The 144,179-nt window shown below is 42.6% G+C and overlaps 2 protein-coding genes across 8 annotated transcripts in view; both read right to left on the bottom strand.

The window, feature by feature from the left end:
* Positions 1–46,586, bottom strand: part of GMCL1 (germ cell-less 1, spermatogenesis associated) — an 82,401-nt gene extending 35,815 nt beyond the window's left edge. For 2 of the 3 annotated variants that reach the window (XM_030201893.1, XM_030201895.1), the window contains exons 1-12: positions 46,150–46,586; positions 44,198–44,358; positions 33,721–33,844; positions 30,919–31,015; positions 25,754–25,851; positions 20,605–20,717; positions 20,299–20,364; positions 15,195–15,279; positions 13,414–13,504; positions 11,739–11,828; positions 11,171–11,314; positions 2,585–2,654 (exon numbers count right to left, since the gene is read on the bottom strand). In XM_030201893.1, coding sequence (XP_030057753.1) covers positions 2,585–2,654; positions 11,171–11,314; positions 11,739–11,828; positions 13,414–13,504; positions 15,195–15,279; positions 20,299–20,364; positions 20,605–20,717; positions 25,754–25,851; positions 30,919–31,015; positions 33,721–33,844; positions 44,198–44,349 — 1,130 coding nt within the window. In that variant the 5' untranslated portion in view covers positions 44,350–44,358; positions 46,150–46,586. The remainder of the gene's footprint in view (positions 1–2,584; positions 2,655–11,170; positions 11,315–11,738; positions 11,829–13,413; positions 13,505–15,194; positions 15,280–20,298; positions 20,365–20,604; positions 20,718–25,753; positions 25,852–30,918; positions 31,016–33,720; positions 33,845–44,197; positions 44,359–46,149) is intronic. The other variant, XM_030201894.1, reaches the window with a different exon arrangement.
* Positions 46,587–69,713: 23,127 nt separating this feature from the next.
* On the bottom strand, positions 69,714–132,461 carry ANXA4 (annexin A4). Of its 5 annotated transcripts, none has more exons than XM_030201888.1 (14): positions 132,382–132,461; positions 131,188–131,252; positions 119,190–119,235; positions 116,366–116,456; positions 109,120–109,214; positions 96,420–96,533; positions 92,349–92,439; positions 87,513–87,592; positions 86,465–86,521; positions 82,760–82,853; positions 80,219–80,314; positions 78,958–79,016; positions 73,733–73,855; positions 69,714–71,532 (listed from the first exon to the last, which is right to left on the bottom strand). In XM_030201888.1, the coding sequence occupies exons 3-14, from the start codon at positions 119,190–119,192 to the stop codon at positions 71,473–71,475; spliced, it is 963 nt and encodes a 320-aa protein (XP_030057748.1). In that variant the 5' UTR covers positions 119,193–119,235; positions 131,188–131,252; positions 132,382–132,461; the 3' UTR covers positions 69,714–71,472. The 5 variants fall into 5 exon arrangements, with proteins under 5 accessions (XP_030057748.1, XP_030057749.1, XP_030057750.1 ...); XM_030201889.1 differs by lacking the exon at positions 132,382–132,461 and adding an exon at positions 131,773–131,794; XM_030201890.1 differs by lacking the exon at positions 131,188–131,252 and having other exon boundaries at positions 132,382–132,444.
* Positions 132,462–144,179: the final 11,718 nt, after the last annotated feature.

Raw genomic sequence — 144,179 nt, 5'->3', positions numbered from 1 at the left:
GCCGGCCAATCAGCCCTCAAGGAATGATCCGAGGGGGAAGCCCGCTGCACCATAGTCCGGCACGCCCTGGCCACATAGGAGCCGCAAACTGAGGCCTGCAAACTTAAAGCAGCTGCCTCCAAGGACGACCTTAAGGCCGCCTCCAATCTTCTGTCTTGGGCGTCCTTTAGGGCCGTGCCACCTTCCACCGGCAACGCCGTTTTCTTAGTCACCGCAGTGATTAAAGAATCCACGGTAGGCCACAGATAGGCCTCACGTTCACTCACAGCCAAAGGATAGAGGCGGGACATAGCCCTAGCCACTTTAAGGCTCGTTTCCGGGACATCCCATTGAGCCGCAATTAAGGTGTGCATGGCATCATGCACGTGGAAGGTTCTAGGCGGGCGCTTCGTCCCCAGCATAATGGCAGAGCCAACAGGGGCTGAGGGAGAGACGTCCTCCGGAGAGGAAATCTTCAAAGTGTCCATGGCCTGTAACAACAGGTTGGGCAAATCCTCTGGGCTAAAAAGCCGCGCTGCAGAGGGGTCATCCGCTCCATCCGAGCGGGGATCTATCTCCTCCAAGGAATCCGCAAAGGATCGTTGGGAGACCTCAGACACGCTGCCCTCATCTACATCGGAGGAGACAAAAGTCCTCCAAGGCCTGGAAATCAACCCGAGGGCGTTTACCTCTGGGAACCTCAACCTCTTTATCAGAAGAGGGAGCAGGGGCAGCGTTTGCATGAGGAAAGCCTGATGCAGCAGCAAAACAAACTCGGGGGAGAAACCCCCCAGACTGTGCACTTCCGCAGCCTGGGCAACAGCCCTAGACGCACTCTCAACCGGCGCTCGCAATAGCGGGGGAGAGACATGCTGCGCATCCAAAATGGCGTCCGGCGCGAAACTCCGTGAAGGAGCCGCGCGGGAAGAACGGCGCTTAACTTTAGCCGCTTTTGTGCCGTCGCCCAAATTAAGGGCGTTCATGGCATTAATGTCTCCAACCTCAAGGGCGGCCCCGAAGAAGCCGTCCGAGCCGCGTGGCCGGCCAAGATGGCGGAGGCGAGGAGCGGGGGATGGGCGTTTATGGCGGGAAAAAACCGCCACGCCGGAGGAACGACCGGGACATTCATCGGTCACTAAACTATCACCCATCAAGGGCGAATCAGGTTGTAAAACCCCCGCATCCCCTCTAGAAGCGCTCCAGCGATCCGGGGAGCGACCCTTTGCGCCCTCGCCCTCCGACGCCATTGCCACGAGGAGAAGAATCGGGGAACCCCCTGTCCGCTATAAAAAGGTAAAATTACCTGCTTGCCGCTCCGAGCTGTAACGAACTGGTGTCCCAGTGAGTAGCTGCAATGAACGTTTAAAGAAACGTCGAATTAAACGCCTTTAAAGACGTTTAAAAATATATATTTTTTTTTTTTTTTTTTTTTTTTTAAACGGAGCCAGCGGGAGGGGGGAGAAAAGGAGGGACCTGGCACCACCAGGTTTGCACTTGCTCAAAAGAGCCCTCAACCCCAGGCCTCAACAAAACCTAAGGATTAGGCTTGGAGGCCTAGCCAGAGTTGCTGCTGTGTGTGACCACCACCTGCTGAGATAGAGAACATACTGAGGAGTTTCCGGCAGCACATGACCACATATAGGGAGGCAAAAGTTTGCTCTCTATCTCCACCTGCTGGTAGATGGACACAACCCACCAGTCTATGGATTGATCAGCTTGATGATATGGAAAAGAATGTTAAAAAAAAAATTGCCTTCTTACCCCAACCTCCCACACATCCCCAGCTGACTCCCATCCCAAACAACAAAGCCTGTATCCTCCTCTAGGACTAGGGTCGCTTTGAGACTGACTGCACCCCCCTCCCCCCCCCCCCCCCCCCCCCCGGGATGATCCTCAGTGTTGCAATGTAAATCTTCTTCCCATTACTTGATCAATAAGATCTAATGTATGAAAGATCATCAGAACTAAGATTTCTAATCTAACTCCATGAACAATTAGAACCTCTGTAAACACTTATCTTAATGTAAAGAAGCAACACTGATATAAGGAAATACGAATCTGTGTTCTATTATTCCAGTTCTAACTAAGGCTTAATTATATTATTTTTACAGAGAAAAATTTAAAGACACTACCAAAGTGAAAGCTCTAAATTATTAACACTAACGAGGGATTTCTCTGCAGTTTGAGGCCCAACTTGTTTGAACTCACTAGCCCATCCACAGATATAAATACTGCATTACCCAGGGCTACTTATAGTTCAAAATTATCTTAACCAGACTAAACTTCATTTAAAAATAAATTGTAGAGCTACCAATGACACTCTTAGACTATCCAATATTCCTCAAATTTTGCAATATCTAGATGAGTTACAATAAACTTTTAGAATCATATTTTCCTACACCTTCCTTATTCCCATCTTACACGTTCCAGTCTCAATAAAATAACCTAAATTCACTAAAAAGATTGCTGAAAGCACTATAACATTACCAACTTACAATAACCATAATTTTCTTCCATTTTCAATGTTTCCAAAAGTGTTTTACTTGGGAATCTATTTTCATTGTCCATTATAACTATTACAATATAAAACCTGTAACATACATACCCTGTATCATTGTCTTGTTCTGCCCTGAGCATGGTAAACCATTGCTGTTTGTAAACAGAGGACAGCCATTCTATAATTTAAAAAGATACATGCTTATAAATAAAGGCTTTGGGAGTACAGAAATTTTTAAAAAATAAAAGTGAAGGAACCTAAACAGATAAACTGATGATTGTAAATTTAATCTCAAATGCAGCAAGCCATGAGGTTATCAAATTTTACCCACAATATTAAAAATGCTAAGAATTGCTGGAGTGGATGACACAATAGTAATAGCAGCACTTAATTACTTAAATGGATTTTTAAATATAAATCAGTACAAACACACATTTCAGGAAAGCTACAATACTCCTTGGAGATGTGCACAATAAAAACATACATCATTAAACTAAAAGCATCCAATTTTTAATTTAAGATCAGGTCCCTCTATGATTTGGCTAGAACCTGTTCCTCCCCAGCCCTGTAAAAACTATCTAGAGAGGCTTCTTGACAGGGTTTCATATAAAGTCAGATAAAGGGCAAAATGTGTGGCTTTCAGAAGAAAATCTCAAAAGGATAATGAAAATAAACTTGCAAAAGGTTGTTCCCCCCCCCCCCCCCCCCCCCCCCCCCCACTTGAGGGTCTATAGCACAGTATTTTACCATTGCAACGACAGCAAGCTCATAATGTAATCTTAAAGTTACTAAGTAGAATGTTTAATGACTTGCACGTAAATTAAGAAACAAACACTGGGGAAAAAGATAATTGGTCCACTGTATAGGGATATTCCGGATACAGAGACATTTAGTGTCAACAGCCTTGTTCCGAGTTATTTAAATTCACTGAGTAGCCACAGCCAGGCCATCAGGCCACTTGACAGCAAGATTTTTCCCACTTGTAAGGACAGAAATCAAGACTTAAAAATATGCACACTTGTATCTTAGCTTTCATCAGGAAAAGCGAGGCAATCTAGGATGAGAAAATTAAAAAAAAAATTTTTTTAAGTTTTGTGTCAACCTGACATTAAGTTGCATTACTAGGACAGCTGCCTGGCTTAACCAGAGATTTCATTTTCAGCAGGCACAAACTTGTTTCAGCAAAAAGCATAGCTTCACTACTAACTTTACAGGTATGAGTTAAAAGTAAATGTAACTATTGTACTCGGTCTACATACTGTTATGTTGCCCAGACTATGTCACAGGGCTAATATGCTAGGAAATATAGAAGATACCAGTTTCTGTAGCATCCTCAGAAAATTTACAGGAAAAAAAAAAACGATGGTAAAATTAGTTCTCACCTAATAATTTTATTTCCATTAGTCCCAATAGATCAATCCAGAGACAAGTGGGATATGTCCCTCTACCAGCAGTTGGAGACAGAGAGAACTTCAGAATTTTGCTACATGTGGACCTGTGCATCCATCTTAGCATCCACATGTTTGTTCAACCCTTCAAAGAAATGTAGTAGATTGATGAGGCACGATTTCCCTTCACTAAATCCATGTTGACTGTCTCATTAATCCATGCTTTTGAATATCCTCTGTAATTTTGTTCTTTATAATAGTCTTTACCACTTTGCCCGGCACCGACGTCAGACTCACCGGTCTATAATTTCCTGGATCTCCTCTGGAATCTTTTTTTAAAAATCGGTGTTACATTGGCCCACCCTCCAATCTTCCGGTACCACACTCGATTTTAAGGATAACAATAGCTCCGTAAGTTCATTTTTCAGTTCTATCAGTACTCTGGGATGAATACCATCAGTTCCAGATTTGCTACTCTTCAGTTTGTAGAACTGCCCCATTACATCCTCCAGGTTTACAGAGAATTCATTAAGTTTCTCCGACTCGTCAGCTTCGAATACCATTTCTGGCACCAGAATCCCACCCAAATCTTCCTCGGTGAAGATCGAAGCAAAGAATTCATTTAATCTCTCTGCTACGGCTTTATCTCACCTGATCACCCCTTTTACCCCTCGGTCATCTAGCAGCCCAACTGATTCTTTTGCCAGCTTCCTGCTTTTAATATGCCTAAAAAAATTTTTACTATGTGTTTTTGCCTCCAACGCAATCTGTTTTTCGAAGTCCCTCTTTGCTTTCCTTATCAGCGCTTTGCATTTGACTTGACATTCCTTATGCCGTTTCTTATTATTTTCAATCAGTTCCTTCTTCCATTTTCTGAAGGATTTTCTTTTAGCTCTAATAGCTTCCTTCACCTCACTTTTTAACCATGCCGGCTGTCGTTTGGTCTTCCGTCCTCCTTTTTTAATATGCAGAATATATTTGGCCTGGGCTTCCAGGATGGCGTTTTTGAACAGCATCCACGCCTGAAGTAAAATTTTGACCCTCGCAGCCACTCCGTTTTTTTTTCACCATTCTTCTCATTTTATCATAGTCTCCTTTTTAAAAGTTAAATGCTAACGTATTTGATTTCCTATGTACACTTACTTCAAAGCTAATATCAAATCCGATCATATTATGATCACTGTTATCAAGTGGCCCCAGCACCATTACCTCCCATACCAGATCATGCGCTCCACTAAGGACTAGGTCTATAATTTTTCCTTCTCTCATCGGCTCCTGTACCAGCTGCTCCATAAAGCAGTCCTTGATTTCATCAAGGAATTTTACCTCTCTAGCGTGCCCCGATGTTACATTTACTCAGTCAGTATCGGGGTAATTGAAATCACCCATTACTAATGGGTTAGACCAATGATCTATCTAGCCCAGTAGCCTGCTTCCACTAGTGGCCAATTCAGCACAAGTATCTGGCAGAATCCCAATTAGTAGGAACATTCCATGCCACCAATCCCGGGGCAAGCAACGGCTTCCCCCATGTCCATCTCAATAGCAAACTATGGACTTTTCCTCCAAGAACTTGTCCAAAATTTTTTAAAACCCAGATACACTAACTGCCGTTTCCACATCCTCCGGCAGCGAGTTCCAGAGCTTAACTATCTTTGAGTAAAAAAAAAAAAAAAACCTCTCCCCTATTTGTTTTAAAAACTATTTCTATATAATTTCATTGAGTATCCCTTGATCTTTGTACTTTTTGAAACAGTGAAAAAAAAATCGATTCACTTTTACCTGTTCTACACCACTCAGGATTTTATAAACCTCAATCACATCCCCCCTCACATACATCTTTTCCAAGCTGAAGAGCCCTAACCTCTTTAGCATTTCCTCATATGTGAGGAATTCCATCCCCTTTATCATTTTGGTCGCTCTCCTTTGAGCCTTTTCTAATTCCACTATATCGTTTTTGCGATACTGTGACCAGAACTGATGCAATAATCAAGGTGAGGTTGCACTATGGAGAGCTACAGAGGCATTATAATATTCTTGGTCTTAATTTGCATCCCTTTCCTAACAAATCCTAGTGTACTGTTTGTTTTTTTGGCTGCCGCCACACACTGAGCAGAAGAATTCACCGTATTTTCTACAATGACACCTAGATCTTTTTCTTTAGTGCTGATTCCTAAGGTGGACACTTGGCAACTGGTAACTATGATTCGGATTATTCTTCCCAAATATGCATCACTTTGCATTTGTCCACATTAAATTTAAATTTGCCATTTGGATGCTCAGTTTTCCAGTTTCCTAAGATCTTTTCACAATCCGCATGTGTTTTGATAACTTTGAATAGTTTTGTGTCATCTGCAAATTTAAATCACCTCACTTGTCGTTCTGTTTTCCAGATCATTCATAAATATGTTAAATAGCACCAGTCCCAGTACAGATCTCTGTGGCACTCCACTATTCACCCTCCTTTGTTGAGAAAAATGGCCATTTAACCCTACTCTCTGTTTTCTGTCCAATAACCAATTCCTAATCCACAGGACATTGTCTCCTATCCCATGACTTTTTAATTTTCTCAGGAGTTTCATGAGGAACTTTGTCAAATGTTTTCAGACAATCTAGATACACTACATCAACTGGTTCACCTTTATCCACATGTTTATTTATGCCTTCAAAGAAATGAAGCAAACTGGTGAGGCAGAGTTTCCTTGGCTAAATCCATGTTTGTCTGTGTGTTCCATAATTTTATTCTTTATAATAGTTTCTACTATTTTCCCCAGCACTGGTCGGGCTTACCAGTCTGTAATTTTCCAGATCACCCCTGGAACCCTTTTTAAAAATCAGCATCACATTGACCACCCTCCAATCTTCAGGTACTACGGATGATTTTGATGACAGGTTACAGATCACTAATAGATCAGCAATTTCATGATCGAGCTCTTTCAGTACCCTGGGATGTATGCCATCTGGTCAAGGTGATTTATCACTCTAACTTGTCAATTTAGCTCAGTACGTCTTCCAGGTTCACCAAGATTTCTTTAAGTTCCTCTGCATCTTCACCCTTGAAAACCATTTTCAGTACAGGTAGATCTCTTACATCTTGTTCTGTGAAGACCGAAGCAAAGAATTAATTCAATCTCGCCACTATGGCCTTGTCCTCCCTAAGTGCCCTTTCCTCCTTCATGATATAATGCTCCCACAAATTCCCTCACAGGCTGCTTCTGAAATACCTGAAAAAGAGTTGATACTATGAGTTTTTGTGTCCACGGCAAGTTTTCTTCATATTCACTTTTAGACTTCTTTAAGCAGTGTCAAGCTAGATTCAAAGCACCAATATATTGCTTCTCATTTTCTTCATTCAGATCCTTTCTCCATTCTTTGAAGGATGCTCTTTTGGCTCTAATAGCCTCTTTCACTTCACCTTTTAATCATGCTGTCATTTGCTCTTCTTTCCACCTTTGTGGAATACATCTGGTCTAGGCTTCCTCAATAGTATTTTTAAACGTCCACGCTTGATTTAAAGTCCTAACCTTTGAGACCGACCCTTTTACTTCTTTTTAACCATTTTCCTAATTTTGTCATAGTCATCCCTTTGAAAAATTAATTCTGCTACAGTAGATTTCTTTAGTGACTACACGCCAGATATCAGCTCATTTGATCATATTATAATCACTGTTTCCCAATGGATCCAACACCGTTACTTCTCATACCACGCTCTGCATTCCACTAATGTACGACAGCATTATTTTACCATTAAATCTTAGCTGTTATAAACTAAACGATTCCTCAAGTTTTGTTGTATCCTTCCTCACCTTACCAGTGATCATGCTCAAATCCCCAGAATGAACGACAGTTACCTCTATCTTTGTCACTTCTCACTCAATAAGTGTGATCCCAACCCTTGAAACTAATCCTTTGTAAACTCAAAACTTTTTTTTTTTGCAAAAAATAATGGCACTGCTCCAATAAGGGCAAGGAAACTGAAGGGAAGACCATCAGCCATGGTCACCAGAACCAAGGTTTAAGATCTAGTTTGGTGGAGTTGTGTCAAACAGGAACTGACAATCTAGAATTCTGCACTCATAGATGAAGAGGAAGATATTTGTGCCAGTTCTGCTCTGGAATTCTCTCTACAGAGAGTAGTACGGGAGACTGACTTTTGCCAGATGTGACTGGAGCTTAGATAGTACCAGAATTAGGACTTATGTGCAGTGGAAGCAGCTTACAACTTCTTGTGCCGGAGAACGTGGTACGGGCGGTTAGCTTGACGGAGTTTAAAAAGGGGTTAGATAGATTCCTAAAGGACAAGTCCATAGACCGCTATTAAATGGACTTGGAAAAATTCCGCATTTTTAGGTATAACTTGTCTGGAATGTTTTTACGTTTGGGGAGCATGCCAGGTGCCCTTGACCTGGATTGGCCACTGTCGGTGACAGGATGCTGGGCTAGATGGACCTTTGGTCTTTCCCAGTATGGCACTACTTATGTACTTATGATTATGATTATCGTTGCTGAAATGATGACACTTTGCAACAGCCTTCGAGTCATGCAGTTCAGCAAGCTCCTTCTGCTCAGACCTGTGCATTTTAGGTTGAGAAGTTTCTGCCAAAACTGGTGCTGTCCTTTCAACAATGTGGCCTTTTCAAGCCAATGTATTAGGGAATAGAGACATTAGCAAAGAAAGACCTGGACTAAGCCAATCTTGGCCTTTCAAGAGCCTCTGCTCTGCCTTTTAATAGCCTCAGAGCCAACTGAGACAGTTTTTCTGGGTTCACAGAACATGCAGGCCAAATGTTTGTGATCCTCCTTTTAATGGTTAAAGCCCAGACAAATGGTGTCATCTATTGGTGTCACAGCTTCTAATTTTTATTCCACAGGTTGGACAGGGCCTGAATCTTAGCTTTGCCTGAGCCACAGTCCTGCAGCAATTGAGAAATGAAGAAATAATTGTTTTCAACTAAAATAAAGAAATGACAAATACAAGAAAAAACATTGAAACCTGGAAGCGGAAACACCCCCCCCCCCCCCCCCCCCCCACCCACAAACCCCAAAGAGCTTTGTTTCACAACTGTTCAGCACTGTGAACAAACAAAATTGAAGGAAATGCTATGCATGCTCATAACTTCTGAGCTCTGGGAGAGCTGTTCTATCCTAATACTAGATGTCGCTGCCCACTTCTGTGCCTGAATCAATCCTTCTTCTTGCTGACAGTGAAATCAGTGAAAATTGTTTCTTTTAGATAACCACCCATGGACTTAAGCCCACAATTTCTTTTTATATTATATATATGAATAAAAATTTACAACACAAAGTATTCTTTATAAAGCTTCAATACTATCATTTGGTCTTATATGAGTTTTCAAATGGTCTTATTAAAAATGCATATCCATGTTGCTTCATGACTACCCTTAACAAACCTTCCCTCAATGTACTTTACCAATCAAAACAGCCTTTTACCTTCTGTTACAAGTTTAACGTTATATACCATTTTAAATAAAAGGCAAATCTTAGCATTTTACCAGGGTTTAACTTCTAGGGGAAAGCCTGGAATGCAGTCCCACCACTTCTTTACAGATTCCAGAGCAGCAGAGGTATTGTGCTCCAGCCCCTCCCTTCCAGGCAACCTGCAGGAAGAGGTTAGGGGATGAGCCTAAAGCAGAGCACAAAATATAGTCACTGTACAGCCTAATGCAGCCCCCACTTCTCCTGTTGCTCCTCCCCTGGCCCAACCCCCTCCCCCACCAGCTCCATAGTTCCACTTCCTTTTTATTTACAGTCAAAAAAGGCCCGTTTCTCAAAAAAATTAAATGGGCGCTAGCAAGGCTATCTTGTAATGGCGATTATGTTTTTAAGGCTCTCGATGAAGCGATTTTTCCTCTCTCCCCTGCCCTCCCCTCCATGTCCAGTGATTCTTCCCTCCATTCCCATCCCCTCCATGTCCTGCGATTCTGACCTCCCCTCCATGTACAACGATTCTCCTCTGCCCTGCCCTCCCTTCAATGTCCCGTGATTCTGTCGTCCCCTCCATGTCCTGCGATTGTCCTGTGCTCTGCCCTCCCTTCCGTGTCCCACGATTCTGCCCTCCCCTCCATGTCCAGTGATTCTCCTCTGCCCTGTCCTCCCCATCCGTGTCCCACGATTCTCTCCTCTCCTCCCATCCATGTCCATCGATTCTCCTCTGCCCTGCCTTCCCCTCACCTCGATGTCCCGCGATTCTGTCCTGCCCTCCCATCCGTGTCCCGCGATTCTGCCCTCCCAAGCGATTCTCCTCTGCCCTGCTCTCCCATCCAGCATTCCCTGCAGGCAGGTTGGGCTCGCGTCCCTTCCCCTCCAGCGTTCCGTTGCCTTCACTTGCTTGCTTTGCGTTGGTAACATCCTGACATCAGAACGCCTCCAGCATTTCCTTCCCTCTCACTGTTCCGCCCTCCTCTGACGTCATTTCGTCTTTACGCGAGGGCGGCACAGTGAAAGTGAATGAAACACTGGAGGCTTGCTGACGTCAGGATGTTACAAACCCAGCCATCCAGCCATAGAACGTTGATGGTACAAATTATTATAGTAAACAAAGTCTTGGCTATTACACAGATGGTAAGTATAGTGGGTAATCCTAAGGCCCAAGATTTAGGACTTCAAATTGATGGTAGCCTCCAGCTCACAGCTAAATAATTGTTTTGTTTTAAAACCTAATAATACAATTCTTGAAAAAATATAAGGAAACAATTGGAATCCGATCTTACAATTCTTGAAAAAAATATAAGGAAACAATTGGAATCCGATCTTAAATCACTACAGAAAGAGTGTAGAAAAAAAAAGATGCAACTACTAGGCAATAAAATCATCTGTATGCAAGAAACCAAGAAAAAGTCTACGTAAAATCAAATACATTTATTCTGAATCATCAGGCATTCACTACAGGTCAAACAGAGTATAGGAAAATTTGTGAGAAAAAAAGGATTCAACCAGGGAAAATGAAATACTTGCACAGAGATTCGGTATCAGAAAAAAGTAGCTGAAGCCATAGAAATCCTGGTTTGTACAACTGATAAGCTACTCTGCCACAGAAACCTAGTTAAAATATGTCATTATATGTTTGAAGACAAAATACTATTCAAGATCAACTTCATCTCATGCTAATGTATTATTGTGAAATTGGTATCTTAACTGCTCATTTTACTAAAACTATTACATGGTGTATGCCCTTCACGGAATCAAAGGATTTTTACCCTTAATAGTGTTCTGTACAGCATCACAGTATCTGAAATCCCTTACTATATATCATTAGTGCTGGTTTCCTGCCTTCTGCTGGTCTCACCTGAAGGAATAACTGCATCCCGCTCTATGATTCTTGCTGATGCAAGGTCACCGACGATATACTGCAACCTCAAGTGTCTGAACACTGCCATGAATGGACTTCCTAGTGCAGATTCCAGGAATGCCACTTTTTTCTCTTCACACTCTACAAACAATGGAAATTTTAACAGAATTCTTACTAACATTCTCTGCTGTGTATGTTGAGAGAAGTGCTACTACACAGAACAGAAGTTTTCCTACTGTAATGGTTCAATAAAAGTTTGGGCTTTTACAGGCTTCATAGGCCCTTCCCATCACCACAATCCATAAGAAGATCTCTTAAAGCTCTTACGTTATCAAAATCTGTCAAAATAGAGTAAGATTAACCTTTGGCTCTATGATTTCTCTATATAAAACACAAAATACAAAATTTGATTTGGGTTTAGCTCATTCATTTTACCCTGGATCAAAAGGCCAGTAAGCATTAATGAGAAGGGAGCTTTGCTTTTTGGTTTTCCTGTACCACAGAGCATATGACATCCTTTTATGATCATGACAGAGCATCAAGGAAATCTGTTAAAGCAAAAAACCTGATAATGTTGTAGGTGGTGTGGCTTCCTTGGGTTGCTCTCCTGTGTTGCTATCCACCTGGAAGCAGCAAGCCTGTGATGACTGAAATTCTGGAATAGATATACATTTTTTTGGTTTTAACAACTCTAAACATGTACCACACCTTTCAACAATGTTAAATCCAGATCTACACAGGAGCAGATGGTTGTACATGAGAGAACATCATTTTTCAATACATGTAAAACCAGGGCTAGAAAGAAACTTGGCATTTGGGACAATTCATGATGCCCTCCAGCTGTATATAATTTAACCAATCTATAGACCGTAAAACTGATCAAAAACATTCTATGTGGTTCATACATACACATAACTTTAAATTAGAGGGGGGAGCCATCATTACATCCCTTTGGCCATTGCAGAGATGGTGGCAGCAGATATGGTGAAGGACCTTGGGCAGTTTCTTCACTTGCAACCCTCAAAGATCAGACCTGCATGCAATACCATCCAGAAGAAATTTTAAACTTTATGCCTCTCAGATATCTGAATCAAGAAAAGGATGACAGGCTCAAGTTCAGGCCATCTCATTGTCAAGAGATACTCCACCAGACATGAAGCTTCTCCTAGACAGTAAGAACGTGGTAGGGGGAGGAATCAATATGGTTCTCTCTTTATGCTTTTTCTTGAAGGTGATGGGGGCAGCGGGCTAAAAAAAACAACCCCCCCCACCAAACGATAGTTAAAATCCACAGAAGGAGTCATTAGAAAAAGATTTGGGGATCTGCTCATAATTTGAACTTTTCTGGGTGAGTTAGGCCTTTCTTTTCGATTTAGTATGTAATTCTTAAGGGTACTTTTGTTTGGGTACTTCCCTGCTACCAGTTTTTGGGGGGTGTTTAGATGGGTGTGGGGGGGGGAGGAATCCTATAAAGATGGAGATCTTATTTGGCTTGAGTGTTCTTGGAGAAACAGGGGTGATATGATACAGACGTTCAAATATCTGAAAGGTATTAATCCGCAAATGAACCTTTTCCGGAGATGGGAAGGCGGTAGAACTAGAGGGCACGATACAAGATTGAAGGGGGGCAGACTCAAGAAAAATGTCAGGAAGTATTTTTTCATAGAGAGAGTGGTGGATGCTTGGAATGCTGTCCCACGGGAGGTGGTGGAGAGGAAAACGGTAACGGAATTCAAACATGCGTGGGATAAACATAAAGGAATCCTGTTCTGAGGGAATGGATCCTCAGAAGCTTAGCTGAGATTAGGTGGCAGAGCCGGTGGTGGGAGGCGGGGCTGGTGGTTGGGAGGCTAGGATATTGCTGGGCAGACTTATACGGTCTGTCCCAGAGCCAGTGGTTGGGAGGCAGGGATAGTGCTGGGCAGCCTTATACGGTCTGTGCCCTGAAAATGACAGATACAAATCAAGGTAAGGTATACACAAAAAGTAGCACATATGAGTTTATCTTGTTGGGCAGACTGGATGGACCATGCAGGTCTTTTTCTGCCGTCATCTACTATGTTACTATGTCTTTGTTGTTTATTTTTTGCTGTGTAGTGCTGTTATCAGTTTTTTGCTGTTATAATAAACATTTTGAAAATAATAAAAAAAATAAGATACACAGAAGATCTGCAAGTAGCTCTAGAAGAGAATCCTCTTGAGTGAAATATTTCAGGAAGACCTTTCCAAAAAAATCTTACCTCTTCTGCGCTTGGAAAGCCAGCAATCTGCTTCAGTTAACAGCTGCTTTAGTGATCCATTCCAAGAAGGCACTAACTGGAGAAACATCCACTAGATTTAAAAATAAAAAAATTTTAGAATTCCATTCAAGAGAATGTTGAACAGAAACTGTCCTGAGTGATCAAACCCATTATAAGTATGATGGTATTTAGCCACTGTACATTTCTTTTTGTTATTAGGTAGGCAGTGTCACCCCCCCCCCCCCCCCCCCCCCCCCCCCCCCCATTTTATCCTTCAAGTGCAGTTTGTGCTAAATAAATGTCACAAATAGTAGTCATTTCTTAAAACAAAAAAATGGCTTTTAAAAGTATTATGGTTGTGACTGATAACACATCTTCTAATTTTACAGTATAAAATACAAATAGAAAAGCGGATACTCATAAATTATCTGTTTTGTGTTTTATTGTTACAATCTTATTTGTGCCTAGAGAACATCTAGGTGAGATCAGATCTAGATTTAATATTTAAAAATTAAATATTTTAAATAGATCCATAGGCCTTCACTATCTAGTAAGTCATAAGACACTGCATATTGTTCTCATTTATGCAAACATGTTAGGCAGGGATTATAGACCAAATACCTCTGCCCCAATGATCAAAAGCAAACACGGGTGCTAGAGGTCATTAGCGCCATACTAGCACCCACATTTGCTCCCAACAGACGATCAGAGCTGGTGAATGCGAGCAACAACGAGTTTGCTGGCTCTGAACACAATAAGCATGCAAAACAGGGCAATCCCTATTCCTCCCCAATGCTCAGTAGGCAGCGCACCAAACCAAGATGCTGCTCTTGCAGCAAACCCTATGCTAGCTTGGAGATGGCATTAGGGTTTGTCAGGGCATTGTGGAAGAATGGGGAGACCCTATCATGCATGCTTTTGCATGCTCACAGGCTTCCCCCACACCCCCTCCCAAGCAATACGAGGTGCTCAAGCAGGACCCTATTGCCCCCTCACCCTGGTGGCCTAGTGCTCCCCCCCAGTTGAACACCAAAAGGGGTTGGGAGTCTGGTAGACCTCCAGCCCCCCCACACATACACATCCATGCAATACCTATAGCCCCCCCCCCTCTTCCTGGTGGCCTAAAGCCACCCCCTCAATCCCGCCCCCCCCCCCCATACCTGTAAGTAGTAGGAGGGAGTAGCACTCTCTCATCCTGTGAGTGCCACCTTCAAAATAGTGGCACCCTACCTGGTGCATCCTTTCTTCCTTATATGGTAGGAAAGCACTGCCCAGCACATCCCAAGATGCACCGGGCAGGACACTGCCATTTTGAAGGCGGCATTTGCAGGAGTGCTACTCCCTCCTCCTGTTTAAAGATACCGGGGGGGGGGGGGGTGGAGGGCTTGCACCAGGCCACCAGAGTGAGGGGGCTATAGGGTCCCACTGGACCACCACCAGGTATTGCTCAGGGGAGGGGTTGTGTGTGATAGTGGGGGTGGAGGTCTACTGGACACCCAATCCCTCCCTGTTCAGGCTGGTTTGACAGGCCCAGAATTTTATTTTTTGGACAGCCCAGACCTGTCAAACAACTTCTGCGGCAGGATTGTGCTTTGAAAGCATGATATTAGTTTTGACCATCACGGATTTATTTCCCTGCACTGTTCCGGCACTAAATTTTACAGCGCTGTTCAGAACAGCACAGGGTTTTGATCATCAACCCATTAGCGCAGCTAAATAAGGTTATGTTATGCATTTGTACGATTTATTCAAATTAAGTGTTATTGATTTTACTACAGTACCTTCTTAAGAGCAGTGTACACATCCATTTCCACTTGCATCACAAAGAGGTCAGGAGAGCTAATTAACTGCTTCATCATCTTTATACTGGAAGATAAACAAAATACACACTTCGCATGGAGTCATGTTATCCAATCACAAATGCCGTTTCACTTCTGTACCTTAGTTTCAACAGTTCCAGTTCAGATGTGTGGATTACGTCCCCCTGCCAGCAAATGGATCCAAAAACCCCACAATTCAGAGCCAATTTCACTCCCCTTATAGGTGGCTGGTGCTGCTTTCAGCTCTTTAGTACCCTTTATCAAAGCTAAAACTACTGAAAGCTTCCAGTTTCTCCCAGAACCAAACCTGATGCTATCAAATCATCAGGTCGTAGTCTCTAACCTAGGAATGAGAATTCCATACACTAGGAAACAACTATCCTCAGAGTGGGTTACAACATACTCTGTTAGTTTTCTGAATTTGTCAGTCCTAGAACCTTCAACTGACATGGATTCCATGAAAGGGTTCTGGGCTGATCTGGCAGGACTCAAGGATTTGAGGCAACTACAGAATTCCCTCTTCCCTATCAATAAGACACCAGTTCAGATGAGTGGGATATGCCCAAGCTCTATCTAGACTAGGTGAGAGGAAGCCACAATAGCTCTCAGAACATCTACACCTAAGGTGTTGAATCTCCAAGCTTCGCATACCCATACTGAGGAACTGAAGAAAGGGGTGCAACAGAGTCAAGAGCACTGTCCTACAACTATTCTCTGGAAGACAGTAACCCTACCTACAAGGACTCTTGTGCTCTGATCAAGAGGGCTAGTCGGCCCTCTGTGGCTTGCCAACTCTGGTGTGGTTCAAAGGTAATCATCTCCTTGACAATCACCTGGAATCAATGCTTTAAAAGACCATAGTGCATTTCTAAAACACATCAATTGGAAAAAAAAAGAAGACCTATCCCAAAGTTTAGAAGACTCTGAACACTTAAAAACATCTCAAAGTTGACTGGTGACTGTTTTTTAATCCATCTGAACAAAATTCCACAATCAGAGTGGTGGTGTGATATTGGGCACAGACACATTCTTTCCTTTAAAATTACCTAAGGAGATCAACCTCTGCCCCAAGACCTAAGATGTTACCCTGCAAGACTTCAGAGGAATGGAGGACTGATCCCTCAGGACTAAATCCAGGCTACAAATAGCAGTCTTACATGCTCAGCTCCCTGGAGGAGACTATGAGGCATATTTTCAAAGCACTTAGCCTTCCAAAGTTCCATAGGTTTCTATGGAACTTTGGAAGGCTAAGTGCTTTGAAAATATGCCTCTATGCCATCTCCAATGGAAGTAAGTGAGCTTCTGTGCCTGTTCACCAGAAACAGCCTCTGGCTTTTCTGAGAGTTGAGTTTATATTCACACCACTGTCTTGTGGAAGAAAAGGCTGAAAAATACAGTTCTCTTAGGGGTAACAGTGTTTCCTAAAAACTGAACTCCAAAAGGCTTCAAACTCCAATACGTTTCCTACACAGTCCTCTTTTGTACCACAAAAGCTTGTATCACCTAAGGCATTCTTATGATGCCCTACTTTCCCAAAGTCCAATGATGTAAAAGTGAATGGAAGGAATCATCTGACGGGGGGGGAGGGGGGGGGGGGGAGATGAAGCACTCTGACTGGCTTCTTCAGAAAAGAAATCTGGGAATATCCAGGCTTCTAGCAGGTACATGGGAAGCAGACTGATATCAGTCCTGTTCTGTCAGGATATCCAGCCTTCCTCATCCCCTGGCTCTTGCTTTCTTTCTTTGGCTGAAGAACTTACTTCTCCTGGAGATCCACGAGACTGATATGAGGTATGCTCATAGATGTGCCCCATTTGATCCCTAGTAGAGTCACAGCAGATTCTTCTAGTCCTTACACTTCAGGGTCCCAAACATATTTGGCTCAGAATTCATCTAGCAATAACCGTCAGTCATGTGTGCCGCTGCCAGGTCCCACAGGGGAAACTCTATCCCAGATTAACTCTGACATATGTAACAGGGCACCTGAGAGCTACTACTTTCCCTCGGCTATGCTCCCATCAGTAAATATAGCGTTGTCTTACTTGCACACTCAACTGCCTTCTCCCAAGCTAGAGGCCAGGATTGCTGGAGTGCTATAGATAGCGGATTCTAGTCCTCAGCCTAGACTTGGACCTGCTGGTAGTTAGTCTGGGAAAAGAGCTGTGAGTCGGAGGTAGTTGAAATGACAATAGTGGTCCTGATTATCAGGTTCAGCTCTTATAGTGCTAAATAATATTGAAGAGGACTCCCAATCCACTCCCTGCCAGAGACAACTGAGAAAGTCACCTGCTCAGGATCCTTCCAGTCACCCTAGAGAAGAGAATGTAACCTTGTGACACTGGGCTAATAGAAGTCACCATGAAAGGGGTCTGACCCAGAGAGACAGACATTTGAGTCCAAGGTACAAAACACTAGTCCATTGTTCTAGAGCCTAGAAGCTGCAAAAAGAACCACTCTCAGGGGAGGATGTCACAACAAAAGATCTGGGCTCTGGGAGTGAGGTCTTGACCCATGATATCCAAGGCCACAAGACCACATTTTTCTTAGGAGAAAGAGGGCTTCCCTATGCTTCAGAAACTAGGAAAAACAAAATCATCATGAAAAGAACTCAGTACAGGGGGTTCCAAAACTGTAGAAAACAAAGTTCCACCTGTAGCAGGCATTCTCTGAGGACAGCAGGATGTATACTCTTTCAGATGGGGGCAGTCATTCTAACAAAGACCATGCAGCAACGTTCCCCATGCATATGCACACAAATTACAGAATTCAACTACAAGAAGAGTTGAGAGTTTTTTGCTGTTCTCTGAGAACACCTGCTACAGGTGAGTAACTTCGCCTTCTCCAAGGATAAGCAGAATTCTTACAAATGGGAACCCCTAGCTACCCAGGTTACCTTAAACAAAAATAGGAAACATGGCCTCATCTAGGGGATACCTCAATCTGCAGCCACTGCATATGTCTGCCTAGAATGAGAGACTACAAAAAAATTGTTTAAAGAGTGACTTAAAAATATATTTCTACCATGGAGAGAACTCTGAATGCTGTGCTGCTCTCTAATTATGGTTTTAATTTAAGAACATCCCCCTTCCTTCAACAGGAATATAAAACCCTTGGTCACTTAGAACCAGGTATCACAGCCTGAGAAGATCTCACCTTCCATCTGTCAAATGTCTCAGGAAGGATTGGGGGGGGGGGCATATGACCACCCAGGAAGATAGAATCCCCAGGCTACCCAGAGCTCAATCCTTAGAAAAATAAAAGTCAACAGCTTCTCTTCCCTAAATAACCCCTTCCCCTATCCCAGTCAGTGGAATGCTCTAATATCCTAAACCCTACTGAAGTTAACCTGTGGTTCCAGCCTTGCAAAGCCACAATTACAACCATGAAGGGTTCAAAGTAGAACCTGAAGGTGTTGCTGAAGCAGATATCCCAGGAATTTCTTTTATTCTAGAGCTGCAGAAACATCATGAATTATGAGCTTAATCTGGATTTAAATTTACTCTGGGAAGCTTCACATGTAGACAGGCAGAGAGCTAGGATCTGCAGGCTGATCCCACTATTGCTCCCCTAGCTAGGAGGAAGTGGGGAGAATAGAGTTCTGACATGAATGTGATACCACCTGCTGAACATAACTCAGCCTGTGCATCTCCAGCTCTCTGCTATCATGCCTGAGGGTATATATGTAGCAGAAGGAAAGAGGGAGATTAAAAATACATGCCGGGCCCTTTTAATGCAAAGTGGCAATAAAAAGGCTGGTGATCCCTTCAAAATCGGAGTACTCACCGGGGCTTACCCCACACACCTAGTATGGGCCACAGCTCAATCTAGGGAACATGTCCAGTTATGCATTTGGCTAGGTGCTAAATCTCCACAATCGCACCAACCTACCTGGCACCTACTTGCCTGCCTGCTCCCAAGCATGGTCAAATGCGCCCATAGACACACTGAACAGCCAAGATTTACCTGCAACAAGTCACTTTCCTTAGACACACTGGAAACAAATGAAGGAAAACAGAAGAGTAACTCCCTGAATTAGTCTCAATCCAACACAGCACCATAGCAGAGCAGGAAGAAGGCTGAAGAAGTTGCAATGAATGATTTTTGTTTTGTTTTTTTCTTCCTCTTCGAAACAACTTTAATTAGCTAGCGCTCAGGGAGCATATCTCTAACCCCTTTCCAAGAGAAGAGGAGAAGGATAGCCACAATCCCCAGAAGGATCAAGAGGGGGGAGGGATTGGCACCCACCAGATTTAGCACCCTTTGTCAAAGGAGGGAAAGAAAAGCCTCAAAGGCTGCATCATCCCTCAGACTCAGTCTGTGCTCCACTGGGAATATGGACTTACAGCGTTCCTGGGAGCAGTCTACTCATACTTGCTGGATTAGGCCACAAGACTGCACCATCTGCTACAGCCAGAGAAATGTTGAGGAGCCAAAGACAGCACCAACCTCCACCCCACTTCCTGGCTCCATCTGTTTGGAAGGGGCCATATCCCATTTGTCTGGAGTGGTCTGGCATGGACAATAAGGAATACATTAGTTGCACCCTTTTCTCTGTAGATGGGGCTATAAGAGAAATTAAAGTAGTCTCTTGGGAGATAAGCTTCAAACTTCCTGATCCAGACTTCTTTCCAATCGCTGCTCAATCAGAGGGCCGCTGTCGGTAGAAGCCCTAAAAAGGGCCAAAACTGGGAGCTTGTTCAACTGAAACAGCCCAAGGAGCGCTGCCCTGGGAACTCAATCAGGAACTTACTCTGTCAGTAGAGAATAGCCTGAAGACCACTGCTTTTGAGGTCTAGTTATCCTGCTACACCAGACCACATGTATGCACCACCTACAGGAAACAGGGTACTACAGATAGCTCCAAGTTTTTCTTTTTTGTCTCCATCTGCTGGTGGGGGAACAAAAGCCACTTGTGTGGCCTGCACTGGCATGGACAATAACTAAAGAAAGAACAGAAGTAACAGTAATTTAATCTGCTGTATCTCTGGCCTTGAACACCACAGTGGAAAAGTGTGTGATAAATTGTTTTTATTATTTTGATTTATCATGAAGGTGCTAATATTACCTGAGTTCTTTAAAAAGGTCAACACTCTGATGTGTCATCAGATTATTCAGCAGCCACTGCAGACACCTAATTATGAAAGAAAAACCTTGATGACATATGTTTTGGTGACAAAATTTTAACATAGGAAGACTCAGACGCTTACTGAATTATTTTTTCATCTTTATATATCTGAAGGCAAGTGGGAAGGGACTCCATATTTACTCCATGTCAACCCAAATTATATGGGGTTTAGGTCTAGAAGTTGTATATAAACAATTTTAATTAGACCATATGATGGAAAAGTGGTATACAAAATCTAATTCTTACTTTTTCTTCACAGAGTCTAGTCCGTAGGTTCCTGCTGCAGTGTGATAGCAACACACTGTTTTCACACTGATTGTTTCCTTCATTGTCTCACCGCATTGCTGTATTAAACCATCCTAAGGAAAAAAAAAAGCCTTTGGGAAATAAAATTCTCCAAAAACGGGATCTTTGTTAGCCCTATCTGCTTGAGAGGAAAAAGGCTGAAGCATCATGGTGCAATATCACTTGTGAACAGCAAGAAAAACCATGCCTTCCTCTGGCACTCAACTAGTGCTTCAATACACATAAAAAGCCTTCACATCTCAATTATACAAGAGAGCAGATCTAAAATGGATTTTCGGTAGCAATCAAAAAGCAATAAATGGGAGATGGACAATTATGGTATCGACACATTTCCGAAACATATTTGATGTTATAACTTAATGAACTCCAAATCAACTGTTCATTTCAAAATTATTGTTAATTTTCACACAAATTCAAATATAAACGTAAACATAAGTTAGAAATGTACAAGTGCCGTTACAGATAAGTGACCTAAGATTTGTCTGCATCACATTTTCTGAACTTTTTTTTTTTAAGTGTTTTATTCACAGTGCACTGGATAGTTTGCATGGAGAAATTACGTCTTACCTGATAATTTCCTTTCCTTTAACCGCAGCAGATAAATCCAGAGACTTCTGGGATGTGACCATCTACCAGCAGGTGGAGATAGAGCACTGAATTTTGTCTTATAGGACGGTATGCTCCTTGGTTAGTCAGTATTTCTCATAAAGCAGAAGGAATAAAGAGTCATAATAGGTCCTCTTCCTCACACAGAAGCAGCAGCATGAACAGGAGAAAACAGCAACAAAAAAAACACCCCAACACTTTTTAACAACAAAGTGAGCCATTACCCTAAACAGAGAAATGAACAAGCCATGAGAACAGAACAATAAAGAATGATGGGGTTCTGGATTCACCTGCTGCGGTTAAAATAAAGAAAATTATCAAGTAAGACATAATTTCTCCTTCCTTAGCACCTCCAGCAGAAGAATCCAGAGACTTGTGGGATGTAGCAAAGCAGTCCTTATATAGAATGAGAATCCAAAATTACCGCAGAGAGCACCAGATGTCTGAAAGAAGACTCTGAGCCACTACATCCAGATGATAATGCTTGGAAAAAGGATGCAATGAGAACCAAGTAGCTGTTTTACATACACCTTTAAGGGAGGGAAAAAAACTCATCATTCCGCCCAAGAAGTCTGTAGGGCGGAATGTGCTCAAAGGGAAGCCAGCAGATGCTTGCCAGAAAGAAGGTACACAGAGGCAATATGCTCCTTAATCCGGCAAGGAATAATTGCCTTACATGCTGCATAGCCCCAATTCAGGACCCCCCCCCCACCCCCCCCAAAAAAAAAAAGATGATCGGACCCCTCTGAGAGCGTTTGTAGCTTGCAAATACCGGAGACACACTTGACAAACATCAAGACAATGAGCAAGTGAAAATCCGTCTTGCAATCCCCTTCCATAAAAGAGGACAGAAAGACGCTGGCTAAGATGAAAAGCCAAAACAACCCTGGGAAGACAAAAAGGAAAGGTACAAATAGTCACTCTTGAATCCGAGAAAGGAAGGAACAGATATCTGCCCGAGCCAAGGAAACAGCTACTTGAAGGAGAGGTTTGAGAGGACGAACTTTCAAAGTAGCCTGCTTCAGAGTATCAAAGGGAGTTTTTTGGGTTTTTTTTAAGAACCTGAAGAACCACGCTAAGGTTCCACTCGGGACAAGTCAACGAGCCCCTTACAAAAAAAGAACCACATCTGGATGAGAAGTGAATGAAGAATCTGTAATGTAACCCCGGTAACAGGCATGAGGCCTAAGACCATCCTGCAAGAAGGCTAATATGTATGGCAAAGAGGCCCGAAATAGAGACCATGCTTCAAAACTCACCAGACAAGCATACTCGGCTAAAGTTGAGAATTTTGACAGAAGTAAAATTGCAAGGGTATCGTTAGCATATCCTTTCCTTCTCCATTTTGGCTCTCAAGATCCAGGCAAGACCAAAGCAAGACGGATCCTCCATCCAAATGGGACCCTGATGGAGGAGTCTGGGACTCAGAGGACAGCAAACGGTTGCCTAGCAGACAGCAAATCAAGCATGCATACAGCGGCCTTCTGGGCCAATCAGGAACAAACCAAATGACCAACTCCTGACGATGAAGGACTCTGAAGAACTCATCCTATTAGAGGCCATGGTGGCAACACAAAGCAGTGTCAACTCCAATCAAGGATGAAGAAGAGTATCTATGCCTTCTGAACTGACCTCCTGTCTGCCGAAGAATCTGGAAATTCTGACAGTGTGACACGACGCCATGAGATCTATTAAGAGAGTGCCCCACCTCCAAGTTACCAACTGGAAAGTGTCCAGTGCTAATTCGGTCCAGGAAGATCCTGCTGCGGAAAGCTGCTTGCCCACTGAGCGAGTTTCCACTAGATGGGCAGCTGAAAGCTTTTGCAAATGCCTTTCCACCCAGTGAAATAAAAGGTGTGCTTCCATTGCCAGAGGAAGACAGCGAGTGCCTCCCTCCTTTGTTGATGGAATCCTCTGCCATCATGTTGACTGAGAGAACCTGAGCTGGTTTGTCTTCCACAGTAAATTGAAAGGCTTGAACAGAATTGTGCGCTGCTCTGAGCAAGTGCCAACAGGACTGCCACAGCACTGCCATGTGCCTCCATAGACCTCGAGCAGTGTGTTGAAGACAGTGGGCTCCCCAACCTGTCAGGCTGGTATCTGTGACTACAGCTATCCAAAGAGAAGCCAGAGACACCCCTTGGAAGAGCTTGTTCTGTTGAAGCCACACCAACATACTGTGCTTTGACAGAGGTCCCCACATGAGACGATAATGGCAGTCCTGAGAAACTGGTGACCACCGGGACAAGAAAGGCTGCTGGAACGGATGCATGCGAGTTCTGGCCCAAGACATCACCTCCAGCACCTGAACATAATCCCAAGCTTTCAGAATTCACAACAAGCAGCAAATTTGCTCTTGAAGCATGTGTCTTCTCCATTTTGAAAAAGACAACTAGCCCCGGGTCATGTTGAATCGTACTCCCAGATGTTCCAAAGTCTGTTTGGGAACAGATGACTCTTGTGTAGATTGACAACCCAACCTCAAGATTACAAAAGTGCCATAACTGGGTAGTCACTTGACAACTTTACTGTTCTGACGAGGCCATGAGTAGCCAGTCATCTAGAAAAGAATGCACTCCGATTACCTCTTTTCTCAGGAAGGTGGCTACCACAACCACAACCTTAGAAAAGGTTTGAAATTGAAAAAGATGCCCTAGACTTACAAGGCGAAAAGCATGCCAGTTGGGGGGGGGGGGGACTAAAAAGGAACAAGTACACCTGCTTGAGGTCCAGAACCGCCGGATACACCTCTGATGCCAGCACCACTCCAAGGATGGGTCTGAATAAATCCATTTTTTGTGCTGAAGGGGGGGGGGGGAGGGGAGAGAGAAGGGATTGGGAACAGAATACCACCTGGAAAATTCTCACCGAGGGAAAGGCAAACAGAGTGAATGAGCCACATTTACACACTAGAAAAATAATCCAGTACCCCTGTTCAGTTGCTGGCTCTGAAGGCCACACAGCATGTGCCGTCAGCACACCCTACCCCATGGCAGACGTACACTGGCCTGCCCAACTGCCTCAGCCTACCTTGACCCGGGGCGCCACCATATCTGTTGCCCCCGGCACTCTGGGTGCACCTAGAGGGAAATTCTCTGAGTACATTAAAATAGTATTAACCCCTGACAAAGGGCATGAAGCTAGCCAGATCAACTGAATTAATTTTATTAGAATTATCATTATTATTTGGGATATATGCTGCCGAAGGGAGAACTTTTGGAAAGCCGGGGAGCCTATGGGGAACACAACACCCGAACAGGGTGAACAATGATTTGTAAATGAACAGTTGATTTGGCGTTACAATACCAACACTCTTCTTATATTCCACAAAAGCCATTCAAGTTCAATATGGCTTACAAGCTAAGACCAGACAGCCTCAGGAGGAAAAAAAAAAAACCTGAGAATTTCATCAGATAAAACCTAAGTTAATAATTTGTTAAAGAGAACAAGCCTTCAGTTGTTTTCGGAAAGGATCATATTTTGTAATTGTTCTTATTTGAATGGGAAGGCATTCCATACATGTGCAGCAAGGTAAGCAAAGCTAGATGAAAAAACAGGTTTTCAAACGACATCCCTTTTGACTAGGAAATTTTAACAGCAGTGGCTTTCTAGCTGTAGCTGATCTGACTGATGATAGTAAACTAATCAATTCTAGCATACAGTTTGGAGCAGTTAAGTTATAATAGTGAATATATTTCAGTAATGGATTAATACCATATGTTCTCCAGCTCCCATTTATTGGTTTGTGGTTGTATACTTTTTGATGGGAGGGTATTAAATTCCCCCCCCCCTTTTTTGTATTTAATTTGGCTTTCCTGTAGTAATGCCATGTGTTCCGAGTATTGCCCTCATCACAACCCGGTTTGTCTCTAAAAATGGGAGCTAAAGTCGTCAAAAGGAGATGCAGAGGTAGCATACACAGTTCCAGGGAAGAGGAGAAAATCTTAACCATCATTTAGTAGTAAACCACCAGCATGCTTTACCAAACTTCAAATGGAACTGCAGTCTGTAACCCCAGGCCCAAAGACTCACTGATATGGCTGGGCTAGACATGGAGGTGGAAGAATAAAAATGCTAGGTAGTTATGAATGAATGCGCATAGCACTGTTACCTTCAGCAAAGGCTGATTCAAACTGAGCTGGAAGCCCATAGCAACCAAAAAGAACTTTCAAGCCCTACTCCCCTCCAAAACAAAAAAGTTTCAATATTTTTAAAGACGGAAATCTTCAGTGCTATACCAACACACTTATGAAGAACAAGATTTGACGCAAATTTGTTCCCACAATTTTAATTAGATTAACTTGCAGTAAAAAAAATAAAATAAAAGGACATTTAAAATGTATGCCTTCCAACAGATGTTTTCTATTTCATCTTCAATGGAACAGATTCTAGTTTCAGATAAATGTGAGGGGTATTTATTCTAAGAGAAAAATGCTACTGATGGAACATCATTCTTTTCAAGTCAGGCAGTTCTTATACTCACCAGCTGCAGCATGCAGGCTGCTGCCAGGATGGAAATAACTCTGCTGGGCTTTATCAAAACATCATCGCGATAAAGGGAACCAAATGCTACCTGTAGAGCTAGGTGCAACAAGTTACAGAACACACATTAAAATATGCTACAAAACGTAACAAAGACATATTCACTATCAGAAAGAATTGAATATAACTCAAACCTTCAAGAAAAATATTCATGGAATGTGTTAACATTTTGCTTGATATTTATTGTTGATTTGTACAAGTCCCAAAAAGTAACAATGCTTAACTTTAACTGGATTCTCCATAGACAGAAGGATTTTATACACATGAGGGTAATCTCATTCATATGGAGCCAACACAGGCTGTCTCACAACTGAAAGAGACTAGAACCTTTTCTAAGCACGATGGGGAATTTCTACACCTCTGCCACTCGTAGGTTCCTTCAGTCTATATCAGATCAGGTAGATGGAAAAGACTGTATGACTTACCTTGTTGTCTATGAAGAAAATGAGATTGCTTACCTATATATAGTAGTTTTTCCATGGACAAAACAGGAATATAGCTGCACGTATTCTTTGGAATTTTGTTGCTTTATTGTAAATGCTCAGGAGCACTCCCTTTGTGTATATCAAGCACAAGATATACATACATATGTCATATTTTACAGCTCCCAGTGGATATAAGCTGATATTTCTAAACCCAGGAGGTCTTAAATGGCTTCCCGAGCATTTCCTGCACTCCCACCCATCCTGGTCTTCGATCAGTCAATGAAAGGCTGGATATAGAGGCCTACATAGAATGGAAGGAGGATTAGTATGGCTGCTGTCCATGGAGAATCTTCATTACAGGTAAGCAATCTTCTCTGTGGACAAACAAGGGATATGCACCCATATATGGGGGATTGCCAAGCTGAAGGTTACCCTGAACATATTATTCTTTGGCCAATCCAGGTATAAATTAAGGATGGTTGGAAGTCAGGATAAATAAGTTCTGAAGTACAGATTGTCCAAAACCACTGTCCTGAGAGAAGACTAGACAGTACTGTTTGGTGAAGGTATGAACAAATGATTAAGTCACCACTCTATAAATGTCCATTATGGATGCCGATCTCAGGTTGGCAATAGAAGTATGCCAACCAAAGATTAGGATAGTCAGTGTGGTCTGCAATCCAACGGGAGAGAGCCTGTTTTGCCACCCTAAGGTCTACATTATTAGGATTGAGACAAAAAGCCAAGAACATTTTTGTGTGCTCTAGGTGTTGGAAGGAAGGGCTCATCTGCAGTGGGTAGCATGGTTTAGAGAAGAGTGGCAGAATGATGGTTTGGTTCTTATGGAATTGACAAAATCCTTCATAAAAATATAGGACAGGTGCATAGCACTACTTGGTTGGGAAAAAAATTTGAGTGTGTGTTTGTGTGGAGAGGGAGGGGGGGGGGGGTAATGGACAAGGGTTTGACATTCACTTACTCTTCTGGCTGTCAGAATGAATTTTCCAAGACATGTATTTAAGGCTAGCTTGTCCCAAGGGCTTAGAGAGGAGACAGAGTTAGCTCAGAGAGAATCACATTGAGATCCCATAGTGGAAGCTGATTTTGTAAGGATGGTTTAGTGTGTCAAGAGGCCCTACAGGAATCGTTCTAACAGGATGCAAGGATAGCAATATGCTACTGACTTGCTTGTAATAAGCTGCAATAGCAAACAGATGAAAATGTACAGAATTACCCTTGAGACTTAACTCAGAAAGGTGCCAAAGGTAGTTGAGGTGGCCTAGAATAGGGTAGGTCGAGGGATTTGGAGACTCAGCATACCAACTGGAAAAGTATGTCCATTTTGAACAGTACGACTTCCTAGTAGCAGGCTTTTTAGTGGCTATGAGGACTCCAAGACAGCCTGGAAAACTGATAAAGAGGTAAGTCACATGCCTTTCAATTTCCATGTTAAGAACCAGGGAATTTAGACTGGAGTGCAGGAAACTGACAACCCATTCAGTCAGCAGGGAGGCCCTGGATTGGTAGATCCTGTACTAAATATGGTGAGCTATATAGTAACCAGATCTGTCAAGGCCAAAGGGGGCCATGAAAACAATTGAAGCTTTGTCTTGTAATACCTTCTGAAGCACTCTAGAAATAAGAGGAGTCGGTGGTCCATGGTTCTAAGAAATTGCTAATGTATCATGGGCTAACAGAACTGCCAACCTTTCTTGTTCTGCTGAGAATCAAACAATGGTTGAATATGTTCCAAACCAGACTCACCGCAGGACAATTCATGAGGGTCTAAGTTTGTGGCTAACTGGTTGAGAGTGCCAGAAGGGTCCAATGCTTCACTGCTTCTCAGAAAAGAGCTAGAAAGCTGTACCCCCTTGTCTATTAATACAGAACATGGTCTTCTGGTTGGTCAGTATGGATGACAACAACCTTCACTGTAAGCCATTCTTGGCAGGTCTTTAGACTGTAGAAAACTGCTCAAAGCCTAAGAAGGCTGATATGTAGATGTGTTTCTCATTTGTTAAGCAACCTTGCATCCTCAGGTGAAGATCTATGAAGGAGAGGAGTCATCCCGTCCTCTTTGTGACCAGAAAATACTTGGAATAAAATCCCTGTCCTGTTTCCTCTGTAGACTATATTGGCCTATGAAAGGGTTCCTTTATAAGTATTTCCTGATGCTGCAAGCTTGATCTTGATGCTCTCAGTAGGCACCATCACACCTACTATCACACCAACCATCTGTCATATCCTCAACCTCTCTCTCTCCACTGCAACAGTCCCAGACACCTTCAAGCATGCTGTGGTAACACCACTTCTCAAAAAACTATCACTTGACCCTACCTGTCCCTCCAACTACCGCCCCATTTCCCTCCTACCCTTCCTCTCCAAAATACTTGAACGCGCCATTCACAGCCGCTGCATTGATTTCCTCTCCACTCATGCCATCCTCGATCCGCTTCAATCCGGCTTTCGCCCCCTACACTCGACAGAAACGGCACTAAGGTCGCAATGACCTATTCCTCGCCAAATCCAAAGGTCACTACTCCATCCTCATCCTCCTCGACCTATCCGCCGCTTTTGACACTGTCAATCACAACCTACTTCTTGACATACTGTCCTCCTTTGGGTTCCAGGGCTCTGTCCTTTCCTGGTTCTCCTCTTATCTCTCCCTTCGTACCTTCAGAGTACACTCTCATGGCTCGTCCTCCTCCCCTATCCCGCTCTCTGTTGGAGTTCCTCAGGGATCTGTCCTTGGGCCCCTTCTCTTTTCAATCTACACCTCTTCCTTAGGCTCCCTGATCTCTTCTCATTGTTTCCACTATCATCTTTATGCTGACGACACCCAGCTTTATCTCTCCACACAAGAAATCACTGCGGAAACCCAGGCCAAGGTATCGGCCTGCTTATCAGACATTGCTGCCTGGATGTCCAACCGCCACCTGAAACTGAACATGGCCAAGACTGAACTTATTGTTTTCCCACCCAAACCCACTTCTCCTCTCCCTTCACTCTCTATCTCAGTTGATAACACCCACATCGTCCCCATCTCATCTGCCCGCAACCTCGGTGTCATCTTCGACTCCTCCCTCTCCTTCTCTGCGCATATCCAGCAGATAGCCAAGACCTCTCGCTTCTGCCTCTATAACATTAGCAAAATTCGCCCCTTCCTCTCCGAGCACACCACCCGAACTCTCATCCACTCTCTCATTACCTCTCGCCTTGACTACTGCAACCTTCTCCTCACCGGCCTCCCACTTAGCCATCTATCCCCCCTTCAGTCCATTCAGAACTCTGCCGCACGTCTTATCTTCCGCCTTAACCGATATACTCATATCACCCCTCTCCTCAAGTCACTTCACTGGCTTCCGATCAGATACCGCATACAGTTCAAGCTTCTCCTACTCACCTACAAATGCACTCGATCTGCAGCCCCTCCTTACCTCTCTACCCTCATCTCCCCTTACGTCCCTACCCGTAACCTCCGCTCTCAAGACAAATCCCTCCTTTCAGTACCCTTCTCCACCACCGCCAACTCTAGGCTTCGCCCTTTCTGCCTCGCCTCACCCCATGCTTGAAACAAACTCCCTGAGCCCATACGCCGGGCCCCCTTCCTACCCATCTTCAAATCATTGCTCAAAGCCCACCTCTTCAATGTCGCCTTTGGCACCTAATCACTACACCTCTTCCAAGGAAATCTCAACTACCCCAACTTGACATTTCGTCCTTTAGATTGTAAGCTCTTCTGAGCAGGGACCATCCTTATTCGTTAATTTGTACAGCGCTGCGTAACCCTAGTAGCGCTCTAGAAATGTTAAGTAGTAGTAGTAACTTGGAGACTGATCCACTAATTCAAGATGGTATCCAATACAGGTGATTTTTTTTTATTTAAAACCAATCTATAGGAGGTTATGAAGGGCCATCTGGTGGCCAAAAAATAAAAATAAATTTAGCCTCCTTCCTAAAGGAAGGTTATCTGGAATGGATACAGCAACTGATATGTTCTCATAGAGGTAGTCAAAACTCCCACATAAACACCCCTGTGCAGTTATGAGCTAGTCAATTTACTGCACACTTAGGGTCATAGCTCACATGCCTAACTGCAAATTAGTGCTAGCTATTACCAATTAAGCACAACTCAAGGGCCAATTAAGTAATTAAGTTACACACAAGTGGTTCTAGTCTACTACATGTGCAACTGCTCATTTAACTGCAGGTGCCATTTCTAGGCTTAGAGTGTTAGAAGGTAATTTTATAAGGGTGTGTACTTTAATTGGTAAAGTGCGTGTCCATTTCAGTAATATTTTAATCATTTACACATAGATGTGGCCACATACGCACATAAATGGCCTTATAAAATACCAACAAGTGCATGTTTGACTTAATGGCGCATACTTTACTGGTGGGAGACATGGGATGGAGTTCGGGCAAAACACTGGTGGAGCACACAAGTATATACGATACATAGATTATAAAATATTCATTTAAGTGTATATTTGAAAAATAGTTCTAGGTCTGGGTAAATATTTATAAAATACTAGTGTAAGTGTTGGGCACAAAGACAAGTAGGCGCCTGCTTGTCTTTACAAAATAGGGCTGAACATTAAGCACCTTAAAAGGTGCCCCCTTATAAAATTATTTTAATTTAAACATACATAAAGAACGCATCTTCCATCTCTCTGGTTACCTTCTGGATCAATATTGTGGTCTGGGATCTCCAGTTCTATAATGCTCATGCTGGATTCCTTCCAAGAGCCGCTGAACATACTGGAAAAGTATCCAGACTACAAAGAGTAAAGCAGACTGCTGAAGAGTAAGGAAATACATCAAAAAGTACATATGAAAATACATCCACTGTACTGTTTTAGTCATAAGAACACTAGTATTATGAAAAAAACAAATGAAAGGAAGGAAAAAAAAGTACATTACCATATCTGTGTTAGACAGAAATAACATAGGTACAGATGGAGGAAATCATGCTTTCAACAGTTCACTTGTGTTTTGTGCCATTGTGTGGCCATATCTAAAGATGCTAAGCTTACCACATCAAGTTCAGAACTACCCCTAACAGCGTCTTCCTCCTCCTGCCTTTGGGCTTTCAGCTCAAATTAAAGAACTTGCTTAACAGGGGATATAGAATCAGAAGTCTGTTCTCAGCTATCTGGGTTTTTTGCGTGCTGCCTCATCTAGCTGAAACCTTGCAGCAAAAGCAGTAAAGCTGAGAGTCACACTCCATGGCTCTCCAAGACCCAATAGAAGTATGTTTCCCAATAAGTAATAAGGGGGAGGTTAGGGGGTATAGGGAGGGGAAAGGGGGGCAACTTTAAGGGGGCACGGGAGTTAATGGTAAAAGACATGAAGGTCAGTGTCATTATGCTTTTGTTGTCTCGTTATTGCTAACACAGTGCTTTGCAAATACTGTATGAGATTTCTGTCTGACTTCATGCATCAATAAAGAGATTAAAAAAAAAAAAAAAGTATGTTTCCAAGCCAGTGTTTTTTTTGTTTTTTTTTTACTTTTTATGACATGTTCAAACTTTACATGACAAAACATGTAATTATAGAAAACATATGAAGGAAAGTACACAAAAAATATAGCAAAAATATAATATCATACATTGTTGTCCGTCCACAATAAGTGAGGGAGGAACTTAGGAAAATGCAGAGAAAATATACACAATGAGAAACAGCACCAAGAAAAAGACCAAGTATACTATCATTACGAAGACGGGGAAACAGCCATTGTGGAGTACTCAAAGAGACTACCATTTTGCCAGAAAGGAAATTAGTCAATTGCAAAGAATCAAAGAAATCACATATTTACATAGGTGTCTAAAAACAAAGGCTGCCCTCAATACCGGAGGTCTCAAAAGTTCTGCCATCTTTTTTTCTGAGTAGTTCTTGATACATCAGGATACATTTATAAGTCATAAATGTAACATCCTTGTACTTAAAAAAAAAAAAAAAAAAAACAACAATTTAAGCAACCAATCTCTGTCCGTCTAAAGCAAACTGAATTAATAGTGTGGCTGGTACCACAGCCTCCATATCAGATCTCTCAAGAAAGTTAATCATTTCAAGGCTATCTACAGACAGCCCTTGTTGAGTAGGAACAGTCATCAAAGTATGAAAAGACTCGCTGCCTCTGCAGGTCAGTAGCCACTACCATAAAGGTATTTAGTAAAACTTGGGGGCTAAAGAGAGCCAAAAGGAAGGACTTTGTACAGGGTAATGATTAGCATGTAGAAGGAAGAAAAGGTATTTTCTGCACCTGGGATGAATCAGAATAGCATATAAGCATCATTAAGATCCAGCAAACACAGCCAACCTGACTTTTGTCAAGTTGCAGAGGATGGAGTGAAAAGTATCTATTTTAAAATGATTCTGTATAGAATAGGTTGCAGTCCCTGAGATCTTAAATGGGACATATTCCTCCTATCTTTTTTTGAAATCAGAAGTACATGGAGTAGAAACCCTAATTCATTTCCTGAATTGGAGCCATTTCTATTGCATTTAACTGGATGGCAGCCCAGATTAACCCGCTCCTCCTGCTGATGAAACAGCTGATCTGACCATCATGGGAGGGAAAGAAGCTATCACAGCAGGAGGCATTCAACCACTGGCCCTGCTGACTGGATTGCAGAGGAGACAGAGAAATAGTGGCCCCCTGAGAAGGCTAGAAGAACAGCATTTAATTGGCAATTCAGGTATTAAGGAGAGACTAGTTGAGAGGGAGAGTTGAGAATGGGAGACAATTCCTGGGTTGAAAAGGAGAAAAAGTAATAAAACCAGTGCAACCAGCTCCAATAATCAGTCCAGGGGGCCAGGAGATCAGGCATGGGCAGGAGCACTCCCCAATCTCAAACTCGCTAATGGGAGCTCCAGTAGGTCTCACAAGACTGCTACGGGAGGTCCTGGCAACTATTCTGAATGAGGAGCTGGCTTGGACAGAAGCGACTAGGCCACTAGACTGCCAGGACTTTAAGTAGGCACAGGGAGGGCGGTGTTTTTTGCTCAGGTGAGGGGGTGTTTCGGCTTCAGCCAGAAATGCACCAGCAGTTTTTGGCCAAAACCGAAACATGGCCGAATCTGGATTTCAGACCAGTTTTGGTGCTGAAGCCAAAACTGAAACTCAGTCAGTCTCCAACAGGCCCTTTAATAAACAGGTGTAAAGCAAAATGGTCTGGCTCAAGCACAAGTTTAGACCGGACCTTTTTAACAGGGATTATTTATTAAAAGATACTTCCCCCACCTCACTTAAGGAAATAAAGCAAGTTCTCTGCAGGTAGTCAAAGTGCACATTCTACTCGCCAGTCTTTCTGGTGAACTAGGGTTAATGAAGTAATCCAAGACATTCCCATAAAACTCAGAATTTCATCAGATAAGTCTAAAATCACTCTTTTTTATTTTTTAAACCAAAAGTAGGACTTGACGTAAGAGAAGCAGCGGGCATTTCTTTCTTAGGACATAAAAAGACCTTAAGGCTTACCTGACACAAATAAATCTTGTGCAAGCTCCATTCCTGTCCCAAAGCACAAATTTTGATATCACTATTCTCCCCATTCAGAAAGAGAGTCTGATAAATGTATTTAGAGGTACTCTTCAGTTTCTTCCTGGAAAATAAATGTTGAATTGTTACATATTTTCATATTCCTGATGAAATTAACAGATACATTCAAAACAAAATCCTGAGAAACACAGTTCAGGTATACATGGTTGACCATATAAAAGGGCTAAGAGCTTTTGTACTGTATCTTGTACAAGTCTTCAAATATGACAAGAACATGAAGTAAAAGGTTTCACATGGGCCCAATCGGCCCTGCAGAAGGATTAATACTTAAGGGGTAATTCTATAAAGTAGGCACTAACATTTATGGGCTGATCACAAGCATAAATGATTTGAAAGTGATGTGTGTACACATATGTGTAAATGCCAAAATGCTGTTAGCTATTCTGTAAGTATGTACGTATATGACAGATGGGCCTACCCAAAGGTAGCGCCTGGGTGGACTCACAATTACAGACATAACATACAGAAAACTAAGTTACACATGAGCATTTATACCAGTTCTATGGCTGGTGTTAAAGTGCCCTCGGCTAACTATATACATGCATATACACCCAATTACACTAGTGTTCTATAAAAGAAAATAGCCACCCACTTTCCTTTATGCAATAGGTACCTAAATACATGAGGTAATTCTATAGCACTGCACCTAAGGACATCATGATTGATTCCTTACTGAGAAAGACACCAATTCATAAATGGTTTTAGAATGCTGGATTAGACAAAATCTTGTCGTTGGAAATAGGTGACTTATAAACTGAATTAAAACTGGTTGAGTGTGAGGCAAAGGGCACTGGTAAATGGAGTCCACTCTGAGGACAGGGTAATTAACCCAGAGATCAGTCCTTGGGATGGAATTTTTCCAACATTTTTTGTAAGATTTTGCAAAAGGATTATCAATCAGAAAGGATTGGGGGGGGGTTTTAAACCAACGATAATAATCTGCAACTTCTCTAAAATGTGTGGAAAGCATGCGAAGAGATCTACAAAACCTGAGAAATGGTCTAAAGTTCAGCAACTAAGATTTAATGCTAAAAAATAAAAAAACATAAGGATATGCATTTGGGTTACTCAAGGCAGCAGTTCAATATATAGCATGAAGTTGTTCTGTGTACAGAACAAAAGCAAGATCTAAAGGCAATTTCTTAGGAAGGTGACCAAACAGGTTATGGTAAAAGTTAAACCATGCTTAGGTACATAGCAAGAGGAATGGCAAATAGGAAAAAAGCTATACTGTATCTGTATAAATGTTTGGTAAGATCTCATTTGGAGTATTGTGTACTATTCTGGAGACTGCACATTCACAAGGATATAAACCGGATGAAAGTAGCTTCTAAGGAGAGGATATGACGTCAGCTTCCTGAATGGACACCTGATCTTGGGCTCCGGTTCTTCCTCCCGAATTAAAGCTATTATCGCAATCCATCTGGATTTTATTGGCATGATTAAAGGCTCCATCGCCTGACTAAAGATATAGGATGTCCCAGAAAACAAAAACATTGGATATTAAAGAGTCTCTTCGCCAATTCCGGAGGCAAGAAGTGGGAGCGACGCCAGCACAAGCCATGCAGCCTGCTTCGCCGGCTAAACCTTGACCATCACCGGATAACAGTGGGTCGGAGAAGGAAGGAGAAGAGGAGCCGGTGAATCTAAGGAATCTTACCCGAGAGGTACAGAGGTGCTTTAAAGATTTACGATCGGAGCTGAAAGAGATGCGGGCAGAGCTTGCCACGCGTATAGACACTATGCATAAGGACATGCGGGAGCTGGGGTCTCGGTTTGAGGATTTGGAGATGCAAGTGGAAGAACAGGGGGAAGCAGTGACCGATTTACAGAAGAAATATAATATTTTGCAGGTACACTGCACAGATTTGCAAGTTAAACTGGACGATATTGAGAACAGAAGTCTTCGGAATAATTTACGCTTTTGAGGCATACCGGAGAATAATAATCAGGAAAATGTGCGAGATGTGATTCAGGCCTTGTGTCGACCCTTGTTGGGACGCGAGGAAGCAGCACCGCCTACTGAGCTGGAACGGGCGCACAGGGCGATGCGCGCACCTCCGGATAATAGGCCTCAAGACATCGTAGTGTGCTTTTCTAGATATGTGGACAAGGAAATCATCTTGCAAAAAGCGTGGGAGCTTCCAGCTTTAAAGTATCAGGACGGCTCAGTTACAATTTATCAAGATTTGTCAGCCTATACCCTTGGCTAAACGACAGGAATTTAAACCAGTTTTAGATATTCTAAGAGCAGATTAAATATCGTTGGCTATCCCCCTTTGCTCTCAGCTTCCTGCTCAAAGGAGCTGTACACAGAATCAAGGGCCTAGAAGAGGCATGGCAACTGTTGCAGGAGGCAGGTTTGGCTACACACACTTCGGCGGAACCCATGGAAGGGCCCGTGGGGGCCTCCCCTAAAGCTCGACGTTGGACCAGTCATAAATAAAGGGAAACGTCTCAATGGTCACATGGCGCCATGCCAGAGAGCAGACGTAGGTGAAGTGCTCTCCGAACTCGCTCGTTCCCCTCCCCCGCTGAGAATCGGGCCACTTGTGCACCCATAGAATCAAGCAGCAGACGTCGGAACAGAACCTGCAGCTCAGGAACTGCTTACCACGCAGTGGGAGTCAGAGATGGCAATGAAAGCCTCACAAAAAGACAAACTGAGGCAGAAAGCAGCAGACCCCAAGATGGCAGCTTCCCCGGTCGAGGCCAGAAATTCCATTTCCTCCGCGTGGGTGGTGGAGATAATGGCGGAGCTGTTGGAAAGACGGTTATCCCCCATCGACAATAAACTAGAAAAATTGCACACGAGAATGGACGAGAGAGAGTGCGTGGCCTGCCAGACAAGAACCAGTGCTGTGGAGGACCGAGTGCAAACAATGGAAGCCGAACATCAATCTTCACAAAAACATCTGGCAGCCTTAGAGCAAAAGACAGAAGACCTAGAGAATAGATCTAGGCAAAATAATCTACGCCTAGTGGGGCTTCCGGAGAGTCTGGGCAGTAAAGATCTGGTTGAGGCCTTAGAATGCTGGCTGACAGCGAGGATGGATTTCCCTGTCAACATGGGGCCCCTACAACTGGAAAAAGCGCACCAACTAGGCCCCCGCCCAGATAATGGCAACAGACCACGAGTGGTCATCGTGAAAGTGCTCAACTTCGCGCACAAGCAGATAATCCTGCAAGCCTCCAGGAAAGACAACGTGCTGCTCTACGAACAGAAGCGAATCTTGTGCTTCCAAGATTACTCAGCGGGGGTGGCTGGAAAGCATCAAGCCTTCTCCCCAATATGCACAGCATTATTTAATATGAAAGTTCGCTTTAATCTATTATACCCAGCGGTACTGAAGGTCACACATAAAAGCACAGTACACACATTCGCTGAAGTGGAGGAAGCATGCCGTTTTGTGGCCCAGCTGGAAGAGGAGAATGCAGGGAATGCCGGGGGGGCCACCCCGCCATGAAATCGTTACCCCCAACTAGGCAAATTGATTCTAAGAAGACGCATGCCTTGGTTCCTTGAGTACCATTCATCTCAGTAATAAGACATTTTACCAACAGGTATCGACTGTATGTGGTACTTTGGATAGCTTGGAGACTTCTCTGAACAACTCTGGTAAGCCTGAACGGAGCGACACGGGAGAGGCCAAAAGAGTGGAGAAACTAGTACCCATAGACACCAAGTACCGGCAGCCGATTTTGCTGGAATAGAGACATACCAGGTACCATGGTGGGGTCGATTCGGCCACACCGGACTTGTTATCACACAGGACTTCTAAGTTTGAGCATTAAGCTCACAGTTTAAAGTTTAATTTGCAAATGGGGATAATTGGACTGTTTGGGGATAATAATGTATTGGGGAAATACAGGAAGACAAAGGTATGAATGAGGAGGAATAAGAATGAATGAACGATGAGTGCTTGGGACTCAGGGGACTGCCTTATAACAATGCACTGGGACTCGACTGTTGAAGCGTTACCAGAGGGGGGAGGGGCGGGAAGCGGTAAACGTGACCAATTCCCATTTTTTGGGGGGGGAACACAGAAGAAGGGAATGAGGGGTTTAAGGGAGGGGAGGAGGGACAGGGGGGGAGAGGGAAGGGAAATAAGGGATAAGGAACAGAGGAAAAGAAACGGGGAGGAGGATGCTCAACTTTTATATTGGGGAAGGACTAGGGTAATGAATAGAAACCAAATTACTCATAGAAGATGTATTTGGGGGGGGGGGGGGCTTAGGCTGGGGCGTCCACCCGAGGAAGATACTTGATCTGAGAGAGCAACAACAGAGGAACAGACTACATATAGACCATGGTTAGGCTAGTAACATGGAATGTGGGGGGCATCAACTCACCCATAAAAAGAACAAAAACCTTACAACATTTGCAGAGACACCATATAGACATTGCTCTACTGCAAGAGACACACCTCAGCCCACAGGAGCATGCAAAATTAAAAACATGGTGGGTGGGGGAATGCGTCTCTGCCGGGGCACAAGGGAAAAAAGGAGGAGTGGCAGTATTACTCCGTAAAGGAGTGGCGGCCTCGGTACGCCCATTGGTAGCGGACCCTGGAGGTAGATATGTCTTGATGGAGATAGAAATTTCTGGTCAGAAGCTACTAATTTGTAATGTATATGCTCCCAATCAATATGACAGACAATTCTATAACCAGGTGATGCACCACTTGAGTTCCTACCCAGGTGAACATGTCTTGGTGGGCGGGGATTTCAACATGGTGCGGGACGCTTCAATAGATAGCTCACAGGGACAGAGGAGAGATACAGTGGCATCCAACAAAGGCCTGAAATGGATGGGGCAAACATTAGATCTAATAGATGTATGGAGAGTGTTACACCCAACTGATACCAAGAAAGATACAGACTAGGTAGGTGTCCTGAATTTTTTAATTTTTTATTTTTTTGTTAATAAAAAAAAAATTTAATCTTGTATTAAAATTAAAAAAAAAATGTAAGCCTTTATTTATTAATTTTTTGTTCATGCATTGTTTTTTGATCTTCCAATGGTTTTATAACCCATTTTATGGACTAATTTTTATGATCGTGCCTTTCTTTTGCTGGTATTTTATAATATAATTGCAATATATATGGAATATATTTGTTCTGTTGTTATATTTATATATTTTATGTATATTTACATGCATCTCTATTATATTTTTGATAAACAGTTGATGTCTATTATTTTATATGTCTACCACATATATTTTAATTTTTTAATTAAAGGACTCTCCAGTTTATAATTCATGTCTATGTTCTACATGTACATTACAGTTTATATCGATGTTTTATATATTTTTGGACATACTCACAATTCATGTTTCATATGTACATTTTAATTTCTATTGATGTTTTATATATTTTAGATACATATATATATATTTTTATGAAATTTTCATGTTTTATAATTTAATATGTTTGTTGTTCATTATAGCCCCTGACGCAGCCCTATTGTTGGGCGAAACATGGCCTGTGTCGGGCATTTGTCTCATACACGGTGTCTTTTGGATATTATACTGATCTGCTAGTTTGTTTTCCACTATTAGCCAGTTGTCCAGGTATGGATATAGAATTATACCTTTCTAAGGGTTGCCAAAGGTGCTATTGCAAACTTGGTGAATACTCTGGGAGCTGGGGTGAGGTCAAAAGGAAGGACCTTGTATTGGTAATGAAAGTACCTGTACGACAGATGGATAGGAACGTGCAGATATGTATCTGAAGGTCTAAAGATGTCATCCAGGTATTTTGTTGAATGAATGGAAGAACCGCTCCCATAGTAATCATGCAAAATCTTTCTTTTCAAATATACTTGTTTAACAGATGAAGGTCCAAGATTGCTCAAGCTCACCCTCCTTTCTTTGGGATCAGAAAGTAGTCGGAGTAAAAGCCTTTGTTTCTTTGAGAAAGGGGAACTAATTCTATTGCTTGAGCTATGAGCAATCTTTGAACTTGTGGATGCTGCTATTTTATCAATCAAAATTGAGATGGACAATAGTGAAAATGTAAATCGGTAACCGTCTTGAACAATTTTTAGTATCCACTTGTCTGTAGTGATTCTTTGCACACAGGGTAGAAGCTTTGAAGTCTTCCCTCTACAGGAATACTGGTGGGACATAAATGTGTCAGAAAGTAGGATTTTGTTTTGGTTGTCCTGAGGAGACAATTCTTGATTTCTTCTCTCTCTTGTATTTCTGGATTGGTAGGTAGATTGTTGTTGAAGTGCCTTGGAATTATATGATTTGGTAGACAAAAATGTTTTACATTGTTGGTATCAAGATCTTGATGAATAATAAGGAAGCTTTTGTAATTTGATCTCTGAAGTTGTTGTCTATCCATTTCTAGTGTATCTAGTGTAGTACAATCATCCCTGAGACCTTCAATTATTCCTTGACTGTCTACAAAAGAGAATCTCCAAGGGTAGAGGCACATAACCAGGCTAATCTGTGCGACGCTATAGCAGACACTTTCCATCTAACAGAAGTATAACTATCACGTACCACTCATCATTTGTTTTGAACAATTCTATAAACTGGACATTATAGTTTGGAAAGTGGAAAGTAGAAATGCTATCTTGAAGAATTTGCTAGATCATCCAAGACAGTATATAAGTATTCTATCTGACGAAATGTGTGGGCTGATATTCTAGCTGACCGATTTATGTGCCATGACATCCACAACCGTTAAATCTTTTGGAGGTGGATGATTAGTAAAATCCTTTAGTGTTTATGCTTCCTCATTGCAGACTTGAATATTAAAGATGCACAAGAAAGCTGCTGCTTACAAAATCCTAGGGTACCCTCAATTGGTTGTATAGAAAATGGGGTGAGCCATATCTTCTTATGGTGTTCCTGGAGAACTGAGGCTAATAGTAGAGTTATCGTTTCCATAGATTAGTAACTGTATGTTTATCAGAAGATTGGCAGGATTGTGATGGGTGATACCTGTAGCTTCAGCTAATTTAAAGAGAAACTTTGAATAAGAGATCGCTTCTAATGATATGGAAGTCTCCTTCTGTGGCGACTGAGTAGTAGAAGGTTTGGAAGGATGAGTAGAATGCTGCTTATAAGGCGATTGAGCAAGTGAGTAATTTATGCACTGGTGCTAAAGATGGTGAGACTGGTAAAGATCTGTCTGGTCTAGAGAATGAGGAAGAAAAAGACCGCTGTCTGTGGTGCCGTTTATGAGTAAGAATCTTTAGGATCATGTGTAACCAAAGAATTATCAGGTGATTTGTACTGATTGCTGCAGGAAATTTGTAAATAAATTATTAAATTTGGTGGTAATTCTGTAGTGGATACATGCTGTTTAGAAGAGACTGATGAGAAAATTGACTTTTTATGAGAAGTACTGGAGTGAGCCATTGTAGATAGCATCAAGGAAGAAGAAGAGTGTCATCTATGGGTTCTGCTTCTTCGGTGTCGAGAATGCAGGCAACAATGCTTGGAGAACCTATTTTTAGATCAGCTCCTACTGCCTGACGTCGAAGAGGAGCTCTCTCAACGCTGACGCTTTGGAAATGGAGAAAAAGCTGTTGGCATCTGCAATCCTGAAAAACTGTGTGTTAAGAGTAGATTGCAGCTGCTCAACTCCATTGTGGACAGGTGCCGACGGAAGCTGCTGAATTGAGTTGGCTCTGAGGAGTTCTTGTGGGCACTGAGGCAAGGGACAAAGCAGGCTTTGAAGAAGCCTGATCCCCAGGCACTGAAGCAAGGGGGACAGCAGGTAATATTGGCTGCGCTACTGAAGTAGAAGCTTCTTGAGATTAAGCAGAGGTGTTTTTCTTAGTCATACTCTTTTTGATGCTAGACGTTCAAGCACTCAAAATAGAGGTGTGGAAAAAATACTTTAATTTCAACACTCGAATTTCATATATTTTGAGAAATAAATCTTTACAGTTGGCACAGTTTGCAGTGTCACGTCAAGCTCCTAGACAACATAAACACAAACTGTGTGGGTCAGTTAAAGAAAGTTCACGGAAGCAAGAGGTACATCACTTAAAGCCTGGTTTTCACTGAGAAAGTCAATATAATAGACGTGAAGTCGAACTCCGTTGTAAATGAATTAGAAATACGAAGGGACAAAATTTAGACACAGGTAGTTCCGCTACTGCGGACTGAAGAAAACTAAGTAAGGGGGCTTGGTTATCACCTATATCTACCTGTATTTGGGCAGAATTTTAGGGACATGCGCACCAGGCTTTAAGTTTGCAGCGCTTACAGAATGACCAGGTTGGTGACATCACCGAGGCAACAATTCACCTGTGTGGCTATAAGAGCTTCTTGTCCATGGAGAACTGGTGTTAATTGGCACTCATTTGGAGCTGCACAAAATTCAGCCCTACACCCTATTCTGAAATTTGTGCACTTAATTTCAAGGCACACAATTCCAAAGGGGATATGGCCATGGGAGGGGCATTCCCAGGATTCAAGCACAATGCTACAGAATATCATTTGCTCGCCCACCAGGTGTATGCTGGCACCCGAAGTTAGGTGTGAGATGCACACTAAGCTAGTATTCTGCAAGGGTTATTCCATGCAGAGCACCCTTTATAGAATACTAGTAAAAAAGGCCCGTTTCTGGAACGAATGAAACGGGCGCTAGCAAGGTTTTCCTGGGAGTGTGTATGTTTGAGAGAGAGAGCCAGAGCGAATGTGCGGGTGTGTGACAGAGTGAGACTGTCTGTGTGACAGTGTGTGTGTGTGTGTGTGTGAGAATGAGTGTGTGTGACAGGGCCCCCTCCCCTGTTCCTAATGCCCCTCACCCCGTTCCCTCCCCTCCTTTTCCTCCTCCTTCCCACACTTTGGGTTCCTTAAGGCTTTCAAAAGTCTATGTACCCCCGTGGCCCTAATGCCCAGTATCCGGATACCCCACCGCTTTCCTCCTCACCCCTCCCCCAAGATGTAATACTTTCACGTACTTCATTTTTAAAAAAAAGTGTCCTATCTACCCTGTGTCCAAATGCCCGGCATTCAGATTGTGTTCCTCTCGTAAATTTTCATTTCTTTCATTCATTCAGAACTCCCTCCGCCCCGCCCCCCCCCCCCCCCCCCCCCCCCCGAACACTTTTGGTTCCTTCAGTCTTTTAAAACTCTCCTATGTGCCCTGTGTGCTAATGGCCAGCATTCAGATTGTTCCCAAATGTTCATGTCTTTCAGTGGTTCAGAACTCCACCCCTCCCCCCATTTAACACTTTCGGTTCCTTCAGTCTTTTAAAACTCTCCTATCAATCCTGTGTCCTAATAGCCAGCACTCAGATTGTTTTGCTTTGCCAAATTGTCTGTCACTGATGTCACTGAGGTCAGAGCATGCCTGCCTAGCAGACCACTTCCGGCAGGCACGGTCCCAAGCACATCCTGTTGGAGGTGAGAATTATTATATAGGATTATCTTAGCGCTGATCATCTCAGTGCCTAACTGCTTAACAACATGGATAGTGGCTCATTATAGCCACTATCCCCCAGATTCTATATAGCTCACCTAGTGTTCCAAGCTGAAATCCAAGCAAATTCTGTAACAATGCATGTAACTTGCTTAACAAGCCAATCAGCATGGTTAACAGCACTTAATAAGCAATAATGAGAACATTTTATTTATTAGGATTTATTTACTGGCTTTTTGAAGGAATTCACTCAAGGCGGTGTACAGTAAGAATAAATCAAACATGAGTAATAGAAAATTACAGCAGTAAAAATATGCAAATACAAAGTATGGCATAGTATATACTACTTACAATGTCAACAATACGTAATAGAACATTTTAATTGACACTGTAGGGTATAAGCAAATATACTGGCAATAATTAGAATTTACACATATAACAAACGTATTCTGTTAACACACTGCGCCTAAATTCTAATGTGCACAAGCAAAAAAAGGGTGTGGTTATGGGAGTTTCAAGGGCATTCCAAAATTTATGCACACAGTAATAGAATATGGCACAATGTGCCTAAATCTACACATTGGGATTTGCACCACATTTTTGTTGGTGTAAATCAATTAAGCGTATTCTACATACCACACCTAAATATAGGCGCCCATTACAGAATACGCTTAGGTGGAAATGTTTTCCGTGTAGATTTTCTAGGCATCATATACAGAATCTGGCCCTATATAAGCTATATATAGTTATATAGTTAGGTGGAAGACCCTTGCACCACCCTGGTGGTTAGAAAGATTTTCAGCAGCACAATCCATAAAGTGCCACTGTAAATCCACAGATTGGGGAGTAAAACACTTAGTAGCTGCTGATAAACATATAAGTCTCTCTGAAAACAAACCTACTTCTAGAAACCACTCTGTTAGAACAGTAAACACCCATTCCGGCAAGTCTTACTTACAAATATACTCAGTAAGTAATGACTGGAACCAAACAGCTGAAGTACCTTCTCGGAGTGTTGAGTAACCTCTCCTGCTCATCATCAGTGTCGCTCTCACACTGACATTCTGAGTTTCTCCTCCTCTTCCTACATTCACAGCTTCCTGTCGTCTCCTGTACTTTCTCTCGACTGATCAGTCTACTACTCCAAGCGCCCATTATTGGATTCTTAGGAAAAAATAGTGTGTTTACAAGAGATCAGTTTTACATTTTGCAATTTTGAAACATATGGCTCAGTAGGGGGGAAAAGGGGATTAAGAAGCTAGGTTTTACATTTTAAAAAGGTACACTATAATTTTGATATCATGATACAAAATGATCTGACAAAATAACAGAATCATCTCTGTCTTGGTCTAGATTCACCTTATGAACAAAAATAGAGGAAAAGAAAAATTTAATTCTAAGAACACACATATGAATTTTGATACAAGTAATTTACCACATTATTCAAAAAAATGCAAGGCATATTGCATGACATTTTGAAGAAAACAACATTCCATTCAGTTTCTTACTAGACATGAATAGACTCCAAGATCTTTTGCTATTAATAGACACACCATTAATGCTTTTGCAATAGGAATGTAATGCCCTAGCCTGAAAATGAAAATTGTATCAAGAAACAGCAAGAGCTTTATTATTCTTTCACCATACGAATCATTCATATCAAAGGGCAGTATAGAAAGACTAATAATAAATTAAAATCAAACCATGAAAGTTCTAAACTAGCCCAAGAACACATTATGCAAGGGGGGGGGGGAAGATATAGGAATTGCAGAGCAAGTAAAATCAGAACCACAGAACAGCTGGTGTGGGAAAGCAGAATTCATAGAGCTATAGAAGGGCATCAAAGAAAGCAAACCAAACCATTTACAAAAAAAGGAGACAGGGGCACTTCGGCAATGAAAGAACTAGAATCTCTAAAACCAGACATGCCTAGAGAGAACAGATATATTACTACCAACGTCTGCATGCTGGAAGTAGAGAACACCTACCATGTATTCTATCAAAGCACTTTAAGATAAAGTCAAGCTTCTTTGTCCTCTACATTTTCCTTCTGAGTAACAAATTAAATCGCCCTTGGTTCTACATGTTTACAGCAGCGTTTTTTAAATCCAATAGAAAAGCAACGCGTTTTCATGCAGTTATGTTTTTATTTTTAATAAGTAAAAACAACAAAAAAAACTAAATGGCAGCAATGCACACAAAAATTTAGTGCTTATAAGTCCATTGTCTGCAATATATTTCAATTGAGTGAATGAAGTCGAACACTAGGAAACACACACACAGCACAAACGGAACCATAAATCATCAACAGAAACACTATCAATGCAAGTACCTTTTTTTATTTAAATAAAATATGTTTTAAATTAATAAATAAATACTACTAGAGTCTAATTTGCACATTTATTCTTTAAGATCAACTTCGATATCCTTAAAATCTGGTCCAGTCTGAACACATTCCAATTTTTACTAGGAGCTTAAAAGAATTGTCATCCTCCCTCTTCTTCTCCCCCCACCCCCCAACTCTTTGCTTTTTGGCTTCTATAACTACTAAGATCGAAATTAAGGTCGGAATTATTAGCCAAGAAAGGTTCCTCTGCACATTTTTTTTTGGGGGGGGGGGGGGGGGGAGGGGAGTGTAATGCCCTAACCCCACTGAATGCACGATTATATTACGATCACTGCCCAAACTGAATGATTAAATTCTCCTGAAAAACGTAATAAGTTTGCTCGATTACAGCCAACAGATTACGTTTTCTATCTTGCTAGATTCTACCAATAACGTCATAAGAGTTACTATGGTGCATGTTCCGAGGACTGCGGTTTGATTTTGAACCCTGCTGGCTCCTTCTATAAAAGAAATATTAGGTGAAAAGTGTTTTGCGGAGTCCCGAGTGCAGCAAGGTACACTTCCTGCAACTAAAAGAGGAAGAAAGCAAAGCCGTGAAGAGAACCCACCAGTCCTGGGCGCCATGGAGAGAGCAGCCCCTTTACCCCCAGCTCCCTTAACCGTCAATCATCATCCGGAAGCGGCAAGAATGCACCAAATCGCCGCCACCGCTACTGTCCCTCCGCACCCGTCGCCTTTAGACTCCAGAGCCACTGCGGCTTCTCTATGGTCTTGTCACGCTCCGGCCGTCTCTCTCCCCGTCCACTCCTCACACTTTAGCTAGCTCTTTTCTCTCTACCCGCTGGTTTCTCCCTAGTGCGCCGGCCGCCCTCTCTCCGTAGCCTGTCGTTCCCGTTGGCTCTAGACCTCTCTCACGCTCCGGCTGTTCTTGTTCTCAACTCTCCATCCGTTGTTTTCTTCCCGTCATTCTCGGTTGTTTCCGGTAAGTTCCGGCACGTAGTTCGGTCGGTGTTAGGAGGAGACTCCAGGACCACACCCTTCTGTTTGCGCGTCATCACGCCATTCTAAACTACGCCCACTGCATCATCTCCACGCCCCCTTATCTGTCACTGACTTCACTTTACTGGACAGCCCACCAAGGAGGGTTGATAACACAATCCTGGTCCAGGGCCAGGGTCCGTCGGTAAACTCTGCCCTCTCTTCTCGTCATCAGAGAACCATTCGGGACCACCCCTGTCCAACCCTCCCCATATGTCCCATCATCTCTGCGCTAGTCTAATGTTTATGGAGGTAGCTTCATTAACCTCATCCTGGTTTTATAGGAAAGACCTATTCATCTCTTCAAGTATTCTATTATTCTCGCCAAATTAATCCTTTTGACAGTGCAGTTCATTCAGTAAATCTTCTCCACCCTCCTTTCAGCTAAACTAAATGCTTGACAGAATAAATTAGTTTTAAGCAATGCTTTAAATCCAATTCAAATTGCACTGCAGCTCTTTGTGAGATTGGGCAAGTTACTTAACCCTCATTGCCTCAGATATAAACAAATTGCAAACTCTCTGGTGACAGAAAATAACTAAATTAACTCACAAAAAGCTTAATCCAAAATCCCGTCCCTTGGGTTGCTAAACTCATTCTATTTTAAAACAGACTTAAAAACTTGATTCTTTCAACAGACATTCTGTCAGATTGTCTAATTGATAAGCACCTACTACACTATCCTTTTTACTCTATCCTTGTTTTAACCTTTTCATGTCCACCTCTGCTTTTTTGTCTCCTAGTTGTGTGATTGTGTTACTTTCCTATACTTAAATGGAGTTCTTTTCATTTCTTTATTTTAGCCTGTACACCGCTCTACTCTGCTAGACAGAGCAGTATAGAAAATTCAGGAAATAGATAAATAAATACATCATATTACTTAACACTTCTATAGGCTATTGAGTCTATGCATAGATTTAAAATTCCACCTAAGAGACAGTTCACTGCTCAGTAGTTTTTACAGCTTAATCAAAAAATTATTTTTCTTTAATGTCTCATTTTTTAGCATCCCCTCCCCCAGTTAGGATAGCTTTCATGCACATGGTGTACTTTTCAGATTTGCCCAGGAAAAGGATTTAGGTGTCACCATTGATGATACGTTGAAATCCTCTGCTCAGTGTGCAGAAGTGGCCAAGAAAGCAAATAGAATGTTGGGAATTATTAGGAAAGGGATGGAAAACAAAACTGAGAGGAGTGGCCTAGTGGTTAGGGTGGTGGACTGAGTTCAATTCCCACTTCAGGCACAGGCAGCTCCTTGTGACTCTGGGCAAGTCACTTAACCTTCCATTGCCCCATGTAAGCTGCATTGAGCCTGCCATGAGTGGGAAAGCGCAGGGTACAAATGTAACAAATAAAATAAAATATAATGCCTTTGTATTGCTCCATGGAGCGACCACACCTCATATACTGTGTGCAATTCTGGTCACTGCATCTCAAAGAAGATATAGTGGAATTAGAAAGGTACAGAGAAAGGAGACGAAAATGGTAAAGGGGATAGGATGACTTCCCTATGAGAAAAGGCTAAAACGGCTAGAGCTCTTCAGCTTGGAGAAGAGATGGCTGAGGGGAGATATAATAGAGGTTTATAAAATGTGGAGTGGGATGGGTAGATGTAAATCGCTTGTTACTCTTTCCAAAATACTAGGACTAGGGTGCACGCAATTAAGTTACTGAGTAGTAAATTTAAAATGAATTGGAGAAAACATTTCTTCACTCAGCGAGTAATTAAAACTCTGGAATACATTGCCAGAGAATGTGGTAAAAGCAGTAAGCTTAGCAGGGTTTAAAAAATGGTTTGGATAATTTCCTAAACAAAAAGTCCATAACCCATTATTAAGATGGACTTGGGAAAATCTACTGCTTATTCTAGAATAAGAAGCATAAAAATCTGGGATATTTGCTGTTCTGGGATCTTGCCAGGTACTTGTGACTTGAATTGGCCATTGTTGGAAACAGGATTCTGGGCTTGATGGACGTTTAGTCTCTCCTAATATGGCAATGCTTATGTTCTTATGATAGAATCCAACATATATCGATGAAACATATACACTTCTTTAAAACTTTATTATTATATATGTGTTCATACAAACTTGAAACCAATATTGTCATAGTTCATTGGACAAACATGTTTCGTATGGTTTAAACAAAATAAAAAGCCTACAGCAACCTGCCTCAACTGGATTGCCTGCCTGGTGTGAAGGTGGCACACCTCACATGTCACCTAGATAGGATTTTAAATAGTGCTGGGGAGAAGCCAGCTAGCTTGGTACATGTGGGTACCAATGACATGTGAGAGGGAGGTTCTGGAAGCCAAACCTAGGCTCTTGGGTAGAAAACTCAAAACCAGATCCTCCAGGGTAGCATTTTTAGAAATGCTCCTCATTCCACACACAGGACCAAAGAGGCAGGCAGAGCTTTGAAGTCTCAATGCATGGTTGCGAGGATGGTGCAGGGTGGAGAGATTTAGATTTGTTAGGAACTGGGCAACATTCCGGGGAAAAGGGGACTCCACCCTAACTGGAATGGAACCAGGCTGCTGACACTAACATTTAAAAAGGAAATAGAGCAGCTTTTAAACTAAAAAAGGGGGAGGGCGAAGCTAACAGTTGCTCAGGAGCACATGGTTCAGTGTGGAGTATCCTTGAAGAATATTATGGAAACAGGACATTTAGGGAATACCAATAGAGAGGTTTCAACAATGTGCGATATGTGCCTATGTCCCCTTCTCTACAGTCCACTGCACTGACCACTACGCTACTCCTGAGACCTGCATGCTGCTCTAATACAAATGGCCATCATATCTGAAGTTCTCATAGAACCTAGTATGTACTATCACTGTCACATCTTAGGGGGCTGGGAGGGGGTGAGTGACCACTGTGGGAGTAAGGGGGATTATGCAATCTCTCCAATGGTCATTTAGGGAATCTTTTGGTAATTTAGTTGTGACTGAAACAGGTCTAGCCAAAATACCTTAATTTTGGCCCTAGATGTTTTATTGCAGAAAAACATCTAATTTTTGGTGCTATGTCCCAACTAAAACACACCTGCAAACCATGCTCTTGAAATTTGAACTGTGGAGCAAAATGTTTAAAAGTGAGGTGTCAAAAATCGCAACTTGGACGTTTGCGCCTTTTACTTCTTGATTTTCCCGCTGCTGCTGCTGGTTGGGAGAAGCAGCAGTGGCCCTAGGAGAGTTGCTGGATGGGGTGAGAGGAGGCAGGGGGAGAAATACTAGATGTGGAGAGAGGGCACAAGGAGAGAAATGCTGGAAGCATGTATAAATAAATAACTCTTATGGGAAAAGCTACCCAAGGAGTAATTCCCAGGTTCCCGTTTACAGAAGTCTGGCTAAACAACTTCTTAGCTCTGCCTAGTGGTATTATTCTACAGGAACCTGCCTCTTCTGGTGCCTACACAAGAACTTTCCTTCCGTTGTAGAGAACTGTGATACAGAAAAGTCACAGCTGATATATATTAGAATTTATTATAAAGATAAGAAAATATAAATGATACACTCTGCAATAAGGCTTAGGTACAAATATAGAGACCTTATGCTGATAAGAAAACTATAGAATGTATTGTCTAACTAAAACACTGTTATCACTGGTTACTAGGTTATACACAATCCTGATTTGTAACTGACTAGGTCATGAAGTAATACAGTTAGCAGCACATCTTCCTGACCACAGTTCTGAACTAACCCGCCTTTGCTGAGGTAAGAACCCACTCACTAATCCCAGACTAATTGGAAATAAATCCCTGTAATTCTCACCGAGCTGACTCTTGGGTGGTCTCTCCGATGAGGTTGGCACCATAGGCGCCCCGTATAAGAGGCTTGGAGAGGCTAAGCCTCCCCAGCCCAGCTGTGACCTTCGGGGCGGCCCCGCCTGCCTCCCTCTCCAAATGTAGCCCGAGACTCCCGACGACGAAATCTTCTGCTGCCGCCGCTTATATTGAGCAGTGCAGCGGCAGCCAGGAACGACACCTACGCTCATCCACTGCCGCCACTTCTCTCGGAGCCAGCATAACATGAGAAGAAAAAGAAGCGCGGGGCCGCAGCAGCATTCAGACATGCGCTGTCGGCCCTGCCGGTCTCTGCCCCGTGACGTCAATTTCCCGTTCCAGGGGCAGAGGACCAGCAGAGCCGACAGCGCATGTCTGAAGGCTGCTGCGGCCCCACGCTTCTTTTTCTTCTTCTGTCAGCGCTGCTGTAAAGAAGCCCAGGCCGGAGGGAGAGAAGAGAACGTGTGGAAACGGTAGGAGGAGAGAGAAGGAAAGCAGGGGAGAGCCAGGGGACATGAACAAGAGCAGTGGAGAGCCAGAGAGCGATAGGGAAAGAAAGAGGGGACATGGAAAAGAGCAGGGGAGAGCCAGGGACATGGAAAAAAGCAGGGGAGAGCCAGAAAGAGACGGGGAGAGAAAGAGGGGCCATGGAAAAGAGCAGGGGAGAGGCAGGGACATGGAAAAAAGCAGGGGAGAGTCAGAGAGAGATGAGGAGAGAAAGAGGGGCCATGGAAAGGAGCAGCGGAGAGCCAGGGACATGGAAAAAAGCAGGGGAGAGCCAGAGAGCGATGGGGAGAGAAAGAGGGGCCATGGAAAAGAGCAGGGGAGAGCCAGGGACTTGGAAAAGAGCAGGGGAGAGCCAGAGAGAGATGGGGAGAGAAAGAGGGGACATGGGCAGGAGAGAGAGAGAAGCTGCTGGGGAGAAACTGGGGGAGACCCTAGCTGTCAGACTGAGAAATGCTGGCTGGATGAAAGGAGGGAGAAAGTGGAAAAATGCTGGAAGGAGGGAAGAAACTGGTAGGGAGGGAAAGAGGAAAGGCACTGGAAGGATGGGGTGAGAGAGGACATGCTGAATGGAAAAGGGTCAAGAGAGAGAACTATTTAGAAGGAAGGGGAGATAGAGGAAGACAATGGATGGAAGGATTGGGAAAGGATAATGGGTGGAAGGATGGAGAGAGAAAGAGGGATGACACTGGATGGAATGGTAGGAGAGAAAGAGGGAAGGTGCTGGACATGGATGGAGGGGTGGGAAGTATATGAACATGGATGGAGGGGAGTGAGGAGAAATGCTGGATATGGATGGAGGGCAACTGTTGAATTTAAGAGCTGGATCGGGATACTGAAGAATAGGGACAGGGCTACAGATGGTAGACAGGACGCATAAGGACACAGGAGGATGGTGGACATGGTGAGAGAAAAAATATCAAATGGAAATGGTCCCAGTGTCTTCTGCATAAAACAGAAGACACTGGGACCAAAGCGAATAGAAAAACTAAATGATCAGACAACAAAGGTAGAAAAAAGTATTTTATTCAGAATTTATTAACTGAAATATGTCAGCTTTTGGAAATGTGCATCTGTGATATTTTGCACGTAAGTTTCAATTTTTCTAGTATTGCTGCATGCTGAGTCTGACTTCTTGAGGTAACTTTCCAGTTCAGTATTTTGCCTTCTGTTGAATAAAAGCATAAAAATGTTGAATAAAAGCATAAAAGGATAGAAGTGGAAAGCTTCAAAGATCATGCAGAACAAGCTGTTTCAACACTAAACTAAATCTCCTGAGACATGAGGCCCACATCAGCCAAAGGCAGGCTCCAGAAAGTCTGTGGGATAATGGGAACCAGATGCAGCATATGTTCTGCTGTAGGATTTATGGTATGGTACAGCCTGCAAGCACGTGATATCAGGAGAAGATTATAAGGAGAGTGGAACAAAGAAATAAGTAAGCATTTTGAATTTTTCTTTGTCTGTATATAGCATCCTGATTTCTTTGCTGTACATTGCTTTGTTTTAATCATTCATTTTGACTTGTATATTGCTTATCAAGAAATGCTTCCTGACTACCCCTATTGATGATAATCAGTAACTAAACAAATGAGTAAACTGTTTATATTAAATATGAAATTCGTCTAGCCTTTTCTTCAAAGTGGCGAGCCAGCCAGGAGTAGGCCGCACACGGAAAAGAGAAGGCGAGACGAAGGACAAATTAAGTTGTTGTTAATGAAGTTTTTTACAGGATTGAAAGCAAAGCAAGCGTTGTTTAAACCTGATGATTTCTGTGCTCCACTGATGTGGGATTGATCAAACTACTGAAGTGGACATACAGGTGACGACTCCTGGGCTTGCTAAAAAGAGAAATAAGAAGACGCGTGAGTAAGCTTACACTGTGGCCTTATTACTGGTATATTTGTTTAGCTTTGTAGTTTTCTTTTTTGTATATTTTCTTTGTTTAAGTGCATTAGTATATTTTTGTAGGTTGTGGCTCTATAGGAGAAATTGTAATAGTCAGAATAAAATGAAAGGGAAAGGAGCAGATCAGAAAGAAAAGCCCCCTGTATATGCTATGTATTTAGATTTAGATAGTTCAAAACAATGCTCCCCTTTGCAGCATGTCATAGAATTATTCCCATTAGAAAAAAAACAGATTGAAAAAATACATGACAAATGGGTCAAATATGATGCAAAAGATTCTGTTTTGAGCTGGTCTCAGTATGGATCGTTTGATCGTCCAAAATTATTATCTCTCCTGAGCTACTTACAAGAAAATAAAAATAAAACTAGGCAGAAGAAAAGCTTAGAGAAGCATCTTACAATTTGGAATTTATTTTCTGTAGCAGCAGATCTTTTTCATGCAGATGTAGAAAAAAAAAAGCAGCCTTTGGTTCAGCCTGAAGGTTGAGGAATGTCATCTGTTTTTGATTTCTCGGGTGTCTGGCTTTACAGGTTAGAAAGGTCAGGAAGAACTGAAATTTTCTTTGTTCCTTTTAAAAGATTGTTTTAGATTAGATTTAAATAAGTTCTTTGTCTTATAGGGAATTCTGATCTCTGTTTATTTTAAAATATGTGTTATTCTGTTTCTAGTTCTCTATGTGGAATGTCTTTGCAATTTAACTTTGTTTGACTTTTTTTTAAGTGAGATTCCTGCAGTGTTAAGAGATCATCTGGCTTGAATTAGTCACAGTCCTAGCTAGTTCTGTGTGTAGGGCTAATAGGTGAAAGAGGTTATTTAAAATCTTTAATAACATCTGAACAATATGATTTGTCAGCAATATGGTTACTATGCTTCAGAATGTTATCAGAATGCAGGAATGCCCCAAGTACAAATGCAGACGCAGCAAGGATTAATGCCACAAGTAGTAGGGATGCCTGTGAGTGCCCCGCAGACTGCAATACAGCAGCCAGCGACGCAATCACAGGGACCAGGAGCGGCAGTACAGAGACAGGGTACTGTAAATGCTTTTCCAACTTGGCAGAATATTCCAGACCAATGCTATTGACTGGAAGCAGACCAGTGTCAGGAAGAGGGAATGATTTTCAGATTAGACACAAGGGAACCCTTTATTACATTGACAATTGGCAAATATGGAACTCCTGTGAGATTTTTGATAGATACAGGGGCGAGTACCTCTGTATTGTGTGCAAAACCACAGGGAGTTAAACTTTCAAATCAGTATAGAACAACAGTGGGATTTACGGGGATAGAACAAAGAAAAAGGCTAACAGAACCGACTCTGGTGCGATTGGAATGCCAACCGCACGGTTCAAGGGAGGCTGTGGTACCCTTCTTAGTGGCACCTGATTGCCCAGTAAATTTGTGTGGTAGAGACTTATTGTCTCAATTAGGATTGTGTTTAGATTTTGGAAATAAAGAAATACCAAGTTTGCTCACCATGGTTCAACAGTTGAATAATGAAAATAAAGTAAGGGTTATGGAAGAATTACCGCAACATATTTGGAGTACAAGTGATTCACCATATGGACTAGCCATAAATGCAAAACCCCATAAGATAGAATTAATAGAAGGGGCACAGGGGCCGAAGCAAGACCCTTACCCCATACGACCTAAATTAGTATCCAAAACCTTGGAACACATTGATAAATTATTGAAATGTGGTATTATTGAACCTTCAGTATCCCCGTACAATACCCCATTGTTTCCTGTCCCGAAAGGGGAAAACAATGTAAGGATAGTACATGATTTAAGAGAGCTAAATGAGATTACAAGAAATCAATTTCCGATTTGTGCAAATCCTGCTACTCTTTTGCATACCCAGAATATATATGCATATAACACTGTTATTGACTTGTCTAATGCATTCTTTTCAATACCTCTTCATCCAGAGTCTAGGGATTTGACGTCATTTATAGTACAGAATGAGGCATACAGGTGGACTAGGATGCCTCAAGGCTTTACTGATAGTCCATCGGTATTCTCAAAACAACTAATGATGGATTTAAAGGATTTCAGGAGTCAATTGCCTGACACGGTGTCATTGTTTGTCTATGTAGATGATATTCTACTGTCTGCTGAGACTGAAGCAGAATGCCTAGATTGGACTAGAAAATTATTTTTGTTATTAGGAGAGTTAGGATATAAATGTAACAAGGAAAAATGTGTTATAGCTCAGTCTACTGTCACCTTTTTAGGACAAAATGTTTCAGCAGAACATAAGGTCATTATACCGGAAGTTATATCTATTTTAAATGAAACCCCGGTACCGCAAACTGTTACTCAGTTACGTGCTGTTTTGGGAATGTTAAATTACTGCAGACAATGGATACCAAATTATACACAAAAAGTAATGAGACTTTATAAACATTTGAAACTGCCCGCAGCCACACCAAAGAATGCACTGGTTGTATTGGAAGAGCAGGATAAGATAATATTGGCTAAGATTGTGAGGGATTTGTTATCCCCAGGACCTTTAGCAGTAATAGATATCCAATCACCTGTGCATTTGTGGGTAAAAGATATGGGAAATAGTTGGGCAGCTATGATTAATCAAAATAATGAAGTAAATGCACCAGTAGCTTTTTTGTCAGGCTCTTTTAATCATGTGGAGAAGGGAATGAAAGAAATACCAAAGTTACTGACAGCTATTGTGGCAGCAGTAGGTAAATGGAGAGCACAAATGCCTTTTGTTCCTATTGTAATACATACCAACCACACGATTAAAACGCTGTTGAGCCCTAGCCAGACGGCATTGACAGCCACTAGATTTGGAAAATATCAAGCAGTACTTTTAGGACAAGATATAAGAATAATACCATTAACTAAAGAACAGAGAAATAAGATAGATCTGCTTTTTCCTGTCGATCAAGAGGGTGAGATTGATACTATAGAAATCCCTACATTTCACTGTCTTACTTTTGAACCCTTATCTGATGGGTTAATATGGTTTACAGATGGAGCTTGTGAAAGGACTGTTGCAGGCTTTGCCTGCGTGCAGGTAGATGAGAATCTAAGAAAGATAATGCAAGTACAATATAAAACCCCTCCTGACCAGACTGCACAGCATGCTGAACTTTTAGCCGTTATTACGGCCTTACAACACACTGATATGACTCAAAATGTCACTATATATACTGATAGTGGTTACGTTGCAAGTTCACTACAGTATCATATATTAAAATGGCAGCGTAGGGGGATGATAACCAGTGCAGGTAAAAATCTACAACATTACACATATTGGAAATTGCTATTTGAAATTTTGGCAAAAAGGGAACGTGAAGGTAGAAAAACTGCAGTTGTGTGGACCCCGGCCCACACTGAAAGGCCAACCTTTGAAGCACTAGGTAATGCAATGGCTGATGCAGCTGCAACGGAGGTGGTTAAGCAAAGTGAAAAGATTTTGTATAATACTAGACAGACACAGGAAGGGCCACTTACGAATGTAGATAAGATTGAAATGTGGCAGCCAGAGGGACAGGAAAGTGAAAAATGGTTGAAGAGAGGATGTATGAAATTGGGAAGTGAATGGTTTAATGCAGAAGAAGGATTACCTTGTATGCCAATGAGCCAGGCGATTAAGGTATTGATTGGGTGGCATGCAACCATGCATTGGAACAGAGAAACAATGAGGCAACAATTTGAGCAAAGATTTTGGACTTTAAAAATTGATAACCTGATTCAACAGGTTGTGCAAAATTGCATGGTATGCAATATTAACATACCTAAACGAGGTCCTAAAATATCACCTGGGACACTTCCAATACCAGAAGGCCCAGCAAAAGAATGGTATATCGATTTCACTGATATGATTGTTCCAGTGCAGGGAAAAAGATATTTGTTAGTTTGGGTGGATGCTTTCTCAAGGTGGATAGAAGCATTTCCATGTAAAAGGGAGACAGCACATGAGGTGGTACAATGCCTGATAACTCATATTATGCCAAGCCATGGGTGTCCGTCTAGAATAATTTCTGATAACGGGACACATTTTAATAACAGTGTTTTGAAAGAAATGGAAACGATTATGGGTTTAACACACAGGAAAGTATCAGTGTATCGCCCCACCTCCAATGGTTTGGTGGAGCGCTACAATGGCATTTTAAAAACAAAATTGAGAGTCTTACTAAAATCTCTCAATAAAGAAATGGTGGGAAAATTATATACATGGCTTGATGTATTGCCATTAGCATTAATGACAATAAGAGCCCAACCTAATGGGCGTACTAAATTGTCCCCATTCCAAATTCAGACAGGACATCATTTCTTCCCGATGCAGACAGCAAGTACTGATAATACAACTCAGTACTGGCAAAAGCTACAACCGATGTTGAACCTGACAAGTGATATGATCCGAACAAATGTAGCATCACAGGCAGGGACTACTAATGATGTTTGTGCTTTTAAAGTAGGTGATCTAGTACTGCGAAAGAACTTTACACATAAAACATGGAAGGATCCTGTGTATGTAGGGCCTTTTGCTATCACGACCCTTACTCAGACCGCTGCCCGTCTGGAAGGTCATACTTCTTGGATACATTTAGCAGATATTCGACGAATTAATAACATTGAAATGGACAAAGAATAAACATGATGGTATTGGACTGTTGTTTATTAATCTCAGCAGAGTGGACAATGAGCACATATGAGGATAGACTTGTTGCAGCGGCCAAGATGTTGAATTTGACTGATTGTATCATATGTGCCCACTGACTGACATCATCCTTGTTCTTGCCAGCTATGATGTATGGGACTACAATGATAAAATTGAGTGGGCACCATGACTGTGATCCCAATAATACCTGTGTAAGGGATGATGAAAACCTTCATTGGACAAATGAGACTATTTATATTGCTTATGGACAAGTGCCCACAGACATCATGTTGGTGTCTGATTAATAGTATGACAACTAAACACATTCCCCCGATAAAGTGCACTTACATGCAGAATGTTGTAACAACTGATTCAATGAATGTTATGCTTTTAATTTGTGTAATTCTTAATGCCACATCAGCTAATGAAAAGTAAGAATGAATGACAGTGTATTCCCCTGTGATGAAGCTCACTGTCCTATAAATTATATACCTCAAGAGATATAAATTTTGTACCCTAGTACAATTGAATCTGTTTAATGCAACATGTATTAGCATGTTTGCAAAGATGTGCCAGGATGCTTTTAAAATGATAATGATAACTGAAATCAAGAATGAATAGAACTTTAAAATGTCAGCAGAAATATTGAAAGATGTATGATAAAGATGATGAAAAGGCAGAGCTTGCAGGCACAGCATATCATAAATAACAAGGGGGAGGAGATTTAGAAGGGAGGTAAGGAAACAGACTGGAGCTGAAAAGCCAAAGGCAGGCTCCAGAAAGTCTGTGGGATAATGGGAACCAGATGCAGCATATGTTCTGCTGTAGGATTTATGGTATGGTACAGCCTGCAAGCACGTGATATCAGGAGAAGATTATAAGGAGAGTGGAACAAAGAAATAAGTAAGCATTTTGAATTTTTCTTTGTCTGTATATAGCATCCTGATTTCTTTGCTGTACATTGCTTTGTTTTAATCATTCATTCTGACTTGTATATTGCTTATCAAGAAATGCTTCCTGACTACCCCTATTGATGGTAATCAGTAACTAAACAAATGAGTAAACTGTTTATATTAAATATGAAATTCGTCTAGCCTTTTCTTCACTTCATATCTGTTGTGTCATGTGTTTTTCATGTGTGATCAAGATGCAGTATTCTGCTAGCGTGTAGTATTTGCAGCCCTTTTTGGGTTTTTTTTTTTTGTTTCACTAGGTTGTGCACTGGTGTTTTAGAGCCCGGTGTAATTACAGTGCTGCCTTTCCACGCATAAGGTTTAGCTCATCCTGTCCTTGGAATTAGTACTGTTATGGTTTGGTAAGGCTATATGAGTGTGTTTTTGCACAAGTTTGTGTATAGTGTTTTGCAGTGGAGAGATTGTGTATTGGGCTTACTGAGGTGGCACCAAATCATCAGAAAGGGGTTTAGAGCCTAAATCATGACACACTACCTCTTGAAGGATCTACATATAGTCGTTCATAAAAGGAGCTCATTGTGAACACTTTCCACCCTAAAAGAGTGTTTTGTGGCTCTACATGAGAATTGTGATATTATGATCCCTTGTTTCATATTGTTGATGGTCTGCATTTTCCGTATGGGTGGTATATTGGTTTATTAGGGTCTGCCCAGTGTTATGGTACAGTAAGGTTTACGAATGTGTTTTTGGGCAAAGTTGTGCATAGTGTTTTGCAGTTGAGCGATTGTGGTTAGAATATGCTTTGAGCAACCACTTTATTCTTTGACATATGATACATATTTAATATCTAAATTTAATAAAAGGTATTAATTGTGACTTATTTTTACTTATTTTTTTTCTATGTTGTCAGACAATTATGGATGTAAGCCCCGCCCCCTTTAGCCTCCCCAAACAGTTGGGCCACCAACTATGGTTGGCACAGGTTTTCCCCTTTGGACTCAAACTGTCTTCCACAGCGAGTCAGTCTTAGAGTCAGTCTTACATGCTTACAGAACTAAACGTGGATACAGGCAGAAAATAAAATCGAAGAAAGCTGAAAGTGAACGGAGAGAAAAATGGCAAACAGGAAATCCTTGCAATCGAGTTAAGAGAAGAGGAGGAAAGTAGAAACCAGAGACTGGGACCAACACAAATGAAAAGAAGTACATGACCAGACAACAAAGGTAGGAAAAATAATTTTAAGAAAAAGTAGTGTGGTAGCTGTGCAATTTTTTTGTAGTTATTAATTTACTAGTAAACAAAGGCCTGTTTCTGAGAGCAATGAAACGGGCGCTAGCAAGGGTTTCATGGTAGTGTGCAAGTTTGGGAGATTGTGTGTGTGAGTGACTGTGTGAGAGAGAGACAGACAGCGTGAATGCAGTAGTGTGTGTGTGAGAATGAGAGTGTGTGGCAGGATTCCCCCTCTTTCCTTTCCCCCCTGTGTTCCCTCCTCACCTCCGTCATTCCCCCCCCTTTCCTCCCCTCCCCCCTTCCTGCCTGAGAGTGGTGAGTCCCATTCTCTGAGCCTTTCAGGGTCATCCGTCGCCTTGTGTTGTTCAATCTGGCTCCCTCCCTGCTGCCACTGCCAGCATGATGATGCATCTGGCTCCCTCCCTTCTTCCCTTGCACCATGTTGAGGCTGGCTGGCTGGCTCCCTGAGAAGTTGAGGCTGGTTGCCTGCTCGCCTGCCTCCCTCTGACCTTTTGGATGTCTCCGTTTGAGGGGGAAGATGTGTTTGTTTTTTGCAGGAGCGGGTTGATGTTGTTTGTGAGTGTCTTGTGTGGCGGGGGAAGGGGGCAGGACCGACATCCACGCCGCTGTTGTTCCTTGGGGGGGGGGTCCGACGTGGTTCTGGCAGCAGGTGGCTCATTTGTGGTGAGGGGCAGGAGCGAGACGGTTTGTTAGCCCTGCATGGCTCATTGCAGTTTTACCTGGTTCGAGGCGTGCACCGCTGTTGTTTCCGTTGTAGCTCTCTATGAGTGGCGGTTTTCGTGCCCCGCCCTCGACGTCATCGCGTTTTGACGCGAGGGCGGAGCAGAGCTACAGTGTGGAAATCCGGAGTTTGTGGCCTGAGTAGAACGTTGGAGGTGAGAATGTGCTCCGCCCTCAACGTCATAACGTTTGACGTGAGGGCGGGGCCCAGAGACTGTGATTTTCTGTGGCTTCAGAGCTTCGAACTTACAAACCTGGCTTCAGTGACGTCAGTGGAAATAGAACGTTGAGGGTGAGTTTTATATATATAGATAATGTAATAAATGGAATATTTGAAATGTATGACTGCTATTTTTATAGCAAGAGGAAAATATTTGTTTTTCTGGTATTATCCTGTATGCCAGAGTCAGGTTTTTGGGGGTTGCAGCAGATTTTTTGTCTACATATTTTATTAGTTTAAGGTAAGTCTTATGGGTTCTTTTGTTGGACCTAGGGACTTGTGTACTATTTTCAATGATATCTTTTTATATGCTCCATAGCTGGTAAAATGGGTGTTGCTACTGTAAAGGTGGAGCTATAGTGACCCATGCCCATAAGGTTGGCACTGTATGAGTATTGGCACCTTTTTCCCTACAGAAAAAACACTGTTCTTAATACATCATTTAGCTAATCAAAAGATCAAAGTAGTTTACAATAAAAAAAAAAACACAAAAACAAACTAGAAAGGAACTCTGGCATAGTAAGTCTGCCACTCAACTAGGAAAAGATAAAAACACCACATAATTCTAAACCAGACCTATCCAGGAGAGATCAGCTCTCATTAATCTACTAAATTAAATGCTAACTTAGAGAAATGCTTTTTAAGTTGATTCTTAAAATTCTTCAAGGATTCCTCTTTCCATAGGGCAATAGATAGTCTATTCCAAAGTACTAGAAACAACCAGAAAAATACACTATCCCTAGTTGCTGCTAAGCTTGCTTGAGATGCATGAGGTAAAACTATCTTATCCTATATAATAATTCTCACCTCCAACGTTCTGACTTGCTGCCTGGGACCGTGGCTCATTCCGAGTTGGTCTGCTAAGCTCCGTAGATCAGGCTGACATCACCGTAGCCATTATGATGTCAACTTCAGAACCCGGGGGGGGGGGGGGAACATGCCTCACAGCTGATCCATGTCCAGAGGAGGGTCGCTGGACATGGATGGCTGGAGGGGGGCAGGGGAGAGAGGAGGATCACTGGACATGGCTGCCTGGAGGGGGGTAGGGGAGAGAGGAGGGTCGCTGGACATGGGTGGCTGCAGGGGGCAGGGGGGGGTCGCTGGACATGGGTGGCTGGAGGGGGGGCAGAGGAGAGAGGAGGGTCACTGGACATGGGTGGCTGGAGGGGGGGCAGAGGAGAGAGGAGGGTCACTGGACATGGGTGGCAGGAGGGGGGCAGGGGGGAGAGAGGAGGGTCGCTGGACATGGGTGGCTGCAGGGGAGCCAAGGAAAACCTTGCTAACGCCCGTTTCATTTGTGTCAGAAACGGGCCTTTTTTAACTAGTTATTATTTTTTTTTTTATTTCTTTTTATTAAAGTCAATGGATTACACCACATTACCAAAGTACATACTGTACAATATTCCAGACATTATATCAGTGGAAAAACCAGTCCTGTACAGACTACCATCATCTAAAGATTCCCCCTCCGTACAAATACCTCGAATGCAGTTATCATCACATTGACAAATTTTCAAATCTCTGCAGGGGAAACTAGGGGATCTGCGTCGGCATATAGACTAGTTATTATTTAATGGTCGAAGGGACCTATTGGGCACACATGGAACTGCCAAAGAAGATAAAGTGGTATAAGTTTAAACAGACCCTATGGGCTAGCACAAGTATCTTAAATTCCACTGTTATTTTTAAGAGGAGAGCTTATTTCCCTGGAACCTTAATTTAATCTAGCCCATTTTCAAACTCAAAGTGTCTTTTCACTGGGTTCCCCTCCCCTCTGCCAAGTTTCATTCTGTCCTTTTAAATTTTCAGAGTTGTTATACATATGGAGTCAAATGTACATTCTTTCCAACAACTGTTGAGTTAGAAAGAATTAAAAAAAAAAGGACTCTAGCACTGTCTGAACCATTAATCCAGTAGATAAACAAAGCCCAACCCCCATATAATTATATAGGAAATATGTACACAATGGAAGCAACAAGCAGCTGTCTCATACACATCCATTGTCAAGCTCCTGAAATGCTAACTGGCTGGTGCTCCCTCAGCAACGCTTTCAGAACCACAGTATTATGTACTGTGACCCACAAGCTAGGTCAGGACCTCAGGGGAAAGGAAGATTGAAAATTAACTCTATAGTGTCCCCAGATAAACCACAAAGGTCAAAGAGAAAAGCAGAAACAAAGGCTGAGATAGATCCAAACCCTCCATAGCCAAACAAGACAGGAATCTTGGGGGAGGAGTAGCTGGAACCAGATGAGGGATAGAATCTAAAGGAAGCTCAATCTCATAGGAAACATAGTGGAGGAGCCTGTTTCTTTCCCAGGTGGGAAAAGCTACTACACTAATCTGGCAGCTCCAGGAAAGGGGTATGGGCAGCTGGAAACATTCCAGGACAGCAAACAGGCAGCATGTGAAAGAGCTACAGCAGAAGAAATAACATGGACTGCAAACTCTTGCTTTAGGTTTTGGTCCCAAAAGGGGAAAAAATGTTGGAGGTAGAGAATGACATGGGGATGGTGACCCATGGGAAACTGCGGTAAATTCATGGTTGTATCATGAATGCTTAAGCAAACCTTTTTACCATCCTGCAATAAATTAATGGTAACAAAAAAAGCAAAATGTTTTACCATCCTGCATGAACGGTAAAAAGCCTTGCCCCACAGTAAAAAAAAAAAAATGCTATTACCCCTCCCGCAGGTCCAGCACTTCACTTCCTTCCCTTCCCTCTGTGTCTTCCTCCTGCCACAGTGCCTCTACTTTACTAAGCTGCTACAGCTATTCCTACAGGCCTGCTCTGGGGCCTTCCCTTTGCCAGGTCCCGCCTTCCAATGCAACTTCCTGTTTCATGAGTACTGTAGGTCTGAACACAGTGGGGATTGGGGTAACTGGGTAGAAAGATATACAGTGCAGCAATCCTGGTTGAGCAAAGAGGGAATGGAGTAGTGTTCCTCGTGTCCTGTGCTGTGAAGCAAAAGGAGACAGCACTAGAAGCGCTGGGAAGGCAAGGGATTTTGGTATAACTCAGCTTAAGAAGGCTAAATTGGTCTGTGCTGGTAAATTCTATGGGAACAGAAAGTTGTTGATTTCTAATTAAGCAGGATTTGGGGGTCCAGTGTGCTCATAAATCTGCACCCTGGTTCATAAAATCATCTACGGCAAAGCCCCAGGATACATGACAGACCTCATAGACCTACCAACCAGAAATACTTCAAGATCAACACGAACATATCTAAATCTCCACCACCCAAGCTGCAAAGGCCTCAAATACAAATCAACCTATGCATCCAGCTTCTCCTATATAAGCACATAACTATGGAACGCACTACCAAACGCCGTGAAAACAACATATGACCACCTAAACCTCCGGAAACTACTAAAAACTAACCTGTTCAAAAAGGCACATCCTAACGATCCAACTTAAATGTCTTAACTCTGCAACACAACGTAACCAAAGCTCGTGCAGGACATAACTCTTCCTCCTTACGATTCCCCAATGTGTCTGTCACACATGAACTCTACTCTGCCATAACATCACTCTGTATTTGTTCATACCGATATTGGCGATCGCCTTTACGGTATCATGTAAGCCACATTGAACCTGCAAATAGGTGGGAAAATGCGGGATACAAATGTAACAAATAAAAATAAAATAAATGGTACACCTGATAATGGAAGTAATGAAGATGGATAATTGGTTTATTTAAAAAGGAAAGTTCATGCTGTATAATGGTCTTTCTACAAGATTGGTAGCAAATATTAGAATTCCATTAGCTTCCTGTTTAGGATAGAACCTTAATAAAATGATACTTTGTTCATTCAAAGCTTGGGGAAGGCTTACTATTTGTTGGGCAGTTGCATTAGGACAGGGTAGGCTGATCCCTGGCCTAGGAATTTAGAAGAGATGGCAAGGCAGCTTCATCATAGCAGTGACTGCATCCCAGCGGCCATTAGTGCCTGAGGAGATACCAGGACACATGCTATATGCAGCTATATTAAGCTTGTAGAAATAAATACAGTATCTCTCACTACTGGATGAGTTTTCATGATACCCACAATAAATATGTATGAAGATGTGCATGCATTGCCTCTATTGTATGCCTCTATATTCATTGTGGCTATCCTGAAAACCTGAGCGGCTAGCTGCGTCCTAAGGACTGGTGGAGAACCCCTGCACTAGTGTCATGATTTTAGGCATTTTAAAATAGTGAAATATGCCTCACCTTAGTTTTGGGTAGTAGACTAAACTGAAGCCTTAACCAGCCTTTGCTTCTGCACCATTCCTAAGCCACATAAAAGTGTGAGCCTGCTATGCTTCTTATGATACAGTAAAGATGGCATGCCCTTTCCTCTGTCTCATTGTGCAGTGGAGGAGTAGCCTAGTGGTTAGTGCAGTGGACTTTGATCCTGGAGAACAGAGTTCAATTCCCACTGCAGCTCCTTGTGACTGTGGGTAAGTCACTTAACCCTCCATTGCCCCTGGTACAAAATAAGTATCTGAATATATGTAAACAGCTTTGAATGTAGTTGCAAAAACCTCAGAAAGGCAGTATATCAAGTCCTATTTCCCTTTACAGACCCTTGTAATTCACAGACAGGGGGTGGGCTACTTACAAATGAGGCTCCTATTCAAGGCTGGAGAATTTATTTTGAACATATTTGTAAAATGCAGTGGTTTTAAGTAAAGATCATGTTGCTTTTCACGATTAAGCATCATCCCTGTCAATACCTTTCGCACAGAAAGGATTTGTCCTAAAATAATTGCTAACACACTTTTGGCAAGTATTACCTACCTCTAAATAAACAAACATAACTCATTTTATTCATTAGCTTGATGTGGGTCAGGTGGTAGCAGTGGGCTTAAAAATATTTACAAGTCATAGAAATGAGGTCTCTGCTTCAGCACCAAGGCATGAACTACATTAGAGAAATTCAGTAGGGCAGTCCGTTTCAAACCCACTCTTGCAAAACAATCACTCTTCCTGGAGCTCGAGTACAAAGTAGGCCTTGTCACAAAAATAACATGGTACAGTTGACAATCTATGTTTTCTTAAATATCATCTCTTCATTCTTAACAGCAGTAGGGCAGTGAACGGACTGTGTCTTCTCCTCCTACACTGTGCACTAAAATAGCTTAAGCCTAACTACCTACACAGAATTACTCCACACAATAGCAGGAGGCTATAAACACACAAGTCTGACCAAATGTTAAATCCTAAGCTTTAACTGATGCCATGTGAAACAGATTTACTGTCAGTGTGAGGCAGCAATGCAGTAAAAGAGCCCAAGAATTGTTCTAGCCATCCACCTTCTCACTAGGCAGTTCAATCAACTGACAACTGGCGGTTATTTGAATGTCAACCAAATATATTCCACACATTTTAATTTCATCTCAAGTTGAAGATCAAATTTCCCACTTACATATTCCAGCTGCCAATTTTTGATTTCTGTTATAAGCTGTTTTTTTTAAATTAAAGCATTCAGAGATTCCAAAGGGACTCTTACAGCAAATCTCCTGCAGTGAAAAAAATTAGCCAACACCGGCTTCTGCTTTATTATAATACAGTGAAACCCCTGGAAAAAAAGTGTGGGGGCTCCTGTCAGAGTAACAAACATCAGAGTAAAACACACTCTGGAAAATGACATCACTATGATGGGAGGCTTTTCATGTGTGCTCTATATATCAAATAAATAAATAAAAAAACAAACCCCAAGAAAACTTAACCTACAACCATATTAAAAAATGCAGGTCATATATATCATGCAGGTCTTGTATGCCCTGCAACAGAGACATATCCTAAGATATTCCTTGGGCAGGCAGCTGAGGCCAATAAATACCACAGCCATTACTGCATAAACAAAGTTAATACATGCAAACACAGAGTGTCTTGTACCCGTTAAGCCCGGTGCAGGACCAGTGATTCTGAAGTCTGCTCCTCAACCCCCCCCCCCCCCCCCCCACCAGGTTAACCAAAGCAATGAAAATGGTACTAGTTCAAAGATCAGCTGTATTTAGGGATTAAATGAATATTACTTTAAGATATAGTAGACTTCTACAGGGTTCTACAGGAGTGGAGGAGTGGCCTAGTGGTTAGTGCAGTGGACTTTGATCTTGGGGAACTGAGTTGGATTCCCACTACAGTTCCTTGTGACTCTGGGCAAGTCACTTAACCCTCCATTGCCCCTGGTACAAAATAAGTACCTGAATATATGTAAACCGCTTTGAATGTAGTTGCAAAAACCTCAGAAAGGTGGTATATCAAGTCCCATTTCCCTTTCCTCAAAAGCAGGATATTTGAAAATGGTCATAGAATTGGAATAATAAGAAATATTTTCAGCAGCTGTGTGAGTGCATGAGAAGTTACCGGTTCTCGTTAACACTCCCTCAAAGAGCCACATTAAATCCTGCAGTGCAGAACGGAAAGGGTATGGCTCACTCAAGGCACAACAGGGAGGGTAGGGCAGGGATCAGGTAGACAGATAAAAATGGAGAACAGGCAGACCAGGGAATACAAGAGCAGTCCTCCAGCATATGTCGTCACTATTCTCTACCCTTCTAGCGAACCCTTTTATTAAAGGGCATTAAGCCCATTAATATGTGGTTAGCATGCAAAAACAGGCTACTGCACAAATGTGTTTTGCGTTATTGAATTTAAGAATTTTTCTATCTGGGGCATGGCACGGGCAAAGAGTGGAAGGATTAACTTGCAAGAGCGCATTATAATTAGTGCATGCTAACACAAGGTTAATGAGAGAACACTTAGCACGCCAGCTCCTATATAGGAGGTGTAAATGCTCCTGTCTTAACTTTCTGCAGGTATCGCACAATAATGGGAACACAAAATACTGCAGCTAAGATGCTGTTTAGGAAGAAACGATTTGATCATGCCACTCCAGGCTTAGTTAAGCTACATTGGCTTCCTACTGATGCTCAAACTTCCTTTAAATTGCCTTGCTATATTTATGTTTGATGGTTTGTGCCCAGATTATTTGGTAAAATTATTTTCTTTTCAGTTACCTCCTACTGTTTCTAGGGCTGGAGATCATCATCTCCTGTATTTTCCATCTTTCGTGGAAGTAAAATATAAACGATCCTTAAAGTTATCTTTTTCTTACCAAGCTATTGAGCTACGGTGTTTTTTTACCTATTGCTCTTAGGACAATACCTACACATGCCTTTTTGGAAAACCCTAAAGACCTAGCTATTCCAAAAATCGTATGTGTAATGTTTAATTAATTCTGTATTTGCATTTATATTTGTAAGCTGCTTTGAACCTAATTGCTGGGAATTGATGGAAGTACTGTATCATCATCACCACTGGTGCACAACCTGCAAAGAACAAAAATGAAAAAGCCCTGCAAAGTGTTCAAGTAAATCTGGGCCTAGTGCACAGTAAAGCCCTGAGTTATAATGCGTTAAGCCCAGATTTTACCACACTTTAGTAAAAGGGCCTCTGTATCTCCCTGTCTTTTCCTGTCTTCTTAAGAATGGCTGGGGTTCAGTTGACTTCCTGACATTTTTAAATGGCCTCAAAATGAAAGGACATGGCCACTTCTGTCATATGGAAAGCAGACCAGCAGTAAGATAAAACTTTATTAGTGGTATTGCATACAGGAATATTGCAATATTCCTGTATGCAATATCACTAATAAAGTTTTTATGTATATATACTGCTGATCTGCTTTTCTGTTTTCCATGTTGGAGTTTGCGGATCGCTTGCCTTGCTGTTTCTTGGGACCCAATTCTATTATATGAAAAAACTGGTGTTTGCAGGAAGGGTGCTAATTTCAGCTTATTTTAAAAAATAAAAACGTGTTACAATGTGACTTTATTAAATTGTAAATTAAGGTTAACCCACAAAAAGGTGCACCAAGCTTATACCCCTTTTACCAAGCTGCGGTAGCATTGGAACATGTTTTTTTGACACACACCGATGACCCCTTTACTGCAGCGGGTAAAAGGCTGTGTGTGTGTGTGTATGTATATATATATATATATATATATATATATATATATATTCTTTTAAAGGAAATGATCCCGTGCTAATCACAGGGATTGGCACACGGCCATTTTCATAGGGAGCTCTTACTGCCACTTATTTAGGTGATGGTAAGGACTCTTGTGCTAACCTGGCAGTAACTGGGCAGCACATGGTGCTGCTCGATTACTATATGGTAAGCCCCGGCGCTACAAAAATACTAAATATTTTTGTAGCGCCTGAAATGGTGTGCGCTAGGGGTGGGCACCAGGGGCGTAGCCATACCTCGGCGTGAGGGAGGTCCAGAGCCCAAGTTGGGGGGGCACAGTTTAGCCTGCCTCCCCCCGTCGCCGACCCCCCCCGCCACTTTCAAACCCCACTGCCGCCGCCGACCCCCCCGCCACTTTCGATCCTCTCCCTCCCGCCACTGCCGCCAGGTACCTTTGCTGGCGGGGGTCCCCAACCCCTGCCAGCCAAAGTCTTCTGCCTTGGTTGATCTGTTTCTGACTCCTGACGTCCTGCTTGCACGTCCCGCACGGGGCTACATACAGGATGCGCACGCAGGACGTCAGGACTGACAGTAAACAGATCAACGAAGGCGGCGGAGACCGGCGCTGAAGAAGACTTCATCTGGCGGGGGTTGGGGACCCCCGCCAGCAAAGGTACCTGGCGGCGGAGGGAGGGGGGATTGAAAGTGGCAGAGGCGGGATCGAAAGTGGCAGGGGAGGGTCAGTGGTGGGGGGGGGTCAAACGTAGAGAGGGCCAAGGCTAAATCTGTGGGGGCCCATGCCCCCACCTAGCTACGCCCCTGGTGGGGACTACTGTCAAGCTCCAGCGGTAGTTCCAAACTGGGCACATGGCAAGCCCTTTGTAAAAGTCCCCTTAGCATTTTATTACATCAGCCTGTAGGTATGTTTTGTTTCCACAGTGACAGACTAAAAGAGAAAAAAAAAAGTCTCTTGAGAAAAGCTTTTTTTCCTACCATAAAACTGTTACTGTGGTCAAGCATCCCACATCCAGGTTAATATGCCAGAGTGTCATAAGGATGGGGATGAAAAAGAAGAAAATAGGATTGAATGTGCCAGTCTACACAGCAACCCACAGGCCCAAGTCAACAATACATTACAAAATTTTGAAAAATGCCCTGCACCTAAAATTCCAATCTCACTAGAAATTCAATAGAAAAACCCAGCAAAGTGATTTTACTAGTTGAATAAAAGTGACAAAGCAGAGTCTGGTTCATTATGTTTTTATGACTAACTGCAAAAAGATTACATGTGGCTTCTGAGATGATCTGAAGTGTAATTACATTTTAAGGAAAGTAGTAAAGCAATTCAGGAATATTAGCACATACACCATCATCAGAAAGGTTCCCAAAGTCTAAATGAGTGTTTTCATCAAACATTAGGACCAAATATTTTAAAATCCTCAACATACAAAAGGTTCTTATCAGTGAGGCAATGCTCCAAATATTGCCCATACCAATAACAGTATCCATAATAATAGCATTCTTAGCCTCTTGCAAATGTTCTAGGAGTTGGCATCAGAGGATTGCAAGACCATCTTGATTATCTTTGACATACGGAGAAAACAGCAAGATCAGGAGACACTGTCACTTAGATTTACATTTGCTTTGCATTACTGTGGATGACCAACACCATGAATAGTATGGAGATTTCAAAATGCAGCTTGTGTTGATCTGTGGTGTTGTAAATGGGAAGTCTTGCAATCAGCCCAGTAGCAAGCGCTGCCGTGCAGAGCAACTGGGTTCAACCGTCAGGAGGTGCGATAGGTGTCACTGTTGTATGATGACTGGCACAATGCAATGACAGAGGGAATTACAAGAACAGTCCGAAGTGAACAAAAACACCAAATGTAGCCATCCACAAGATACAGATGATTGATAGAAGGGAGCAAATTTATTGAAGACCCGACAGTAGCCATGTTTTGGCAAGTTGCCTGTATCAGGTTCATCCACAAGTTGTTCAGAACAGAACACTCCAAAAGAGTTTGCCTATTGTTCAATAAGTGTAGAAGGCACAGAATGCAAAAAGGTACCATGTTTTACCAACAGAAAACACTTGCCAAAACATGTGTACTGTTGGCGATACATTGTACTTTACAAGACTGCGGTGGGTTCTCATTTTACTTGTTTGTTGCTATTGGATGATATTTTCAAGCAAAACCACATATAGCCTTCACTGTGTGACTTCTGCACATATTGAACAAATTGTGGATGACCCAATACAGGCAACTTGCCGGAACACGGCCAGTGTCAGAAAGGAGCAAATTTTTGAAGGACCTGTCAATAATCTGCTTGTTGTGGCCACCTACACCTGAATTTTTGTTTGAATTTAGTGTTCATCAGGTGCCACTGTTTTGGCCCTCGTCAGATGACTGGGCTGGCTGAATTGGTCAGTAGTGTGGGGGAAAAGAGTGATGAAGACAAACTAGGGTAGATGTGAATGGAGATCATGGTGCTACAGCCCAACAGAAGATGTCCTAGGGTTCTGTGAGCTGGAAGAAGTTGCTGAGCCAAAGAACAGGCACTAACTAAGGAAGCCTCCAACACCCTCTGTTCACACAGTTTAGGATTGTACCTACACTCTGATTTCTCCTGAAGTTGAATAAGGCACTGTACAAAGGAAGCCTGAGATGGCGCAAGGGTGTAAATCCTGTATATTCTTTCCTGCTCCACAATGTAAGGCTGACTTTCAGAAGAATTAGGCCATCATATATATTATGGGTGTGTAAATCATCTAATTTTTTTAACTGGTAAAAACTGAGGGGATCTTTTACTGAAGATTAGCACATATTATCAGCAGTAGGCCCATAATAAAGTGGGTCGTGTGGCAGATAATATACACTAAACTTTTAAGACCCCCTGAAATAAGCTAATATACAAAAACATTGCTAACATCTAAGCACACTCATTTAAAAAATATATTAGAATGAACCACCCATTCCTAACATCTTCTGTCCTCCATCACTTTTAATCTTCTCCTCCACAGAGCTTAAGAAGAACTTTTCTGTAATCTCCTGAACAGTCGCCCTGGGGGGGGGAAAGGATAGAGGAATTATTAGCAGAACATTAGTGTCAATGAAGACCAGATGCCGGTTCCTGTGAACTGTTAGACAGATGAAAAATCGGTGTCAAAAATCATCATTTGCGCAAGACTCATTTTCAAATGTGGCAATGCACAGTGCATAAGCTCAAGTGCTCACAGGCCATGCTAATATCTAATCAGTGAAAACTTCATAGTAAACTTGGTTGTTTCTCTAAAGCCTTGGAAAAAGATTGATGAACTGTTCTACAGGGATGGGATCTGATTAGCAGCAGCTGTGTTGTGGTTCAAGATGGCCACAATGTCATTCAGACACGTGGAAGGCAGTCTAATGTTCTTGCTTGCTGTGACTTTTCCATGATCACCTGAAGGACTGTACAGAGCTTCTTAAAGGATCTGCAGAAGATGATTCAAGTCGCTAACAATGAGGAGTAATTCTGGCATGTTGCACCTCTGAGACCACAGCTCTGTCATAAAGTATGATAAACGTCTTTTTCTATTTAAAGTGATGATGGTAGCCGTGTTAGTCCACTTTTAAAGGTAATAAATAGAAATAAGACAAAACATAGAAAACAAGATGATACCTGGACTAACTTTTTTTTTATCTTTAAAGTTTTTATTGCATTTTGTCATATTTACATTCATAACATTTAACCTTGAATAAACATCAATTTTATGGCTCTCTCTCAAGTTTACCTCTATATACAAACTGATTAACTATTTCGAATTACTTCTTTTCCGTTTAATTACATTTACAACCATCAACCCATAACATATTCCATTCTTCTTATCTTTGTCTTTTAACTTTATTGCAACAGGCAAACTTTCCCTTAATTGCTAAATATCACCCCATGTTCAACTCAGTAATCCCCCCGGATTCTCTAGTACCCTTCCTCCACCTTTAATGCCCCCTATGTGTTCCCCCCATTAGTCATGCAAATGTCTTTTACTAATATATGGTTGTCCCCCCTCCCCTTAATACCTGGACTAACTTAATAAATGTTTTCATTAGCTTTCGAAGGTAATCCTTCTTCTTCAGATCAGAAATTTCTGATCTGAAGAAGGGTTACCTTTGAAAGCTAATAAAAAATGTATTAAATTAGTCCAATAAAGAAGGTATCATCTTATTTTCATTTCTCTGTTTTGTTTTATTTCTATTTATTACTTTTCTGTTTAGAAATCACATACACACCACTGGGCAGAGGAGAGTTTGGGGTCACTTTCAGAAATTGCTGAAGAGTTGAGGCAGCCCAAATGAAACAAAAGCCCGTTTCATCAGTTGTATTGTGGACCCGTTCACTCTCTCATTTCAGGCATTATCAGCTGTAATAATCTAAGCAACCCTGTTGCTGGGCAAAGGCCAGTTTGTTGTTTAGGCTTTCAGTGCATTTTTGACCTGTCTTTACTAATACAAGGGAACATGAGAGAAGGCTATACCACCCTACAGGAAATCATGTAACCCAAAGTGCAGGAAATCATTTTTGTAAATATTTAGAAGTAAGAAAATCACACAGTAGTAATTTCTTCAAAGGGAATTGAATATAGCTTTTTCACATACAAAAATCCCTAAAGGGCTCATAATCCAGGCCTATCCATAATAGTCTAGTGATTAATCTCACATCAATCTATATTATAAAAATCTCAACATTGGCCAATGTTGTTGCACCATCTTCATTGGGGAAAACAAACTGTGCATTTTACAAGCCAGTCCTGGAGTACCCCTTAGCCAGTCTGGAAATAGGGCAGTGCACACAAAACTCTCTCATAGTAGATGACGGCAGATAAAGACAGACAGTTAACTGCCACTTCATGCGGGGGGGGGGGGGGGGGTAAATGCACCTTTTTAGATTTGATTACTTGTAATTACATCAAAGAATAGCAGTGAACTTAATATATCATCTTCCTTAAACTGAAGTACATCCTAAAACTCATCTGAAATATACCTTTCATGAGCGTCATCATGATTGATCACCACAGTAATCACAAGATTAACGTTTCTTTGGCTTCCCTGTTTTGCACTTCTTTTCAACTCTTTTTGGAAGGGGTTGAGGGGACTAACGTAACTAACACTGAGGGAATTATAATGCAACAGTCTACCAAGATGGATAACTAAAGTTGACTCCAGCCAGGGTGAGCTTCCCAACTTCTCTTCCCCATTTTATCCTTGGTAACAACAGCCTGGCTCACCTTGATGAAGGAGTAGAGAGACTTCCCATACATCCTTTTGAACTCAGCACGGATATCCAACATATCGATTTCACAGCGAGATACCATCACACGAACCAGAGTTCTGTCATCTGTACCAGCACCCTGCATGAAAATATACATTTCCAAAATTACTGCATGACAGCTCCCCAAACCCTGAATCCATAACAGTCCTCTTTCTAACACTCTCGTGCTCTGTACAGCTTGACTTACCAGTTCCTGCATTTCTAGGATGCACGATTCTGACAAGTATTGCATGCTAGCTTGGTGTACTCTGTAAAAGCATTTGATAGCATGAAATGTCATTCTTCCACGCCTCCATATCTAACCCTCTCACACAGCCCAGGCTTTATGTTTTCTTGCCATGTAGACAAGGTAAATCCTGAAATATCCAGAGTACCTGAATGTAACTCACCTAGAGCTACTACTGAAAAAGGTGCGAGCAAAATCAAAATAAATAAATAATTAATAGCTAATTAATGGAGATGTTATGAGGGTTTTATTTTTGTAACTAAAGGAATTCATGAGCTGACTGCAACCTTTTCGCAGGACAGTTCTGCTTTTCTTACTGAATATTCACATGGAAACCTGTATTAAACCAGAGAGCACTGTCAGGATTATCTGTCAAAGGGAGCAGTTCTTCACTCAAGTACAATGAACCATTCCTTCAGTGTCCGAGCAGGCAGATTCTCAACACTGCACAGAAAAGATTCTTCATATAAGAATTCTCTTGTTCCATGTGTTTAACTGAATTCACAGCAGAATGCCCTAATAGGGCACCAAGCAGATAACATCCACACAGAGAAGGCAATGGCAGCACAACCAGTTTTCAGCATCAGCAATGCATATCACAGAAGCTTGAGGGGCTTCTACTCAATTTTATTTGGAGTTGCTAATATCTTTTTTTTTTCCCAGTAGTAGCTCAAGGTGAGTTATATTTAGATACACTAGGCATTTTCCTATCCCTAAAGGGATTATAATCTAATTTTGTACCTGAGGCAATGGAGGGTTAAGTGGTCCTTTTACTAAGCTGCGGTAAAAAGTGGCCTGCGGTAGTGTAGGCGCATGTATTGGGCTCAGGCTGGACCAGTTTTTACCACAATCTACAAAAAAATGGCTTTTCTTAATGGGATGGGATGGGAAAAGGGCCTGTGGTAAAATTGAAACCAGCATGCGCCCAAAACCAGCCTGAACCCTTAATGCCACCCACTGATCTAGCGGTAAAGGCTCATGCGCTACACGCACAGTGACCGGTCAGCACGCGCCAAGTGCCGATTACCGCCGGAACTGGCCTGTGTAGGAGGAAATAAATAAATAATTCATCCACGTGTTACGGGCATGCGCCAAATCTGAAATTACCGTCATAAGGGTGTGCTGGCCTGACACTAGTCTCATTTGGGCGCACACTGCACGCGCGTAGAGTCTACCGCTGCTTAGTAAAAGGGCCCTTAAGTGAGTTGCCCAAGTTCAGAAGGAGAACCAGTGAACTTTGAACCGGGTTCCCCTGGATGTCAAGCCCTCTCCACTCCACTATGTCGAACGTTACTCCCACCCTACCTCAAAATATATATTGTCAGGAAAATAAAGGCGAGAAAGATTAAGTAAAGGTTACAGAGACAAGAAAAACAGTCAGATAAAGAGATTCAATTGACAGCCTTCAGGCTTAGACGATTAGAATGTTCAACATATCTGAAGACCCCAAGACCGACCAGAAACAACACAGAAGTGGGATATATAAATCATCTCATTTTGGGGAATGTGATGGAGATTTCTGCAAGACAACCCCTATGTGGTGCTTCAGAGATATTTTATAAAGGCTTTACACAAAAAAAGCTGTTTTGCACACAGAAAAGGACTAGATTCTATAAATGGTGCCTAAAAAAAATATTGTTTAGCACTTTTCTGTAAACCGTGCTTAAAAAAGTTAGGCATGGTTTATAGAATAGTGCTGGAACCACAACTACATTTAGGCATGACCCTTTACACCAATGTAACCTGGTGCACATTTCCATGTGTAAATTAGGCATGCATCTCTCTAATTCTATAATGCACATAAATTGCAGGAATGCCTCCGACCCACCTGCCCATTCTCCTCTCATGGCCATGCCCCATTTTATGATCCACGCACTAAAAGTTACGCACATCTCTTTATAGAATATCCCTAAAAGGATGCAATTATCTGCGCTGATTGGCTTGTTATTCGATTAAGTTGTGCACGCACCCACATTTTTGCCCACAACTCAAAGCACCATATATAGAATCCAGGGGGGGGGAGGCTTTTATAAAACATGAATACTCCAAAAATCCAAAAAACTGTACAGAGTATAAAATAGAAACTGTTTAATTGTACAACAATACTCTGCTATTGATTGCTAATCAAGCACTCGTTTTCAAAAATTGATATAAGTAAAAAATAGCCTCAGGAGCCCAGGGTACCTTTAAACTAGCTCTCCAGCTGTAATGGCTGACATCATAGGCTTCTCCTCCGTCCGAAAAACATCTACAGAGTAAAAACGTCCCCAAAACAACTTTAATAATGGAAGAAAAAGTCTGTAGTAAAAAAAAACGAAAGGAGGGGTAGTTACTATATATAATTGGAGTGCTTAAAAAAGCAATAGTACTACTGCTTTTTTAAGCACTCCAATTATATATAGTAACTACCCCACCTTCCGTTTTTTTACTACAGACTTTTTTCTCCATTATAGAAGTTGTTTTGGGGAAGTTTTTACTCTGTAGCTGTTTTTCGGACAGAGGTGGAGCCTATGATGTCAGCCATTACAGCTGGTGTCCTAGTTTAAAGGTACCCTGGGCTCCTGAGGCTATTTTTTACTTATATCAATTTTTGAAAAGAGAGCTTGATTAGCAATTGATAGCAGAGTATTGTTGTACAATTAAACAGTTTTTATAAAACAGGACCATGTTTTTTTTATAGTATCTGTGAGCAGGCACTCTTTGGAGCACTATCTGGGTGATATACCTTTGGAAAACAGGTTTACAATAGGCATCCTGTAATAAAAATTACCCCTATAATGGCTGAGAGTTTCCTGCTGAATGCCCTGGGACAGAGCGCAATAGGCATTCTCCCCCTTCCACTAGTGAAAGAGACCATGCTACATTAAAGCACATATGCATAGACCTGTCTATTAGAAAATAGCAATTAACAATGGCTTAGGACCCCATTAAGTATAATCTAGATCAATGGTTCCCAAACCTGGTCCCAGAGGCACCTCAGCCAGTCAAGTTTTCAGAAAATCTACAATGAATATCCATGAGAGAGATTTGCATGCAGTGGAGGCAGTGCATGCAAATCTCTCTCATGAATATTCACTGTGAATATCCTGAAAGCCTGACTGCCTGGGGTGCCTCCAGGACCAGGTTTGGGAATATTCACTGTCTCCTGGGAGGCAAAAGAATGCTTTAATGAGACCATGAGGCATATTTTCAAAGCACTTAGACTTACAAAGTTACATAGAGGCATATTTTAAAAAGAACTCAGAATTACAAAGTTCCATAGTAACCTATGGAACTTGGGAGTCTAAGTGCTTTGAAAATACACCTGATAGTAACCTATGGAACCTAAAGATCTCCCATGTCTTTGGCTACTAGGTGCTCTGCAGAAGACTGGATGTACACCCACTGAAACCGAGTTATGATCTTATTCAGGTCAACTAGACAGGGGTGAGGGGGTAGAATAAACTGCAGATTCAGATCGTATTCATAGTGCAACTGGGCTGAATATAGATTATCAAGATGTTTAATGGCAAGGGTGGGGGGATTGTACTTTTTGTCTGTGCATATTCTATCTGCCTGACTCTCTCTTATACAGCAATTGTTTATTATAAATTTATATGATACTGTGACTGGTGGTTGGCCTATAGGACTTCACAGACACAGGCAGTTTGCAGTGCAGTCAAAGGAAAACTTTATTGGCAGAAAATAATTAAAGCAATTTACAGTCTGTTCCTCTATCACAGACTCTTTCCAGTCCTGGAAATCAACCCCAGTAACATTCACTTGCTTCTCTTTTAGCAGTTCTATCTTCTTCAGTACAATTCCAGTTACTCAAACATAAGTCCAGGCTTGGCTCCAACTAGGACACTCAGAACTTGGGTCTTCACACGAAATAAAGGCACTCCTTTATCTTTGCAGTCTTCTGTTTCTTCTCATGCAACCCTCTGAGCTAGGGCCACTCCTTGCTTCCCTGGGACTCCCTCACAGGTACTGAAGCCCAGCCAACACTTTAGGGATAATTCCTTCACTTGGAGCCTCCCTCCAGGAGATCTCTCCTCCTGGAGACCTCTTGCCTTGGGGTCTCTTTGAACTGTTCTGCCTCAGGGAATTTAACCACCTCCTTACCCATCCTCTGACTCAGCCTCTGACATGGCAAGTTTAGCTCCACCGGCTGTAAGGTGGCTAACTGCGACCTCGGTGAGGGAGTGTTCCTAGGGACACTTGCCACTATACCATTCACTCCCTCACAATTTAATATTCTAAAACTGCTCTGATTAGCAATTGTTGGATATGTAATATATATATGTCTGTAAATTAAACTTATTTGGATTTGTCTCACGCCTTTATCAGCTGGAAGGCTCACAATTCAAGTTTGTACCGGAGGTAATGGAGAGTGAAGTGACTTGCCCAAGGTCATACAAAACCAGATTTGAACTGGGCTTCCCTGGTTCTCAGCCCACTGCTCAAACATTAGTCCTCGTTTTCACTCCACATATCAATCATGTAGGACCCAAAAGGTTTCAGAAGGAGCATACATCAGATCGTGTGTCTTGTTAGTGTGTTCCTTACTGGTTATTAATATAAAATTGTGCACCGCTTAGATCTCCTTGCCACAATTAGTGGTCTAGCAAGTTTTTAATAATCATAAACATACACAAACACTGGCATAGGTAGAGCAGGGGGATGCCCAGTTGCACATTTGAGAAATCAGATGCCAGTTTCCTCTGCTGTGTGAAAGGTGTGTAGGGAGGGAAACGAGCTATAAAAAGTGCACTCCAGTGGCAAGAGAATGGATGGCACAGGTACCACTACATAGCCTAGCTGGACAAGCTCTCTCCAGCAGGCTGCCAGTTCCACAGCCATATTTGTGACAAGATGACCACAGACAGGACAGTGCCTTACAATACATTCAGTAAAGTGGTAAGAAGTACAAAGCACAGATAGGCTTCATTATTAAAAACACAAAACAATTTTACCTTCATGGATTTGTACAGCCTGGAAGCAAAATATGAAGGTTTACTCCTTAGGCATCTCACTGTGAGAAAACACAGCACAAACAGGACATAAATAATGAGTAAGTCATTAAACAAAATGGTTAATCAGCTCAAATTATGTCTCCAGAGTAAAGCAATCAGCAACCCAAGCAACAACCTACAAGATAATGCATGTTCCAAGTAGCTCATAAGCAAATGCTGCTCATCAGACTCCATTCCATCCCACCCTGCTATATTAGTGCTAGGACACTCAGCCTAGGGTAGCTTACCAACACACACACCACCCTCACAGGAAAGCACATCTGTCACTCATACACTTGGGTGGTATCACTTCACAAATTGTATGAACATTTGTAATAGAAGTGAATTTTAAAGATTGTTTTTCAACTCTGCTTTGACCAACAAGTGCACGCGGGGTCTGTATTTTTGATTAGAAGTAATTCTGTTTGTATGAAAATAAGTTGGAATGTAGAAGATAAGACACAGTTCTAATTAATTTGGTATGTGAAGGGAGAGGTGGAGCCTGTTTTGAGTTCAGACACTGGCCACCTGGACTGAGAAACATGGGACCACATTCCCACAGTATGGCTTGTTTACCAAAACAGAGATCAAGCATTCTGTCATTTTCCTTAGCACTGCACATGAGTTCTAAGCCTAATAAAAAAAGGGGGGCCTCTTACAGTGAAGCTGGAAGCTCATCTATGGATGGATGCATTGCATAGAACCAGACTCCTGGTCAGACTCCAGCTTTGCTGAAAAAGGGGCTTCTCTCAGCTGATGTAAAAAGCCTGGATGTAGAAATTAAGGACCAGTGATGATGTAATGTATAGTGTATTATTGCTTCTTTTCCTGGTCTAGAAACTCCTAGCATTGCTTGGATGTAGGGACCAGTGATGTAATGATTGTTTCTTTTCAGTTATATAGCTAATCATTGTGTATTTTAGAACCTCTAATAAAAGTCTCATTTACCTAATACGAATCCAAAAGAATCCACAGTAATTACTGAGTAGTCTGTATCAGTTAGACAGGCTATAAAACCAGGTCGGAACAACATTGAAAACTTGAATAACCCCACTCTTACACAGACTCTACAGGCTATAAGATTCACACACAGTGAACACTCGCAAAGTAAATAAAATCAACCATAAGCATCCTCCTCCAGTCTCAGACACATGCATGTGGCAATTTTGGCCAAAATGATGAATTCCAAGTTCATCCCCTCCCCCACCACAAGCATACTCACCCACAGCCAGAAGAGAATCTTCAAAGCTTCCTGTCATCTCAGATTTTATACTGTCATCAATAGACTTCTTACAAATCTTTTGGTATTCTTCAAAAACTGAGTGGAAGAAACAGAAAAAAAATGTCTGGCAATATAAAGATCACGTGAATAAGGAAAGTTTTCCTTCTCATAGATTAAAAGGAAAGAAATGCCCAAATCGAGCTATTGGTACATCTGTAAGCAGAACAGCCTTAGCACTTGTGGGGCTCTGTGCAAACCATTTTGGTGGGTCCCCCACCTACACGGTTTGGCATCTCCCCTCTCTCCCTTAAAATTTGTCTGTCTTTAGATGTCACCAGCAGCGATCTACATACACTGCCTGAGGTCTGCTCTCAAGCCTTCCTTCTGACCAGTGGCGTTCCTAGTCTCGATGACACCCGGGGTGGATCGCCGATGTGCCCCCCTGGGTGCAGCGCCCCCCCCCCCCCCCACGAAATGACACCTCCCCCTCCCCGGCGAAATGACACCCCCCCCCGGGTGCACGCCGCTGGGGGGGGGGGGGTGCCGCGGCGCGTGCCTGTCGGCTCCAAGTTCGCTACGCTAACTTCGCTGGTTCGCTGCAGCTCCCTCTGCCCCGGAACAGGAAGTAACCTGTTCCGGGGCAGAGGGAGGGAGCTGCAGCGAACCAGTGAAGTTAGCTTAGCGAACTCGGAGCCCACAGGCACGCGCCACGGCACCCCCCAGCGGCGTGCACCTGTGGCGGACCGCCCCCACTGCCCCCCCCCTTGGTACGCCACTGCCTCTGACCCATCCCTTCCCCCTCTGACCCAACCTCCGGGTTCTGCAGCTCAAAGGGAAGGCTCCTGAGCAGGCCACAGCCAGCATATGTCAATCACTGTCACTGCTGGTGACATCTAAAGACAGAGAGAAATAAATAAGGTAGACGGGGGATTTAGAGAGGGGAAGATGCTGAACTGTGTGGGTCAGGGGTGAAGCAGAGGGAGAGATGCCTCGGAGGAGAATAGCAGCAGCAGAAGCTAAGAAATCCAAGGGAGATGCCCCCCCCCCCCACGATCATAGGAGTCCCTAAGAGTGTGGGGCCCTCTGTGGTCACCTCTGTCGCCCCTGCTTAAGAATATAAGAATAGCCATACCGAGGCAGACCAATGGTCCATCTAGCCCACTAGCCTGCTTCCAGCAGTAGCCAATCCAAGTCTCAAGTATCTGAAGGAATTCCAAATAGCAGCAAGATTCCATGCTACCAATCCCAGGGACAGCAGTGGCTTTCTGCATTTCTCTCTCAATAGCAGACTATGGACTTTTCCTCCAGGAATTTGTCCAAACCTTTTTTTTAAATCCAGATATGCTAACTGATGTTACCACATCCTCTGGTAATGAGTTCCAAAGCTTAACTATTCACTGAGTAAAAAAATAAATTTCCTCCTATTTATTTAAAAAGTATTACCATGTAATTTCATCGAGTGTCCCGTAGTCTTAGTACTTTTTGAAAGAATAAACAATCGATTCACATTTACACATTCTACAAACACTCAAGGTTTTGTAGACTTCTATCATATCTCCCCTCAGCTGTCTCTTTTCCAAGCTGAAGAACCCTAACCTCTTAAGCTTTCCTCATTTGAGAGGAGTTCAATCCCCTTTATCATTTTGATCGTCCTTCTTTGAACCTTTTCTAATTCCTCTGTAAGGAGGAACCAAGGAAGCCAGGAAAGATTAAATCAAAGTTAGACCTAACTGGGAAGAGAAAGTTCTCCAAAAAAAGGAGAGTTGAGGTACCAACCTTCCAAAAAATAAACAAACAAACAAAAAAAATGCCAAGTTACTCAGATCCAGACTAGAGATTTTGGGACAGTCCTGGATTTCTGACCACTTCAACTTGGTGTATTATGGACTTGTAGCACTGATTTCAATGGGCAGGATCAGGAAGAACAAATCCCACGTTACTTTGTGTTGCAAGTTCAAAACCAGGACTGGTGAAAAGAAGTCTCCAGTCTGAAATAGCCACAGTTGGAACCAGATTCTACATATGGCGCCTAAAAAAAAATCCAAGCAGATTTGAACATATTCTATAAGATTTAGGCACGGTTTATAAAATATGCTTAGTTGATACTGTAGCGCCTAAATCCATGTGTGCCCATTTATGCCAATAAAAACCTGGTGTAAATCCATGCACGCAGATTTAGGCGCACTGACTTGTATTCTGTAATTACACGCGGAAATTTTGGCATATCCACAATAAGCCACGAATACATCCGTAAACACGCCCCTTTTAAAGTGCGTGCATTTATTTTGAATTGTATGCTTTAGAATGTAGGCGCAGTTCTTTATAGAATACGCTTAGTGATTCCCACACATAAATTCTGATAACTGCCAATCACAATTCTGACTTGGACGTACTCACAGTAAGTTAGAGAAAGTGCATGTGGAGCTAGACTAGGTTGAAAAAAAAGCTGACGTGTGTGTGTGTGTGTGTCAAAGGTAAGGTTTGAATCTACTTCTTTGAATTCTAGATCAGAAAAATCTTCCCTTTCATCCTAAGTCTCACCCTTAAGCAAGTGATTCCGGTTCCTTGTACACAAGATCATCAGGAATTTCACCTCATCTGTCCCCCACTTCTTCTCACCAGCTTCGTATAGATCCTAGGACCAGATTGAAAAACAGAGTTTTAAAAATATAGTTATACCAACATACAAATATGACTCCCTCCCTTTATTTCTTTCTGGTGTTCCAAGATGTGAATTCAGAAATGCGGGAACAAAAGTTTCCAAGATTGCAGTACCACCTTCCCATGAATACAGGCCTAACCAGACTCAGCTTTCAGGGATAAGTGGCTCATTTTGTTGTTTTTTTTCAAAGGCGCAACATTTTGCTTAGCTTTTTAAACCTCCTTTTAGGCTTATGTCTCTTATTAGCTTCTTATCCTATGCAAGTGCACAGTTTTTGTTAATCTATTATGAGTCCTATGGCACCGAAGAAAACAGAGGTTTAAGCCAGCAGTGTCACTCTTAACAGCCAGGACATTGAAAATGGATCAGATCTAGTAAAAGGGAAAACAAGCAGAAACAAACAGATTCTAAAGGGCCTTGGATCTGCCTCCCTATAGCAGGAGTGGGCAACCTCAGTCCTTGAGGGCTACAACCCAGTCAGGTTTTCAGGATTTCCCCAATGAATATGCATAAGATCGATTTGCATACAATGGAGGCAGTGCATGTAAACATATCTCATGCATATTCACTCAATAATTAATTATCCAACGAGTTACTTAGTCTTTTAACTAGTTACACACTTACGATCTTTACATCCAAAAACAGTTCCACAGTTTTTTATATATATCTCTACCTTTTAACTTTTTTCTTTTGCTCTTCCATCATATTTATTTACTAAATGAATACCAGATCTTTTATATCTATAGTAAAGTCCAATGTATATTAATATAAACACAGTCTTATTGGATCTTCTTGATCTGATTCCACTTCTCTGATTGATGTTTTATTTTTGATCCTCTTTATGGTGTACTGGGTTATCCGTCGCGCTTTTTACAGCATATCTCAACTAAATGTCACTCTCTGCACTATTAAACCATTTCTTCTTTATCAATGATTCTAGCGAATAAGTAGACTTGTTTCCTTTTCCGCTTGTAACAATTTATCAAACTTGTCAAGGCCCTACGCATTTCACTCTTAGCGTCATCGCCTATAAACATTACATAAGGCATTGAAGTAATGTTTCTTACCCCATACACTCTCTAGTATCTCCTCTCAATGTATACAAACCTACCTACAATGCCACAAAATAGAATACTAACAAGCTATAAGAAATGAGTTGAATAAGACGTGTATTAAGACATAATGTAACAAAAAATGGTTAAAAGGGATCCCGTCAAAAGAAGGTGAATGAATGATAGTATGAGTGGTAGTATGCAAGATGAGGTAATGAAGTATTGTCGGTCTGTATAAATATATGTAGAGCAAAAGAAAAAAAAAGTTAAATAAAAGGTATAAATATATTAAAAAACAAACCGTGGAACTGTTACTGGAGGTAAAGATGCATATTCACTGGGGAAATCCTGAGAACCCAACTGGGTTGTAGCCCTCAAGGACCAAGGCTGCCCACCTCTGCTCTATATGGTCCCATCCAATCTTCTTCACTATATTACCTCCCAGGTAGCAAGGATAAAAAAACACATCCTTGTCTAGAAGCCCTCCTATGCCCCTCAAGCAGTTTTGGAATTATAAAGGGTTGGAGGGGGAGGCATGGGGGAAAGACACATCTGCCCAAACCACAGACATCATTCAGTGCATTGTACTATAGACTAAAGCAGATAAATACCAAAATGGCCCATCTGCCCAGTGATGCCTTCATTTATGGGCCGATGATCAAAACCCGGAGCTATTCAGGATAGTGCTCTCAAAATACCACCGTAGTAGCACGGAATAGCAGCGCAGTCATGATCAGAGTTAATATATGCAGATATCAGCAGCGCTGTAGTAGCACTAACCCCCTCTAAACCGCGTGATAAAATATGCTATGCAGCCGGGGTGCACATGCACTAACCTGATGCGCTAAAAAAAAGCCAGGAACAACGCTCATGTGCAAAGGAGGGCAGCGCCATCGTGTGCGTCCTTGCATAGGACAGCTCGTAAAGTGCACCCTGCCGTAAAGCATGACAAAACATGCTGTCTGAAAATACCGTAAAAAGATAGTTTGCCCTGTTGTTCTATAGGTGGGCCTAGTCTGTTTGCTTTGGCTTTGTACCTCGCTTGACAGTGCTTGTAGCGCCTTTCCTTCTGTTTTTTTGTCACATCACAGACCAGTTTGAGGTAAGTGACTAGACATCTGTATTTGAGTAGCCCCATCGTTTGTGTGTGTGTGTGGTGGTGGTGGTGGGGGGGGGGGCTTACAAGTAATGCTTTTTTGTTTTCTATTTTTTCAGGTGCCTGTCCTTGCTCCATTAGCGGGCTTGTCCTTCTGGCATTACTTCTGGCTCATGTGGGAAGGAGAGAAAGGAGGTAATTACACATATATAACTTTTTTTTTTTTTTTAGCTCTGATGGGACCTCCTCGACAATAATGCCAGCCAGAACCTGGCGTTTTCTGTCTAACGCCGTTCAACACCTCTGTTCATTGCAGCGCTAGTTTTTGATCATCTAGGAGGAATAGAAAATGGCCTTATTTACACGAGATTGACTACATTTACATGCCATTTGCACAAGTGACTGGCTCATTCGCTGTTTACGGCGGTAACCCCGCTGATCATCCCACGGTCAGTGCGTGCGCAAAAACGGTGCTAATGGCCTTTAGCATTCACGTTGACTTTTGATCATCGGCCCATTAGTGTTGCAAACACAGGATCACCACAGGGACTTTGTGACCAACCTCACAAAATAAACCCAAAACAAAGGAGGTAGTTAAACCACCGCCAGCAACCTTAGACTAGCTCTCTGGCTATCCAGAAGGCAGAGGGCATCTACGCTTTGCCACCATACAATCCTTGCTTACAAATGCACCAAGAGTAAAGCAATGAACAGGTAAAATGCTTTCAGAAAGAAAAGGTTGCAATTGTTTTAAAAGAGAACACATTTTTTTCCTTTGTTCTCATCACTGATACCACTATATTGTGCATGCATCCTTCCTCCTCTTTTGTTCTATATTACTGGCACCCACAGAAACTCTGCCAGACTGCTTTCAGCCTAGCACTGAAAGAGTATTTTCACTGAAAGTGTTCCCCTTTCTACCCATTTTTAAATACACAGAACTATTCCTTAGCTCTGGTAAGGACAGGAGAACTGTTTAGTGACATTACTTATTACATGAGTTATCTGTCACAGAACAAATTAACTCCTAGGTTCAGCTCTTACTACTGCACTATCAGCCAAGAAAATGTAATACACCATACTGGTGGCAGGTTCCCTGCTCAAGCAAGCTTATGTTCTGAAAAAGGGGGTTTAAAAGGCTCCACTTTAGACCACAAAACTAGTGGAAAGCAAGATTAGGACCTTTAGTCCCAAGTCTGACACCCTGCCTCTCTGTTCAACACCGTGACTGGCTTCATTCAGCCAAGATCATTTGATGTCATAAGCAGTGGTGACATAGCCTGGGGAGATTAGTGGGATGAAATCAGGAAGTTAATATTTTGATACTGATATTAAGGAGGTACAACCTAACTCCCACCCTGTAAAGAAATATACAGTTCTGGAACAAAGAAAATGGATTGACAAACAAGTAAGAGATAATACTGAACAAGTGAGACCTGGGCATCCTTCTTTGCCAAAGCGTCATCCACATTAGTTCCTTGATCCCTGCCTCCCTGCAGAGAAGAAAGTACATGTCAAGCACCACAAAAGACATAAAATCAAAGGCAGCATAAGCCAAGACTACCCCAAGATCTTCCACCCACTCCAAATATCTTACAGGCAGCCACAACTCGTTCTGGAGAATCTGTGTTATCTGGAAGGAATCCTGACTTGTAACAGGGCGATGGAAGGGTTAAGTAACTCCACCAGCTCCCTTCATTAAAACTTTACAATAGGGCTACTGACTCTCACTTCTTCGGAGATTCACAACAGACACCCTTGCTGCCACCCAGCCCTCAGAACCAAGTTTGACCCGGTCATGTAAGCCAACATTCTTCCAAGCAAATGAGAATACTATGGGCCCAATTTGGCTCCAAGCCCAAATATTCAATGTTGTGCCATTTCCAGTGACTGGCATTGAATATACAAGTGTTTTTTAGTCAATTTAAATTTAACCGGCCAAGCTGATATTCAGCACGGACTTGTTAAGTTTAAACTGGTCAAAGATTTTTCAGCTATTTTGACGGCCTAACTTGGCCACCACACTTAGCCAGTGATGCGCTGAATATTGCTGGATAGCCGGTTAAGTGCCATTTAACCAGCCAGGAGCCGTTCCTGGCCGGTTAAATGGTTTTAAATATTGGGCGGCCTGTGTCCTTAATAATGAGGACATGGTCTGACCCACACTTTGAGTCTGTTCTAGGAGTCTAGAAGGAATACTTCAACAGTCAGTTGATTTGTTTTGATGACTGATATTTTCTTTCAATCATGCCCACGTGCTCTCAGTGCTGTAAAGGCAGGAAACAAAGCGTATGTACAGCCACAGGTAAATTAGCTCCAAGTTGCTGTATTCTTTTCAGCTACTGCAGGTTATAAGATCTTGTCTGGCACCTTGAGGCATTACAGTCAGTGCAAGTCTTACATCATAAAGGAGATAAAAAGAAAAACAAACAAAGAGAGAACAGGTTTCACAAAAGAGAACCAACTGGCTTGTATTATACTTACTGCTGCCAAGGACACCAGCACTCTCTGGAACATGAATGATGTATCTGAACAAATATCATCTTCTAGAGATTTTCCATATTCTACAACAGAAGCAGGGTTAGCCCCATTTTAAAATAGATAATATAGAGTTTCAGCAGATTCTGTGACAGATCTATGAATGTGGGGCAGCACTGATGAATTTCTAGTAGAATCCATCTCCCTGTGTCCCAAAGAACTGCCTTGCTATTAGCCAGAGACCCTGCTATAACAGGCAGCCACGCTAATACTGTTTGAGGTCTCAACTTGCTGTACTGCAGAGTATGGTAGTGGATTTCAAATTGGCAGGCTTGATGATCCACTCATATTTTAGTAGTGCCATCTATTTCTTACTCTTTCCTGACCTGAGGAAGGAGAGTTTTAGTTCCCACAAGCTAGTCAAAGTATCACCTTATGTTAATTTGTTTATCAATGAACCTTGTACAATGGCTGGCATTTTTTTTGGTGCACTATGCAACTCACACAACTGATAATATTCTGTAAGCTGTGTATGTTACTTGGCAACACGCCCGCAGTCCGTCCAATGTACAACCCATTTGCAGATTCCACATGGAAATCAAAGCATATTCCATAAAAATGTGCATAACTTAGTGAACAAGCTAATCAGTGCTGATAATTGGATAACCAATTATCAGCACTAATTGGCATTAATTATAATTTACATGCACTATTTGCAAAGCATATTCTGTAATGTGATGTGTGTAAATATCAGTCACATAGTTGAAAAGTGGGTGTGGTTATGGGCATTTCTAAAATCTATACGTGTCATTATAGAATACACCCGCTCAGCGCCTAATTTAGGTGTTGTACTTGCACCAGGTTTTACTTGGCGTAATTGACCACACTAAATTTAGTTGCATGGACCGGCGCATTCTATAAACTGCAGGGAAATTTAGGCTTATTCTATAATGTACGTCTAATTTAAAGCGTACTTTATAGAATATGCCTAAGCAAATTTCATTTTGGAGCTGAATTTTCAGGTGTGTCGTGGGCATTTGTCAAGTCTATGCATGTCGGTTATAGAATACACCCGCTTAGCGCCTAATTTAGGTGTTGTATTTACACCAGGTTTTATTTGGCGTAATTGATTACACTAAATTTAGATGTGTGGCCCGGCGCTTGGCGTATTTTACAAACTGCGGGGAAATTTAGGCCTATTCTATAATGTACGCCTAATTTAAAGCGTACTTTATAGAATACACCTAAGCAAATTTCATTTCAGCACTGAATTTTCAGGTGCGATATATAGAAATCTAGTTTTAAGAGGGGAATTCTATAAATGGAGCTCACAAATCTGCGCAGAAAAAAAAAAATCAGTGCTAAGCAGTATTCTATAAATGAGTGCTCAGAGATGAGTGCTCTTTATAAAACAGCATTTAGAGCAGATCCTCGCACCTAAAGTTGAGCTGAAGCCTGATGTAAATGCTGGCGCTCAACTCATTGCATTTTGGCATATAAACGGCGCTATTATATAAAACTAGCTCTCCTATAACAAAACAAACAATAAGAATCACTCTGTCAAAACTGAAACATGTATTTATTTTGATATGTATTTTTACTTTTATTGTTATTTTAAAGGTAATTTGCACATTTATGTCAGTTAGTTAGTTAGTTGACGTCTTGTGGAACCGACGTTAGTTTCAATTTTGCAGGGAAGGTTCAAGAAGGTGTCTTTTCTGTGCCCGGTAAGCCTGAGATGAGCAGCGATGCAGTATTGAGGTTGGCATTCCGGTGGATTACAATAGACAATTGTGTTCGAAACGGGGCTCCTCATTGGGCAGTGAATAATACACGTTGTCAGAGTAACAAAAGGAATTCTCTGCCGGTCTATTTTTCAAGCATCGCAGATAAGTTTTCACATTTTTCCTCTATTTTGAGGTGTTATTTAGAAGTTATATGAAACACGAGTCATTTGCATACATTTGAGTGAATTAGAGATACCCTGGGATGTACTGAAATTATAAACGGTTTAAGTGCTTCTGCAGGTTGGATCCAGGTGGGTCTTACAATCGCTGTACTTTGTGCCAAACCATTTATTTAAACTGAGGGTTCTCAGTTCTGTTATTAAAAATTTAAACGTAAGTGTTTTTGAACACACTTCATGTTTCAGTTTTGACAGAGTGATTCTTAGTGTTTGTTTTGTTACAGGACAGCTAATTTTCATTACATTTTTGTTCTCTTCTGAGGATTATTATATATTTTTGGGGCTATTATATAAAACTACATGCAAATTTTTTGAATGCCCCTGACCTGGCCACACCCTCTTTTCAGTTGCACGCTATGGGATTTAAGTGTGCAAGGTTATAGAACAGCACATAAGCAGATGCATGAGCAAATCCAAATTAGTGCCAATTACGTGCAATTATTGATTGCTAAAGCCCATTAATTCATACTTGATATCTCGTTAACTAATTTAATTGTAAATGCATCTTGGATCTGCGCCAAAATGGGAGATAAGTGACTTTGGTACATACGTTATAGACAAGCACCTGTATAGGAAAGGAATCCGCCAAAGGACGGAGAACTCTAGACACCCCACGGACAACAACAAAATGAGATAAAAGTGGGAGGACGACCAAGGATTCCAAAGTCTTTGGAATCCTTGGAGGCATATTTTCAAAGCACTTAGCCTTCCAAAGTTCCATTGAAACCTATGGAACTTTGGAAGGCTAAGTGCTTTGAAAATATGCCTCTTGGTCATCTTCCCACATAGAAAAGCACCTAGCACTTATGTAACTAAACAGGGCATAGCTAGCATTGAGAGACTCATTGAAAGTACAATGCCGAGGGCCACTGGACCTAAGGCCTACAAAGTCTCCCCTGTTGTCCTGTATCTCTCCTCCACTCCCCTTCCCTGCCTGCTATCTGGCCATCACCGGCTGAATATCTGCTCCCATGTGTTTAAATATTAAATCTTGTTTGGGACGTAAAAGTAGGTGCTGATGGTTCTTTGAGTTTGTTGCGCTTTGACTGCAGCTGCTTACTGCTGCCCCAGGCAACTACCTAGTTTAACCTATGGTTGGGCCAACCCTGAGCATTGGTTCAATAAAAACACAACTAGTCACTTAAAATAGCAAAGTAGTTACTGTTTTAACCACTTAGCAAAGATCTAATATGAGGAGTAATAAAAAATTAAGTCTCTCAAGATGTTGTTAAACTTTCCCTACCCTACCCCACCCCCTCAAACACAACTAAAGAATTCTCTTTCTTAAAAGCTAGCTCCAAATGGAGAAATCAAGAGTAGACACCACCACACATGCCTCTCAGGGGGTAATTCTATAAAATTGGTACCTCAGACTAGACGCCCCAATGCTATGTGCTTAGGAGTGAATTCTATATATGATATCCCCCCTCCCCCCAAAAAAATTGTAGGAAAAAAGCACTATTTTATAAACTGTGCCTAAATTTAGGCACGGTTTATAGTATAGCGTTTATGCCCAGGAATCGTGCCTAACTTCAGGCACAGCCATTTGTACCAACTGAAACTTGGTGCAAATCTTCACACCTAAATTAGGAGTGCATCTCCATTATTCTCTAACTACCCGTGAAAACTTTAGGAACACCCCTGTCCCTCCCATTTCCATACCCCTTTTTGAACTTGTGCCTCAATTTACATGCATATACTTTAATTAAATCTAAATTATTGCCAATACTTGCTACCAATCCAATTATCAGCGCTAATTAGCTCATTCACTTCATTTGCACATACAATTTTTAACAACTTTTATAGAATTCGGGGGTTAGCACCAATTCTATAACAGCATCTGATGCCAAGATGCTGTTAAAGAATACTAGCATATGGTCAACATTGGCACGCCGATGTTTAGCAGCGCTCTCTTACACCATTTCAATGGGAGGTGTAAGTTGGTGCACTTGGGTGTGTCAAGTGACATGCGTAAATTATAGTACTCTATCAACTAGTGCATAACTAGGAGATACATCTATGACCCATGTGTACACTCTCCTTGCAGTTAAGCACCACCTTATCGAACAGCACATAGTACACACAAGTTTCTCACCGTAGGGCAGGTGTTCTCAACACAGACCTTGGGATAGACGCATCCAGTCAGGTTTTCTGGATATCCACAATGACTATGCATGAGATGATGCTGTTTGCCCCACCTCCATTGTATGCAAATGCATCTCATGCATACTCATTGTGGATAAAACTTGACTGGATGAGTGTGTCCCGAGGACTGAGAACCCCCGCTGTAGGGCGATGGTGCCTTTGACATGCATAAGTGGAACCTACTTCTAGATGGCACTTTATAGAATTACCCGTAAATGTTTATTTAAATGAGCTGCCACTAAACATTTTTGTATTTTCACAGAAGTAGCTAAGAGTCATGAAAAAAGTAATTAACTATTTTTTTTGAGGTACTATGGCTAAACTTTTATCAGTTAGGTTTAGATGAAAGCAGAAAATTGCTTGTAATTAATTATTTTATCAAACTGGACAAAGCTCAGTACATGGAAATGTGCATCATTCAGACTGCAATTTAATGAGGACATAACTAACAGTATGGGAACATTCAATCCCTCAAAAGTGCTTCAAGGTCTTAAGACATTACAGTGGGACACATTAGTGACTCCTGCCTTTAGCAATGACCAGGGATGGGTCCCAAGACTTTAAACAGGACACTATACAGATAAATATATTCAGACCACAATTGGAAACGTCTCTAACTACAGTCTTCACAATAGAAAAGCCAAATTGTTTCTAGGGATACTTTATTAAAACGGACAGCATCTGTTAAGTCAGGACAGGTACTTGGAAAGCTGAAGATTTGCATTATATACCAATTTTATAGGTTTCATTTATCCTCCGGATTTCATCAGTGGAACGAGAAGCCAAAATCTCAATCAGGCATCCTTCATCGGTCCCTGCCCCCTGAAAAGATAAAAAGGCACAACCTTCTATGCTAAGGAACCAAGAGCAAAGGCATCCAAAAAACCAAACATTGTGTATCAAATTAAATGCAACCAGGATAGGGGGACAGGAGAGGAAGGGGAGTTGATTTTTCAACATTTCACCCCAGATATTTAAAAATAAAAATAAAAAAAAAAACACACTCAGTAATTTCAGAGAGGAGCTGCTCCACTGCCAGCAGGAACCATTTTTTTTACATAGCAGCTTAACAAAAGAAAAGAAACTACCAGCCCCGTCCCCCTTCACTCCTAGTCTCCATCTAAACAATGGTTATTTAATAATTAACAATAACAAGACTAGGGAACACTCAAGGAAGTTACATGGCACTACTTTTAAAATGAACAGAAGGAAATATTTTTTCACTCCATGAATAGTTGAGCTCTAGAACTCATTGCCAGAGAATGTGGCAACAGCTGTTGGCGTATCTGGGTTTAAAAAAAGGTTTGGACATGTTCCTGGAGGAAAAGTCCATAGTCTGCTACTCAGACAGACATGGAGGAAGCCACTGCTTGCCCTGGGATTGGTAACATGGAATGTTGGTACTAATTGGGTTTCTGTCAGGTACTTGTGACCTGGATTGGCCACTGTTGGAAACAGGATACTGGGCTAGATGGACCATTGGTCAGACCCAGTATGGCTATTCTTATGTCCTTAAGAGTCAGATTTATATTTCAGACAAACAAGTGTTTCAGAACCAGAGTGCAAAATGACAAAAACACAAGTTCATAAACCTCAAATTTTCAGGAAAATGTTCGGGAGGGAGTTTTGCCCAACACTGTTATTAGGTTTAGGTTAATACTTCCATAAACAGCGTAACACGAGGAAAGCACATTCTCGACTGGGTTTAAATTCTAGTTTTGCCTCTCCTGCCAAACCGCAGATTGCCCTCGATATGCCAGGAGAGCAGGGGATCAGAAGAGATATGCCCACCAAAATTTTGGCCAAAACCATTGCCAAGAGGGACACAAAGAACAGGTGTAATTTGACAGTGGCAAACATGCACTTCTCTATATGAACAAAATGCTCAAAACCAAAATACACAGAGGGGCATTTTCGACATGATGCCTAAATCCGACTTTCGATGTTTTGCTGAAAACGTCCACAAAATCAAGTAGTGAAAAAGATCATTTTCAAACCAGAAAAATGTTTATCTTTTTTCTTTGAAAATGACCATATCCTAGATGTTGCTGTGCTTAGTACAGCTATCTTTTTGGACCCCCCCCCCCCCCAAAAAAAAACGTCCAAGTGAAAAACGCACTAAATCAATCCATTGGGATGTAGGAGCCATATTTCCTAGTAGATTGGCCACACAGGCATCCCAGCAGAGCAGTGGGGCATCCAAGGGGGGCATTACAATGGACTTCACATAAAAGGTCCTAGGCACACATCTCACCGTTACCCCCTTATATTGTATAGTGAACCCTTCAAAACCCACGAAAAATCGTACTTTATAGAATAAGCCTACATTTTTGCATGGTTTATAGAATACACCGAGCGCCGGTCGATGAGACTAAAATTTAGTTGCAGCTATGTATGCCACATTTTACTTGGTGTAAATGCCAACGCCTAAATTACACGCAGACCGGGTGTATTCTATAACAACGATTTTAGAAATGCTCATGGCCACACCCCCTTTTCAACTATGCGACTTAGAATTTACGTGCATCACGCTATAGAATACGCTTACTCAGTTGTGCACGTAAATTCTAATTATTGACTGTCAATAATTGCTTAATTGGCAATTATCAGTGATTAGCTTGTTAACTAAATAAGTTGCACATACAAATACAGAATACTACTGTTGAAGCACAAGTAACTTAAGTTACTTGTGGAGTGGAGGAGTGGCCCAGTGGTTAGGGTGGTGGACTTTGGTCCTGGGGAACTGAGGAACTGAGTTTGATTCCCACTTCAGGCACAGGCAGCTCCTTGTGACTCTGGGCAAGTTACTTAATCCTCCATTGCCCCATTGAGCCTGCCATGAGTGGGAAAGCGTGGGGTACAAATGTAACAAAAAATAAAAACTAAAAAAAATAAAATTAAGTTGCACTATATAGAATCTGGGATTAATGGGCAACCAGCATGTGGTTTGTTAAAAGAATTTTGAACAGTTGCTCATATTAACATTAACCCCCGGATTCTACATATGGCGATTAAAGTTATGCACGCAAATTTGGCCGTGCAGCCAAACTGCACACACAACTTGATTGTTTAACAAGCCAATTGGCGCTGATATTGGTCAATAATAAGCAATTATCGGCATTAATTGGAACTAATTAGAATTTACACATGCAACTTTCTAAGCGCATTCTGTAAAGTGGTGTATGTAAATTCTAATGTGTGGATTGCAAAAGGGGATATGTCCATGAGAGAGACATGGGTGTTTCTAGAAATTATGAACTCTGTTATAGAATATTGCCCGATCCACACCTCATTTAGGTGAGGGCATTTACACCAGGTTTCAGTTGGTGTAAATGGTCCCACCTAAATTCAGTGGTGGGTCTGAGCATTATGAATATTCTATAAACCGCACCTAACTTTCAGCGCAGTTTAAAGAATAAACACTAAAAGTGTTTTTCTTCCCACGCTGTTTTTTTTTTAAGCACCTTATATAGAATTGGTCTTAAATGAATGACCTCAAGTATAACTGGTATGCATTCATTCAGCAGATCAATTTCAGGGGCCCTTTTAGTAAGGTGCGGGAAAAAGGGCCCTGCGGTAGGAGTGGGGATCATTTTTCCAGCGCACCAGGGCCCTTTTTACTGCAGCAGGTACAGTGGCATTCCTAGGGGGGCTGGCACCCGAGGCGGATCGCTGATTCGCCCCACCCCCTGGGTGCAGCCCCCCCCCCCCGAAGGAACCCCCCCCCCCGCTGGGTGCACGCCGCCAGGGGGTGCCGCGTGCGCCTGTCCTCCGTTGTTCCATGCTTCTTCTCTGCCCCGGAACAGGAAGTAACCTGTTCCGGGCCAGAGAAGAAGCATGGAACAACGGAGGGCAGGCGCAGGCATGGCACCCCCCCCGGCGGCGTGCACCCGGGGCAGACCGCCCCCACCGCCCCCCCCTAGGAATGCCACTGAGCAGGTAAAATGTCACCCTCCTCCAAAAAAATTGTCACACAGTAAAATAACCCTTACCGTGTGACCATGCGGCGAGGAGTGGCGAGGAGTATTTACCACCACCCACTGAGCTGGCAGTAAGAGCTCTTGTGGTAAGGGCTCCTGCGGTAACTGGGAAGCGCACGGCAATGCCCAATTACAACCGGTAAGCAATGTGATACAGAAAAAAAAAAAAAAATTTTCAGAGCGCTGGAAATGGCATGCTCCCCTGCCAGAACTACCGCCGGCGTCCACGTTGGGCCGGCGGTTTTTCCAGATTAGTGAGCAGTAAGCCCACATTGGGCTTACTGCTGTTCTGTAAAAGACCCCCTCAGAGAGGTACTTTAAACACTCTGAAAATAAATGGATTTACTTATTTCCTAGAAGGCTGCTTGATGGTTGCTCAGAGGCTCTCTACTTTTTCAAGAGGGTGGTTCATGGCATATTGTCTAAATAATGTGGCAGCAGAGACTTTCTTTGCATTCAACAGGGAAGACAGAGAACCACAAAAAAAAAACAGATCACCCAGTCAGACTGTCCACAAGACTTGCTCCAGTCCCCAGCAAAAGTAACTCATTCCACCCTTATTCTTTTCCCTGTTTTCACAGTACACACTTCGTAAGGATAATTTCACTCTCCTTTCTTAGAAACACTTTTTAAGAAGGTTGCGATAACTCATGCAGGTCTGATAAAGTATACAAAAAGAGACTGGAAGCATATGAAGAGACTGTATACGAGCTTTCAAAACCACCCCTTCCTCAGAGGTTAGATTTCTATAGGAGAGGGGTACTAGAAGAAGCAACAGGGATGATCCCACTCAGAGGAGATCCTTCACATGTGCCAACAAACCTTCATGGCTTTTTTCAGCTCCCGCACATCATAGAGTGTGAGTGGTGTCATCAATCCCACAATCACATCCTCAAAGTTTCCGCTCAGTTCAGACTTCAGGTCACCAATCAAGTCCTGAAATACAATAGGATATTGAAAGAAAATACACAATAATATTGGTATTTTACAAATGTATGCAAATTAGTCACATGATAAGATTCCATGAGCACAAGGAGGTGAAGTCACTTACCTCCCAGCCAAGAATGACAGCTGATATGAGACTTAGGGGCCCTTTAATTACTAAGCCGTGCTAAAAAAAGTGACCTGCACTATTTTTAGCGCATGGATTTCCCAAACGCTAAGGCTACTTTTAGTGCAGCGGTAAAATGGCCTCAATTTTGATTTTTTTTCTATTAATGGCCACGTGCTAATTTCCCAATTAGTGCACAGCCATTTGTGCGGAAGCCTCCTGCACTAAACTGGCAGCATGTGGTGATCTGCAGCAGTAAGGGTGGCTTTGTTTTGTGTGATGTTCTCTCAGCATTGGGAGGGAATAGGCAATGATGTTTTCTCAGCATTGGGAAGGAATAGATAATGACCTAATTATTATTGGTTCAAGTATGTTTGCATGCTATTTCAGGTAGTGTTTGCCACCCACATTGTCTCTTGCACTAGTACAGCGCTAATCAGCTCTAAAGCCGGCATTATGTTCTGAGAATCGGCCACTCAGTGCGTGGCTTCTACCGAGAAATTAGCATAAAAAAGCCTGCAGAATGCTGTAAGCAATGTGCATGCTCATTGCAAAATGCCACCATTCTTGTCAGTGTATCAGTGGTGATTGGCTCAAGGGCTGACAGGTAGGCTGATAAAAAAGAAAGTCACGGGCATTCTGCATCAAACCTCCCCCCCCCCCCTCCAAACTGATGCCCCAACAGTGGATACATACCGCCCCCTAGCCAACTCCCTCCTCAAATATTTAAAAAAATGTCTGAGGTCGTAGCACCCACCCCTCTCCCACTCACCTTCAACTGCAAAAAAAGAAATAAAAATCTTTGGTGTCTAGTGGCAGCCCCCATCCCTGACCCCTTTCTCAGGCTCCCAGACCCTCCAAAGCTCTGTACCTGTGAAAGAAGCAGGAGAGATGCCCACTCACTCCTACCTCAGCGCCGCCACCACCATCTTTGAACATGGCAGCACCTGACCCCTTGTGCTGCATCCTGGCTGAGTGTTGCTACTTGAAGTAGTTTTTGCATTCAAGACTTTGGGGTGGGTTTCTAGTTATCAATGTGGTAACACTTCTAGTTTGACTTAGTCACACTGAATAGCTAACCAGGTTATATAATCAGATTATTTTGCTATATCTTTGAACAAAAGGTTACAGAAATTTGCTAAATGACATTAGTAGTTTCCAGCCAAACTATCTTTTTTTTATATCTGGTACACCATGAAAGCTTGAGAAGAGACCAGAGGGCAAATTCCTAGATAAGTGAATCATTTAATATCTGGCACGTTGTTCTTCAGTAAGAGAGATTAGAATCAGCTGCAGACACCCAGTGTCACTTGAAAAAAATGTCAAACTAGATAAAAGATAAGGTAAATACATGCAATTCTATCAAAAACCCTGGACTGTGCTAAAAGCATTCCAACCAGTCTCTTATTAATTGTGCATTAGAGGAGTGTATGGGATAAATCTCTCTTATCCGTCCCTTTCTCCTCTACTGCTAATTCAAGACTCCGTTCCGTTTGTCTCGCTGCACCTCACGCCTGGAATACACTTCCCGAGCCTGTATGTCTAGCCCCGTCTTTAGCTGCTTTCAAGTCCAAACTTAAAACCCTCCTCTTTACCACTGCTTTTGACTCTTAACTCACTTACCCTGTCCTTTATCCTCACCTCTTTATTCCCTTACCCCCTTAATTGTTCTGTCTGTTTACCTGTCTTATCTAGATTGTAAGCTCTTTGAGCAGGGACTGTCTTCTGTGTATGGTGTGCAGCGCTGCGTATGCCTTGTAGCGCTATAGAATTGATAAGTAGATAGATAGATAAACAATTAAGGAGCAGGATAACTGCCTTCTTTTCACGTCTGCCCATGAAGATGCTTAGTAAAGTGATCTTTCACATCTGAAATCCAGTGCAGGACTAGTGACCCCTCTCCCAGCCTCATTCCCACACAAAACCACTCCACAATTTGTAGGGTCTGTTCAGAGGTATTCACAGGACTGCTAATCATGAGCTATAAAAAGTCACCACTGGTTGCCAGTTAGTTTTCGAGTGCAATACAAGATTCTCCTTCTGACTTTCAAAACTCTTTTGCTTTGGTACCGCTGACTTAGCTACTTTAAACTATTCCTTACACCCAATCATGAATCCTTCGGTCATTGAATGATCATAGGCCCTAAACTAGCACATCAGAACAGACCAGGACATGGAAAAATTAATTTTCTCTCCATTAGTCCCAACAGATCAATCCAGAGACTTGTGGGTTGTGTCCCTCTACCAGCAGGTGGAGATAGAGAGAACCTCCGAGGTTTGCTATATGTGGACCTGTGCAGCCAGCTGAACCTCAGTATGAATGATACCAAAGCAGTAGAATGGAAACAATAGAAAACTCTCCTGACATTGTCAGACCAACTGCCCAACACACTTCCACCACGTCTATATTTATTTCTTTTATTTTAATTTTTAATCAAACGAAGGAACTCTGCCTCCTCACCCACCCGCCCACCCAGAGCAGGGAGAGACGATCGAGCCTCTCCCACGGGGGACCGCACGGACTGTGTGGAAGCGGTCGTGCGCCCGGCTCTGCCTCCTTGCCCGCCCGCAGGTTCCTCAGACGGCAGCAGGAAAGGGGAACACTGTCCGGTGGAGCTGCCCCAGGAGCATGGGAGTTATGAAGGCGTGAGGGAACCGCTGAGGCCGCCGAGGGTTCAGTCGACAGCACCGAGACCAGAGCGCAGAAGCAGCAACAAGAGGAGAAGGGGCAACGTGGCGGAGGCCCCGGAGACAGGCTCTGAGGGGCTCAGAGCTAAACAGTAGCAGCAGCCTGAGGTTGCTGCCCCCCCCTCTGGTGTCTACCTCCAACATAGACACAGCTCCCAGGGTTGCAGAGTCTCTGTGCCTTGGGCAACGCGTCCGATCACCAGACCGTGAGTAAAAGTGCCTATTATATTTCAAGATATTGAGACTTTACAACTGACAAGGCTTGAACAGCCTGACAGTATAAACCAAAGTAAAAACTGAATAATTGCTAGTGAACTGAAGACACCTTCAGCAGGACGGGTGTGCCTGAGAATGAGCCTTTTGCACTGCATTTGATCAACCAGAGAAGGCAGGCTTGTGAGGAGAGGAGATTGAGGCAACACGGTCTTAATAGTAACCACAGGAAATATATACCATAATGAATACCCTAAAACTACTCCTAATAATCTACTCCCCAACACTGATCCACTTAACACTAACCACCCCACTTGCAGAAAACAACATCATACCCATACTACACAATCATCACAGATGGATCAAATACACCACACCTCACCAAACTGTTAACAACCTAAACAAAAGAAGAACACTTACATTCGAACAACCACAACAGAAGGGAAAGAAGGGCCCAAACAAACGACAACTATCAAAAGTCCACTTAACACCAAATACAGAAGACCCATTCCAAACAATCCAAGTGGGCTATGTCAACGCCAGATCCGCTGTAAATAAAACAGCAATACTAACAGACTGGATCATGTCAGAAAACCTCAACCTACTCTTCCTCACTGAAACTTGGATCCATGACCAAAAGGACCCTATAATCCTAGACCTGTGCCCTCCAGGATACAAAATCACACACTGGACCAGAAAAGAAAAGAGAGGCGGAGGCATAGCACTAATCTATCGGTCCCACTTTACCACCGAAACCACTGCCGAGTCCATAACACCTCAACTTGAAATTGCCTCAATCAGAATTTACAACAAAACCCTATGCGATCATGTGAATGGTGTCCTGTTTGACAGACCTCCAGGTAATTGGAACGAAGGCCAGACCAACTTCATGGACTTAATTTCAAACACTTGTGTAACCAACTCCAATACACTAGTATTAGGAGACATTAACCTCCGCCTAGTAGACCCAAACTCTACCAACGCACAAGAATGCAAGGAATTCCTCCACTCATGGGATCTTAAATGGCCACACATGCAAGCAACCCATGTCAAAGGGCACACACTCAACCTCATCTCACACAATCTGTCCACAGACCAGAACCTAATAATAACAGAAATGGACCGACCACTACAAACTAAACCTATCCCTAAAATGGCAGAAAAAGGGTTCACACCGTATACAAGAACATACAATCTACAGCACAAGAGGCCAAATAGACTCGGAAACATTCTGGCAACAGATATACAAAAACAAATGGACAGCACAAACAAACTCCATATACTACCTCTCAGAATGGGATAAAAGATGCAGAAGCATACTGGACGTAATAGCACCCTTACGAACAAGAACCTCATGTAGGCATAACTCAATACCGTGGTTCAACGAAGAACTGAAAAAAATTAAAATACAATCCTGGAAACTCGAACGAGCTTGAGGAAAAAAAAAACCGAACACACACTCAACACATGGAAACAAATACAAAGAAAATACAAATACGCAATAAGACAGACCAAAAGGTCATACTATAAAACTAAAATAGGGTCAGATTACAAAGACACGAAAAAATTAATACCAACTTGAGAACAAACTACTAGACATCACCTTGGTCACCACAACCAATACAGACATCCCATCTGCAGACAACCTTGCTAAATACTTCAATGAAAAAATTGCAAACCAACATAACACCCTAGCATAAGCTATCGAGGTGGATCTTTTCTGAGCCTACAGCATCATAGTGATAACCGCATCCAGAAACCCTTTTCTTCTCAACCTCGCCCTTTCAAGGGCCAGGCCGTAAGACCAAAGGGGGAGGGATCCTCCATCGTGACTGGCCCCTGCAGCAGGAGACCATCCTGCGCCGGTAGCAGAAAAGGACGGACGATCGAACAGAAGCCTGATCACATCTGTGTACCAGGGTCGTCTGGGCCAATCCGGGGCCACTAGGATCACTCGACCATGATGACTGGCAATGCGAGTCAGTAACCTGCCCACCATTGGCCACGGGGGAAAGGCATAGAGCAGGCCCCTGGGCCAAGGTTGAAGAAGGGCATCAATGCCTTCTGAGTCCAGCTCTCGTCCCCTGATGAAGAAATGGGAAACCTTCGCATTGAATGCAATGGCCATTAAGTCCATCTCTGGCATCCCCCAATTGGCAGAGGGGAGAGCGTCCACTCCCCCGGCTCCAACTGGTGGCGACTGAGAAAGTCCGTTTGCACATTCTGTGACCCCACTATATGAGCTGCTGTCAAGAAAGGCAGAGGAGTCTCTGCCCAATGGCAGATCAGAGCCGCCTAATCGCGCTAGGGGTGCACTCCTGGTGCCCCCTGACGATTTATGTAGGCGACCACCATTGCATTGTCCAAAAGAACTTGAACTGGATAACCGCAGAGAAGAGACAGAAACTCCCAAAGGGCCAGACGAATCGCCCGTAACTCCAAGCGGTTGATGGACCACAACGCCTCCATCGAAGTCCAAATGCCCTGTGCCGTCTGTTGCAGGCAATGAGCCCCCCAGCCAGCCAGTGACGCATCCGTGGTCACTATTTTCTAGTCCAGGGTTGCCAGAGGAATGCCCGACACCAAATTCTTTTGAAGATGGGCCGAACATGGCACCCGAACCTCGTAATCCTCCGAGAGCAGAGACCAACGGCTCTGAAGGTGCCACTGGAGGGGGGGCATGCGAGCTCTGGCCCACTTTACCATGTCCAAGGTGGAGGCCATGGAACCTAGAACTTGTACATAGTCCCAAGCCCTCGGGGTCGGAGTTTGAAACAGCGCTCGAAACTGAGCCTGTAACCACTACTACTACTACTACTACTTCTTAACATTTCTAGAGCGCCACTAGGGTTACGCAGCGCTGTACAATTTAACAAAGAGAGACAGTCCCTGCTCAAAGAGCTTACAATCTAATAGACAAGTGAACGGTCGGTCCGTGTAAAGGAAGAGAAACTATCCCTGTTCAGGTATCGAAGCACCCCCAAGTATTCCAGCATTTGGGAAGGCGTTAGGCTGCACTTCGGGAAGTTGATCACCCAACCAAGCGACTGAAGCAACCCGACCACTTTGTCGGTTGCCCGCCGACTCTCCTCAAAAGAAGATGCCCGCATAAGCCAGTCGTCTAGATAGGGATGGACCTGAATCCCTTCCTTCCTGAGATAGGCCGCCACTTCTACCAGGACCTTGGAAAAGATCCAAGGCGCTGTGGCTAGGCCGAAGGGCATCGTTTTGAATTGAAAAAGATAACCGAGAACTGCAAAGCGAAGAAAGCGCCTGTGGGGAGGCCAGATTGGAATGTGTAAATAGGTCTCTTTGAGATCGAGAGAGATCAAAAACTCCCCTGGCTGTATCGCTGCGATCACTGATCGGAGGGTTTCCATGAGGAAAAGCCGAACCCATAAGGACCTGTTGACGCACTTGAGATCTAAGACGGGTCACCAAGAACCACCCTTTTTTGGCACCACAAAAGAAATGGAGTATCGACCACACCCTCTTTCTGCTTGGGGTACAGGCTGGACGGCACCCAGCTGTTATAAGTTGAGGAGGGTGGAACGGCCCGCATCTTGGCGGGACATTTGCAAGGAGATTCCACAAAAAAAAAAAAAAAGAGTCTACTATCAGATGAGCCAATTCAAACTTGTAGCCGTCTCTGATAACCTCCAACACCCATTCGTCGGATGTTACCCTGGTCCACTCCACCAGGAATAGGGACAGTCTGCCCCCAATAACCGGCTGGATATAGACCAGGGCCCCATCATTGGGCAGACCTGGCTGCGGGCTGGTTTCTGTTACCGGAAAGGAAGGCCCGCCTGTCACCTCGAAAGGGCTGAGGCCTCTAAGACCTTGCTCTCTGAAAAGAGGCCCCGCGACCTGGATGGTAATGCTATGTATCCCTAAACTTAGGTCTTGGTCCCGCCAGTCGTACAAACTTGGACCTGTCCTCCGGGAGGTGCTGGCCCTTAAAGTCACCGAGGTCCTTCACAATCTGTTCTAAGTCTGTCTCAAACAAAAGCTTTCCCCTAAAAGGAAACCTTGCTAAACGTGACTTAGAGGCCACGTCTGCAGCTCAATGTCGCAACCACAGCCAGCGACACGCTGTGAGCACTAGGGAAACCTCCTTCGCCGAAGCCCTTAAAAGATCATAAAGAAGATCCGCAAAGAAGGCTAAACCGGACTCCAAGGCCGGCAAAACAGCCACGAGATCTTCCGTAGAGGAGGCTTTCTGTACCCACGATAAGCATGCCCGCGCCGCATAGGAGCCACAAAACTGAGGCCTGCAGGGTAAGGGCCGCTACTTCAAAGGACAGCTTCAAGCAAGTCTTCAACTTACGATCCTGAGGGTCCTTGAGTGCCGTGCCACCCTCCACAGGGAGAGTGGTTTTCTTAGTGACCACTGTGATTAAGGAATCCACCGTAAGGACCTTTAGTAAGTCTAAGTCAGGAGCAGATAGCGCGTAAAGACGCGACATAGCTCTAAGCAACCTTAAGCCCACTGTCCGGCGTATCCCAATGCGCCGAAATAAGGATCTTCATGGCCTCATGCAGCAGCATCAGGGCCACCAAGAGACAGTCGGGCCTGGGGCAAATAATGTTAAGGGGCCTGCCACCTCTGCACTCCTCCACCACCACCATCGCTGCTGCTGCTGTCCCCTCCCCCCTTCCTCTACTTGCCTGGCAGACAGCAGTGATCAAGAAACACTGCTCTGTCGGCCACAGGTCCTTCTTCCGGCCCTGTCTCGCCTCCTGTTTCCACATAACAGGATGCAGCAGGAAGAAGGACCCATGGCCAGCAGAGCAGAGTCTCTTGATCATTACTGCCTACCATTCAATGACTCCAGGCAAGTAGAGGGCAGGAGAGGTTGGAAAGGAGGGAAAGACACTGGATCAGGACAGGGAAGGTTGGAAGGGAGGGAAAGATGCTGGCCCTCATCTGGGCTGCCAGCGCTGGGACCCCCTTGGAGGCCACCTAGGGAATCTTGTCTCGTTCCCCCCCCCCCCCCCCCCTCAGCAGCCCTGAGTAGCATGCTTATAAAGAAGTTTAGTTGCCTACCCCATTAAGATTAAAGCCAATTGTTTAATTATTAGCAGTTTAACCCAGCCAGCGATGGTCTGCCTCTTTCATAAAGTATGTCAGGTATGTTAGGAATGAGTCCTGTGGGGACAGGGAAATACCCATTGTACGGGAATGTAACTTGCATTGAAATACTACTGAAAAAGACATGAGCTAAATCCAAATCCCTCCCTTTGACACCCTTGATGTATACGGTGCTGCAAACTTCTTCCAATGTTGGGCCAACCAATGGGGGAGGGGGATGATACTGGCATATCTTTTTAAAATACATTTTGCACATTAAATATATATTTTATTTATTTTTATAAGAAGTCATTTTCTAACATTTTTTCTGTCCAGTTAATTTGGTGGGGGGTAAGAGATCTTAGTGATCAATGTTGGGAATGGATAAGGGATAGTAAATAGGGGAAGATGGGAGAAAATTTCAGGCAGGCAAAGAGGAACAGGCAATGACAGGGAGTGTGGAGGGATGAGAGGATGGGGGGGAAATCAAGGTGCAGAGAAAGGAAAGGGAGGGGAACTGGATTTGGAAAGGATGGGATGACCCATCCATACACCAATCTCCCTGCTCCCCATTTCTGATCTCTAATCATAAACTTCTCCACCCTCCCCATCTGATCCTCTCACCATCACACACCCTCCATATCCCTCTAATCCCCTTACTTCACACTCCACAGCAATCTCCGCAGACACTGAACCTCTTCTGATCCCCTCATTGTCTCCCAATATTCCTCCTCAAACTCTAGAGTATATCAGATCCCTTACTCTTGTACCCCCCATTCACACTGCCTCTCCCCTTATCCCTCCTCCTCAGTCTCTTGCCCTCTTTCTGCCTTGTCACTCATCCCTCCCTCATGCTCCCCATTTGCCTTTTACGACAGCAGCAACACAATGCCTCAGGTCTAATCCTTCTCTACTGTTCAGGCTCATTGTGGTACACTTTGAACACCTCATGCTGCGAGGTTCAATGCACGATGTACATGGTACTAGGCGGCATATTAGAAAAACATGGCCTGAAGCACAAGCAAGTGAAGATGGGCCAACAGGGGGTATAGATAAGAAAAGAGCTGCTGCTTCTGCCACTAGCCCTCTCTGATGTGCAGCCTCATCAAATCAATACCAATGGTTTAAAATAAAAGTCTCTGGAGAAAGGACATTTTTAAAAATGGGTGTGGCCATAAATAGCAAGCTTTCTGGTAATGCTAGTATCTGAGACTACACTAGTACTCCATGGGGTCATTTCCCACTGGGCTTTAACACTGCAAACTGTACAGAACCACCATGAGCCATGTTGACGTCTATCACCAGGTGGCAGCAGCTGTAAGAAAGGGAAAGAGCTTTCAAAAAGTCACACTTCCTCTTTCAGAAGATAAAATAAAAATAAAGCAAGGATGGGGGAAGAAGCAGCCTTAATAAACTTACCTAAAATCAAAGTTACCTGACAGTTTGAAAAGAGTAACAGTGAAATGCAAAAGGACCCAAGAACAAGATTTCAGAGAGACAGTTATGTTTTCATATACATACAGGGCTGGTCCTACCACTATGTGGTCCAGGCATTCATCTAGGGTGGCATCACAATGCCAGTATATTTGCAAGAGTCAAGACAGCAGCAACATAGTGCTTTGGATGCAGCTGTAAATGATGTAGCAGCAGTGGCGACCCTACCATTACGCCAGCTGAGGCAGGGGCCTTAGGCGGCACTCTTCATGGAGCGGCATCACTCTTTTTCATCTCCCCACAACGGCTGCAGTCTGGCTTCTCCCCCCTTCCTTCCTCAACCCCCTTCCCTAAGTCTACCTTCCTTTTTAGTTTTCCAAAAGGCAGCGGCAGCGATTCCCATACGCTGCCCTGTCACTGGCACCAGCTTCTTCTCTGTACTGCATCTGCCTCTCTGACATAACTTCCTGTTTCCTCAGAGGCAGACCACAGTACAGAGAAGCAGCCAGTGCCAGCAACAGTGCAGCATATGAGAAATCGCTGCTGCCACCTTTGGAAAACAAAAAAGGAAGGCAGACTTGGGGAAGGGGTTGAAGAAGGACCTTGGCCGGGGGGGGGGGGGGGGGGGGGGGGGGGAGAGGGAAAAAGTGTGAAGGGAAAGATGTTGGACTCTAGAGGAGGGGGGCAGAGTGCTGGGGCACCATCTCATCCCTCACCTCAGGCGGCAGATTGTCTTGAGCCGCCCCTGGGTAGCAGGCCTTTTGAGTACCCAGGCTCATGTTCATAAGTACATAAGTATTTGCCATACTGGGAAAGACCAAATGTCCATCAAGCCCAGCATCCTGTTTCCAACAGTGGCCAATCCATGTCACAAATACCTGGCAAGATCCCAAAAAAGTACAAAACATTCTATACTGCTTATCCCAGAAATAGTGGATTTTTCCTGTCCATTTAATAATGGTCTAGGACTTTTTCTTTAAGAAGTCGTCCAAACCTTTTTTAAACTCCGCTAAGCTAACCGCCTTTACCACATTCTCTGGCAACAAATTCCAGAGTTTAATTACACGTTGAGTGAAGAAACATTTTCTCTGATTCGTTTTAAATTACGTTGTAGCTTCATCGCATGCATCCTAGTATTTTTGGAAAGCGTAAATAGACGCTTCACATCTACCCGTTCCACTCCATTCATTATTTTATAGACCTCTGTCATATCTCCCCTCAGTCGCCTTTTCTCCAAGCTGAAGGGCCCTAGCCACTTTAGCCTTTCCTCAAAGGGAAGTCATCTCATCCCCTTTATCATTTTTGTAAGGCCGTCACTTTCTCTTTCCCCCCCCCCCCCCCCCCCTCCCGATGTAGATTCAGGCAAGGACGCAGGAAGAGAGAAGGGAACATGCTGGACACAGGGAGGGGAGAGGTGGGAAACAGAAAAGAGAGCTGCTCATGTACAACTTCTAGACTGAACAAGATCCCAGAACATCCCATATTCAGATGTTTCATGGCCCTTTTAAGATTAAAGTGTCACAAATTTATAGTTTAAAAGCAGAATCAGGTTAAAATACATTTTTAAATTATTCCCTCCTCCCCCCCCCCCCAAAAAAATTCTTGCCTCATTTAATGCTTACCATAGGTGTCACTAAACCACCTCCTCCCCTCCATACACCCCCCTCCCTTTTGAAATTCATAAGGGGAACAGTAACAGCAAAAGTTTCTTTCCTCACAATTCAAGTGATGTCAAATATTTCTATTCTGTGTTCAGCATGACAAGAAAAAAGTCAGATTTATCACAGATGCTCTGTGGTTCAGTATCTAATGGGGACTGGGGGTAAGAGGGGTGATGGTGAAGAGTCAGGGAACAAGTGAAATGAGAAACCAAGCCTCAGATACTACTATAAAGTAGTGACAGTTCAGTTGGTTTCTGGAATTAAAAACACCCTATATACCTTTAAACACCAACGGAATAGGAAACCAGTATAGTCATCCTTTAAAAAAGGGCAGCAGGAAGTCCAACAGCATCCATCAGAATGTAACAAATCTTATGAAATCTCCATCTACTAAAAATAGGCCCAGAATCCAGTGGACTTGTGTGACTCACTCCCCACAAGCCAAATGATGTGTTCCTTGGCAACAAAACATCAATGTCAACCTTTACTAAACTTAGAGATGAAACTAGATATGCAGCAAAAAAAAAAAACCACCTTCTAGCCCACTCCCAAAAAATTGGGCTACAGTGTTTCACCTAATTTCGTACAGAAAAACAATTTAAATAACCATTTCTGCATTGCAATACTTAAGGCTTGAAGGGAAAAAGACGAAAAAATTTTCTGTCAACTTCAAACGTGGCACTTTCTGTACTTCAAAAATCAGACCAGCAGCCAGGATTTAATCTTTTGAATGGAAATGGTTGAATGGTGGCACAAAAATTAGAAGCACTAATTTGAAAACTAGGGGCTTCAAGCAGCAGCCTCCCCCATCCAAACAACAGGAGCAGCACTGTTCCAGTTGAGTTTAATCACTTAGGGGTCCTTTTACTAAGATACACTACCGCAGGCCATTTTTCAGTGTAGGTGCAGGTTTTGGGTGCATGCAGAATCATTTTTCAGCGCACCTGTAAAATAGGTCCTTTTTTATATTTTGCCAAAAATGAACGTGCAGCAAAATGAAAATTGCCGTGCGTCCATTTTGGGTCTGAGACTTTACCGCCAGCCATTTACTTAACAGTAAAGTCTCACGCGGTAACCGGGTGGTAATGACCTATGCGTGCCAAATGCCACTTGGCGCGCATCTGATACAAGCGCCAGAAAAATAAAAATTATTTTTCAGCCGTGAGTATTGGACCTGTGGCAAAAATGAAATTACCACAAGAGCCACGTGGTAACTCCATTTTGGAGCGCGTTGGGAGCACATACACGCTTACACGACTTAGTAAAAGGGCCCTTAAGATTTCACCAAGGAAAGCGGGTGGGAGGGGGGGGAACTCAAACACTGTTGGCTTTCACTCTCAGCTTGGTTCTGTATCACATCATTGGAGATTTCACTTATGCCAGAATCTGGCATGAACCTACCCTGCCGATTGAAGTTTTGTAAGCAATGTTGATTTCCTGGCGCTGTGACACACTCCTCTTGACTAGGACATCGATGATTGCATCTTCATCTGTACCTGGAGGATGACAGGGACATCAAAGCTACATTCGAAAAATAATCCTTCTCCACAGAAACACTGACAATGCATCAGTTGTAATAGAATACTGGTAAGAAAGTAAGAAAAGCATGCAGGGCATGGCTCATGAATTCCTTTTAAATTGTGTATGCTTGGAAGAGTTTCCAAACATTCCCTTGGTTTGAAAAAAAAATAATTAAATTAAATCAAGGAGTTCTTTTACCAAGCTGCACTAAAAAGTGGCCAGCACTGTTGTCAGCGTGTGGGTTTTCCACGTGCTGCAGCCACTTTTAGTGCGGTGGTAAAATGGTCGCTCTTCCATATTTTTTTTTGTAATGGTCACGTGCTAATTTCCCCTTTAGCGCATGGCCATTCTCATGGAAGTTCTTACTGCCACCTATTTAGGAGGCGGTAAGGGCTCCTGCGCTAATCGGGTAGCGTGTAGTAATATGCCCGCTCTCCGCCCATGGGCATGCCTCCCGTGCTGAAGGATAAAAAAATATTTTCCAGCACGTGCTAAGCAGAAAACCAGGATGCCTTAGCTCTAGTTGGCGAAACACACCGCAACCAGTTAATAATTACACAGCTCTGCCACTAGGTGTCACCATACATAACATTAATTGAGCTATATGGTTCAGTCTCACACAGAACAAAAAAAAATTAAATACATATCAACTATTTGGACGCTTCATCACAGAAGACCTTACTTTTGCACTGTTTTTTCCCTAGACTGATTTATTGCAATATCATCTACTCAGATACCCCACAGTATCCTCTCAAATGCCTACAATCAGTACAAAATACTGCAATACAGACTCTTTTTCATGCCAGTAAATTTGATCGTGTGACTCAACTTCCCATCCAACATCAATTGCTTCCCATCACTTTCAAATCAGTTATAAAATTTTAACCCTTACCCACAAGGTACTTGACACTTTCGATCCTCCATATCTTTCATCTCTTAGAATTCCCTATACACCATCCAGTTGTCTACATTCCCTCAGTGTCAAATCATTTGAGTATTCCCTCGGATTCCAAAGCAAAATTTGCTACCACCGCAGACTGTGCTTACTTATTTATTTAAAAACATTTTTAAACAGCTCCATCTCTCTGGAATGCCCTTCCCAAATCTCTTCACCTAGAACGGTCTTATGCCAAATTTAAATCAGTGCTCAAGACCACATGTTTAGAGAAGCTTTTGGTGAAGGATTGGTCTGATCTACCTCCACCAGGGGAACACCCTCTACCTACTTATTGTCTGACTGAACTTGTGCTTGGCCTCCGTTTTTATTTGTTTTTGTTTTTTTACCACTACTGTCCTATCTACATATGGCGTTCTCTTTTTCTTATTATTGAATTCTAAACTGCGCTGTTGTGTTTGTTATGAAGAGCGGTATATCAAGTTCATAAACCATAACGGCCAGCCTAGAAGGAATAAGAGTGATACAGAACTTGCTTCATGGAATTTTTTACAGTCCCTCTATGTGTGTCTGTGACTGTAGAGATGAGGCGAAAGGCAGTTAAAGGAGCAGGTCCCTAATGCTACATTGCAATGCGTCAGTTTTTCTATGCTGTAGAAGCTGAATGGCTTCTTCCATGAAAAAGCAAAAGGTCATTTTTTTAGGGGGGGAGGGCGTGTTTATTTCTCTGGAACCCCCCAGTCCAATCTGTCCCATTTTCAAACTTTCTTCTCACTGGTTTTGACCCCATTCCATCAAATGTTCAGAGTTAATGTGCCTCCTGAACAACATTATCAACCCTTATGTTTAACTTCCAACATTCATTGGGTTGGAAAGTGTAAAAACAAACAAACACACTTTACAGTAGTGAGGCACATGGCAATAACAGCAGCTGTCGACATGAAACCTACTAGCAAATATAAATAGGATCCCATGCCCTTGTCTTCTAAGTGCATAGTACATGAGCTGAAATGATCCTCCATTTGGTTAAGACTGGCTATACCGAGGGCTATGTGAGTAGTGTGGCCCTACAGGGCACAAGGGAGGGAAGGCACAAAAACTGCTGCCCATTGATTAGAAACATGACAGCAGATAAGGGCCAAATGGCCCATCCAGTCTGCCCATCCTCAGTAACCACTAACTCTTCCTTTCCTAAGAGATCCCACATGCCTATTCCACCCTTTCTTAAATTCTGACACGGTCCTTGTGTCCACAACCTTCACCCGGAAGCCATTCCACACATCCACCTCCCTTTCAGTGAAGGAGTATTGTCTTAGATTCCTCATAAGTCTATTTCCTCTTAACTTCATCATATGCCCCCTCATGCCAGCGTTTTCCTTCATTTGAGAAAGGCTCGTCTCCTGTATATTGACGCCACTGAGGTATAACGTCTCTATCATATCCCCTCTCTCGCGCCTCTCTTCCAGCGTATACATGTTGAAATTACTAAGCCTGCTGTTCCTATATGTTTTACGACAGAGACCACATAGTAATTTTGTAGCCACCCTCTGGACCGACTCCATCCTGTTTATATCTTTCCATAGGTATGGTCTCCAGAACTGCACGCAGTACTCTAAATGGGGCCTCACCAGAGACTTATACAAGGGCACTATCACCTCTTTTTTTCATGTAGGTCATCCCTCTCCTTATGCACCCAAGCATTCTTCTGGCTTTGGCCGTCGCCTTTTCTACCTGTTTGGCCACCTTAAGGTCATCAGACACAATCACCTCTAAGTCCCCCCTCTTCTTTCATACACAGAAGTACTGCACCCCTTATAATGGACTGTTCCCTTGGATTCTTGTACCCCAAGTGCATGACCCTGCATTTGTTAGCATTAAATCTTAGTTGCCAATTATTAGACCATTCTTCAAGCTTCACTAGATCCTTCTTCATACCATCCACACCCTCTGGGGTGTCCACCCTATTACAGAGTCTGATATCATCCGCAAAAAGACAAACCTTACCAGACAGTCCTTCTGCAAAATCACTCACGAAGATGTTAAAAAGAGCTGGTCTGAGGACTGAACCCTGTGGTACACCATTGATAACAGCCCTTTCCTCAGAGCAAGCTCCAATTACCACTACCTTCTGTCTCCTTCCACTTAATCAGTTTTTAACCCAGTCAGTCACTTTAGGTCCCATACCAAGGGCACTCAGTTTGTCAGTCGCTTGTGCGGGATAGTGTCAAAGGCTTTGCTAAAATCCCAAGTACATCACATCAAGCACCCCTCCCACATCCAACTGTTTAGTCACCCAGTCAAGAAAATCAATCAGATTTGTCTGACACGACCTGCCTCTAGTGAAGCCATGTTGTCTCTGCTTTAGAAGCGCTTCCATTAGTTTACTCACCACCAAGGTCAGACTGACAGGTCTGTAAATCCCAACCTTCCCCTTGCTTTCACTTTTGTGCAAAGGGACCACATCCGCCCTTCTCCAGTCCTCTGGGACCACTCCAGACTCTAAGGAAGCATTGAAGAGGTCAGACAGCGGTGCCGCCAGAACACCTCCGAGTTCCCCAAGTACACTCGGCTGAATCCCATCAGGTTCCATCGCTTTGTCTACTTTTAGTTTTGCAAGCCCTTTTCTTGGCTGTGGTGCAGTAGGCAGGGTGGGGGCACTGGGAAGCATATCACACAGTGTGCAATTTCAACTCAGTAGTGTCATACGTGAAGTGAGGCAAGAGTGAAGACAGCCTCTTAAGAGCTTTTTCAAAAGGATGAGAACAGGTACAACCCAAAGTATTAACATCCTGCAACCCATCCCCACTAGAGATAAAAATGGAAAGTGGGAGATTAAACCTCCTATTAAAAAGGACTGGAACTATAACAGCCGGAGTTCAATCAGCTCTCTTGAACACGCTGAACTTTGATTATTTTTCTACAGGCAGTGTCAATGTGTTGAGTTGAAGGACTGTATGATGTAGATTGGGATGGGATTAGGTTCTCAGTTGGGACTGTTGTGTTGTATGGATGTTTATATTCATGCTATTCACTTACACACAGGGGCATAGCCAGACTTCGGCGGGAGAGGGGTCCAGAGACCGAGTTGAGGGGGCACATTTTAGCCCCCCCACCACCACTGCCAACTTTGATGACCGCTGCCAACGACTTGTGCAGTCAACCCTCTCTGAAATTGTAGTTGAACAATTAGAAATCCATTTTGGACCTCAAAAATATGGCAGGTGCAGTGTTTGCAAACATGCTTGGCAGACATCAGCATTGAAAGTACAACCCCACTTGGATCCACTTCACTAATACTAAGAGACAACTCAAAATTCAAATATGAAGACTCAACAACACTCGTCATTCAAGGGAGGAAAGGGATCTCATCATACTGTGGCAGACAAAACATGAATTTCTTGGAAGAACACAGTGAAAAAGTAATCGCTGATCCCAAAAACCTCCCAATGACGATTTTCTTTCATATAGCAGCCACAATATTCCAGCACAACTCAGTGTGGTCCCAACGGACTCATTTCGCAGTAGCTTCTTCAGGAAACCCACTGAAAGGCTGCACCATTCGACTGCAAAAATGGATGTTCCCCTGTTTTGCTCTTCATTTTAAGATGGGTAGACGTGAATCGCTTGTTTACTCTTTCCAAAAATACTAGGACTAGGGGGCACACAATGAAGCTACAAAGCAGTAAATTTAAAACGAATCAGAGAAAATATTTCTTCACTCAACATGTAAGTAAACTCTGGAATTTGTTGCCAGAGAATGCGATAGCTTTACGGGGTTTAAAAATGGTTTGGATATCTTCCTAAAAGAAAAGTCCATAAGCCATTAATAAAATGGACTTGTGAAAATCCACTGCTTATTTCTAGGACAAGCAGCATAAAATGTATTGTACTGTTTTGGAATCTCGCCAGGTACTTATGACCTGGATTTGCCACTGTTGGAGAGAGGATATTGGGTTTGATGAACCTTTGGTCTCTCCCAGTATAGCAACACTTATGTTTGCCATATACACTTGTCTATGTATATCAATATCTCTTTTATGGTTCCATTCTGTTATTTTCTGTAGCATTGTGCATCATTTACACACTGTTTCAAATCACCTTTCCACGTCACAAAAATCATTTTTTCACCGTTATTTAATAAGCAGTTTTTAGTTAAATTACCACGGAATTCACTTAAATCCCCTTTTTTTCACTGAAGCATAACATTTGATATCTTTATTGCTTAACAGCAGCATCTTTTCTACGTTTGGAAAGTGCAGCATTCATCTATGCACGGTCTTTTAAAAGGTATGTTCCCCCCATCTATTTTTCCCCTCTTTTTTTCCTTTCTATATATATTTTTTATGACATGTCTCCATTATGGCGCTTTCTCATTCTTACATTCTGCCTTTTTTATTCAGACCTTCAAACACTGTTGTATTTGGCTGTATTATTTTCAGTGCTGCAGCTCATATTATTGTCAGGTCAGTCCTATGTTTTTACACCCTTTCACCGTTCCATTCCATTGTTTATACATTTTATTCAATGCCAAAAGTGTGTTCATACACCACTTTTCCAAGCCATTTATATTATCCTGAATTATTTATGTAACAATAGAAGTACTTTTTGTGAACATCCGATCTCATTATTAGTGTTTTGATGTAACAACAGCACATATTTGTCTCCAATATCCACTGGTAAACGTATATGTATTTTTGCATTTTAAACTTTTCACTCATTTTTATTGTTTATAGCAATATTTATTCTTTTATTTCATTTATATTTGTTTGTCGACTCCTGAAGCAGGCACTATAGTGCCAAAACGTAGTGCCGTGTCAAGTCTTATGTACTACAGCAATTAAAGTTGTTTGTTTATCCCATCAACTGTGAAGCCTTCTTCCTTTTCCCACTTCTTTTGACGTCCTACCGCTGCCCAGTGCATCCCTTATATGGTAGGGAAGCCCTGCCCAGTGCAATTTGGAGGCAGCCCTGGAAGAGGAGGGAGTGCTACTCCCTGCTCCATCATGGAGGGAGAGGGTGGGGGAGAGGGAGGGGAACCCCCTAGACCACAAGGTTGGGGGGGGGGGAGGTGTTGGATTTGTAGCCCACTGGGCCACCAGTGAATTTTTTTCAGTGGGGGGATAGGAGGGCTGGAGATCCAACAGATCTCCAGCCCTCCCCCCCCCCCCCCCCCCCCCCGTGCCTTTGTGTCGGCGGGGGGGGGGGGGAGTATCACAGAGGGAGCCTTAACTCTAATGCAGGGGTGTGCTGGTAAATTGTTAACAGGGGGCTCTCTCTCGCCAGCAAAGTAAAAGAGAATTCAGGAGGGGCCCAAGCCCACATTTTGGGATCCATTTGTTAAAGTAGCCATGGAGAACCGGCTCCCAAAATTCTTAAAAACTTAACAAATGGCTCTCGAGAGCCTGTGAGAGCCTGCTCCAGCACACCACTGCTCTAATGCCACCTCTGAGCTGGCATAGGGTTAAGGCACTATTCCACCCCTACGATCAAAGCACTGTTCTCTGATCATAGAGGCGGAATACCACAGAGCTCAATTCAATCTAATTTAAATGAGCTCTGTGTTATTGCCTGGCGCAGGTGCTGTTTGCTGTGCCAGACCCCTCTGATCATAGATGCAAAGGTAAATGTGGGAGCTAGTCTGGCACCAGTGGCCCCTAGTACCCACATTTTACCTTTGATCATCGGGGCATTAGATTGCAAGCTCTCAGGCAACATACAAGAAAATAAATTATTTTGGCCCTAGAATTTTTATTTCTCATTTTTATCTTTTTTTTTTTTATGTATATCAGTAAATTGTTGATGTGAGCTTCCAGTGAGCTCTCGAGAAGCCATTTGGGTTGCCAGAATGCAGCTTCTCAATTCCAGCAGATTAGTTTTCATGGATAGCATTTGATTTTCTTGCACAATCCTATACTGCAGAGTGGTAACAGACTACAAAGCTCAAGATGTCTTTATATTATCAAGATATCAGTCAACAAAGGCTTGTTCTTCAATGATTTCACTAGACTAAGAACAAATTCAGAACATTCTACAGTACAAATTTTACTTTTAAAATGTGTTGGAAAAGGATCAGATGGAACAGTAGCATCTGAGCACAGAAAGTATTATTTTATGATATAATATCACAAATCTTTCCAGAGCTTAAATCCTGTTCTAAAAGCAGTGCAATGGCTTGGGACATATTTACAAGTGGATAGGTCTCCCCTCCTTATGCGTTGGTCCTATACTTACCAATACCCTTCATAGCCTTCCTCAGTTTGTGTGCATCTTCAGCAGCGTTGAATCCGGAATAAGGCTTGACGGTGCCACCTTTAACTCCAGCCTAGACACCAGTAACAGAAGATCCAGTTAACACAGACAATAACACTGACAAATTCTACCTCACTGCTGTATCACTTAGGTCCACAGCAGAGGCAAAGAGACTATCCCCACTGATGGGAACCACAGCAAACAAACTATGTGGAAGTTAGGCAGTCACCTAAGTAATATCAAGTTACCTGTTTTTGATTTGCATATATGTACACTAGCATTGTAGTACTATGTTATTAGCGAAGTAGCCTAGTTTAGTGGTTGCCCAGGCATGGCATTGTACTCCTGTGTATTATATTATTTTAGACATTAGTATAATACTATGAGGTTGATTTCCTTTTTAAACTGCACACTTTTGTTAAAATGAACAGCATTCTGAGTCAGATCAGAGTAAAACCCAAATCCTTCACATTCCTTTCCAACTGATAAGGAGGGAGAGACCCCAGTTCCTAAAGTGCTATGTGCCTGAAAGCAGGTTGTCACCCTTTCCCCTATAGGGGCATAGATTTCCCTATGCCTAAGATGATAAGCAATTTTTTCTCTTTCCCCTATATGGGCAAGGATTTCCCTATTGGCTGATAGCCAACCTGGGCTGTCAGAAGAGGGTATATCCTTCAGTGCTTTTCTCTTAATTGGCTCAGCCTTTTTTTTCTGTATTTCAGCCTTTCTACGTTATTGCACTTTATGTTTTACCTCCCTTTTCACTGACTTTCTGCTTTCTACTTTATTGCACTTTAAATTGCTTTGCAACTAAGCAGAGCTCCGAACACAGGCATGAAGGATTTTGGAGTTTGTTGGTCATGAATGCTGTACCCCGATTCCTGACAACTGAGCTTACACCAAAATACTCTCCAGTATGCAAGTCAAAGCTAAGTGGATCTATTTACCTACACTGTGTCTATGTGTTGTCTGCCTATATCTTTGGGAAACCAAGAGAACTATAATAGCCTTGACTAGCAATGCAGAATGAAAGATAACAGTGAAGAGCTTATAGGCTATAAGCTCACAGTGTAGAGGGCTGCCTGGCAGTTCATATCACCCACCCCTCCTTCATAAAATGAACTCCTCCTTCATAAAATGAACTGATGTTATCAATATATTAACATATGACAGAGGCAATGCAAAGAGACACATGTCATGTAAGAAACCAAACAAAGAAGTGACAAGACAGTTGACAGAAAACCACTTCTCTCCTTAGAAGGGTTAGGATCACCGTTTGCTCAGCTGGTTACTTATCCCTCCACCCCTACCTCAAAGAAGGCACCTGCAACAGGACGCCCACAGATAGCCAAAACTCAGAATAGAAGAATGAGAAAACTGTATGTGTAAACAAAATAAATTGTTCCTTAAAAGGAAGCTGCTGTAATTCAGTTTACATCATGTCCCATTACTCGACTTCGGCTTGGTCTTTGTTGCTGAACCCTCCCTTATAGAGCTTCTGTCAGAGTCAAACTTCCACGTTTAGAAAGTTTTTTTTTTTAATGCTGTTCTTTAAATATGACTTTAAAGGAGTCCATTGTGTGTAATGTTTATTCTGATCCATTAAAATTTTATAGTATCATACTGTTCTTACAAGGTTTAACAGCTATAAGAGGGAAGCATCTTTACTTGGATATGGTGCAACAGAGGTTTTATGTGAGTTGAGCTCTTTTGATACTGGTTAGTTTCATTAATTTGATTTATTACATTTCATGGATAAATGACTGTTGTAATGACAAGTCAGTTATATCTGGAGAGGTTTCTTGCTGTTAGGTTCATTAGTCCAGGGCTGGTCCCTGCTGGATTTTGTTACGATTTCACTGTGTTTTATATGCAAGCTTTTTCTTTTCAATTGCTATTATGGGATGTTACATCCCACTTAGAACTGCAAATGTATGGGTAAGAAATTTTTGAATGTAACAAAGACTAGAAATTGCTTACACGCTCAAAAAAAATCTCAAACGTGGCTTTTCCCAATAAATTGATGGGACAAGATGGACATGGGCTTTTCAAGTCTAGTTGTGGAAGAAAGGTGTGCTACAGAGAGAGACAGTCCTGGTCAAATATTATAACAGGTGATATATTGATTAAATGTTAAATCATTTTGTATGTTTAAGATGCTTTTATTTGTATAATTTGCTTCCACGTTGCTTTGGGTGGGTTTTGGGACAAGAAGAGCAATTCTCAAATTAAGGGAAAAAAAGAAACATTCATTTTATTTCTGGAGATTATGCAAAAGCATTTCTCATTTCCTTTGCGGCTATTAGTATTACAAATTTCTTAATTTTGGAAAATCTGAATTTACAAACTTATCAAAGGATTTGACAAAGCCTTCTGATGTCATCTGCTATTGGGATCAAATGAGATGACAGAACTGCTACTCTTTCAGTGAATTCCCACTCCCGCAACTTCCCCCCCCTTTTCAAATTTTATATTATTGTTCATGGAAAGTACCATAAGCCATGCAGCAGCTGAAACTGCCCCACTGCAAACCAAAACAAGGTAGAATAATTTGCAATAAAATAGTGGCAGATGTCCTACTTGTAAGAACATCTTTATAACACGACCTGGAAATGCCTAATCCATTCCCTGTTGTAGAAATATTTAGGAAGGGTTAATATCTAACCATCCACCTAGTAGCAAAAAGCTTGATTACAAGGGAGCATCAGTGCCTTCAGCAGCTAAGCAAATACCCTCCCTTCTTATCTAAGCCCTCTTTCCTCATCCCCGATCCACCCTGTACCAGGGGAAGCAAGCAATCACTCACCATTTCCTCCGGTATCCAGTTAATAATAAAACTTCTGGCTTACGAACTGCAAATGAGTGTAATAAAAAATATCATTAAGCAAAGTAATTACTAGAACACTAAACCACATGGCATTTACACCCCAAGCCTGAAAAATAACGACACCAGATTTTTGCCAGAAAATCACTGTTTACAGAAGTTTAAATATTATTTCACTACTATGGAAGGGGTAAGGAATGAGACCGTGAACGAAAAAGAAGTTCTTTTTACAGCTTAATTCAGTACATTCTGTACTCCTCCACTAATGAAAGCAATTTGAAATAACTTTTCTAGAGAGGTTTTCAGATATGGGATAGGAACACTCCCCACCCCCCCCCCCCACCCCACACACACACATTCATGCAGTACTGTGGAGTCAGTACATCAAACCTTTGACTCCTACTGATATTAGGTTTTAATTCATCTGGATTTAAAGTACTGGTAAATTTAAGTTATATTTACCAGTACTTTAGATCAAGAACAAAGAAAATATATATATATATATGATAATTTTACCATATATTATAATGTAAGTTTTATTTTGAAGCTGGAGTCGGTACATTTTTACTGACTCCGGCTCCACCCAAAATTGCTTCTGACTAACTTCACAACCCTGCATTCAAGCTTACATTTTCCCAACAAAGTCTAATCAACTATCAGAACTTTTTGTTTGAATTTTCTTCTGCAATGATGTTACTGACCAAAATGCTCTTGCTCAGACAGGGGGTGGCTTAATGTTCTGGCAGGTGAGTGTGCACCTGTATACAGATGTTTTTTGTTGTTTTTTTTTGTGGGGGGGGGGGGGGAAGAAGATGCAGTGGTTCTGTGCTGCTGCTAAACACCAGTTCCATGTTGAAGCAGCACTGCGGCTGTCATACCATGGCTTGCCTTCCCGCTGATGGGAAGTACATGCCAACAAGCAGCCACCTCTGGTCTGAGCTGCTCTACCAATACCCAGAGCGAAAAAGAACACAAATTACACAGTCAATTCTGAATCTGGCATAAATACGGTTCATCATTAGATTAACATGCATATTTTTTTAAATGTGGTTTTGCAGTTAGTAAACTACTGTACTCAACAGGGCTGGATACTATTTACTTCATGACAGAAATGGATATGATACAGGTCCATATTCTATAACCACAAAAATGTGCTCTTATAGCTTTAAAATAGGTACAAGTAAGAGTGGGCAGAAAGGACCATAATTTACTTCACAGGATCCATGTTTTAAATTGTTTAATGAACATAGAAACTCCCCCTTAAAGGCTAAGAAGGGGGATCCCTTCCCACTGTATTTAGTGTCTGCTGCAGGGGTGGCAGTCACTACTCCCTGAAGCTACAAACAGATGCAGATTACAAGGTCCCTACAACAACTGTTCATAACGTTATGTGCACATAATGATGCCCGAGACAGGGTAGCTGCCATATGTTGCATCAGTTATTCTATATTTATCTACAAGAGACTCCAGAATCAGGGGCTGATTCCATCTTAAGCCATTAGCAGTTTTATCTACTTTATAAGACTGGTAGCTGCGACTGTCTCTGAAACTGTCAGCATTTTCTCTCTGCTACTAGACTGTGAGCCCTCTGGGGACAGGGAAATACCTACAGCAGCATAATCGAAAGAGAAGGATGACCATCTTCTGACACAAATCGGGAGACGGGCGTCCTTCTCTCAGGGTCGCCCAAATCGGTATAATTGAAAGACGATTTTGGACATCCTCAACTGCTTTCCGTTACGGGGACGACCGAAGTTCACCAGATAATGGAAAAAAGAAGGGCGTCCCTGACAAGCATTTGGTCGACTTTACTTGGTCCAATTTTTTTCACGACCAAGCTTTGAAAAGGTGCCCGAACTGACCAGATGACCACCGGAGGGAATGGGGGATGACTTCCCCTTACTCCCCCAGTCACCAACCCCCTCCCACCCAAAAAAAATATTTAAAAACATTTTTCCAGCCTCTATGCCAGCCTCAAATGTCATACCCAGCTCCATCACAGCAGTATGCAGGTCCCTGCAGCAGTTTTTAGTGGGTGCAGTGCACTTCAGGCAGGCGGACCCAGGCCCACCCCCCTACCTGTTACACTTGTGGTGGTAAATGTGAGCCCTCCAAAATCCAACCAAAATCCAATGTACCCACATGTAGATGCCCCCCGTCACCCCTTAGGAATATGGTAGTGGTGTACAGTTGTGGGGAGTGGGTTTTGGGGGAGGTTGGGGGGCTCAGCACCAAAGGCAAGGGAGCTATGCACCTGGGAGCAATTTGTGAAGTCCACTGCAGTGCCCCCTAGGGTGCCCGGCTGGTGTCCTGGCATGTGAGGGGGACCAGTGCACTACGAATGCTGGCTCCTCCCACGACCAAAGGGCTTGCATTTGGTCGTTTTTGAGATGGGCATCCTCGGTTTCCATTATCGGCGAAAACCGAGGTCGTCCATCTCTAAGGTCGACCATCTCAACATTTAGGTCAACCATCTCTTAGGTCAACCTAAATGTTGAGATTTGGGCGTCCCTGACCATATTATCAAAACAAAAGATGGACGCCCATCTTGTTTCGATAATACAGGATGCCCCGTCCCTTCGCGGGGATGTCCTCAGAGATGGGCGTCCCCATTCGAAAATGCCTCTCCTAGTGTACTTGATGTATTCACCTTGAGCCAAACCAAAATAAATACTCTATTGTTCTGGCAGGCTACACTTAAAAACAAAAAAAGTACCATCTCATACATCCATCATGGAACATTACAGTATCTTGGTCTGTTCACATGGGAGCTGAAGATGACCAAAGCAGGACAGTAGGAAACTCATTAAGCTTCACACACAGGGGAAAGGCAATTATCCCCACTCTCTCCAGGGTGTAGCCACAGGATTTCATCCAATAATCTACAGTCTTTAAAGTCCACTAGGAAACTAAAACACTGTCTGGAGCTAGAAATAAGTATTTTTTTTCCAGCAAGTACAAGTTCTATCACTTGGCCTGTAGAATATTATTTTGAAAACAAAGGCAAGGTGTTTTTTTTGCAAGGAAGCTGTAGCCTACCAGGAAGATGCTTGCATTCATAGAAGTGTACCACTTTATTTCCCCACTGGTCTCCTTCAGATTTTCCTTTGCAATACACAGCTCTGCCTCTTGTATTACCTCCATCCCCATACCATACTATATTACGAGCAGACATAATAATTGCTAATCATAGATTTCAAGGTGTATTAATCAGCAAGTACCATACTGTAGTTAAAGTAATTGTGCATATTATATTAATACCAGATGCGTCAATAAGGCAAGCGTTTTCTCAATATATCCCCTTTTGAGAAAACATGGAGGCATATTTTCAAAGCACTTAGCCTTCCAAAGTTCCATAGAACCTATGGAACTTTGGGAGGCTAAGTGCTTTGAAAATGAGCCCGAAAGGCACTTAAGGGAGCAGCAGTAGATAGAGCAGTCACTTCTTCAAAGCCTTTAATACACGTGAAGACTGACTATCACCTCACTCCACACCTACACTAACTTGCTGCACACCCTGTAACTTAGACCAATTCCTTGTATCTTATTCAACTGTACATACCAGCAAGAAACACTAAAAGCTCTTCACTCACGTTCTTAAATCTCCATTAACCCAGCTGTAAGGGACTAAAATACAAATCATTATATGCATCCAGCTCCTCATACATCTGCGTGCAACGTTGGAATGCACTTCCGATTGCCTTAAAAGCAACATATGATTTGTCAACCTTCCGGAAGCTGCTGAAAACTAACTTATTCAACGAGATTTATAAGACTTATAAAAAGAATCCTTCATAAAAGACTTACCATCAAAACTATATCAGAACGAATCAACACTGAACTCCTTAATCTGATTACTTTAATTTCATTATCATAATTATCTAATGTTACTCTTTATCCTACATTCTAAATATCTAATATGTATTGATTATTTCTTTACTTTCAATTTTCTTGATATCTTATATACCTTATTGTATAACTAGTAAAAAAAAAAAGGCCCGTTTCTGACACAAATGAAACGGGTGCTAGCAAGGTTTTCCTCGGAGTGTGTATGTTTGAGAGAGTGTATGTGAGAGAGAGAGTGAATGTGCGAGTGTGTGTGTGTGTGAGAGAGAGAGAGAGAGTGAGTCTGGGTGCAAGTGTGTGTGTGAGAATGAGAGTGTGTGCAAGTGCGTATGTTGAGACTCAGTGTGAGAGAGAGAGAGAGAGAGAGAGAGAGAGAGAGAGAGAGAGAGAGAGAGAGAGAGAGAGAGAGAGAGAGAGAGAGAGTGTGTTTCCCACAGATACAGTGTGTGTGAGAGAGAGAGCGTGTGTGAGACACAGACTCTCTGTGAGACTGAGTGTATAAGACCAAGAGAGTGTGTGAGTGACTGTGTGACACATAGAGAGTGACTGTGATACAGTGTGAGACATTGAGTGTGTGAGAGTGAGAGAAAGACATTGACTGTGAGAGAGAGAGAGAGAGAGAGAGAGAGAGAGAGAGAGAGAGAGAGAGAGAGAGAGAGAGAGTGTGTGTGACAGAGATACCTCCCCCCCCTCTCTCTGGTGTCAGCCCCCCCCTCTCTCTGGTGTCTGAGCGTTACTATGCAGGACGCTGTCAGCTTCAGAATGTTGGAGGTGTGTTTTATTATATAGGATACTTTGTTCTTCTCATTCCGTAAATGGTAATTGCCATTGCGGCAGAATGCAAGCTACATTGAGCCTGCAAAGAGGTGGGAAAATGTGGGATACAAATGCAGCAAATACATAAATAAATAAAATTTGCTTTCAGTTTACCCACCTATCTATTGTCCCGTCCATATATCTCAACTGCACTTACCCCATAGCTAAATAGTAAGGTGTTTTATCATACAGCACAGAAAGCATTAGTATCATATGTATGGTATATGAATGTTCTAATCTGGGCGTCTAAATGGCAGATGACGTTTAATGTGAGCAAGTGAGATGCATGTGAGAAAGAGGAACCTAAATTAAAGCTACATAATGTAAGGTTCCACGATAGGAGTCACCAACCAAGAAAGGGATCTAGGTGTCATCAATGATGATACGTTGAAACCTTCTGCTCAGTGTGCTGCTGCGGCTAAGAAAGCAAATAGAATGTTAGGTATTATTAGGAAAGGAATGGAATATAAAAATGAGGACATAATAATGCCTTTGTATCGCTCCATTGTGCGACTGCACCTCAAATATTGTGTTCAATTCTGGTTGGCGCAACTCAAAAAAGGTATAGTGGAATTAGAAAAGATGCAGAGAAGGGCGATGAAAATGATAAAGGGGATGGGATGACTTCCCTATGAGGAAAGGCTAAAGTGGCTAGGGCTGTTCAGCTTGGAGAAAAGACGGCTGAAGGGAGATATGATAGAGGTCTATAAAATAATGAGTAGAGTGGAAAGGGTAGATGTGAAGCGTCTATTTACTCTTTCCAAAAATACTAGGACTAGGGCGATGAAGCTACAATATAGTAAATTTAAAACAACTTGGAGAAAATTTTTCTTCACTCAATGTGTAATTAAACTCTGGAATTCGTTGCCAGAGAATGTGGTAAAGGCAGTTAGCTTAACAGGATTTTTAAAAAGTTTGGACGGTTTCCTAAAGGAAAAGTCCATAGACCATTATTAAATTGGACTTGGGGAAACTCCACTGCTTATTTCTGGGATAAGCAGCATAAAATGTTTTGTATTTTTGGGATCTTAACAAGTAGTAGTAGTAGTAGTATTTGTGATCTGGATTGGCCACGGTTGGAAACAGGATGCTGGGCTTAATAGACATTTGGTCTGTCCCAGTATGGCAATACTTATGTACTTATGCCTACTAAGGTGTTTCATTTGTTTTGTACTGACATGGCTGGTTGATATTGTATATCTGAATTTTCAAAAGGTATTTGACAAAGTACCTCATGAAAGATTCCTGAGGAAATTAGAAAGTCATAGGATAGGAGGTAATGTCCTATTGTGGATTAAGAACTGGTTAAAAGATAGAAAAAAAAAAAAATAGAGTTCGGTTAAATGGTCAGTATTCTCAATGGAGAAGTGTAGATAGTGAGGTTCACAGGGGTCTGTGCTGGGACCGCTGCTTTTTAACATACTTATAAATGATTTAGAGATGGGAATATCTAGAGATGCGATTAAATTTGCTGATGACAAAGTTATTCAAAGTTGTTAAATCGCAAGAGGATTGTGAAAAATTGCAAGAGGACCTTAAGAGACTGGGCATCCAAATGGCAGATTACTTAATGTGAACAAGAGCAAAGTGATGCATGCGGGAAAGAGGAAACTAAACTATAGCTATGTGATGCAAGGTTCCACATTAGGAATCACCACCCAGGAAAAGGATCATGCATGGAAAAAAATAAAAGACGAACACACACTCAATGCATGAAAATAGATAAAGGAAATACAAATATGCAATAAGACAGACCAAAAGGTCATATTACAAAACCAAAATTGGGCCAGACTACAACAACACGAAGAAACTATACCATCTTGTGAATAAACTACTAGACACAACACCGGTCACCACAACCAACACCAACATCCCATCTGTAGACAATCTTGCTAAATATTTCAACGAAAAAATTATTAATCTACGCAAAATCCTGCCTCTGGATAACATGGACATAGAAAACGTCATAAATGGGCTGGACCCCACCCATGCCGAACAGCGGACCGATTATGGACAAACTTCGCTCTCCTCAGTGCCGATATAGTTACTCAGGCGATCAAAAAATACTCCAAAAGCCATTGTCAATTGGACATCTGCCCCAGCTACCTAATACAATCCGCCACCGCTTCATAACAGATCTCACATCCCATCCAAATTTCATGCTTCAGTGGGGTATTTTCCCTAAAGCAAAAGGCAACATCCTACTCACCCCAATACCAAAAGATACCAAGAAAAAAAAACAGACAACATCACCAATTGCCGCCCAGTAGCATCCATTCCATTAGTAGTCAAACTCATGGAAGAACTGGTAATCAAACAACTCAACGACTACAAAACAAATTCACTATACTACATGAGTCACAATCAGGATTCCGACCACAACATAGCACCGAAACAGTACTGCTCACTCTCCTAGCCAAATTCAAACAGGAGATAGCTACAGGCAAAAGCATTCTCCTCCTTCAATTTGGCACGTCCAGCGCATTCGACACGGTTAACCATGATATTTTGCTAAGACTCCTAGACTATTTTGGAATTGGTGGTAACACTCAACTGGATCAAGGGTTTTCTAACCACCAGAACATACCAAGTGAAATCAAGCACCAACATATCATCACCCTGGAAACCAAACTGCGGAGTACCACAAGGATACCCACTATCACCAATCCTTTTCAACCTCATGATGGTCCCACTAGCCAAAGACTTATCTACACATGGCCTCAACCCATTCATTTACGCTGATGACATCACACTATACATCCCCTACAAACATGACTTAGCAGAAATCACCAATAAAATCCAGCTCAGTTTAAACATCATGAACTCATGGGCAAAAGCATTCCAACTAAAACTCAACACAGAAAAAACACACTGCCTCATCATTTCATCCCAATACAACACATACAAACCCACAAACATTAACACCCCAGGATACACCCTCCCTATTTCTGACAGCCTGAAAATTCTCAGAGTAACAATCAACTGCAACCTCCAACTAGAGTCCCAAGCTGAACTCACCATAAAAGAAAATGTTTCTCTCAATGTGGAAACAAAAACGTGTGAAACCATTCTTCCCGAGGAAAATATTTCGCAACCTTGTACAATCAATGGTGCTAAGCCACGCAGACTATTGTAACAGAATCTATGCGGGATGCAAAGAACAAATAATAAAGAAACTTCAAACTGCCCAAAACACAGCAGCACAGCTTATATTTGGAAAAACACGATTTGACAGTGCCAAACCACTCCAAGAAAAACTGCACTGGCTTCCAATTAATGAACATATCACATTCAAAATCTGTACGACAGTTCACAAAATCATCTACGGTGAGGCACCGGGATACATGACAGACCTCATCGACCTACCACCCAGAAACATCATAAAATCAGCAAGATCATACCTAAACCTCCATTGCCCAAGCAGCAAAGGACTCAAATACAAATCCACCTATGCTTCCAGCTTTTCCTACCCGAGCGCACAATTGTGGAACTGCACTACCAAAAGTAGTAAAAACCACACTCGACCACATGAATTTCCGGAAAGCATTAAAAACAGAACTGTTCAGAAGGGCATACCCCACTGACCCAACATAAAAACCTGGACATCTGCGACACAACTTAATCAAAGATTGTAATGGACATATCCTAACTCTTCTTCCTTCTCTAAGCTCTCCCCAATTGTCTTTACCTTACATGTATCTCACTCTACCATAATATCACCTTGATATTAATCGCACCTTGTATTTGTTCATACCAAAATCGGTTAACGCCGATTACGGTACCATGTAAGCCACACTGAGCCTGCAAAAAGGTGGGAAAATGTGGGCTACAAATGCAACAAAATAAATAAATCTAGGTGTCATCGTTGATGATACATTGAAACCCTCTGCTCAGTATGCAACAGCAGCTAAGAAAGCAAACAGAATGCTAGGAATTGTTAGGAAATGAATGGAGAACAAAACTGAGAATATTATAATGCCTTTGTATCGCTCCATGGTGTGGCCGCACCTTAAATATTGTGTGCAATTTTAATCACCTCAGCTCAAAAAACATATGGCAGAATTAGAAAAGGTACAGAGATGGGCAACAAAAATGATAAAGGGCATGGGATGAGGAAAGGTTAAAGAGGCTAAAGCTCTCCAGCTTGCAGAAGAGAAGGCTGAAGGGAAATATGATAAGAAGTCTATAAAAATACAGTACTGAGTGGAGTAGAAATGGTAGACATGAATTGTTTGTATACTGTCTCCAAAAATTCAAAGACTAAGGCATCCATATCCAAATCGGAGAAAATATGTCTTCACTCAGCATGTAATTAAACTCTGGAATCCATTGTCAGAGAATGTGGTAAAAGCAGTTAGCTTAGCAGGGTTTAAAAAGGGTTTGGCCCAGGCCTACTCAGTTGAAGCATAAAGCCTTCCTGAAGCTGAGATCTAGAGTCCTAGCTTTGGAAGAGGGGGGATGGGACTTTTTTTCCCTAAAGTTTCCCTGTACATGCCTGGTAATACATGGGGAAAATTCTTATATATTTTTGGACCTGCTACATTTAGAAAATGTTTTGCTTTCAAAGAAAGGTCTTAGTACTGTTCCTTCTAGTTAAGGTGGGTTTTATGTAGTGGATTTTTTCTAAAGTTTTTGCTTCTCCTGCAGCATCTTTAATAATTTATCCGTTATCAGATTTGATGTTTTTTTCTTTTAAACCTTTACTAGGCTCTTGCAATTCCCCGTGATGTGGACTTGAATGCTTTGAATAATTGTTTTGGATAAAGTTTCTCTTTTTCATAATTTTCTAGCATTTTACTTGCTAATTACATTGTAATTATTTAAAAAAATTAAAATTAAGTTTGGATAATTTCCTAAAAGAAAAAATTAATAAGCCACTATTAAGATGGACTTTGGAAAATACACTAATTTTTTTCTAGGATAAGAAGCACAAAATATATTTTATTTTGGTTTGGCTAATTTCCTAAAAGAAAAATTCATAAGGCACTATTAAAATGGACTTGAGAAAATCCACTATTTTTTTCTAGGATAAGCAGTATAAAATCGGTTTTAATTTCTTGGTATATTGCCAGGTACTTCTGACCTGAATTGGCCACTATTGGAAACAGGATCCTGGGTTTGATGGACCTTTGTTCTGTCCCAGTATGGCAAGGCTTATGTTCTTATGCTCTTCCATGCTGCTTATTATGGTATCATTCGTATCCTGCTTTCATATTTCTGTTTTAGTTGTTTTACAGTGCTGTTAAATATATATATATATCCGATACTATATCACTAGTCCTATTACTAGGATTCCACAATACAACCTTCCAGCCATCCCAGCCCATTTCAGTTGCAATAGGAATACAGGAGACCCAATATTTAAGCCAATGGATGAGAAAATCGAAAAACTGATTTAGAGATTTAGGGAAACCCTGGAGATTAAAAAACAAACGAATTACAGTTTATATTTCCAGTGGATTAAGATTAAACATGGAGCCTACCCACAAAAGGTGCAACATTGTTTCAGTGCAAAACAAACCACTCTAGTGGCAAGTCCCAGTGATGAATGCAAGGCCAGTGGTAAGCTATGTCCATTTGTCATGTTAAAATGCCAATGCATCTTCATGAATAGGCAAAGGAGCAGCAAAAGAATAGCTGATATGGGACACAAAATAATAAAATGAAGTGGAAAATAAGGGATACTTTCTGAATATGGCATGTGCATATTTATACTGAACAGATATGGCCATGCCCTGTTCCATATGTAAAATAGATTTTACACATGGAAAAATTATTCCCTACATGTAGAGCTACATAAAATTACCCCCTATATGGAATAATATAGAGATGCTCATAGAACCCTTTAGTTCTATTGAAAATCAATGCCTTGTTCAATATTCAATTGGGTAAAATAAACATGGTAACCCTACCAAAGAAGCAGGCCAACAGCCATAATGAATTACAAGGTACTACAAAATGGGAAAAAAACACCTTCACTTTTCAGACTTTCATTGCAAAGCCTGCCTTTCACTAGCTGCATAAAAAACCAGAATCCATCCGTTTTCAATTATATTACTTTTGGCAACATCTATTTGTTTTAAATAGTCAGAAAGAATTTCTGACTTCAGGGGCACCTCGATAGCCATCATACCAGAGCAAAGACCTTTAGGACAATCTGTGTGTCAGCCATCTCTGTCAAAAGCTGGTGAACAGACTGTCACCCAGAGGTCATTCACCTAATCCTCTCCAGTCTGACCTAGACCAACAAAGCCTCCTAAATTACAAAAGTTTAGAGGGGGCGGGGATGGCAGAAAGAGGGCACCTTGAGTATTGTGTGCAGTTCTGGTAACACCCCTTCTTAAAAATGGTATAGGAGAATTAGAAAAGGTTCAGAGGACAGCAGATAAGGGAATAAAACACCTCCTTTATGAAAACAGAGAGGCTAAACATTCCAGGACTCTTCAGCTTGGAGAACAGATGATAGAAAATGCGATAAGATGTTAAAACAAAAATCATGACAGTGGTAGAATAGTGAAACACAGAACAAGAGGACCCTCCATTAAAACAATGATCAGCAGATTGAAAGCAAAGCATAGAAAGTGGGGGGGGGGGGGGGGTCAAAGAGCCCATAATTAAGCTCTGGAATTTGTTACCAGAGGATGTGATCAAGATGACTAACAATGGGATTCAAAAGAGGATTGGACAAGTTCCTGCTGGAGCAGGCCATAAAAAAAGGCAGGTAGACTTGGGTGAGCCACTGCTTATCTCTGGAAATAAACTATGGGACCTGCAGAGGACTTATGACCCAGACTGTCAGACGGGATGCTGGGCTCAATGGATCTTGTGGTCTGACTCCGCAGCAAGGCTTACATATTATATTACATATTATATACGTACTTGTTTTCTAAATACAAAAGATTTACTAAGACAACTCAGCGTGAGCTACGCAAGACAATATTCCAGAGGTGTATTCAGGAAACACCATGTACCATGGAAAGGGGAAAATAACTTTTAGCATCAAAATTATTCTTACATAACTTGGGGCATCACCTACTTGCCCTTTCATATTATTTGCCAGCACTCTCATCTTTGGGAATTTCTAAAGCAAGGAAAAATATGTTTTCATTCTTCAGATGGGAAAATTAATTAATGGAAAAATATATAAGGAGGGGGGGTGTAGGTAAAAGTTTTCTGTTACTGTTTTATCCCTTTTCCTAAATCAAACTGAAGTTACAGGAAGGCCAGAATTATTGACGCTTCAGTACCCTCCCCCAAGGACACTGAGGTTCATCTCTATTCTAGGGAGACACACCACGGAAATTTTACTGTACCGTACTTGTATGAACAGCAACAGTCCTGGTTTTCTGCCAGTCTGGAGTGGTGAATCAGTGGTTTCTTAACCTGAAAGTAAGTGCCGACTTCAGAAAGCTTGCTCAGTGCATGCCCTGAACTAACAAACAGAGGGACCCTTTTACAAAGACGCACCAAAAAGTGGCCTGTGGTAGTGTGGGTGTCTGTACTGGATGCACGCTGGACCATTTCTCCACCGCATCTGGAAAAAAAAGGGGGGGGGGGTTGGACCGGGAGATGGACGTGTCACGTGTGGCAAAATGAAAACCAGTGTTAATGGTCTGAGCCCTTAATGCCACTCACTTAGTGGTAAGGGCTCATGCGTTACCAGTACGGTAACCGTCTGCGCCATCTGCCAATTACAGCCGGGAATGCCCCTGCGGTAGAAAATTATTTTCCACTGTGTGTTTTCAGCGTCTGTCAAAGTTGGAATTACCACCAGGGGTACGCGGTAGCCAGGCGGCAATACCGATTTGGCGCATGCTGGACATGCGTAGGCCCTTACGCACCTTTGTAAAAGGGCCCCTCAAAGATGACCTAAATCACAGGCACCATTTTGCAGTAAACTCACATTCTCTCCCCAAAAAAGCTGGCCAGAGCATCTACAGAAAAGAACCATGAATGTGTCAAGGAAAAAAAAATAAAGAAATATGCACCAACCACAAATCACTGCTATTAAAATCTAATCTAACAAGCGCCAACTGGCCGATTTGGGGATTTTTCAGGCAAGGAAGCACAGCAAAACTCCTTTATAGCTAACATTTAAGGTACATTAAACAATATCCCCCCTCAATAACTAAAGCATGCACCGAGTTGGCAGGGAAGTGCCAGCAGGGCAGAACACTAAGGAGCCCCATGGACACGGCTGAGCCAGTGAGACTGGAACCAGTAAGAAGCGCTGGCGGAGGGAGAGGAAGGCCTGACGGAGCTCCTGCATGGCTGTGGCTCCAAAAGCGAAAAGTCCCAAACCGATGGGTCTCTCGGTTCCCCTGCCCGGGCCCCTCCCTGCCCTGCTCCGCCCCGGAGTTACTCTGCAGTTACAGTAGGGCAGTGTCCGCCAGGAGTTACCCGACCCGGGGCGCTCTCTTCCCAGGTCTACCTGGACTTTCCCTCTCCCTCTTTAGTCGAGCTTCCTGTGTCTGATCAGGACTCCCCGGGCGGACGGACGGATGGCTCCTACCTGCAGCGACGCCGTGTGCAATCGGTAGTAGAAGGGAGGGAAGAGGCGGTGGCTCTATAAACGCTCCTTCGTGCTCCCTTGTGACAGGACAGGACGGGGCGGGGTCAGTCCCACTCCGCTCCACTCCTCCACTTTCCAGACACACCTCCCTTGACTTAACTTTCCGTCCTCTTCCTCCCGAGAGAGCAGTGGGGGTTGTGGCAGGAGGAAAATGGAGTGAAAGTCGGGGATCGTACTGGAGGGAACCCAAATAATGGTAGTCTGGCAGGAGGGAAGTGCAGAAAGTGCTGGAGTGTAGCAGAGGAAGAAGTGGGGATCCTCCTGGAGCTGGTGGGTGCACAGGGTGCCAGGATCTAGTAGGAGGGAGATGTGGATAGAGCCGGGAATCCCTCAGGACGGTAGTGCAGAAAGTGCTGGACTGTATAAAAGAGGGAGAACTAAGTGCAGAGAGCTGGGGATCCTGCAGGAGAGACGTGCAGAGGCCTGGTGCCAAGTGAGACACTCTGTGCGTGGTTACAGTGATCTCTCCAGGACAGGTTATATAACCTCCAGGGCCATTCTATAATTTGACATCAAGATGTAGGTGGCACAGTGGGACATGCATAGTACCACTTCTATTATGGTTTCAAGGCATACCTAGCGCAGTAGCACAGCCATAAGGGGAGCTTTGGGGGCCAACTCCTTTTCCTGGGCGGAGACTCCTAATGTGGAGCCTTACATCTTGTAGCTATAGCTGGGTTCCTCTTTCCTATATTCATCACTTTTTTTCCCCCTGCTTTCACCACTCCAAGGATCAGGACATAGCTACCACCTTCTTGCCACCTTTGGCTTGTTTTATTCTTTTAGGACCTCTTTTACTAAGCGGTGGTAAGCCCAATGCGGGCTTACTGCTTGCTAAACAGGAAGTACCGCAAGGCTACCACAGCAACCTGGCAGTACTTCCCACCCCTTGCGTGCTGTCATATCCAGCACTACAAAAATATATTTATATTTGTAGTGCCGGAGTGTACCCGTTGGTAGGCACTGCCTAGTTACTGCTGGGTTAGCACGGGAGCCCTTACCACCACCTCAGTGGGTGGTGGTGAGGAATCCTCCTGAAATGGCCACTCGGCACCTGCTTTACTTTCCACATGGCCATTTCCTGCAGGAAAGAGAGACTTCCCTTTTATCCATTGTGGTAAAAGGGGGCCTCAGCGCGCGTGAACAACACACACTGACGCCAGCGCAGGCCCCTTTTTGCCGCAGCTTGGTAAAAGGGGCCCTTAGTACTTTGCCTATTCTTTTTCTATTAATAATTGCAGTTTCCTTCTTGCTTTTATCTCAGTATTTTATTACTATGTTGTATACCGCTCAAATGGCTCACTCAGAAGTGGTATGTCAAGATGTAAATAAACTTGAAACTTTGCACTTGTTCACATTAATGGCCTAATTCTATATATGGTGCTAAAAATTGCATGTGGAAATTTGGTGCCTGTTCCAAATGGTGGAACTCAATACCAAAAGCCATAAGAAGTATCACTATCTACAGTTCAGAAAAGAACAGAAAATCTACCTCTTCTCAAAATTCTACAGCTAACCACACAAGCTATTGATGACCTCCTTACGCAATAAATGTAAAACACTAATGTAACTGCACCTAAATGTAAACTGTAAGCCACTTTGAACCAAAACCTGATCTTAGAAACTTGATGGCAGATAAAGGCCAAATGACCCATCCAGTCTGCCCATCCTCTGTAACCCCTAATTCTTCCTGTTCCTAAGCGATCCCACATGCTTATCCCATGCCTTTTTAAATTCTGGAACAGTCCTCGACTCCACCACCTCCACCAGGAGGCCATTCCACGCCTCCACCATCCTTTCTGTGAAATAATACTTCCTTAAGTTACTCCTAAGCCTATTCCCTCTTAACTTTGTCATATGCCCCCTCATTCCAGAGCTCTCCTTCATTTGAAAAAGGCTCTCTTCCTGTACATAAATGCCCTTGAGATATTTAAATATTTCTATCGTATCTCTTCTCTCCCTCCTCTCTTCCAGTGTATACATGTTGAGGTTCATAAGCCTGTCCCTATAATTTTTGCATTCAAGACCGCTTACTAATTTCGTAGCCGCCCTCTGGACCAACTCCATCCTGTCTATATCTTTCCGTAGGTGCGGTCTCCAGAACTGCACGCAGTACTCCAAATGAGGCCTCACCAGAGACGTATACAACGGCACTATCACCTCCTTTTTCCTGCTGGTCATGCCTCTCTTTATGCACCCAAGCATCCTTCTGGCTTTGGCCGTCGCTTTTTCAACCTGTTTGAAAACTTTAAGGTTGTCAGACATAATCACCCCCAAATCCCACTCTTCCTTCGCACACTGAAGCACTAAACCCCCTATACTGTACCGTTCCCTCAGATTTTTGCGACCCAAGTACATGACCCTGCATTTTTTGGGATTAAACCTTAGTTGCCAAATATCAGTCCATTCCTCTAGCTTCGCTAGGTCCTTCCTCATGTCATGCACACCCTCCAGGGTGTCCACCCTGTTGCAGAGTTTAGTATCATCCGCAAAGAGACAAACCTTACCAGACAGCCCTTCCGCAATATCGCTCACAAAGACGTTAAAAAGAACCGGCCCTAGGACCAATCCCTGTGGTACTCCACTGACGACCTCCTTTTCTTCAGAGCAAGCTCCATTTACCACCACCCTCTGTCTCCTACCATTCAACCAATTTTTTACCCAATCCGTTACTCTAGGTCCCGCACCAAGGGCACTCAATTTATTTATCAGTCGCCTGTGCGGAACCGTGTCAAAGGCTTTGATGAAATCCAAGTATACCGCATCAAGCACCCCTCCCACATCCAACTGTTTGGTCACCCAGTCGAAGAAGACAGTCAGACTCGTCTGACACGACCTGCCACTAATGAAGCCATGCTGCCTCGGGTCCCGCATTCCAGAAATATCACTATCCTCCTCTTTAGAAGCGTTTCCATTAGCTTACTCACCACCGAGGTCAGACTGACAGGTCTATAATTCCCAACCTCCTCCTTACTTCCACTCTTGTGCAAAGGAACCACATCCGCCCTTCTCCAGTCCACCGCGACCACTCCAGTTTCTAAGGAAGCATTGAAGAAGTCCGTCAGCGGAGCCGACAGAACTTCTCCGAGTTCCTTAAGCACCCTCCGGTGTATCCCATCAGGCCCCATCGCTCAGTCTACTTTTAGTTTGGCAAGCTCCTCACGAACACAGGCATCCATAAATGGGTCTTGGTCTACCATACATCCATCCCCTTTAGCCTTTGTTTTCTGCAGCCCTACCCCTGGTCTTTCATTTGTGAACACAGAGCTAAAGTAATCGTTAAGCAGTTCAGCTGTATCCTTATCATCTTCCACATATTTCTCTCCCTCAGCTTTGAGCCTCACAATGCTATTGTGGCACTTCCTCTTCTCACATATCTGAAAAAGGTCTTGTCCCCCAATTTTACCGTATTAGCTATCTTTTCCTCCATTTGCCGCTTCGCTTTGCTGATAGCTTTTCCAGCTTCTCTTCACTTATTTAGGTATTCTCTCCTGTCTTCATCTGATTCGTCTTATAACATGCAAAGGCTAGCATCCTTTCCCTTATCTTTTCAGCTACTACATTCGAGTACCAGAGAGCAGTGGCGTACCAAGGGGGGGGGGGCGGTCTGCCCCGGGTGCACGCCGCTGGGGGGTGCCGTGGTGCGCGCCTGCTCCTCCGAGTTCGCTAAACTTTGTTCGTTCGCTGCAGCTCCCTCTGCCCCAGAACAAGTTACTTCCTGTTCCGGGGCAGAGGGAGCTGCAGCGAATGAACGAAGTTTAGCGAACTCGGAGGAGCAGGCGCGTGCCGCGCCCCCCCCCCAGCAGTGTGCACCCGGGGGGGTGTAATTTCGCCGGAGGGGGGGAGGTGTCATCTAGTGGGGGGGGGGGGGGCGCGCTGCACCCAGGGGGGGAGGCGCATCGGCGCTTCACCCCGGGTGCCATCCAGGCCAGGAACTCCACTGCCAGAGAGGCCTTCTTTTCCTCTTACTTTTATGTAATTTTCTAACATAAAGGTTAGTTGCCTTTAATATAGCTCCTTTCAGTCTTGTCCATTGCTGTTCTACATCCTTCAGCTGTTCCCATCCCGCTAACTGTTCCTTGAGAAATTCCCCCATCTCGGCAAAGTTAGTTCCTTTGAAATCCAGGACCTTCAATCTCAAATGAGCCCTCTCTTCTGTTTTAATATCGAACCAAACCATACGATGATCACTAGATGCCAAATGGTCCGCCACCTTGATGTCAGAAACGTACACTCCATTCGTAAGCACCAGGTCCAGAACAACTCCAACCCACGTTGGTTCTGTTACCCACTGCTGGAACAATTCTTCCTGTAGGGAATCTAAAATCTCTTTGCTTCTAGACGACCCCGCAGCCGGGACACCCCAATCAACATCCAGCATATTGAAGTCACATATCAGTAGTACTTCCCCTTTCCTAGCTATCTTGCGGATGTCTTCAATTAAGTCCCTGTCCATTTCCTCCGACTGTGAGGGAGGTCTGTATATCACTCCGATATAGACACATTTTCCTTTCCCTCTTTCCAGTTTAACCCACAGCGCTTCTTCCATACCCCAGATGTCCTCTAGTTCTGTCACTTGGATATCATTCTTAGCATATAATGCCACACCGCCACCCTTTTTTCCTACTCTGTCCTTCCTGAATAGATTATAGCCAGGTATAGCAACATCCCAGTCATGGTTCTCCGTGAACCACGTCTCCGTGACTGCCACTAAATCCAAGTCCGCTTCCATCATTGTAGCCTCAAGATCTAGAAGTTTGTTTCCCATACTACGGGCATTGGTATACAAGGCTCTCCAGATTTTACTCTTTTTATTCACTTCTATAGAGGCATTAGATGTCCTACTTTCCTTGGGGTTAATTATGGCTTTGTGGCCTTTTATACCTATCCCCATCAATTTTAGTTTAAAGCCCTCTTTAGTACTTTAGCCAGCCTGTTGCTGAAGACATTCCTTCCCTTCCTTGACAGATAGACACCATCACCGCTCAGTACCTCTTGAAAAATCATCCCATGGTCTACGAAACCAAAGCACTCTCATCGGCACCAACCACGCAGCCACGCATTTATCTCCAAGATGTGAGCTTCTCTCATTCGACCTTTACCTTCGACAGGGAGGATCGATTAGAACACCGCCTGTGCACCTAGATGCTTCACCCTCTGACCCAAAGCCACAAAGTCTCTTATGATACGTTCAGTAGGATACTTAGCTGTATCATTTGTGCCAACGTGGATGAGTAGCATAGGAGCGTGGTCCATAGGCTTGATGAGTCTAGGCAATCTTTCCACAATATCGTGAATCTTGACACCAGGCAGACAGCACACCTCTCTGGACAACTTATCTGGCCGGCAGATGTGCGCTTCAGTACTCCTGAGAAGTGAATCTCCAACCACCACTACCTTTCGCTTTCTTTGGATAACAGTGGGATACAAGAATGCATAAATAAAATAAATTGAATAACAAGTCAATTAGCATTGATAATTGTGTGCTAATAATCAATTATTGGTGCTAATTGGCATTAATTAAAATTTATGCATGCATGTTTAGGATCTGCATGCTGGGATCTGCACACAGTTCCAAAAAGAAGGTTTAGCCATGGGAGGGTCATGGGTAGATCAGGGGCATTCCTGCAATTTATGCACACTGTTATAGAATGAAGGTGACTGTGCCTAATTTATGAACAAGGATTTACACCAGGGTTTAGTTGGCAAAAATCCTCACACCTAACATGAGATGTGAATCCTGGTGCTAAGCACTATTCCATAAACGGTGCCTAACCCTGAGTGCCATTTATAAAATAGCACTTAGCATGGGGGTTTTTTGGTGCCAATTTTTCAGTGCCATTTATTTATTTATTATTATTACATTTGTACCTCGCGCTTTCCCATTCAAAGCAGGTTCAATGTGGCTTACATAGTAATAGGGATTACAGAGTATTGATAGAGAAAATAAAAGTTAAGTATAGCAGAATAACAAAAGAGAGGTAGAGAAGGACAAGGGTGAAGGGAGTAGGAGAGGTATAAGTAAGGGTGAGCATTGGAAGAGGGGTAGAGGAGGTGGAAGGGGGATGGGATACAGGATAAGGATAGGGAAGTTTGGTGGGAGAAGTAGTCTAGGTCCTTATCATTATCTCCTGGATATGTGTTGGGTAGTAGGGTTCATAGGAATTAGTTTGGGTCATTAGGATAGGCTTGCTTGAACAGATTTATAGAATTTAGTCCTAAATGTCATCTGCCATTCCCTGTCTTGCAAGTTACTATTGCATTTTTCACAGTCCTCTTGTGATTTAACAACTCTAAGTAAAATACAATAATAATAAAAAATGATGAAATAAGATATTAAGACTTACAAAAATCATAAAATAAGCAACAGAATAAAATAAGATGAACCAAAAATCACAAAACTACAATAAATTTCAAAAAAGAGATAATATGCAAACATTTGTAAACCTTCATACTCCAAAACAACTCTCAAAAAGTCATTCTACCTGGAAAACCAGAACTTAAATCAATATCCTATGAATATTTACAAATGCAGCATGCCTACCGCAAGATCAAGGTTAAAAGCAGCCTGCAGCAAAAGCCAAGGTAAAATATGGCCCTGAACAACCATGTCTTAAGACTAACCTTAAAGCATGAGCATGAAATTTCAAGCCACAAGTCCAAGGGAAGAACGTTCCATAATGTAGGAGTTCTTACACAAGAAGTTGTGGAATGAGGGGCCCTTTTACTAAGGCGTGCCGAAAAATGGCCAGTGCTGGTGTAGGTGCGTGTACTGGATGCACATGGCTCCATTTTTCAGCGCGCCTGCAAAAAAGGCCTTTTTGGGCCGAAAATCACGTGTGGCAAAATAAAAATTGGCACGCGTCTATTTTGGGCCTGAGACCTTACCGCCACCCATTGACTTGGTAAGGTCTCACGCATTAACCGGGCAGTAATCAGTGCGTATATATTGGTGATTACCACACGGTTAGCGCCACGCTGTAGAAAATAAAAATTATTCTCTGCCGCGCATTTTGGGCACGCGTAAAAATTAGAATTACCAACCGGGGCACGTGGTAGCTAGGTGGTAGTTCTAATTTGATGCACATTGTACACACATAGGTGCCTACGCGCCTTAGTAAAAGGGCCCCTGAATGGGCACTGCAATGGGCACCAGGACAGCACCCCAATATGCCAACCTTTTTATGGCTGAGCTGGAAGAGACATTTCTGAATACACACCAGACCAAACCTCTAAAATACTACCGGTACATCGATGACATTTTTATGATTTGGACGGAGGGTGAAGAAACTCTGAAACAATTTTATTCTGCCTTCAATACATACCATCCTACAATCAGATTCAAAATTGACTACTCCCCAGAAAAGTCAATTTTTGGACACCACGGTCTCAATCAGTGATGGCTGTATACAAACATCTATATACAAGAAACCCACAGACAGATGCAGCTACCTCCACAACTCCAGCTTCCATCCTTCACATACAAAAAGATCCATCATTTACAGCCAAGCCACAAGATACCACCATATCTGCTCTGACCCAGGGGACAGAGACAGACACCTTAAAAGCCTGAGTGCATCCTTCAAACAGAAAGGCTACAACCCCAAAATAATCTCCAAGAATATTGCCTCCTCCCTCAAAACACCCAGGGAGAATCTGCTACAGTACAAGGAGAAAAAATCCACAGACAGAATTCCCCTTGTAGTGACATACAATCCAGAGCTGGAAAACTGAGGAAAATCATAAGAGATCTACAACCTATACTCCAGGAGGATGAATTACTGAAAGAGATATTCCCATCCCCACCAGTACTGGCCTTCCGACAGCCACCCAACTTAAAACACAAGCTAATCAGAAGTAAACTTCCATCACAGACTGAAAAGGAACAGAAGGGCACACGTCCCTGTAATTTATCCAGTTGCAAACTATGCCAAAATATTTCACAGGACCCCACAGTTACCCACAAAGGAAAGATATTCAACATAAAGGGATCTTTCACTTGCTCATCTTCCAATGTGGTATATATCATTCAGTGTAAAAAATGTAACGAAGGATGCTATATTGGAGAAACAGGCCAGATGCTTAAGACAAGATTCAATTTGCATAGACATCACATGAACAATACAGCCATTAGGGCCCCCACCCCGGTGGGATAGCACTTCACAGAACCAGGCCACTGTACCAGTGATTTCACAGTGAGAATACTGAAAGGTAACTTTAAAACCATACAAGAACGTAAGACCTTTGAAGTCAGAATGATTGAATATTTTAACACCCAACAGAAAGGACTTAACAAGGACCTGGGGTTCCTAGCCCATTATAAACCATAAAGCTGTATGTCTCTGTTGATCACCCCACCCCTCACCTATCCACACCCATTCTGTTAGAATATCAATGATATGCTTTGATGTCCCCATGCATACCTCCTACCCACCCCCATCCTCCCACCCTGTCAGACTGTCATAGTAATGCTTGAATGTTTTCACTTATATACACTGTCAGCTAGCACATTTGCTTATTTCCGATCTGACGAAGAAGGGCAACCTTCGAAAGCTAATCAAGAAATGTATTAAGTTATGTCCAATAAAAAAGGTATCATCTTATTTTATTTTCCATGTTTTATTTTGTTTGATTTCTATTGATAACCTTAAGAGTGGACTAACAGGGCTACCACACTCCTCTAATCTGATACATGAATTCAGAAGGACAGGAAACAGATTAGCCAGGGGTGATTGAAGAAAATCTGACGGCTGATATGGAGTAAGTAAGCTGAAAAGAAAACCAGTTCCAGTTAACGCTGTCTCTCAGACCCAATCTCTGGAAGGTGAACATCTACATTTCAAGACAGAGCTGCAGCCTCTCCAAGATTTTGATAATTAAACTGAAAAATCATGACCATCACAAAAAACATCCTACAAACATGCAAGTTAAAGTACATGCTAAATGGCTGTTTGAATTTGGGAGGCAGAAGCGTAGCCAAGTTGACGGCACAGGGGGAGCGAGAGCGGACTTCCGCCGGCGCACATTTTCAGTGCTACACAACAACAAAAAAAAGCTTCCGGCAGAACTCTGGGGGAGTGGCCGCTCCCCTGGCACCCCATTGTTTTGCATAGACTGAAGCTGCTCTTTGCTGCCCACAAGAAGTTGCCGCCCTAAGCAACCAACTAATCTTGCTTAATTATTATTATTATTATTATTATTATTAATGGTTGAGCTGGCCCTGTTTCAGTGTTAAGGACCAGGCCAGAGACTTGATCATAGTGTTCCAGTCTAAAGCCAAACAGTGGCCCTGCCATGGGTAAGGGGGGCAACCTGCAGAAAGCAGCAATTACAACCTTAACAAATGCATGGAGGAAAGAGGGTAACCTACAGAGTGCAACAGTCCTACCCTAACCACCTTACTGGGCAGACTAGATGGATCATGCTGGTCTTTACTGGGGCAGAGTGAGACAAAGCTTGGGAGGAGAGGGAAATCCTTTCTGTGTGTAGGGAGAAATCATACTGAGGGAAGGACAGAGGTTGAGTGGTGGAGCCTGGAGAAGGACAAGAAGAAGGACAGAAGTTACGATGGGGGAGTTCGGCACGAAGAATGTTACAATTCAGTATCTTTGAGTAATCAACATTTTTCTATATTGTATATATGATGCTATTCCCTCTCTTGGTTATAAGGCGGAGCAGGATGATTCAGTATCCAGCTACTTCCTTAACATTGAGAGGCAGCTGTTCACCCCCTGTGGATTCTGCCTTCAGAACGTTTTTAACTAGAACAGGCAGCCATTTTAGAAGGGCTATTTGGGTTTGAGACATGCATAAACCGGTACTTACATAAATGTCTACGTTCCCATTTCGCAAAGCCAGGATATGCAAATCAAAACCCTAATTTGTGTGCCAATGGCAAGAGGGCATGGTGTGGGCGTGTTTTGGGCAAGACTATGGTGTGCCTAGAAGATCCATGTTTATTCCCCATTTCAGAAGGGAAATAAACATCTATGTCCTTTGGACCCAGTGAAAACGGAATATTTTAAACCAGTATCAAACCGGCCTTATCTAGTGAGTGGGTAGTTTGCAAGTTCTTAGATTTAAATACCTAGCAATAATTAATTAAATCAAATACAAGTACAAAGATAATCTTAGTGCTTTTGTTAGGTCAAGTTCCTCCAGAACTATTGTGGGAGTTATTTCCCCTTTTCATATAAAGACCTTTTTACAAAATACTAGTGCAGTTTTAAGTGCACAGACCATCCATTTTCCTATTTAGACAACCTATACAAAATAATCCTCCTAGGGCCTGATATTCAAACATTTAAGCTCCTAAATTGGTCTGTTTGAAAATGTACTAGAGCCGTGGCTAAATTTGTACACAAGGTTTCACTAAACTCCTAAATTTAGGAGTATATAAACTAGTTCCCAATAGGGGCGGATTTAGGAACTTGACATTGGTTTTCAGCACTAGGAATTTAGGCAAATGAATGGCAGGCCTAAACGTCTTAACAAAAATCAGAAAACCAATCAGTCCCTCAAAAGTCAAAATGAAAAGAAAAAGGGACGGAAATGATCAATACTGCAATTTTTAGTGTGTGCACAGATGAGGAACTTGACTACAGATTCTGGTGTCATTTTGCTTCCTTTCAGCGCTACTATGTTCATCTCAATTTCGGACTCCTGGTGAAGGCATAGGCCAAAACGCAGACTGTGTTGAGTCCATTATAAGGTGCTGTCTGCTGTTTTCTTCTAATGTATTGTCTTCAAGCAAATGCTGACGTATATATGAATAAAGGATTTTTACTTACATCCTGACTCATCGCACTGGCCATTCCCAGGCCTAAACGTCTAAGCACAACCTTTAAGCTTAGGCAATAAGTGTTCCCATGCTGAAAGCATGAAGGGGCATTTTTGATATGACAGCTAACTCCAAATTGAGACTTTTTGCCAAAAATGTCTCAAAGAAACGTATAGCTCACAGCCATAATTGAACCAGAGAAACATCTATATTTCTGTTTTGATTTTGGCTTTGAGCTAGACGTTTTTTCTTCAACAAGTCTATCTGTAAAGTGCCGTTTTTGAAAATAAATGTCCCAGAGAAAGAATGTAGAAAAATAAGCCATATGGTGTCTGTCTGGCAGCATTTCTAGTAAACTGCCCACACAGACATCCCAGCAGTGCAGAGGAGGAGCCTAGTGGTCAGTGAAGTGGACTTCACATAAAAGGACCCAGATACAAATCCCACCTAAACCCCTTTATAATGTAATGTGAGCCCCTCAGGAGCAAAGAAAACCTAGTGTACCTCAGGGGCGTAGCCAGACACCCAATTTTGGGTGGGCCTGGGCCCAAGATGGGTGGGCAGAAGAACCTCGCCCCGTCCCACAGGTGATTTGGTCTCTCCTTCTCTCGCCTGCATGTCATATGGTCTCTCAAACATCCCCCCTTTCCCGTATACCTTTTAAATAGCAGATTTTCACCAGCAGCGAGCAGCAACTAATACACACTGCTCATGTTGGCCCCACACCCTTCCCTTTGATGCAGCTTCCTGTTTCCACCTAGGCAGAAATGCATCAGAGGGAAGGCTGTGGGGCCGGTGCGAGCAGTATGTATGTCACTGCTCACTGCAGGCGAAGATCTGCTATTTACAAGGTATGCAGGAGGGGCACTTGTTGGGAGTTTTTGGCTGGTGGGTCTTGGGGATCCCTGCCAGCCACATCATAGGTATGCTGCTACTGGGTGGACCTGAACCCAAAGTG

The sequence above is a fragment of the Microcaecilia unicolor genome, chromosome 4 (assembly GCF_901765095.1).
Source record: "Microcaecilia unicolor chromosome 4, aMicUni1.1, whole genome shotgun sequence".
NCBI lineage: Eukaryota > Metazoa > Chordata > Amphibia > Gymnophiona > Siphonopidae > Microcaecilia > Microcaecilia unicolor.
The sequence above is the reverse complement of the archived record's forward strand: the minus strand, read 5'-3'. Positions and strand labels throughout refer to the sequence as shown.

Bases quoted from the DNA above. Each gene is read 5' to 3' on its own strand.
- ANXA4 (XM_030201888.1), bottom strand. The intron at 92,440-96,419 runs GTTTGTTGGCAC...TTATCTTTTCAG, and splicing joins AGCTGAAAAAAGCCATGAAG to GGGGCAGGGACCGATGAAGG. The intron at 73,856-78,957 runs GTAAAATTGTTT...ATTTTCATGCAG, and splicing joins GGCTGTACAAATCCATGAAG to GGTGCTGGTACAGATGACAG.